Source organism: Macaca mulatta, chromosome 19 (assembly GCF_049350105.2).
Source record: "Macaca mulatta isolate MMU2019108-1 chromosome 19, T2T-MMU8v2.0, whole genome shotgun sequence".
Taxonomy (NCBI): domain Eukaryota; kingdom Metazoa; phylum Chordata; class Mammalia; order Primates; family Cercopithecidae; genus Macaca; species Macaca mulatta.
In genome coordinates, this window is record NC_133424.1 from 54,942,064 (window position 1) to 55,086,242 (window position 144,179).

General features: G+C 41.1%; 2 protein-coding genes, 1 long non-coding RNA gene and 3 pseudogenes across 4 annotated transcripts; 2 read left to right on the forward strand and 4 right to left on the reverse strand.

Annotated features, from left to right (window-relative positions):
- Positions 1-641: 641 nt before the first annotated feature.
- Positions 642-5,493, reverse strand: LOC144337094 (pregnancy-specific beta-1-glycoprotein 8-like; annotated as a pseudogene).
- A 1,087-nt stretch (positions 5,494-6,580) lies between these two features.
- Positions 6,581-21,704, reverse strand: LOC144337095 (pregnancy-specific beta-1-glycoprotein 7-like; annotated as a pseudogene).
- A 3,517-nt stretch (positions 21,705-25,221) lies between these two features.
- LOC114675615 (uncharacterized) lies at positions 25,222-65,840 on the forward strand. Its single transcript, XR_013410763.1, has 4 exons — positions 25,222-25,421; positions 27,933-28,119; positions 41,712-41,911; positions 64,149-65,840. It is a non-coding gene; the product is annotated as an uncharacterized LOC114675615 (long non-coding RNA).
- Positions 65,841-81,266: 15,426 nt separating this feature from the next.
- On the reverse strand, positions 81,267-82,662 carry LOC144337096 (pregnancy-specific beta-1-glycoprotein 8-like). Its single transcript, XM_077979918.1, has 3 exons — positions 82,614-82,662; positions 81,939-82,271; positions 81,267-81,559 (listed from the first exon to the last, which is right to left on the reverse strand). The coding sequence occupies exons 1-3, from the start codon at positions 82,660-82,662 to the stop codon at positions 81,267-81,269; spliced, it is 675 nt and encodes a 224-aa protein (XP_077836044.1).
- A 304-nt stretch (positions 82,663-82,966) lies between these two features.
- Positions 82,967-91,419, reverse strand: LOC114675668 (pregnancy-specific beta-1-glycoprotein 2-like). Its single transcript, XM_077983105.1, has 4 exons — positions 91,259-91,419; positions 89,600-89,959; positions 83,711-83,989; positions 82,967-83,326 (listed from the first exon to the last, which is right to left on the reverse strand). Exons 1-4 carry the CDS (start codon positions 91,320-91,322, stop codon positions 83,079-83,081), a joined length of 951 nt encoding a protein of 316 aa, XP_077839231.1. The 5' UTR covers positions 91,323-91,419; the 3' UTR covers positions 82,967-83,078.
- A 16,209-nt stretch (positions 91,420-107,628) lies between these two features.
- LOC106996051 (deoxyuridine 5'-triphosphate nucleotidohydrolase, mitochondrial pseudogene) lies at positions 107,629-108,490 on the forward strand (annotated as a pseudogene). The gene has a single exon (XR_001442468.3). The product of XR_001442468.3 is annotated as a deoxyuridine 5'-triphosphate nucleotidohydrolase, mitochondrial pseudogene (transcript).
- The last annotated feature ends 35,689 nt before the right edge of the window (positions 108,491-144,179 follow it).

Genomic DNA, 144,179 nt, shown 5'->3' on the forward strand with positions numbered 1-144,179 from the left:
AGGTCAGTGCACTTCAAATTCACCACCTCCTTTGCACAGAAAGCTTCCTTCCCACAGGCTCCCAGCAAGGGCATGAAAGCAAGCCTAGTTCTCTCAGGCTCTCTTTAACTTCAATGGGTGACTGGTTGGAGGACTCCACATCAGCCTTGCAAAAACTCTTTTAGAACTGCATTGATACCTAAAACCTCTTTCTCTTTCTTTTTCACAAGAGTCAGCTTTGCAAAGGGGTCTGTGGGTTCTCCCATACTACCTTCATGCCTGCCCCACATTCCCTCACATGTGTCTTCCCTGATTAATTATATGTCTAATCCCATCCTGGATGCGTCTCAGTTGGTAAAAACTAACATACCAGGATTGATTGTTTGCACTTAGTATTTTTTTCTTTCTCTCCCACAAGTAGTCAGTAACCATGTCCTAGTGTTTTATGTGTTACCTCTTTTTCTAAATATATATATATATGGAAATAGGTACTATTGAGGGGCACGTCCTATGTGCCAGGCCCTGTGCTAAATACTTTACCTGTACCTTATTTAATTCACAAAATAATCCTGTCAGGTAGACATTATTTCCATTTTGCCGATGAAAAGACAGAAGCTTAGAGTAGTGTAACAACTTTCCTGGTGTCATATGACTAGTAAAACCTAAAACCCTATTGCCGATGATGCAGGGATCCACTTACGAGAAACTTTGATCTTCTGGAATGTGGAACGTTCGCTGTCAGTGACTGAGTTACGAGCAGAGCAACCATAGATCCCGCTATACTTTGTAGTAATTTTGGGGATACAGAGCTCTTGTCCTGATTGCAGAAACTTCCCATTAATCGTCCAAGTATACTCTGCCGGTGGGTTAGAGTCCGCGAAGCAGGACAAGAAGAGGTTTTCTCCTGAACGGTAATTGGTGAATGGAGAGAAAATGCTGGGGTCGTGTGGACCATCTGGTGTAAAGAGAATAGAGCCACAGGTGATGTTGTCTGAGGAAAGGGGATGCTCCTGATCTCTTAAAGGGACTCCAGTGTCCCTCTGAGCCAAGACACACCCTCAAGGCCCAGCCAAACCCCTTCTGTGTTCACTGAGCCGAGGCATGAGGTATTCACGTGTTTCTCCCATCACAGGCTGTAGACCCCAAGTCTCCCATGACAAGAGCAGCCCCTCCCTTTATATTCTTGCTTAAGGCTGTGCCTAGCCAAGTTTTCCCAGGGCAGGGAGTCATGGGCAGCCCTGGTGTCCAGAAATAAAAGTATCTGTACTTGGACGTGAGAGAGATTGAGATGCCTGGCCTCTGGTCATTTGGATTTTTGCTGGTGGCCTGGTCCACAGAGGAACCAAAGATACAAAGGACATCCAGGGTGACTGGGTCACTGCAGATGCTACCAACTCGGTCCCATATTTCACATTCATAGGGACCTGTGTCATTTCTCGTGACATTGGCTAGAATGAGGATCCTGTTTTTACCGGGTGGCTCTAGCCTGGGACTGACCGGGAGTCTCTGACTATTTAACTACCACATGTAGATGTAGCCCTGAGTCTTAGGTTCACAGGTTAAGGCTACAACATTCTTATTCTCCATGGGGCTGAAGTTGTTGCTGGTGATGTAGGCTTGGGAAGCTCCCCTGGGCAGATAACAGAGAGAAGATTGTCCTGTGTGGCACCTTTGATTCCTCCACAGGCATCCTTCAATCAGAGTTAGCATCTCCCACCTCTCAGCCCACCCGAGTCCTTGAAAGTCAATAGCTGGTGTGTGTGTCACAAGACAGATGCATGATGATCTAAGTGCTCAAAGACTGTGCGGCCGCCTGCTCTGTCTTAGGGAGCATAGACTTTCTATAGTGTGAATTGAGCAGCAGTGTAGGGTCATGGACAGACACATCAGTGGGAGCCACAGCCCCTGTTACACCTCCCAGTCTCTCCCTAATCAGTTGACTGACTGGATCACCTTGGGTTCCTTACCTGGAATGTGCAACTGCTGGGCCCCTTCCAAATTCCATCCTACTTTGCCCTCCTAGATGTGATTTCTCTGCAGCTTCCATTTCCAAGGACATTCTAGAGATGAGTAATAATGGCACTTCCGATTGCCCTGAAACCCTGAAGATACTGAGCAGCCTGGCCTGGGACTGGATGTTTCAGCAGAAATAAGACAGGGGAGACCAGAGTCAAGCCTGGAGGTCAGTTCAGTCATCAGGCAGTGGAGGCACAAAGTGGGGCAGTTTTCTACAGGTGTTTCATAATGACTTTCCTGAGCCAGTGACCTCCAAAGATAGAGCAGAGTGCAAGGAATGATCTAGAAAGAGTGAAGGGGACAGGCAAGAGCTGGTGGCTTTGGAGCAGAACCACATTCCATGTTCTGGGTCCTTTATGTTTCCTCTCCTTCTGCAGAGGACAGGTGAGGACTATGTGGATCCTTCCAGAAATACATGTGGACATTTGTAAATGCATAACTGACTGGGGGAAAGGGTGGGAGTTAACTCCTGGATATCTGGTCCTCATGGACCGTGTGTGTTTGATGGATATGAGACAAATTTTGGGAGAAGTTTTGCAAATATTTTCTTTCATTGTACACTCTACGCTCCGATTCCATGGGTTTGACTAATCTAGGGACCACATGGAAGTGGATTCCAGAGTGAATCTGAGAAGAGACTGGTGGTTGCCAGGAGCTGGGAGTGGGGAGAATCAGAAGTTGTTCATGTGTGTGCAGTTTCAGTTATGCAAGACGGGGAGGTTCTAGAGATCCGCTGTACAGCTTGATGCCTACAGTTCACACAGATTGAGTATTTCTTATGCATAAGACTTAGGGCAATAAGTATCTTGAATTTCTGACATTTTTTGAATCTGAAATATTTGTCACATACTTACTGATTTAGCATCCCAAATCTGACAGATTCAAAATCTAAACTGCTCCAGTGAGCATTTCTTTTCAGCATCAGATTAGTATGCAAAAGTGGGAGGTGATAGGCCAAATACATTCTTGCTCTTTTTTTTTTTTTTTTTTTTCTCTCACTATATTTCTTGTTTGGTGATTAGTTTTTGGTCAGTTGCATACTGGCCATGCTGCACTTGTATATTTTTGAAGGCTTTGGGATGTGAGAAATAATGATTGCTATTTTCTATGTCATCAAAATTTTCCACCTTTTCATGGTTGCATCTTTTCCTCAGTGTCTCTGTTGTGGCAGTCATCAATAAGAGCCAGTCAGGTCAAATTTTGGACAGATTTTTGTAATTCTGCAAAAAATGTTACTGGGATTCTGGTAGGGTTTGCGTTCAATCTGCAGCTCACTTTGAGTAATATTGTCTTCCTAACAATATTGATTCTTCCAATCAGTGAGAATGAATTGTCTTTGCATATATTGATGTTGTCTTTAATTTCTTACGGTAATGTTTTGTAGTTTTCAAGGTATAACCCGTAGACCTTTTAGGTTAAACTTATTCCAAAATATTTTATTCCTTTTGATGTTAATGTGAATGGAAATTCTTTTCTTAATTTTCTTTCAGATTGTTCATTGTTACTGTATAGTCTAAAGAATGATGTAGAAGGAGTGAAGGGTACAGGCAAAAGCTGGTGGTTTTGGAGCAGAAACATATTCCCTGTCCTGGGTTTTAGATTTTCCCTCTCCCTTTGCAGAGGGCAGTTGGCTCTTCCCTAATAGCCAGAGAGACTTCACTGGAAAACATATTGGCAATGCTCCAGGGATCCACTTACCAGGGACTATGATCCTCTTGATTATGACATTCGTTCCACTAGTGGCTGAGTTATGCATGAAACAGACATAGACCCCTCCATATGTTTTAGTGATTTGGGGGATAAAGAACACTTTGTTCTTTATCTGGATTACTGGAATTTCCCATCAATCAGCCAAGAAAGCTCTGGCAGTGGGTGAGAGTCTGTGAGGCAGGATAGCTTGGGGACTTCCCCTGGATGGTAATAGGTGTATGAAGAAGAAATGGTGGGGGTATCTAGGCCATCTGGAGCAAAGAGAATAAAGTCACAGCTGATGTTGTCAGAGGGAAGGGAAAATCCTGGTCTGTGGAAAGGCCACAGTGACCCTGTGATCCTAGTCACAACACTGAAATCCCAGCCAAATCCTTGCTGTGTTCACTGTTCTGGAGCGTGAGACATTCCCCTGTTTCTCCCATCATAAGCTGTGGACCCTGAGTCTCCTGTGACAGGAGCAGCCTCTTCTCTCCCATTGTTGATCAAGCTGAAGCCTACTCTTTGTAGTCATGGCCAGCTTTGATGTGCAGGGGTAAAGGTCTTTGTACTTGCCCCTGAGAGGGACTGGGAGGCCTGGCCTCTGGCCATATGTATTTGAGATGGCAGCCTGGCTCACAGAGGAACAGAAGATACTCACAGACGGGATTCAGGGTGACTGGGTCACTGCGGCTGGAACTCACTGGGCTCTTCATTTCACATTCATAGGGTCCTGCAGTATACTGTGTGACACCAAGTAGAATGAGGGTCCTGTTGTTTTAAGACAGCTGCAACCTGGGACTGATAGGGAGGCTCTGACCATTTATCCACCACAGGTATCTTGCGTTCGGAGTGTCAGGATCACAGGATAAGACCACAGTCTCCGTGGCCTCCTTGGGGTTTAAATTACTGCTGGAGATGGAGGGCTTGGAAGTCTCCACTGTGGAGATAACAGAGAGAAGATTGTACTGTGCGGCACGTTTGATTCCTCCTAAGACATTTTTCAATCAGAGTTGGCATTTCCTATCTCTCAGCACACCCATGTCCCTAAAAGTCCATGGCAGGTGTATGTGTTACAAGGCAGATGCATGGCAATCTGAGGGCTCAGAGATTGTGAGGCTGCCTTCTGTATGTGGGAGAAGCACAGACTTTCCCAAATGTGAATTGAGCAGCGGCATTGGGTCATGGAAAAATATGGGACCAGCAGTCACAGCACCTGGTGCCTCTCTGAGTCTCTCCCTCTCCAACTGCCTGCCTGGCCCACCCTGTGGTCCTCACCTGGAGCATGTAGTGCTGGAATCTTTTTAGTTTTAGTCTTACTTTGCCCCCTAGGGTATGTTTTCTCTTCAGCTTCCCCTTCCAAGGATATCCTAGAGATGGATGATGGAACTTCCCAATGTCCTTAAACCCTTTGGTTACTGGGAAGCCTGGCCTGGGACTGAGTACTTCAGCAGAAATAACACAGGGGAGACCAGAGTCAAGCCTGGAGGTCAGTTCAGTCATCAGGGAGTGGAGCTACAAGTTGTGGCACTTGCCCAGCTGTCTCATAGTGAACTGACTTGAGCCAGGGACCTCTAAAGATAGAGCAGAGTCCAAGGAATGATGTACAAGGAGTGAAGGGGACATGCAAGCTCTGATAGCTTTGGAACAAGACCATGTTCCCTGTTCTCTGTCCATGATGTTCCCTTCTCCCTGTAGAGGGCAGGTGAGGACTATGTGGATCTTTCTAGAAATACATGGGGAAGTTTGAAAATGGAGAACTGACAGGTGGAAAGGGCGAACATGAACTGATGACAGAAGTCTGGCCCTCATGGTCCGTATATGTTTGGTGGATATAGACCAATATTTGGGAAGAAGTGTTGCAGATACTTTCTCTCGTTAGACATTCTACTCTCAGATTCTATGAGTTTGACTACTCTATGTACCTCATCTCAGTGGATTCCAGAGTGAATCAGAGAGTAGAACAGTAGTTTCCAGGAGCTGGGGTCTGGGAAATAGGGCATTGTTCTGTGAGTGTGCAGTTTCAGTTATGCAGGATGAGGAGGACCTAGAGATCTCCTGTGCAGCTTCATGCCTATAGTTCATAGAGATAAAGCGTTCCTTATGCAGAAAGCTTAAAACCAAGTGTTTTGGATTTCTAACTTCTTTTCAATTGTGGAATATTTGCAGTAGATGTACTGGTTTAGCATCCCAAATCTGAAAAATTTAAAATCCAAAATGCTCCAGTGAGCACTTCTTTTTAGCATCACATCAGTTTTCAGAAGTGTTGGATTTTGGAGCATTTCAGATTTTGGATTTCTGGATTTGGGATGCTCAATTTGTAATACTGTAATTTTCCCATAAAAAGTTGTCAGGAATTTAGACCTCATGCTACATTCTGACTCCAGTAACAACAACAATAGCAAAATTTGGAGGAAACATTAAATGTTGTCATAAGTGGAAATTTTTACTGATGGTCCAAATATCTAAGATCAATTGCTGGTAGTAGTATTTCTCCTGATTACAAATTAAGTTTCAGGTGTGCCGTGAATTCCTGCAGGATCACATTATGCTCAAAGAAAGATATCAAAGGTGATTTGAAATTAGCAACTCCTTAAGTAGAGAGAGTCCCATTAAAAGGGCAGAACTGGTCAGTGTGTCAATTACATAAAAGGAGGAATGATGCTGAATTAAAAGAAGTGATGTGTGTTATGTTAGTAAATATAGAAAGAATTCCCTGCTTCTAATTTCTGTGCAGAGTTAGGAAAAATTTGGAGGAGCCCAAAACAGGTATTTGAAATGCTTTCTTCATTTTCTGTTAACCTCAGAAAATACAACTAGTGTTTAAGATTCTGTGAATTAGGAAGAGTCTAAGTGAAAAGCCAGTGGCTCATGTGTCCCCCACACGAAGAACCCCAACTTATGAAAATGGCATTATAATGATGAAATAATGGTTTGTAGCACAGGCAGTAAAACCATCAGGTAGCAGCCACCTGGCTACCTCCAAGAGGTCCCCGAAACCACCAGTATTCCCATTGCGTGCCTTGGTAGTTACAGCCTTGGTAGTTGTCCCACAACTACCAAATTGAAAAATTGCGATTGTCAACACAAAATATTAAATATGAAGTTTAATATGTTGTTCCACTTTTTTTTCCCCACTCTTTTTGAACTTTCCTGTTTCAGTTTTGGAAGTTTCTATTGACACATCCTCAAGCTAGGGATTCCTTCCTGAGTTGTGTGCAGTCTACCAGTAAGCATCAAAAGCATTCTTCATTTCTCTAACAGCCCATTTTTTTTTTTTTTTTTTTTTTTTTTCTGAGACGGAGTCTCGCTCTGTTGCTGAGGCTGGAGTGCACTGGCACGATCTTAGCTCACTGTAAGCTCCGCCTCCCGGGTTCACCCCATTCTCCTGCCTCATCCTCCCCAGTAGCTGAGACTACAGTCGTCCGCCACCACGCCCGACTAATTTTTTGTATTTTTAGTAGAGACGGGGTTTCACAGTATTAGACAGGATGGTCTTGATATCCTGATCTCATGATCCGCCCGCCTCGGCCTCCCAAAGTGCTGGGATTACTGTCATGAGCCACTGTGCCCGGCCATCTCTTAGGGATTTTAACGAGTTGTTGACTTTCGAGTTTGGTAGCTTTTTACTTACTATTAGAACCGAGTGACAAATTTCAGGCATGTTATAGGCCTGAAAGGAAACCAGAAATCTCTAGGAAATGACTGGAGAATGTGAACTCCATAGTAGGTTGAGGATGGAGTCACGAGTGAAATGGGTGAAATGAGCACATGGGCTTTGGGCACCGCAGGCCTGTCCAGCCTATGACACCCTGGTGAGTCAGTGCAAAGTTGACAACAGTGACAGCAAACTAGCATGGCTGAATACATGTGTCATCCAGTCTCAGGCTGGCTGTCCTCACTCATTCCTGGACATAGGCCAGGCTAACCATGGGAGGAATTTAGTTTATGGTTTAACTTTGAAGCAAGAATGATAATAGTTCCTCCATAACACTAATACCCTTCTTTTGCCCAGGGATTGCCTTTGTAAAACTGGTGAAAGACCATGAGAGTAAGATTATAGGAGGGAAGTGAATACTGCTAAAATGTAGGCACAGTTTTTATAATCCCTTACTGCTCAAATGTCATTTGGCCAGAGTTTTCAAAATTTGTAACTAATTACTCCTATAAATAACATCACTATTGTAGAACCTGAGATTGGTCTTTTGAGATGTTTCTCATTCTTTGCATTCTGGCAACCGGCTGACCTCATCCATACCCATGACTAATGGTTGAGCCAGTCACGTGGTCCCCACCTAGAGGCAGATTCAAGCAGAAACAGATCATTTCTTGTAAATTTATTTGAGTTCTTTGTAGGTTCTGGATATTAGCCCTTTGTCAGATGAGTAGATTGCAAAAATTTTCTCCCATTCTGTAGGTTGCCTGTTCACGCTGATGGTAGTTTCTTTTGCTGTGCAGAAGCTCTTTAGTTTAATTAGATCCCATTGGTCAATTTTGGATTTTGTTGCTGTTGCTTTTAGTGAAGTCCTTGCCCATGCCGATGTCCTGAATGGTATTACCTAGGTTTTCTTCGAGGGTTTTTATGGTATTAGGTCTAACATTTAAGTCTCTAATCCATCTTGAATTAATTTTCGTATAAGGAGTAAGGAAAGGATCCAGTTTCAGCTTTCTACTTATGGCTAGCCAATTTTCCCAGCACCATTTATTAAATAGGGAATCCTTTCCCCATTTCTTGTTTTTGTCAGGTTTGTCAAAATCAGATGGCTGTGGATGAAAAACACAAACACCCCATCAAAAAGTGGGCAAAGGATATGAACAGACATTTCTCAAAAGAAGACATTCATACAGCCAACAGATACATGAAAAAATGCTCATCACCACTGGCCATCAGAGAAATGCAAATCAAAACCACAATGAGATACCATCTTACACCAGTTAGAATGGCAATCATTAAAAAGTCAGGAAGCAACAGATGCTGGAGAGGATGTGGAGAAATAGGAACACTTTTACGCTGTTGGTGGGATTGTAAGCTAGTTCAACCATTATGGAAAACAGTATGGCAATTCCTCAAGGATCTAGAACTAGAAGTACAATATGACCCAGCCATCCCATTACTGGGTATGTACCCAAAGGATTATAAATCATGCTGCTCTAAAGACACATGCACATGTATATTTATTGAGGCACTATTCACAATAGCAAAGACTTGGAATCAACCCAAATGTTCATCAGTAACAGACTGGATTAAGAAAATGTGGCACATATACACCACAGAATACTATGCAGCCATAAAAAAGGATGAGTTTGTGTCCTTTGTAGGGACATGGATGCAGCTGGAAACCATCATTCTCAGCAAACTATGGCAAGAACAGAAAACCAAACACCGCATGTTCTCACTCACAGGTGGAAATTGAACAATGAGATCACTTGGACTCGGGAAGGGGAACATCACACACCGGGGCCTATCATGGGGAGGGGCAGGAGGGAGGGATGGCATTGGGAGTTATACCTGATGTAAATGACAAGTTGATGGGTGCAGCACACCAACATGGCACAAGTATACATATGTAACAAACCTGCACGTTATGCACATGTACCCTAGAACTTAAAGTATAGTAATAATAAAAAAAAAGAAATGTTATTCAAGCTTAACAAGGAATAAAATTCCAATACATCGTGCAAAATGGATGAACCTTGAAGACATTATGCTAACTGAAATAAGCCAGATACAAAAGGGTAATTATTACATACTTCCATTTATAAAAGATATAATAGCCAGTTACATAGAGACAGAAAGTAGAATGGTGAATGCTACGGGTTAGGGGGAGAAGGAGTAAGAGTTACTGTTTATTGGGTACAGAAGTTTAATGGTAGGAGGAAAAAGTTCTGGAAATGGATAGTGTGATGGTTACACAACACTAAATTGCACACTTAGAAATAGTTAATGATAAGCCTTATATTAGATATATAAATAGTGTCCTGGTAGTCTTATACTCTATAAATACACACTTTTTGGTATTGCCCGTGTCCTGCCATGCAGAGTCCCAGAGGTGAATCTCCCTATTTCTCCAAGTGTGCATCACTCACTCTCCTCTGTGCTGTGTCCTAGTGCTGTGTCCACAGCCTCACACAGCCGATGACTTCAGAGCCCGGAAACAGCTCAAGAGTCGGCCCCGAGGTTCCCTCTCTGCTTATTTCCCTGCAACCTAGGCTTCACTTCAACTGGCAGCTCCATTTAGCCGAATTCAGGACAGGCCACCAGGGCTCTTTCTCCACACAAGCTGGTCCCACCCCAGGTGGAGTCAGGCAGGGCCAGACACCAGAGAAGCACGGAGCAGAGCAGGGAGCGGTCTGAGCTGCTCCTCTCTCATCCAGGGGACTTCCTCCTCCCATTTGGAGGAAAAATGTGAGCTTGTTTCAAACCTTAGATGTTCCTTTTAGTTCATGGAGTAGTAAAAGAAAACAAAGACGTGGTGGAAAGGGAAGTGTTGGTGACAGTGAGAAAAATCTTGACCTTGAGGACTCTCCTTCTTGTCCCTCTGTGAAGCCTCTTCCACCACATCGGGCTCAGGACTGACAAAGCCCCCTCCCAACCTTTCTCAGCCTGGACTGAAGTTCAGCCATGAGAAAACAGAAACACAAGGAGAAGAGAGTCTGTAGAGACAAATTGGGAGGGTTCAAGAGGAGAATTTAGGATTTGCTTCTGCCCATGGGACACAAGCTGGGAATAAAAAATGTTTTCCTGACTCTTCTCAGAAAGCCATAGAGACTCTACCTAAAACCCTATTGCCAATGATGCAGGATCCACTTACCAGAGACTTTTATCATCTTGGATGTGGAACGTTCGCTGCCAGTGACTGAGTTACGAGCAGAGCAACCATAGATCGCACTATGCTCTGTAGTAATATTGCGGATATAGAGCTCTTGTCCTGATTGCAGAAACTTCCCATTAATCGTCCAAGAATACTCTGCCGGTGGGTTAGAGTCCGCGAAGCAGTACAAGTGGATGTTTTCTCCTGTATAGTAGTAATACTTGACTGGAGACAAAACGCTGGGTTTGTCTGGACCATCTGGAGTAAAGAGAATAAAGCCACAGGTGATGTCGTCTGAGGGAAGGAGATGCTCCTGGTCTCTTAAAGGCACCAGTGTCCCTCTGAGCCAAGACACACCCTTAAGGCCCAGCCAAACCGCTCCTGTGTTCACTGAGTCGAGGCCTGAGGTATTCACCTGTTTCTCCCATCACAGGATGCAGACCCCAAGTCTCCCATGATGAGAGTATCTCCTCACCTTATATTCTTGGTTAAGGCTGTGCCTACCCAGGTTTTCCCAGGGCAGGGAGTCATGGCCAGCTCGGGTGTTCAGAAATAAAAGTGTCTGTACTTGGACGTGAGAGAGACTGAGATGCTTGTCCTCTGGTCGTTTGGATTTTAGCTGGTGGCCTGGTCCACAGAGGAACCAAAGATACAAAGGACCTCCAGGGTGACTGGGTCACTGGGGATTCTACCAACTCGATCCCGTATTTTACATTCATAGGGTCTTGTGTCATTTCTTGTGACATTTGCTAGAATGAGGATACTGTTTTTACCGGGTTGCTTTAACCTGGGAACTGACCAGGACGCTCTGACCATTTACCCATCACACATAGGTGTAGCCCTGAGTCTTAGGTTCACAGTTAATGCTACAACATTCTTATTCTCCATGGGGTTGAAGTTGTTGCTGGTGATGTAGGACTTGGGCAGCTCCGCTGTGTGGATAACAGAGAGAAGATTGTCCTGTGTGGCACCTTTGATGCCTCCATAGTCATCCTTCAATCAGAGTTGGCATCTCCCACCTCTCAGCCCACTCAAGTCCTTGAAAGTCAGTAGCTGGTGCGTGTGTCACCAGACAGATGCATGATGATCTAAGGGCTGAAAGACTCTGAGGCCTCCTGCTCTGTCTTAGGGAAGCACAGACTTTCTCAAGTGTGAATTGAGCAGCAGTGTTGGGTCATGGACAGACAGGTCAGTGGGAGCCACAGCCCCTGGTACCCCTCCCAGTCCCTCTCTAATCAACTGTCTTGCTGGCTCACCTTGGGTTCATTACCTGGAATGTGCAACTGCTGGGCCCCTTCCAAATTCCATCTTACTTTGCCCCCCCAGATATGATTTCTCTGCAGTTTCCACTTCCAAGGACATTCTAGAGATGAGTAATAATGGGACTTCCCATTGTCCTGAAATCCTGAAGATACTGAGCAGCCTGGCCTGGGACTGGATGTTTCAGCAGAAATAAGACAGGGGAGACCAGAGTCAAGCCTGGAGGTCAGTTCAGTCATCAGGCAGTGGAGGTACAAGGTGGGGCAGTTTTCTGCAGGTGTTTCATGATTACTTACTTGAGCCAGTGACCTCCAAAGACAGAGCAGAGTGCAAGGAATGATCTAGAAAGAGTGAAGGGGACAGGCAATAGCTGGTGGCTTAGGAGCGGAACTATGTTCCCTATTCTGGATTCTTTAAGTTTCCTCTCCTTCTGCAGAGGACAGGTGAGGACTATGTGGATCTTTCCAGAAACACATGTGGACATTTGCAAATGCAGAACTGACTGGTGGAAAGGGTGGGAATGAACTTCTGGAAATCTGGTCCTCATGTACTATGTGTGTTTGATGTATATGAGACAAATTTGGGGAGAAGTTTTGCTAATATTTTCTTCCATTGGACACTCTCCTCTCTGATTCCATGGGTTTCACTACTCTAGGGACCTCATGTAAGTGAATTCCAGAGTGAATTTGAGAAGAGAGATGCTGGGAGTGGGGAGAATCAGAAGTTTTTTGTGGGCGTGCAGTTTCTGTTATGCAAGACGAGGAAGTTCTAGAGATCTGCTGTACAGCTCGATGCCTATAGTTCACACAGATTGAGTGTTTCTTATGCATAAGACTTAGGACAAAAAGTGTTTTGGATTTCTGACATTTTTTGATTCTGAAACGTTTGTCACATACTTGCTGGTGTAGCATCCCAAATCGGAAAGATTCAAAACCTAAAATGCTCATATTTCTTTTCAGCGTCAGTTAAGTATGCAAAAGTGGGAAGTGATAGGCCAAATACTTTCCTGCCTTTTTTTTTCTTTTTCTTTTTTTCTCTCACCACGTTTCTAGCTTGGTGATTAGTTTTTGGTCGATTCCGTAGTGGTCATGCGGCACTTGTATATTCTTGAAGGCTTTGGGATGTGAGAAATAATGATTGCTATTTTCTACGTCATCAAATCTTTCCACGTTTCCATGATTGCATCTTTTCCTCAGTTTCTGTGTTGTGGCAGTCATTAATAAGAGCCTGTCAGGTCAGATTTAGGACAGGTTTATGTAATTCTGGAAAAAATGTTACTGGGATTCTGGTAGGGGTTGCTTTGAAACTGCAGCTCACTTTGGGTAGTATTGTCTTCCTAACAATATTGATTCTTCCAATCTGTGAAAATGAAATGTCTTTCCATGTACTGATGTTGTCTTTAATGTCTTTCAGCAACGCTCTGTAGTTTTCAAGGTATAACCCTTAGACAGTTTTGGTTAAACTTATTCCAAAATATTTTAATCCTTTTGATGTTAATGTGAATGGAAATTCTTTTCTTAATTTCCTTTCACATTGTTCATTGTTAGTGTATAGTCTAAAGAATGATATAGAAAGAGTGAAGGGGACAGGCAAAAGCTGGTGGTTTTCAAGCAGAAACATATTCCCTGTCCTGGGTTTTAGATTTTCCCTCTCCCTTTGCAGAGGGCAGGTGACTCTTCCCTGATAGCCAGATAGGCTTCACTGGAAAACATATTGCCAGTGCCCCAGGGACCCACTTACCAGGGACTATGATCCTCCAGATTATGAGATTTGTTCCAAAAGTGGCTGAGTTATGTATGAAACAGACATAGACTCCTCTGCATGTTTTAGTGATTTGGGGATAAAGAACACTTGTGCTGATTGCTGGAACTTCCCATCAATCAGCCAAGAAAGCTCTGCCAGTGGGTGAGAGTCTGTGAGGCAGGAGAGCTTGAGGACTTCCCCTGTGTGCTAACAGGTGTACGAAAAAGAAATGGTGGGATCATCCAAGCCATCTGGAGCAAAGAGAATAAAGTCACAGATGATGTTGTCAGAGGGAAGGGAAAATCCTGGTCTGTGGAAGGGCCACAGTGACCCTGTGAGCTAAGTTACAACACTGAAGTCCCAGCCAAATCCCTGCTGTGTTCACTGATCTGGAGCGTGAGACATTCCCCTGTTTCTCCCATCATAACCTGTGGACCCTGAATCTCCCATGATAGGAACAGCCTCTTCTCTCCCATTGTTGGTCAAGCCTAAGGCTACTCTTTGTGGTCATGGCCAACTTTGATGTCCAGGGGTAAAGGTCTCTGTACTTGCACCAGAGAGGGACTGGCAGGCCTGGCCTCTGGCCATGTGTATTTGGGATGGCAGCCTGGCTCACAGAGGAACAGAAGATACTCACAGACAGGATTCAGGGTGACTGGGTCACTGCGGCTGGAACTCACTGGGCTCTTCATTTCACATTCATAGGGTCCTGCAGTACGCTTTGTGACACCAAATAGAATGAGGGTCCTGTTGTTTTCGGACAGCTGCAGCCTGGGACTGATAGGGAGGCTCTGACCATTTATCCACCACAGGTATCTTGCGTTCGGAGTGTCAGGATAACAGGATAAGGTCACAGTCTCCGTGCCCTCCCTGGGGTTTAAGTTGCTGCTGGAGATGTAGGGCTTGGGAGTCTCCACTGTGCAGATAACAGAGAGAAGATTGCCCTGTGTGGCACCTTTGATTCCTCCAAAGACATTTTTCAATCAGAGATGGCATTTCCCACCTTTCAGCCCACCCAAGTCCTTAAAAGCCCATATCAGGTGTGTGTGTTACAAGACAGACGCATGGCAATCTGAGGGCTCAGAGATTGTGAGGCTGCCTGCTTTATATGAGAGAAGCACAGACTTTCTCATGTGTGAATTGAGCAGCAGTATTGGGTCATGGAAAGGCATGGGACCAGCAGTCACAGCCCCTAGTGCCCCTCTGAGTCCCTCCCTCTCCAACTGCCTGCCTGGCCACCCTGTCGTCCTCACCTGGAGCATGCAGTGCTGGAATCTTCTTAGTTTCAGTATTACTTTACCCCCCAGGATATGTTTTATCTGCAGCTTCCCTTTCAAGAACATCCTAGAGATGGATGATAGAACTTCCCATTGTCCTTAAACCCTTTGGGTACTGGGAAGCCTGGCCTGGGACTGGGTACTTCAGCAGAAAAAACACAGGGGAGACCAGAGTCAAGCCTGGGGGTCAGTGCAGTCATCAGGCAGTGGCGCCACAAGGTGGGGCAGTTTTCCCAGTTGTCTCATAGTGACTGACTTGAGCCAGTGACCTCTAAAGATAGAGTAGAGTCCAGGGAATGACCTACAAAGAGTGATGGGGACAGGCAAGAGCTGATAGCTTTGGACCAGGACCATGTTCCCTGTTTTGTGTCCATGATGTTCCCTTCCCCCTGTAGAGGGAAGGTGAGGACCATTTGGTTGTTTCTAGAAATACATGTGGATATCTGAAAATGGAGAACTGACTGGTGGAAAGGGCGAACATGAACTGATGATGGAAGTCTGGCCTTCACGGACGATATGTGTTTGGTGGCTATTAGAACAATGTTTGGGAAGAAGTCTTGCAGAAACTTTCTGTCATTAGACATTCTACTCTCTGATTCTATGAGTTTGACTACTCGATGTACCTCATCTCAGTGGATTCCAGAGGGAATCAGAGAGTAGAACAGTAGTTTCCAGGAGCTGGGGTCGGGGGAATAGGGCATTGTTCCATAGCTGTGTGGTTTCAGTTAGGCAGGTTGAGGAGGTTCTAGAAATCTCCCGTACAGCTTCATGCCTATAGTTCATACAGATAAAGTGTTCCTTATGCAGAAAGTTTAAAACCAAGTGTTTTGGATTTCTAGCTTCTTTTTTTATTTTGAAGAACATCTTTTCAGCATCACATCAGTGGTCAGAAGCATTGGATTCTGGAGCATTTCAGATTTTGGATTTCTAGATGTGGGATGCTCAATTTGTAATACTGTAATTTTCCCATTAAAAAGTTGTCAGGAGTTTAGACCTCATGTTATATTCTGACTCTAGTAACAAGACCCAAAAAAAATTTTGGAGGAAACTTTAAAATGTTGTCATAAGTGGAAATTTTAACTGATGTTTCAAACATCTAAGATCAATTGCTGGTAGTAGTATTTCTCTTGATACCCAATTAAGGTTTAGGTGTGGGGTGAATTCCAGCAGAATCAAATTATGCTCAAAGAAAGATGCCAAAGGTGATTTGAAATTAGCAAGTCCTTAAGTAGAAAGAGTCCCGTTAAAGGGACAGAACTGGCCAGTGTGTCAATTACATAAAGGGAGGAATGATGCCGAATTAAAAGAAGTGATGTGTATTATGTTAGTAAATATAGAAAGAACTCCCTGTTTCTAATTTCTGTGCAGAGTTAGGAAAAATGGGGAGGAGCCCAAAACAGGTATGTGAAACGCTTTCTTCATTTTCTCTTAACCTCAGGAAGTACAACTAGAGTTTAAGTTTGTGTGAATTAGGAAGACTCTAAGTGAGTCGCCAATGGTTCATGTGTCCCCCACACGAACAACACCAACTTATGAAAATGGCATCATCAGAAGGAAACAATCATATGTGGCACAGGCAGTAAAACCATCAGATAGCAACCTCTGGCCACCTCCAACAGGTCCCCGACACCACCAGTATTCCCATTACGTGTATGTTACAGCCTTGGTAGTTGTCCCACAACTACAAAATTTAAAAATTGCTATTGTCAATACAAAATGTTAAATATGAAGTAGAATATGTTGTCCCACTTTTTTTCACCAACTCTTTTTGAACTTTCCTGTTTCAGTTTTGGAAGTTTCTATTGACACCCTCGTTCTGTTGCCCAGGCTAGAGTGCAGTGGTACGGTCTTGGCTTACTGCAAGCTCCACTTTCGGGGTTCACACCATTTTCCTACCTCAGCCTCCCGTGTAGCTGGGACTACACGCGCCTGCCACCACGTCTGGCTATTTGTTTGTATTTTTAGTAGAGTTGGGGTTTCACCGTGTTTGCCAGTATGGTCTCGGTCTCCTGACCTCGTGATCCACCTGCCTCACCTTCCCAAAGTGCTGGGATTGCAGGCTTGAGCCACTGTGCCAGGCCATCTCTGAGGGATTTCAATGGGTTGTTGACTTTTGAGTTTGTTCAGCTGTTTACTTACTGTTAGAACAGAGTGACAAATTTCAAGCTTGTCGTATGCCTGATGGGAAACCAGAAGTCTCCAGGAAGTGACTGGAGAATGTGAGCTCCATAGTAGGCTGAGGATGGAGTCACAAGTGAAATGGGTGAAATAAGCCCATTGGCTTTGGAGACTGCAGGCCTGTCCAGCCTCTGACTCCCTGGTGAGTCAGTGCAACGATTCCAACAGTGACACAAAATTAGCACGGTTGACTCCATCTGGCATCTAGTCTCAGGTTGGCTGCCCTCACTCATTCCTGGACATAGGCCAGGCTCACCATGGGAGGAATGTAGTTTATGGTTTAACTTTGAAGAAACAATGATAATAGTTCCTCGATAAAACTAATACCCTTATTTTGCCCAGGGATTGCCTTTGTAAAACTGGTGAAAAACCATGAGAGTAAGATTATAGGAGGGAATTGAATTCTGCTAAAGTGCAGGCACAGTTTCCACAATCTCTTACTGCTCAAATGTCATTTGGTCAGAGTGTACAAAATTTGTAAGTAATTGTTCCAATAGATAACATCACTATTGTAGAACCTGAGGTTGGTCTTTTGAGATGTTTCTTATTCTTTGCATTCTGGCAACCTGCTGACCTCATCCATACCCATGACTAATGGCTCAGTCAGTCACGTGGTCCCCACCTAGAGGCGGATTCAAGCACAAACGGATCATTTCCCTCCGCCCGCATGATTCCATCATCAAACAATCAGCACTACCCATTTTTCCGTCCTGTGTCCCTGAAACTATCCTTGAAAATCTCTAACCCGTGATCCACTAGGGAGGCTGATTTAAGTAATAATAAACCTCTGTCCTCCTGTTTGGCAGACTTGGACTCGTTAAAATCTTTCTTTACTGCAAATCACCATCGGGATAAATTGTGTTTTTTTTTGTGCAGGAGGCCAGAAGAACTTGTTTGTGAATTATAAGAGTGGATGGAGGAGCTGCCTATCCCTGTCCCACGGTCTTGTCCACAGATCAGCCTCACAAAGGGAAAGATCCCTGGATGGGGATACAGTGGAAGATCATCCTCTTAGTGACCTGGGGACATTGGCTCGAGATGAAGCTTTTCAGGAGTGGCAACTCCAGTTGATTTCTGTGCCTTTCCTATTTCCTGGGAGGTGGGCCAGGTCACAGTGTTAGCAGGAAGGGAATAGAACAGTCAGCCTAGTTAGAGGGAGTGTCTGGGGAAGGCCTAGGGATGGAGGAAGAAGCTGTGCAGGACAGGGCTTGCCAGATAGAATGAAGTGGGAGGAAGATGAGGGACACAGAGAAGCCGAGAGAGGCAGAGACAGCATGACAGTGAACAGTGGGGCATACAGTGACTTCAGTGACCCCAGGGACCAGGTGCTCCCGTTTCCACAGTCCAGGACCAGGGAGCCCTGAAAACCCTCCAGTGGCCAAAGAGCTTCAGAGTAACACATGAAGTGGGATGGCTTTAGGGGCAAGAGGAAGTGGGGGGATGAAACGTGGGTGTCAGCCTCTGAAGGACAAGGGACAGGTGTGGCGAGAATTTCCTAGGATTCTGCATCCAAGATCCAGTCTCTAAAGAGGTTATGGATCATTCATTCCTTCATTCAATTCCTTCATTTGTTATGTGAGAGCACCTGAGGGTGTGTCTCTCACTGGACTTGAGCTGGTGCAGGGTGTGAGTGTGGAATGAAAACAAGGTCCTCTCTTTTATCCTGTCATGCCAGTGACATGGACACTATGGGAAACATAGGATTTCAGGTTCAGTGATAGGGGTTAAGATCTGAGGGGGACGCCTGGACATTTTTTGTACTGACTCTGATGGTTGAGACTGGTGATTTAGTTCTGGAGTGCAGACTATTCAGCTGACCATTTGCTCTCACTCCTCTGAGGTTTGGATGCCTAAGAAGAGAGGATTTGAGCCAATAAATTACTACAGGGTCATTGGAATCCAATAAGCCCTCACTTCTGGTGGAGGAGAGGATGGGCCTGTGGCTGCAGACAGACCTCATGTGACCCTGATCTGCCTTTTGTGTTTGTGTGACTCTGGTTCAGTGACTGTGCCTTCCTGTGCCTCAGTTATCTCTCAGTCAAATAAGCTAAATGGCAAATGGACTGTGGCTTTTCATGCTATCTGTGAATAAATTGTAAATTCTTCACAGTCACCTGACCTAATGCTTGGCACAGTGGAGGTGTTCACACAAACAGCATTTATTGTTATTCACTTCCATGAGAGAGCACCTTTAGGTCAGATCTCTGTGGACAAGCTGCTGCCAGGTACATTTTCTGTCTTCTGTTTCTGCTTCTGGGGACATTAGACTACCTATGGAGTGTCCTAAGCCCCACAAGGCAGTTGGCTGATGGCCTACAAAGCTTGTCTTTCTGTCCTCTCCACTCTGAGTGTCAGGTGAAGAATGCTCTGTCCTTGACCAGATGAGGTTCTGAGTGCTGAGCCCTGGCTGGTGAGCAGCTCCAGGAGACACAGTCGTCAGACAGCTGGTGAATCCTTTGCCCCAGTAAGCCCTGCCAAAACCCAGAAGTGACACAAGCTCCTCAGCTTTATCTGGAGTAATGATTTAGGGATGTGGTCTGGGGTTGAGGCTTCTTGGGCTGAGCTGCTCTGAGAGTATCTCAGGGGTCCTCTTTGGCAAAGCCCTACTCACTTCTCCAGGGTCTTTCTCAGGGTCAAGTTTATGAAGAGGGCATGAGGTGCTTGGCTGAGGCTGATCTCCTCCTGCTGAGCACCCCCCCCCCATCAGACTGTCCTTCCTGTGCAGCAAGTGTCTGCAGGGTCTGGAGGCAGGAAAGGAATTCTGATCTGTTGAGGTTTGTCTCCACTGTGTGTGTCCTGCACTAAATGCCAAAACCCAAACATGGGACATAATGCAGAGAGGGACACAGGCACAGTCCAGGCCTGACCATCCTGTGTGTGCAAAGTAGAAGTGACCCCGCCCCCCAACACCCAGGGATCATGTGGAATCACTCACCATATAAGGTGAAATGTCCAGTTACTCCTTCAGTCTTGTAACCTCGCTTTATGATTTTTACGGTGTAGGATCCTGCGTCCTTCTGGTTCACACTCTGGATCAGCAGGGATGCATTGGAATATACTCTTTCTCGTCCACTGTATGCAGGCCCAAATATAATTCTTTCAGTGTCTATTATATATGCTGTAATGTAATGGTGGAGGTCCCTTATTTGCCCTTTGTACCAGATGTAGGCAGCAGGATTCTTGGTTAAATTGTGCACAAGTAGAAGAACATCATTCCCCTCAGAAATATTGGTTGGCTCAGCTTCAATTGTGACTTGGGCAGTGGTCGGCGAGTTCCAGAAGATTAAAAGTGATGCTAGTAGGTGGAGAGAGCATCAGTCAATATTGAGACCTATGTATTGGGGTGAAAAGATGGGGCCATGCGTCCTGAGAAGATCTCTTCAGTTATCAGCCTTGAAGACACACACGCACACACACACACAAAATCCACACATACCTCTTTTTGTGTGTGTGTGTGATTGTGTGTTTGTGTCCTACTGTCCTACTGTCCTACTGGGTGAAGGTCAGTGGCATGACCCCATTCCTTCAACACTTCTGACCTCGGTATTTTTCTGTTTGGAATTCTCTTCCCCAGAGGTCTGCACGGCTCCCTCCACACTGCCCTCAGGTCCTGCTCACATCAGGGCATCCTTAGACTTCTTTCCTGACACCTCCTTCAGAGACTCTGGGTTTTCCCTTTCTGACATTTCCCTGCTCTGCTACCTCCGGAGCTCTTGTCAACACCTGACCTCACATTCTAGATCTCTTTGCATGTCTGTCTTCCTCCCCATGAGAGCATGAGCTCCCTGAGGACAGGGACTTTTATGATCTTGGTTGCACCCCAGTGCCTGGGACAGGCTGCAGACTCTTGCAGATGTGAGGGTTCCAAGGGCCCTCCATGCCAGGGCTATTTTTTTTTCTTTCCTCAATTGTTGAGGTTTTTGCTGAGGACAATGTTTCATGCCCTGCTTATATTTTCATTTGAAGTGCAATCTGATAATAGTTATTATTATCATTTTTCAAAATGTGGTGTCCAGTGATGATTAACCAGGAAACAAGAACACTTGAGATTTTCCTTCCTCTTACCAATTCCGGTTCAATGTGATTTTCCTGTTTTGACCCCTGTCCCTCTTGCGTATATTTTTCCCTCTCCAGGCTCCAACAGAGCCTTCTTTCCTGTATTTTTTTTTTTTTTTTTTTTTTGAGACAGAGTCTCTTACTGTCAGCCAGGTTGGCGTGCAGTGGCACAATCTCCGCTCACTGCAACCTCTGCCTCTTGGGTTGATGCAATTCTCCTGCCTCAGCCTCTCAAGTAGCTAGGATTACAGGAGCACACCACCACACCTGGTTAATTTTTTTGTATTTTTAGTAGAGACGGGGCTTCAGTGTGTTGAACAGACTGGTCTTGAACTCCTGACCTCATGATCCACCCAACTCAGCCTCCCAAAGTGCTGACTTTCATTTTTAAGAACCCCCTACTCTCCAGGAGACCCCATCCAATCATTCTGCTTGCTCCTCCTGTCCTCTCCCAGGAAGTTCTCTCCTCACCTGTGAGCAGGAGCTCCTTCCAGCTGATGTGCAGTGTGCAGGGAGGGGCTGAGGGGGCCCCCATGGTCTGTGCTGCCTGTGTGTTCTCCGTGGAGATGAGCCTGGGATCCAGAATCTTTCTGAGCACGACTGTCAGCTGTGCTGTCCTTCCTCCCTCTGTGCTGAGCCTCTTCCCGCGGCAGGAGCACTTCTCTGGTTCATGGGTGGGGTCTGTTCCCAGGGCACCTCTCTGTCCCCGCCCCTCTCAGTCCTGCCTCCTTGTCCCTCCTTCTCTTTTACCTTTTGTCTGTGTGTCAGGTCCTTGGGAATTGTGGAGGCCTCTGCCTTTTTCAGCAGTGATTCTGTCAACAAACCTCGATACACACTATGTGCAGAAACACAAACACACACACAAAAGAGACACACACAGACACACACGGTCACACACATACCCTGTAGGTTGGGCAAGCACAGTCCTGGGTCTCAGCCTCCTGCTGTCCCCATGGGTCTGGGTCGGGGTGCACATTTGTGCCCTTTGCCCTCTTTCATCCCCATCTAGCTCTCCCCTTCAGTGCAGGAGGCTGGAGCTGCACCAGGTCCCTGTCACAGGGATACCCCATTGTGCTGTGGGTGAGCTGTGTGTTGCCTAGTGACAGGGACCATTCCTTTCTCTAATTGTGTCTAGCTTGACTGCAGCTTCCAAGGATGGACATTCAGGACCTGGGTGTCCCACAGGAAACTGTCCTTCCTGGAGGTGTGCAGGTTGAATCTCTCATGCCTGTTGGGAGGAGAGGCCTGTGCTGGTTGCTCAGTGGGGGCTGTGAGTCCCATGGTCAAAGGACAGTTCTCAGTCACTCCATTGCTCCCTGGGGACTGGTGGCTGAGCTAGGACTCAGGGTTTCTCATTTCTTCCTGACCATCTTTTGTGTCCTCTCTTCTGTGCCCAGCTGACTGTACTGTGGTCAGCACAGTACACTTCCCCATGGTGCTGCAGGAGGAAGTGGGGAGTTACCCAGGAACCCCGTGGAACATGGCTCGTTGAGACACAGGAAGGGGAGACTGGGACAGAGCAGGGGTTTAGAGCTGGAGAGATTCATCCCGACTTACTCTGTGGTCATGATGGGCTCAGCCCTGCATGTGCTGACATAACCAGGGGTCTATCCTGAGGGTTTTGAATTGGCCAAGCTGCTCTCTGTAGAGGAGGAACAGGCAGTCGCCAGAGATTCTGTTTGGAAGGACGTTGGTCACTCCTGAGAGGGCAGGTGAGGGTGAGTTGTGTTCTGGGAGCAAAGAGCAATAATATCCCCTTCTCCTGGCAGGGACACAGGAGAGGTCTGTCTTCCCAAGGGACAGATGGGGGTAGGCGGCCACATCCTGGACGGTGCCTGTGTGTGACCATCACACACGCTTTGAGCCCCACGGGGTGCAGCGGGTAGACAGGTCACGGGGTGCCTGTCTGATTCCCGGGGAGGCTGTGGGCCCTCAGGCAGCCGCTGTTCTGTGTCAGCGCTAGGCTTGGCCTGGGATGCCCCACAGAACAGGACAGATGGAGCACGGGCGGGCATTTAGGGAGCAGTGACAGAAAGAGTTGATGAGGATGGAGGGAGGTCACGAGGGGAAAGCGTGCAATGTGGCTTCGTGTGCACCATCGCTGCCCTGGGAGATGTCTTTTTAGCTGAGCCCAGGGAAGGAGCAAGCCTGTGGGGCAGGAGCTGCCAGCAGAGGGAGTGGTATTAGATTGGCGGCCGCCAGGTCTGGGAGGAGCTGACAGAGTCCATGTGGGGAGCATGGAGGACGTTGAGGTCTTGGGCCAAGGTGACCCTGGTGAGGGTGGACCCTGCTTGGCTATGGGTTCTGCTGAGGGACGTCGGCCTCCCCTGGGAAGGCTCCAGGCTGGAGGGACTCTGCCGCCCTCTGGTGGACTGGAAGGGAAGTGTGGGTGGCCGAAGTCCCTGCCAGGCTGTGTGTTTTATTCCACAAGGATCTGCACATTTCACTCGAGGTCACACATATGTTATATTACAGCTCCATCACCTTCCAGCCCAGTGAGTCCCATTCTCTGTGGCTCCACGTTCACTGTTCTCCCTCTTTCACAATCGGATGTCCCGAATGCAGATTTTTGTCACCTTCTGTGAGTTTGTGTGTGTGTGCAGTAGGCGGCACTGTGTATACCCTGGGGACAGTGATGTCTGGGGCTGAGCACTGCACATGGGCTTGGGAGCTTCCAGCTAACTTGATTGAAAAAGTGATACGTTTCATGGAAAACACTGGGTCAGATGATGTATTCACGGGCTTTAGCTGCTATAACAAACAACTTAGCCTTGGTGAATTAAATAATAGAAATCGATTTTTCACAGTTCTGTGAATTACGTGCTATTTTAACCACTTTAAAATGTGCAATCAAGTGGAATTAACCACATACACAGTGTTAAGTTCCCATCAACACTGTTTTTCATAGAAAATTTTTGTCATTTTAAAGTGAAACTTTGTATCATTGAAACAATAATAACTCCGTGTATTTTCCACCCTAGACCTTGATCATCTCTACTCTATCTCTATGAATTTGCCTATTCTAGATGGTTCATGTAAATGGAATTTTATATATATATATATATGTTATTTCATTTCTGACATATTTCACTTAGCATAGTGTTTCCAAAGTCCATGTATATTCCAGCGGATGTCAGAGCTTCCTTCCTTTTTATGGCGGATTTACATCCTGTTGTATGTGTCACCACATTTGTTTATTGATGTGTTGATGAACACTTGGATTGTTTTCATATTTTATCTTTTATGAGTAATGCTGCAATCAACAGTCCCATGCGAGTATCTATTTGAGTTCCTCCATTCAATTCTTTGGGTACATACCTAGGAATGGATGCTCTTTTATATGAGAATTCTATGATTATCTTCTTGAGGAATAGCACATCTGTTTCTCCTAGTGGCTGTACCTTTTTATAATCTCACCAGCAATGTATGAGGATTCCAAATTCTGCATAAGGCTTTCACTTGTTATTTAACATGTGAAAAGAATGGTAGCCATATTTGTAGGTGTAGTGTGGTATCTCCTTGTGGCTTTCACTTTGTATTTTCCTAATGACTATGATGTTGAGTTTCTTTTCATATCCCTCTTGATGATTTACATATCTTCTTTGAGGAAATGTCTATTTGCGTCCTTTGCCCATTTGTATAAATTGGTGGTTTGTCTTTTTGTTATCCAGTTGTAGCAGTTCTTTATCTATTCTGGGCATGAAATCATTGTCTATGTGATTTGCAACTGTTATGTCTCATTCTGTGTTTGGTCTTTTTATTTTCTTGATAATATCTTTGATGCACAAAAGGCTTGCGTCTTTAGCCCAATTTATCTATTTTTCCTTTTTCTTTCTCATGTATTTGGATCATACCTGAGAATCCATGGCACATTTGAGGTCATTAAGTTTTACCCCTATGTCTTTTTCTAAGATGTTTTTATGGTTATAGATCTTATAATTAACTCACTGATCCATTTTTAGATAATTGTTTGATATGGTTGGAAATACAGTTCTCTAAGTTTATTGTCTTGCATGTGGTTACCTAGTTGTTTCTGCACCTTTATTTGAGGGACAGTGAGCTCCTTAATGAAGAGCACAGAAGACATTGCTTTGGGACACAATGTTGTCAGGGGAGTTGTGTTCATCTCTACTTCTTTATTTTTTGTACAGTTTGGTTCTCTGCTGGACATACTAGATATAGAAGTCTTTGTTCATTCTCTTGGTTCTGGTTTGGCTGACCTGTCAGCTGGAGCTGGAGGACATGCCTTGCAGGGGAGTGACCCCCATGTGAAAGAGCAGGGCTCAGCAGAGTGAAAGCAGCTGAGACCCAGAGAAGCCAGTGAGGTGTGACTCTTAGAAGCCAAAGACCAATAGGTGGGTGTCCTCAGGGGCAAATGGACTGCACTGGTACCCATTCCAGTGGACTGGGGAAAGCTAAGAGGCTTTGGATATTCCATTTTCTCTCTCAGCTCTTCAGTAGGAGATTTGGGCCCTGGGCTGGTACTGTCCTGCAGCAGGGACAGGGTGGACAGGGATGGCTGCATATCAGGCCTAAGTCCATGTCATGCTCTCAGGCATTGCCCCTGAAGATGGAGAATTTTGTTCAGAGGCCCAGCCTGGGCATGTGGGAGGAACCACCTTATTAAAATTAATTTAAGAAAACAGTATGCATGCTTTATTCTTCTAGAATAAGTATTAATGTCATGTTTTACAATGTATCTCTTAAAGGAATGGTGAGAATCATCTACATAATGTATGTTTTAGGTGGTCTTTTCTATAATTGCAGCTTTCACATGTTCTTATAGAAACCATTTCCTTTGGGATCACACAGGCAGTATCTCTGTGTTCATTTCTACTGGGAAATGTTTATGCAGCGTGGAGAGAGTCACGTTTCCTAATGAGAGATGGAAAGCATTTGACTACCAGAAAAAGTGTTGAAATTCTGCTGGTATGATCATGGTGCTGCAGGTGGAGGTCAGTTGAAGGGCGGTGTCCGGCAAAGCAGTTTTGAAAGTCTTTTTTATTTTTATTTTTGTTTTTTTTGTTTTTTACAAAACCATGGGCAGAAGCCCCCACCTGGACCCACCACATGTTGAAATGGATGAGGGACAGAAATGGAGCTCAGTAAATTGAGAATGAAATCCACGAGTGGGGAAGAGGTTTGAGAGGTCAACGGGTGTGAGAGGTGAATGAGTGAATGATGAATGTTCAAAACATCTTCTTTCTCCATAATTAGAGAGCATTTAGTCCCCTGAGCCAGACAGTGTCCAGGCCAGGGGGAGCAGGATGTTGTCAGCTCTCCTGGTCAAAAGTGAGACTCCAGCAGTGTCCAGTTACTTGATCCAGTTTGGGATTTATTCATAGTTTAAAAATGATCCAACAGTATACAGTTTTGAAAATATACAAAAATCCCTATGCTACCATTCAAAGACAGACAAGATGGCCCTAAGATGGTGAGAGAATCAGAATGGGGTTTGGGTTTACATTGTGTATTTTTTTCTCCCAATATCTACAGAATTCCCTACATCAATTTTTTAACATAACCCAGTGTGTGTCATTCCCTTTCACAGTTACAGACATTTCCAGTTCATGGTTACAGACCCTTGGATAACCCACACCCTTTCTGCTGTGAGGTACAGGCAGCCATGCGACATCACCTCTAAACATGCCTTCTGGGACATCAAATTGCTGATTAAGTAAAAGTCATTTCAATAGATATTGAAGACCTCCATTTTACCTCTCTCACACTTGTAATTCTTCTACCAGGAGGTGATGGATTTTAGTGGTGATTTGCTTTTATAGATTAGTGTAGATTAATGCATCTGCCAGGGGCAATTTTTGCGTTCGGAAAAGTAATTGGCAAAGTCTGGAGACATTGCTGGTTGTCAGAGCTGCGGGAGGGAGTCCTGCTGGCCTTGAGGGGGTAGAGTCCCCAGATAGTGCTGAACATTCTAGAGTTCACAGAGCCCCAACAGCACGACCACTACAAAGTTCAATGCTGAAGTTGAGTGGAGAGCCCTGATGTGCTTCCCCTAGCTTCCCTGGAGCTTTTTACCTTCCCCTTCCATCAGTCTCTACCACTTTCTCACCTCCTTGAACCTTTGTGCCCTCCGTTTGAACTTTCCCTTAGTTTAAGAACTGCTGTAAACTCTGGACTTCCTTAACCCCTTTCTGATCCTCAGCAGGGTGTCCTCTAGAGGGGATTCTCACCTTTCCTGGAGCTTCCCAGGATCCAGATGCCCCTGCCCTGTGTGGGCACCAGGGATATGGCTGTATGCCTGTGTCCCTACAAGTCCTGTCACTCAGGACATTTGTGTGAGAGCAACTGAGGTGATATTACCCTCCCTTACTTTTCTTGGAACATAAAAATATGTACAAACCTTATAGAGTAAAATTTCTCGATGCATGTCAAAATTTTAAAATTATATATTTTTGCCTTCCAACCTTTACTGGGAAAAATTTATCACACTACCAGTCATGAAAAATGATGCCTAATCAGGGTTATTCACTGTATTGTTTGTCTAACAGCAAAATATTGGGAACAACCTATACTTTTTCCAGCACGATGCTTACTAAACAGATTACCTTGTATCTACACAATAGAATATGATGCAGTTGCATTAAAAGTAGAGAATCTTTCAGCTATTCATATGGAAACACCTCCATGTTGTATTTTAAGTATGGCATCTAAACATCACAGAACAAGGTGCAGTTTTTGTACTAGATGTGACCTTAGAACATTATTTTTACTGTTTTTTTTTTTTTTTTTAAAAGAGAGAGTGTGTCACTCTCATACCCAGGTTGAAGTGCAGTGGCGAGATCATAATTGACTGTAGCCTCAACCTTGTGAACTCAAGCAATACTCTTGTCTCAGCCTCCTGAGCAGCTGGAATCACAGGCACGTGCCACCATGCCTAGCTAATTTTTTGTGTTTGTTTCTCTAGAGATGGGGTTTCACCCAGGCTGGTGATATCCCAGGCTGGTCTCCAACTTCTGGGCTCAAGTGATCTACCCACTTTCCCTCCCAAAATCCTGGAATTACAAGCAAGTGTCATCACACCTGATTGTGCCTTTTTTTTTTTTCTCTTCAAATTGGACTGCAGTCTACTCACTCATCTCTTTCCCCATCAGGTGATTTCTATTTTTCCTCTATTTCTCTACCATATGTCCATGCCAAAATCCACATGTATTTGCTTTTGTTTAGAATTAGATTTTTTTTAAAGAGAAGCCTTAGGAATGGTCTCCTAGCTGATTTTCAGGATTCTAATCTTCACTGTCTAAGCCATAGGTTTACAATTCTGGATACTGATTACAGTCACTTATAGGGCGTTTAAAGCCTACCAATGCCTGTACCATCCCTCAAGTGTATCTGATTTGGCTGATGTGCGGTGTCGTCCAAGGATTGGTTGTTTAAAAATGCTTTCAAGGAAAAGTGTCATTTTGCAGTGGAGGAACTTTAGCCCAGTGATCAAAGTTAACATCCCCAGTAATCAGAAATAACGATAAGGTAGGAGACCACCCCTCATATTGTCTTATGCCCAATTTCTGCCTCCAAAGAAAGAAGTAAAAACTAAAAGGCGGAAATGAAATCCACAGGCAGACAGCCCGGCTCCGCACCCTGGGCCTGGTAGTTAAATATGGACCCCTGACCTAATTGGTTCTGTTATCTTATAGATTGCAGACATTGTATAGAAATGTACTGTGAAAATCCCTATCTTGTTTCATTCTGATCTAATTACCGGTGAAAACAACTCCCAGTCATGTACCCTCTGTTTGCTCAATCAATCACGACCCTCTCACATGCACCCCCTTAGAGTTATGAGCCCGTAAAAGGGACAGGAATTGCCCTTTTTATGTTCCTTGGGGAGCTAGGGTCTTGAGACTGAAGTCTTGCCAATGCCCCCAGCCGAATAAACCCCTTCCTTCTGTAAATCCGTGTCTGAGGAGTTTTGTCTGCCGCTCCTCCTGTTACATTTCTTTGTTCCCTGACCGGGAAGTGAGGTGAATGGTGGATGGTGTAGGCAGCTCCTTAGGTGGCTTAAGCCTGCCCTGTGGAACATCCCTGTGGAGGACTCCGACCAGCCCAATCCACGCGGATCCTGAGAGGGCTCCCGGGTAGGCATTTGCCCCTGTGGGACGCCTCGCCAGAGCAGTGTGTGGCAGGCCCCCAAGCAGGATCAACGCAGTCGCTGAACACCGGGAAGGAATGGGGACTTGGAGTCTGAGCATCTGAAACTTGGTAAGACTAGTCTTTGAAACTTGCCCACTCCGTTTGAGTGGAAGTGTGGCCTGATCACCCATGGTGTGCCTTTATTGGCACTTTGGTTTTGGTTTTGACTTGGTTTGAATTGCTTGACAGGACTGGTCTTGGGAACTTGCCTACTCCATTTGAGTGGGAGCGTGGCCTGATCACCCACGGTGTGCCTGTATCGGCACTTTGGTTTTTGTTTTTGACTTGACTTGGATTGCTTGACACTTTGGTTTTGGTTTTGACCTGGCTTGGGTTTCTGGATACCCAGATTTTGGTTTGGTGTAAACTACAAAAGTGTGTGTGTGCTGTTTTTACCCGTTTTTTGTTTTGTGGTGTGCATGTGTTGTGAGCGTGGTGTTTTGTCTAGAGCAAACATGGGTGAGGCACAAAGTAAGCCCACCGCACTAGGAACCATGTTGAAAAATTTCAAAAAAAGGATTTATGGGAGACTATGGAGTACTATGACACCAGAAAAACTTAAAACTTTGTATAAGATAGACTGGCCAGCATTAGAGGTAGGTCGGCCATTAGAAGGAAGCATGGACAGGCCCCTTGTTTCAAAGGTATGGCAGAAGGTAACCTGTAAGCCAGGGAACCCAGACCAGCTTGTTTTAGATCCCCCGCCCCCAACACACAGTGGTTGAGAGAACAGCAGCATAAGTGGCTGACAGAGGCAAGGAAAGACCAGCAGAGAGAGAGAAAGGAAAGAGACAGAGAGGAAAAGAGGCAAAGCGAGAGAGAGAGGAAGAGATGGAGAGGAAGAGACAGACAAAAAAGGAGTCAAGGAGAGAGAGAAAGAGAAAGACAGAGGCAGAGAGAGGAAGAGACAGAGGCAAAAGGGAAGTCAATGAGAGAAAGAAAGAAAGAAAGAGAGAGATATATAAGTAGTTAAAAAAAAAGCGTACCCTGTTCCTTTAAAAGCCATTATAGCAATTCTAATTTGGACAAAACAAGGTGTTATTAATAGCAACGGATAATTAAAATCCCAGGTACCAGGTTTTCAACAAAAGTTTAAGTACCAGGTTTTCAACAAAAGTAAAGTTTGCTAAAAGTTAACAGTGTGACATGTATTATAGTAACTTCTAATCTGTGGCCTTAGACAGTCGAGTCCACAGACATTAAAAAAAAGGTTCACTTTGGGAAAGAAAGGTTATCATCTTCGGATAAAAAAAGAAAAAAGGGGGGGCGGAATTTATATAAAAAGAGTGTTATATGGTAAATTCTTGTCCTCAAATAAACTGGTTGTTTAAAGAAAGAAATGTTTGTAATAAGTCTGAAAATGAAGGCATGTCAAAAAAGAAATTGCTGGTAAAAGTCGTGGGGGAGGGGGTTGGAAAGAAAGGTTATAAAAAAAATGTATGAAAAAAGAATTTATGCAAAAATATTGTACAATTTAAAAGTAACTAGACCTCCTGAATGTAAAACTATTGAAAAAAAAAAAAAAAGTAGTTTATGTGCAAGGTATATAAGAAAAGCAAAATATATCTTTGGTAAAAGGATTATAAGGAGGCATAAGAATGTACATTTTTACCTACATTAAAAAGTTAAAAATTATTATTTTGAAAGTTTAAGCAAGTTTTAAAATGTTAATTGTAAAGAACATTGTGTAAACATATTAGCTAAAGTTAAAGAAGTATCATCCAGTTTTTCTGTGAACTGGACATTAAAGTAAAAGCATAGCAGCTTTTCTTAAAGCATCAGCCTGCTCTTTAGCAAAAATTATAAAAGATTAAAAAGAGTCTGTAAAATCTTACCTTATGGTCAAACATAAAAAGTAAATAAATATGTCTATAAGGTTTTATTAAAATTAGGTTTAACATTAATAACACACTAATATAAAGATAAAATTTAGCTTATCTGGTGTAAAAATTATACAAGAAGCATTGTTAAATGTAAAATGGTATTTGGTTTTCTTTGGTTTAAAAACTAATAAAAATAGGTTCCAAAGGAAATTTCTCAGTAAAAAGGCACTAAGGACTATAAAGTTCGTTGCCAAGGTCCCCACATTTAAAACGAAAGGTCAATTTCTTAAAAATTATATACTTGGTTTATCTTCCACTTTCCTTTCTCACAAAAAACAAAAAAAACAACCTAAAAGTCTTTTAGCACATCTACCACCACTAGAATTTCCAGTAAACCAACACCAACCTGAAGATCACATTCTCATCGAAAGGTGGAAAGAAAAAAAACTTGAGCCAGCCTGGGAAGGACCCTACCTTGTACTGCTAACCACCAAGACTGCTGTTCATACAGCAAAAAAAAAAAAAAAAAAAAAAAAAAAAAAAAAAGATGGATTCACCACAGCCGAGTCAAGAAAGCGCCAACCCCTCCAGAGTCGTGGGCCATAGTCCCAGGGGAAAACTGTCATGCGCGTCCGTCCATGTGAAGAGGCCACCAAATAGGCTTTGTGTGAGCAATAAAGCTGTTTATTTCACCTGGGTGCAGACGGGCTGAGTCTGAAAAGAGAGTCAGCGAAGGGAGATAAGGGTGGGGCTGTTTTATGTGAAATGGGTAGGTAAAGGAAAATTACAACCAAAGGGGGTTGTTCTCTGGTGGGCAGGAGTGGGAGTCACAAGGTGCCCATTTGGGGAGCTTTTTGAGACAGGATGAGCCAAGAAAAGGAATTTCACAAGATAATGTCATCACTAAAGACAAGGACCGGACATTTTCACTTCTTTTGTGGTAGAATGTCACCAGTTAAGGCAGGGCAGGACATTTTCACTTCTTTTGTGATTGATTCTTCAGTTACTTCAGGCCATCTGGGCTTATAAGTGCAAGTCACAGGGGATGCGATGGCTTGGCTTGGGCTCAGAGGCCTGATGAAAACCCTACAAAACTAAAGCTAAGAAAAATTTAACTCTTTTAATCTATTCCATTACTCTTTCTTCTTTCCTTGTTCTATTACTGACCATCTAGTTATTAATATAACCAAGTCAATTTCACCTCAAACTATTGCATTTAATGCTTGCTTTGTTACACCCTGTGAGGACTTGCCAAGTCAAAGACAGCTTTCTACTTCAGAAAAGTACTTCTGTCCCTCCTGACTCCCCTCAGACTAGACATTAGTAAACTAGGACCATTTAATCCAGGGAGATTTCGATAAAGACCCCAGTGCCAACGAGGAGTGTTGCACCCCGATGTACAGCTTTCATGCCATAGTTGATCCAATGTTCTGTGGACCACTAAAGAGCAAGGATGGACTGCCCCAACTGGTTTTTGTAATTTCCCTAAAACCACACATTCATTTTACTGGAGGATCATAGAAGTTAAAGACTTAAAACAAACTTTAGCAATTAAGACAGGATATCAAGATGCAAATGCCTGGTTAAAATTGATCAAATATTCCATTTGCACATTAAACAAAAGCAATTGTTATGCTTGTGCACATGGCAGGCCAGAGGCCCAGATTGTCCCCTGCCACTAAGGTGGTCCTCCAGTTGACTAGGCGTAGGCTGCCTGATAGCTCTTTTCCAGGATTCTACAGCCTGGAGTAATAAGTCATGCCCAGCTCTCTCTGCTATATCCCAAAGACCCTGTGGGTCAGCCCCCGAGGGCCATCCAGCTTCTGTCTCCCAGCACTAAGTTCACTTCGTGTCTCTCACGACAAGGAGGAAACTTAGCATTCCTTGGAGACTTGAAAGGATGCAGTGAGCTTAAGAATTTTCAAGAGCTTATCAATCAGTCAGCCCTTTTTCATCCCTGAGTGGATGTGTGGTGGTATTGTGGTGGAGCTTTACTAGGCACTCTGCTGAATAACTGGAGTGGCACTTGTACTTTAGTCCAATTGGCTATCCCTTTCACCCTGGCATTTCATCAACCAGAAGGAAAAATAATACTAATAAGACATCATAAAGTGAGAGAAGCCCCTTATGGGTCTTTCAACTCTCATGTCTATTTAGACACAATTGGAGTCCTACAAGGAATACCAGATCAATTTAAAGTTTGAAATCAAATAGCTGCAGAATTTGAGTCAATATTTTAGTAAGTGACAGTTAATAAAAATGTAGATTAGATAAACTACATCTATTACAACCAATAGCAACGAGCTTTTCAAGAGTTAAAAGAAAAACTCATGTTGGCCCCAGCCCTGATACTACCTGACCTGACAAAACTCTTTACACTCTAGGTGTCAGAAAGAGAAAAAATGGCAGTTGGAGTTTTAACCCAGACTGTGGGGCCTGGCCAAGGCCAGTGGCCTATCTCTCAAAACAACTAGACAGAGTTAACAAAGGCTGGCCCCCAGGTCTAAGGGCCCTAGCAGCAAAGGTCCTGTTAGCACAAGAAGCAGATAAACTAACCCTTAGGCAAAACCGGAATATAAAGCCCCCCATGCTGTGGTAACTTTAACAAATACCAAAGGACATCATTGGTTAAAAAATGCTAGATTAACCAAGTACCAAAGCTTGCTATGTGAAAATCTCCACATATCTGTTGAAGTTTGCAACACCCTAAACCCCACCACCTTGTTCCCTGTATCAGAGAGCCCAGTTGAACATAACTGTGTAGAGGTATTGGACTCAGTTTATTCTAGCAGGCCCAAACTCTGAGACCATCCTTAAGCATCAGAAGACTGCAAGTGGTATGTGGACGGGAGCAGCTTCGCCAACCCCTGCAAAGTGACTCTGAAGAAGACGACAAGCCCTGCTCCAGTCACACCCAGAAGCTGACTGGTCCACGCACAGCTGAAGCATGAGACAACTCATCGCGGTACTCATTTTCCTTCAAATTTGGACTTGTACAGTAAAGACTTCCACTGACTTTCCTCAGACTGAGGGCTGTTCCCAGTGTATACATCAAAGCACTGAGGTAGGACAAAAGGTTGCTAAGGTCCTATTATTTTACACTTATTGTAAGTGTACTGGAACTCTAAAAAGAACTTGTTTGTATAATGTTATTCTATACAAAGTATGTAGCCCAGGAAATGACCAACCTGATGTGTGTTATGACCCATCTGAACCTCCCATGACCACAGTTTTTAAAATTAGATTAAGGACTGAGGACTGGTGGGGGCTCTTAAACGATATGAGTAAAGTGTTAGCCAAAACAGAAGAAAAAAAAGGGTGCCCAAACAAGTCACCTTAAAATTTGATACCTGTGCTATCATTAATAGTAATAAGTTCGGAATAAGGTGTGGTTGTCTTAATTAGAAAAGAGGCTATATGGCAGAAAATAAGTACATCTGTCATAAATTAGGACTGTGTGGAAATAAAGGTAAATTCTGGTCTTGTGTCGTTTAGGCCACTTGGATAAAAGAAAAAAATAATGATGAAAAGGATCCAATCCACCTTCAGAAAGGAAAAAATGGCCCTTCCTGTACTAAGGGACAATGTAACCCGTTAGAGCTAGTAATAACCAATACTATTGATCCTTGCTGGAAAAAAGAGGAGTGTGTGACCTTAGGAATTGACGGGGCCAGACTGGATCCCCGAGTAAATATCTTGGTTCGAGAAGAAGTTTACAAACACTTTCCTGAGCCACTGTTTCAAATTTTCTATGATGAACCAAATGTACCAGTACCAGAAATTCCAGAAAAAAACAAGAAATTTGTTTTTGCAATTAGCCAAGGCATGTAGCCCAGTCTCTGAATGTCACTTCATGTTATGTATGTGGAGGAACTGTAATGGGAAATCAATGACCATGGGAAGCCCAAGAATTGGTGCCTACAGACCCATTTCCTGATGAATTTCCAGCTCAAAAGAATCACCCTGATAATTTCTGAGTCCTAAAATCCTCAATTATTGGATAGCTAGAGAAGGAAAAGAATTCACTCACCCTGTAGGACGACTTAGTTGTCTGGGACAGAAACTGTATCATGGTACCACAAAAACAGTCACTTGGTGGAGTTCAAATCAAACAGAGAGGAATCCGTTTAGCAAATTCCCAAAGTTGCAAACCATGTGGACCCACCTGGAGTCCCACCGGGACTGGACAGCCCCCACTAGATTGTATTGGATATGTGGGCATCGAGCTTATGCCAAATTACCTGACCAGTGGGCAGATAGTTGTGTTATTGGCACAATTAAACCATCTTTCTTCCTACTGCCCATAAAAACAGGCAAACTCCTGGGCCTCCCTGTCTATGCTTCCCGTGGAAAGAGAAGCATAGCTATAGGAAATTGGAAAGATGATGAATGATCCCCTGAGAGAATCACACAATATTATGGGCCTGCTACTTGGGCACGAGACAGCTCATGGGGATACCGGACCCCCATTTACATAATCAACAAAATCATATGGTTACAAGCTGTCTTAGAAATAATCACTAATATAAGCGGCAGAGCCTTGACTATTCTGTTCTGGCAAGAAACTCTGATGAGAAATGCTATCTATCAAAATAGATTAGTTCTGGACTACTTGCTAGCGACTGAAGGAGAGATCTGCAGGAAATTTAACCTTACTAATTGCTGCCTACACATAGATAATCAAGGGCAAGTAGTTGAAGACATAGTTAGAGATATGACAAAACTGGCACATATGCCCATGCAAGTGTGGCATGGATTTGACCCTGGGGCCATGTTTGGAAAATGGTTCCCAGTGCTAGGAGGATTTAAAACTCTTATAATAGGAGTTATAATAATAATAGGTACCTGTCTACTGCTCCCCTGTTTGATACCTGTACTTCTTTGAATGATAAAAAGCTTCATTGCTACCTTAGTTCACCAAAATGCCTCAGCACAAATATACTATATAAATCATTATCGATCTGTCTTGCAAGAAGACATAGGTAGTGAAAATGAAAGTGAGAACTCCCACTAATAAAATGAGTGAGAGTCTCAAAAGGGAGGAATAAGGGAGCAGACCACCCCTCATATTGTCTTATGCCCAACTTCTGCCTCCAAAGAAAGAAGAAGTAAAAACTAAAAGGCAGAAATGAAATCCACAAGCAGACAGCCTGGTATCGCACCCTGGGCCTGGTAGTTAAAGATCGACCCCTGACCTAATTGGTTCTGTTATCTTATAGATTACAGACATTGTATAGAAATGCACTGTGAAAATCCCTATCTTGTTTTGTTCTGATCTAATTACTGGTGTAAACAGCCCCAGTCACATACCCCCTGCTTGCTCAATCAATCACCACCCTCTCACATGTACCCCCTTAGAGTTGTGTGCCCTTAAAAGGGACAGGAATTGGTTACTCAGGGAGCTCAGCTCTTGAGACTGAAGTCTTGCTGATGTCCCCAGCTGAATAAAACTCTTCCTTCTGTAACTCGGTGTCTGAGGAGTTTTGTCTGCCCCTTGTACTGCTACAACGACATCTTAGGGCATTCTAATATAGTGGATGGAGAAGGTGCAGCATCATACCTGTGGTGTTCTTGTACAAAGTGTATAACATGTGTTTAATCATGAGAAAATATTAGAGAAGTCCAAACTGAAGGTCATTCTACAAAATAAGTAACCAATACTCTTCAAAAATGTGAAGCACTTAAAGATAAATCTTAACTTTCCCAGATTAAAGGAGACTGAGAGAACAGTACAATGAAGAGCAATATGTGATACTAGATTGGATCCTGGTCCAGAGGAAGAACATTAGTCAGAACATACAGGGGATTTGGATAAGGTCGCTACAGGCATTCATTTTACAATGTTAATGATCATTTATTGATTTTGATTATTAGGTGCATATCTTAAAGTTAATATTTGGGGAAGTTGAATGAAAAGCATATGAGGACTTCGCCTAATTTTGGAACATTTTTGAAAGTCTGAAATGGTTTCAAAATTAAACATGAAAAGAAAAGAAAAGAAATATAGATCTTTTAGATATTTCTATTAAGTTTCCAAAGTTGAAGATCATTTCCCAACTTATCTTGCCTAATACTGGTCAGAGTAATCTTCCTGGAAATGCAGTTTGTCATGTTTGTGACCTTCTCAAAGCTTTCCAGTGACTTCTCTTATCTGTAGGATGAAGTTCCCATTACGTAGGCTGCCATTCAGTGTCCTCATAGCATGGCCCTAATCTCCCTTTTTTTTTGATCTGTACTGAAAAACCTGACCAACATTTTATTTTCTTATGGCCAAACTTGTTCTAACTTTTTCTTGCTTAATGATGCCTTTCCCTGTCTTCTCAACTGTGGGACTTCAGTCAAGGTGGTGGGAAATGTTTTAGAAGAAAAATTATAAATATAGCTATAGGAAATAGTCACAAACCTTCTTGGAAGTCTGGTAGTTTACATAGCTTCAGTAAAAGGTTTTGCTGAAGGCAGCTGAATTATCTTAAATGCTTAGGGCATAGATACACAGGAATGTAGAGGAGTTTATCTAAATATCTTGTTTACTCAGGCCATCCTAAAACCAACATTTAATCTTATGCGCAGGGAAACTATTTTCTGGGAGGTCTGCAATGTCAGTTACCTTCTAGTGGTGTTTACTCAAGACATTTGTCATTTAATCTGTACTAAATAAATGCAAACTTCACTGGCTGATCAGGGCCTCTGCTGTTAACTCTTTACCGGACCTTTCTAGGTATCCGTGAGTGACTTGGCCACCTAGCCTGCTCTTTCACTGGATAATTGTGTCTGAATGTATTTGTTCATCCATTGCTGGGTCAGAGTCTGCCGGTTGGACCCAGACAGTTGGTGTCCCGTGTGAGGACCTGGCATGTTGCTTCCCAGGTCTGAGGTATAGCTGCAAATAATCACGACAGAACCCTTGACAAAGAAGGTGAAGACTGTGCAGTTGGTAAGCCAGTAAGTCGATAAGTCAGTAAGTCAGTAGGTCATCAGTGCCTGCTTGGGATCTCCAATTTCGAGGGAATTGTTCAGGGTAGGGTTTTTATCAGGGGACAACAGTTATCAGCATAGCAGAAGCAGTATTCAAAAAGTATTCAAACAGCTGCTTAAAGTCACTGGAGCCTCAGTTTTGCAGGATCAATTAAGGGACCTAATGCAAATTGTATCATTTAACCCATGGTTCCTGAAAGAAGGTAAGCTAGACATAGAGCTTTGGGAACAAGAGGGAAGAAAAATTTCTGTTGTTGTTGTTGTTTTTTGTTTTGCTGTTGTTTGTTTTTTTCTGTTTTTTAAAATTATTCTTTTTTAGAGACAGAGTCTTACTCTGTCATCCAGGCTAGAGTGCAGTGGCACGATCTCAGCTCACTGCAATCTCCCTCTCCTGGGTTCACACCATTCTCCTGCCTCAGCCCCCTGAGTAGCTGAGACTACAGGCGCCTGCCACCACGCCTGGCTAATTTTTTTGTATTTTTAGTAGAGACAGGGTTTCACCATGTTAGCCAGGATGGTCTAAATCTCCTGGCCTCATGCACAAGAGCAATGGGTCCCAGTATAATCTTTAATGCTATGGGCTTTAGTGAGGGCGACTCTGCTCCCATTATACACAGAAGAGCCTAAAAAGGGGAAGGAGAAAGAACCGTCACCTACTTTACCACCCCTGAGTTCCTTAGCCCCAATATCACCTGGCAAAAATAACAAAGAGGAAAGGGAGGTTTTGCCTGAGCACCCTCCTCCAATAAATAAGAAAAAAGACAAGGCATACACTACAGCTATGGGACCCTTTCTTAAGCAAGCGACATTTGAAGGGGAGCTTTTAGCCTGCCCAGTGATGCAAAATCAATAAGGCAGTCAGGTGTATGTTTATAAAGAGATAAGAAAAGGCATTAGAAACCGAAGCTGTGCAGCCAAGCAGGCGCTGTGCGTTAGGAAAGGCTCAGCGGGAAAAAAGCCAGCAGTGCCCAATCTGACAGGGTCCTCCAGGCCAGCAGCCTCTGCCCAGCGGTAGGAGGAGGGAGGCATGCAGACAAAAAGAGGTGCCTATGCAAGCGCAGTGGGACCGCTGACCAGGACCTGCGTCGCTGCTCTCCGGCTCCACGGGCGGCCCATGGTAAAATTTCATGTGTTCCTTGTATACCAGGAATATCGCAAATTATAATTCTCTGTTAAAATTTAAGTTACATTTAAATTATAATTATGGCCACTGTTTTACCTCCACTGCCCCTGATGTGGCTCTCTCAAAATCTTAGTTGGGTAGAACAGTGACCTCTGAAGGGAGAGAAATTACAAAGAGCCCATGAATTATTTGAGGAACAATTAAAATCCGGCCATATAGAACCATCTAACAGTCCTTGGAATTCGGCCATTTCCTCATTCCCAAAAGTTTGGCAAATGGAAACTTTTGCATGACTTCCCTGCTATTAACGCTAATCTACAGCCTACGGGACCCCTTTCCCCGTGGCGATTGCTCAAGATTGTCCTGTAATTGTGATTGACTTAAAGGACTGTTTTTATTCTATTCCTCTCACAGAACAGAACAGAGAAAAATTTGCGTTTACATTACCAGCTATTAATAATGAAAGGCCAACTTCCTGATTTCGTTGGGAAGTGCTTCCTCAGGGAATGCTGAATAGTACTATCATGTATCAGTAACATGTAGATCAGGCTTTAGTTCCCAGTAGAAAAGAATTTTCTAATAGCAAGATTATTCATTTTATGGGTGATATATTACTGGCAGCCCCAAGAGAACCAGCACCTTTAAATTTATATGCCTCTGTTATAAAGAATACACAGTTGGCTGGGTGCAGTGGCTTACGCCTGTAATCCCAGCACTTTGGGAGGCCAAGGCGGGTGGATAACGAGGCCAGGAGCCCGAGACCATCCTGGCCAACATGGTGAAACCCTGTCTCTACTAAAATACAAACATAACCACTTTAAAATGTGCAATCAAGTGGAAATAACCACATACACGGTGTTCAGTTACCATCACCACTATTTTTCCTAGAAAATTTTTATCATTTTAAACTGAAGCTTTGCATCTTTTAAACAATAATAACTCCCTATATTTTCCACCCTAGACCTTGATCATCTCTACTATCTCTCTATGAATTTGCCTATTCTTGGTGTTTCATATAAATGGAATTATACATATTTGTTATTTTGTTTCTGACATATTTCACTTAATATAATTTTCCAAAAACCATGCATGTTCCAGCGGATGTCAGAGCTTCATTCCTCTTTAAGACAGATTAACATTCTGTTGTATGTGTGACCACATTTGTTTATTCATATGTTGATGAACACTTGGATTGTTTTCATATTTTATCTTTTGTGAGTAATGCTGCAATCAACATTCCCATGCGAGTACCTGTTTGAGTCCCTGGATTCAATTCTTTGGATATATACCTAGGAATGGATGCTGTTTCATATGAGAATTCTATGATTAGCTTCTTGAGGAACAGCACAACTGTTTCTCCTAGTGGCTGTACCTTTTTATAACCTCACCAGCAATGTATGAGGATTCCAAATTCTACATAAGGCTTTCACTTGTTATTTAACATGTGAAAAGAATAGTAGCCATATTTGTAGGTGTAGTGTGATATCTCCTTGTAGTTTTGACTTTGTATTTTCCTAATGACTAATGACGTTGAGTTTCTTTTCAGGTGTCTCTTGATGATTTGCATATCTTCTTTGAAGAAATGTCTATTTGAGTTCTTTGCCCATTTATGTAAATTGGGTAGTTTGTCTTTTTGTTGTCGATTTGGAGCAGTTCTTTATATATTCTGGGCATGAAACCATTGTCTACGTGATTTGCAACTATTATGTGTCATTCTGTGTTTGGTCTTTTTATTTTCTTGATAATATCCTTTGATGCACAAAAGGCTTGCATCTTTAGCTCAATTTATCTATTTTTCCTTTTTGTTTCTCATGCATTTGGGTCATACCTGAGAATCCATGGCACATTTGAGGTCATTAAATTTTACCCCATGTCTTTTTCTAAGATGTTTTTATGGTTATAGATCTTATAATTAACTCACTGATCCATTTTCAGATAATTGTTTGATACGGTTGGAAGTATAGTTCTCTAAGTTTATTGTTTTGCATGTTTTTACCTAGTTGTTTCTGCACCATTATTTGAGAGGATGACTGTTCCTCCATTAAATTATCTTGACACCCTTATGCAAGAGCAATGAACTATAAGGGTGAGTGTTTATTTCTGGACTCTCAATTCTATCCTTTTGACCCCTATTTGTATTCTTATGCCAGCAGCCTCTGTTTTTAATAGTTGTAATGTTTTGTGAGATATGAAATAAGAAAGTTCAATTTCTGCATTTTTTTTGGCAAAATTGTTTTGGCTCTTTCAAGGGTACTTTTTTAAAAGCAGGGAGGCCAATGTTGTGCAGTTGGAAAGCCGTTTCTGTCTTCTTTCAAAGGGGAATTTTGCAGTCTAGGGATCTTTTCAGGAACTTTATCAAAGTAGGTAAATTATCACCACTTCCATTGCTGAGGTACTGTGTTAAAATGTGTGTTGCCTCCCTTTGAGGAATTGAGAGACCCTGGAAGCACTTACCCATGTGGTGAGGGACAGTGAGCTCCTTCATGAGGGGCACAGAAGACATGGCTTTGGGACACAATGTTGTCAGGGAAGGAGTGTGCATCTTTACCTCTTTATTTTTTTGTACAGATTGCATCTCAGCTAGATGTACTAGATATTGAAATCTTTGTTCATTCTCTTGGTTCTGGTTTAGCTGACCTGTCAGCTGGAGCTGGAAGGCATGCCTGGCAGGGGAGTGACCCCCATGTGAAAGAGCAAGACTCAGCAGAGTGAAAGCAGCTGAGACCCAGAGAAGCCAGGGAGGTCTGACTCTTAGAAGCCAAAGACCAGCAGGTGGGTGTCCTCAGGGGCAAATGGACTACACTGGTACCCATTGCCGTGGGTTGGAAAAAGGTAAGAGGCTTTGGAGATTCCATTTTCTCTCTCAGCTCTTCAGCAGATTTGGGCCCTGGGCTGGTACTGTCCTGCATCAGGGGCAGGATAGACAGTAATGGCTGCATATCAGGCCTAAGTCCATGTCATCCTCTCAGGCATTGGCACTGCAGATGGAGAATTTTGTTCAGAGGCCTAGCCTTGGCACATGGGAGGAACCACCTTATTAAAATTAATTTAAGAAAAGAGTATACATGCTTTTTTCTTCTCGAATAATTATTAATGTCATGTTTTACAATGTATCTCTTAAAGGAATGGTGAGAATCATCTACATAATGTATGTTTTAGGTTGTCCGTTCTATAATTGCAGTTTTCACATATTCTTATAGAGACCATTTTCTTTGGGAACACACGGGCAGTGTCTCTGTGTTCATTTCTACTGGGAAATCTTTATGCAGGGTGGAGAGAGTCACATTTCCTAATGAGAGATGGAAAGCATCTGGCTACCAGAAAACATGTCCAAATGCTGCTGGTATGATCATGGGGCTGCAGGTGAAGGTCAGTTTAAGGAGGTGTCAGGCAAAGTAATTTTGAAAGTCTTTTTTTTTTTTTTTTTTTTTTTTTTTTTTTACAAAATCATGGGTAGAAGCCACCATCTGGACCCACCACATGTTGGAATTGATGAGGGACAGAAATGGAGCTCAGAATATTGAGAATGAAATCCAGGAGTGGCAAGAGGTTTGAGAGGTCGACAGGTGTGAGAGGTGAATGAGTGAAGGATGAGAATGATCAAAACGTCTTCTTTCTCCACAATAAGAGAACATTTGAGGTCCCTGAGCCAGACAGTGTACAGGCCAGGAACCTAAATGCTACCATTCATAGATAGCCAAGATGGCCCTAAGATGGTGAGAGAATCAGAATGGGGTTGGGGTTACATTGTGTATTTTTTTCTCCCAATATCTACAGAATTCCCTACATCCCACTTTTTAAAGTAACCCAGTGGGTGTCATTACCTTTCTCAGTTCCAGACCTTTCCGGTTCATGGTTACAGACCCTTGGAAAACCCATATCCTTTCTGCTGTGAGGTACAGGCCGCCAAGTGGCATTATCCCTAAACATGCCTTCTGGGACATCAAATTGCTGATTAAGTAAAGGTCATTTCAGTAGCTATTGAAGACCTCCATTTTACCTGTCTCACACTTGTAATTCTTCTACCAAGAGGTGATGGATTTTAGTGGTGATTTGCTTTTATAGATTAGTGAAGATTAATGCTTCTGCCAGGGGCAGTTTTTTCACTGGGAAAAGCATTTGGCAAAGTCTGGAGACATTGCTGGTTGTCAGAGCTGGGGGAGGGAGTCCTGCTGGCCTTGAGTGGGTAGAGTCCCCAGATAGTGCTGAACATTCTAGAGCTCACAGAGCCCCACCAGCATGACCACTACAAAGTTCAATGCTGAGGAGGAGTGGAGAGCCCTGATGTGCCTCCCCTAGCTTCCCTGGAGCTTTTTACCTTCTCCTTCCATCAGTCTCTACCCCTTTCTCACCTCAGCTTACTCCTTGAACGTTAATGTCCTCGGCTTGAACTTTCCCTTAGTTTAAGAGCTGCTGTAATTTCTCAACTTCCTTGGCCCCTTTCTGATCCTTAGCAGGGTGTCCTCTAGAGGGCACCCTCACATTTCCTGGAGCTTCCCAGGATCCAGAGTCCCCTGCCCTGTTTGGGCACCAGGGATATGGCCTTGTGCCTCTGTCCCTAAAGGTCCTGTCACTCAGGAGCTTTCTGTGAGAGCAACTGAGGTGATATTACCCTCCCCTACTTTTCTTGGAACATAAAAATATGTACAAACCTTGTAGAGTAAACTTTCTTAGTGCATGTCAAAATTTAAAAATACATATATTTTTGCCTCCCAAACTTTACTGGGAAAAATTTATCACAGTCTCGGTCATGAAAAATGACACATAATCAGGGTTATTCACTGTATTGTTTGTTTAACAGCAAAATATTGGGAACAACCTAGACTTTCACCGGCACAATGCTAATTAAACAGGCTACCTTATATCTACACAACAGAAGATGATGCAGCTGCATAAAAAGTATAGACTCTTTCAGCTATTCTTACGGAAACACCTCCATGTTCTGTTTTAATTATAGCATCTAAACATCACAGAATAAGATGCAGTTTTTGTACTAGATCTGACCTTAGAACATTATTTTTACCTTTTTTTTTTTTTTTTAAAGAGAGTGTCTCACTCTCTTACCCAGGCTGAAGTGCAGTGGTGAGATCATAATTGATGGCAGCCTCAAACTTGTGAGCTCAAGTGATCCTCCTGCCTCAGCCTCCTGAGTAGCTGGAATCACAGGCATGTGCCACCATGCCTAGCTAATTTTTTGTGTTTGTTTCTGTAGAGATGGTGTTTCACCCAGGCTGGTGAAACCCCAGGCTGGTTTCAAACTTCTGGGCTCAAGTGATCTGCCTACTTTCCCTCCCAAAATGTTGGAATTACAAGCAAGTGTCATGACACCTGATTCTGCCTTTTTTTTTTTTTTTTTTAATTTGGACCGCAGTCTACTCACCTCTTTCCCCATTAGGTGATTTCTGTTTTTCCTCTATTTCTCTACCATATGTCCATGCCAAAATCCAGATGTATTGTCTTTTGTTTAGAATTATATATATATATATATATTTTAAGAGAAGCTTTAGGAATGGTCTCCTAGCTGATTTTCAGGATTCTAATCTTCACTGTCTAAACCATGTTTTTGCGTTTCTGGATACTGATTAGAGTCAATTGTAGGGCATTTAAAGCCTACCAATACCTGTACCATCCCTCAGTGTATCTAATTTGGCTGATGTGTAGTGTGGCCCAGGGATTGGTTGTTTAAAAATAGTTTCAAGGAAAAGGGTCATTTTGCAGTGAAGGAACTTTAGCCCAGTGATCAAAGTTAACATCCCCAGTAGTCAGTGTTAATGACATCTTAGGGCCTTGTAATATAATGGATGGAGAAGGTGCAGCATCATCCCTGTAGTGTTCTTGTACAAAGTGTATAACCTGAGTTTAATCATGATAAAGTAACAGCAAAGTCCAAACTGAGGTTCATTCTACAAAATAAGTAACCAATGCTTTTCAAAAATGTGAAGCTCTTAAAGGTAAATCCTAACTTTCCCAGATTAAAGGAGACTGAGAGAACAGTACAACAAAGAGCAATATGTGATAGTAGATTGGATTCTGGTCCAGAAAAAGGACATTAGTCAGAAGATAGAGGGGATTTGGATAAGGTCTGTACAGGCTTTCATTTTACAGTGTTAATAATCATTTATTGATTTTGATTATTAGGTGCATATCTTTAATGTTAATATTTGGGGAAGTTGAATGAAAAGCATATGAGGACTTTGCCTATTTTTGGAACATTTTAGAAAGTCTGAAATGATTTCAAAATTTAACATGAAAAGAAAAGAAATATAGATCTTTTAGATATTTCTATTAAGTTTCCAAAGTTGAAGATCATTTCCCAACTTATCTTGCCTAATACTGGTCAGAGTAATCTTCCTGGAAATGCAGTTTGTCATGTTTGTGACCTTCTCAAAGTTTTCCAGTGACTTCTCTTATCTGTAGGATGAAGTTCTCATTACGTAGGCTGCCATTCAGTGTCCTCATAGCATGGCCCTAATCTCCCTTTTTTTAAATCTGTGTTGAAAGACCTGATCAACATTTTAATTTCTTATGGCCTAACTTGTTCTAATTTTTTCCTGCTTGTCTGATGCCCTTCCCTGTCTTCTCAACTGTGGGACTTCAGTCAAGGTGGTGGGAAATGTTTTAGAAGAAAATTTATAAAGTTATTTATAGGAAATAGTCACAAACCTTCTTGGAAGTCTGGGGGTTTGCATAGCTTCTGTAAAAGGTTTGGCTGAAGGCAGCTGAATTATCTTAAAAGCTTAGGGCATAGATATACAGGAATGTAGAGGAGTTTATCTAAATATCTTGTTTACTCAGGCCATCCTAAAACCAACATTTAATCTTATGCTGAGGGAACTACTCTGGGGGAGGTCAGCAATGTCAATTACCTTCTAGTGGTGTTTACTCAAGACATTTGTCATTTAATCTGTATTAAATAAATGCAAACTTCACTGGCTGATCAGGACCCCTGCTGCTAACTCTTTACCAAATGCTTCTAGTTGTCTGGGAGGGGCTTGGCCACCTAGCCTGCTCTTTCACTGGATATTAGTGTCTGAGTGTATTTGTTCATCCATTGCTGGGTCAGTGTCTGCCAGTTGGACCCACACAGTTGGTCCTCAGGCCTGAGGTATAGCTGCAAATAATCACGGCAGAACCTTCGAAAACTAAGGTGAAGGCTCTGCAGTTGGTAAACCAGTAAGTCAATAAGTCAGTAAGTCAGTTGGTCATCGGTGCCTACTTAGCATCTCCAATTTTGAGGGGTTGTTCAGGGTAGAGTTTTATCACGGGACAACAGTTATCAGCACAATAGGAGCAGTATCTAAAAGTATTCAAACAACTGCTTAAAGCCACTGGAGCCTCGGTTTTGCAGGCTCGATTAAGGGACCTAATGCAAATTGTATCACTTAACCCATGGTTCCGGAAAGAAGGTAAGCTAGACATAGAGCTTTGGGAACAAGTAGGAAGAAATCTTTCTTTCTTTCTTTCTTTCTTTCTTTCTTTCTTTCTTTCTTTCTTTCTTTCTTTCTTCCTTTCTTTCTTTTTTTTTAAGACAGATACGAGAAACAGAAAAGGTAGAGATGTGGGAGTTTAGTCAGGGTGGCGGAAAAGATTTTAGAGGAAAAATTATAAAGATAGTTATAGGAAATAGTCACAAACCTTTTTGGAAGGCCGGGGGGTTTGCATAGCTTCAGTAAATGAGTTGGCTGAAGGCAGCTGAATTCTCTTAAAAGGTGTAGATACATAGGATTGTAGAGGAGTTTACTCAGGTGGTCTTAAGAACACCCTTTGATTATCTGCAGGTTCCTGATTGCTCTTTACTTGGGAGGTTGGTAATGTCAATTACCCTGTAGTGATGTTTACTCAAGATGCTTGTAATTTAATCTGTACTAAATAAATGCAAACTTAGCTGGCTGATTGGGACCACTGCTGCTAACTCTTTTCTGGAACTTTCTTGGCATGTGTGAGTGGCTAGGCAGCCCAGCCCCATCTTTCGTGGGATATTTGTGTCTGAGTATATTTGTTCATCCGTCGCTGTTTCAGGGTCTGCCGGTCCGACTCAGGCACTCAACCTCCTTAATTGTTTTTTGTCCTAAGGCCCATTTCAGACCCCATCTCTTCAATGACGTCTGTATGGTTATTTCTGTTAGATGCAACCAACTTTCCTTTCTTTGAATTCTGGTAGGTACAATTGTGCAGAGTGAAATGCGAGTTATATTTTATTATTATTTTAGAAAAAAGAAGCTAATTTATTCTGCTCATTAAAAGTTTCCTTTTTAAAACAAATTTTAAAATTTTGAATGGAGAAGGATTAGAGATTAAATTGTTGATGTTTGAAATTCATTGTGGTTGTTAAAAAAAATGCTTGTTGTAGTTTCAAGGGTACACCTGTAGGTCTTTTATGTAGGTAAACCCATGTCACGGGGATTTGATGTCCAGATTATATCATCAATTAGGTACTAAGGCTAATACTCAATAATTATTTTTTCTTCTGTTGTTTTGCCTCCCACCCTCCACCCTCAAGTAGGTCCTGGTGTGTGTCGTTCCCATCGCGTCCATGTATTCTCTTTATTTAGTGCCCACTTACACATGCAATATTTCATTTTCTGGTTCCTGCATTAGTTTGCTAAGGATATTATTCTCTAGCATCATTTATGTTCCTGCAATAGACAAGATCACAATTTTTTTTTAATGGATAGGTTGATTCCATGTCTTTTCTGTAGCAAATAGTGCTGCAATGAAAATTTGTGTGCTTGTGTCTTTATGGTAGAATGATTTGTATTCCTCTGGGTATATAACCTGTAATGAGATTGCAGGGTCAAGTGGTAGTTCTGCTTTTAGCTCTTTGAGGAATTATCACACTGCTTTCCACAATGATTGAACTAATTGACACTGCCACCAACAGTGTATAAGCATTCCCTTTTTTTCTGCAACTTTGCCAGCAGGTTATCTTTTTATTTTTTGAAACTAGCCATTCTGATTGGTGTGAAATGGTGTCTGGTTGTGGTTTGATTTATATTTCTGTAATGATCAGTGATATTGAGCTGTTTCATGTGCTGTAGGCCACATGTAAAACTTCTTTTAAAAAGTGTCTCTCCATGTCCTTTGCCCACTTTTTAATGGTTTTTTCTTGTGTAAATTTATTTAAGTTTCGTATAGATTCTGGGTATCAGACCTTTGTCAAATGCATAGTTTCTAAATATTTTATCTGATTTCTTATCTTGTCTGTTCCCTCGGTTGATAGTTTCTTTTGCTGGAAGCATGAGTTTTAGATTTAGATATGTGAGTCTGAGTCCTGCTTCTGCCTTTAATGGGCTCTGAGATAAGGAAGAAGTTCATTGATGTTTTGGGATAGATGGATAATAGTAACTAATTAAAGCGTCATTGGGAGCATTATATGAGGTGCAAACATAAAGGTCTCCAGTGCATAGCAGATTTTTTCCTCTTCGTTTTCATCTTAACGTGTATATTCTCTCATAAAGCAAGGTCACATCAATTGTAACTTTAAGTGTGCAATCTAAGTCTAGCTCCTAAAACTAGAGTCTGTTAGACTTTACACTGATAATACTTTTTTTTTCTATGTACAGAGAATAAAGACAAGATGAGACCCAATATTCTTCCCCCTACTTGTCTCTTCCTACCTGCCTTCCCCTTTAAGATGATGTATAAATGCCAGACCTCCTGAAAACCTCCTCAAAGACATAACAAGCCACAGAGGGTTTCTACAACTTGTGTTTTTCTAGGGCATGCCCTCAGGCTCTGGTCAAATAAACCTCAATTGATTCAGAAACTTGAATCAGGCACTCAATTTGGTTAACATTTTGCCAACCATGAAGGGGTTCTGTTAATGGAGTTTAGAACCTTTGACCTGCAGGGCTTCTTTTTTTGTTCATGCTCAGTACCAATTATAGAGCTTTAGTTTTGACCAATCATGTGACTTTCTGAGAATTGACTCCTACTTTCTCTTGAGGTCCCTGCTTTCTCAGATTTTTTTTTTTGTTTGAGATCTGAGTTTTGTTTTTTCATGGAACTCCTCTCCTCATGGAGCTTTGCTCACTTCCAAGAAGGAACAGGAGTTTCCTGCTCCTGTGACAATGGAGAGCACACTGTAGCTTGGTCCCTGCTCAACTAAGGAGCTGGTTTGTGGTTTTGTTTTAGAATGTGGTAGCTGCAAGGTAAGACTTATTACTACTTCATTGTAACTTCTCCTTATGCTTAGAGTTTTCAATAGTATGTAAATAGTGCAATCACTATTTGTGTGTGTGTGTGTTTTTAAATAATTCTTCCTTTGGATTTGGCCAACTCTTCACCCTGTCTAATGTCCAAAACCCTTTCACTTGGTCAAGTCCAAATCTAACAGGAGCTCTAAATTATGGTGAAGCAAGCCTTGACATTGGCTAAAGTTCTGTAACTGCAGAACATCCAATTCCACCTCTAGAAACACCTGTTAGTTGAAGAAAATAAAAATATTTTTAACCCACGGCATAGTTCTTTGACAAATTTTGACGTGTCTGTCAGAGGGCCAGCAAATAGAAGTGTCCCTGCACAGTTGCCTTTTGGGGAGAAAAAGTATATCATAGAGAATCATTATTAATGCAGGCATGTCGTCCCTTATCTGGATCTGGGAGAAGTGGACTGAATCTGATACCTTGAAGATAAAACATTTAGCCTTGATTTTTCTCTGAGGGCTGCTACCAGCAACGTTTCACTGACACAAGACCAGCTTTGCTAAGTGAACTTCTTTTCTTTCTTCCATGACCTGTATTACCACTGAAACCTGATTTACTGCCATAACCTTGTTTTGGATGTGCAGAAATGCAGAAAAATAGTAAGTCAGCTAAAGTATAAAAATGTATTAATCTCAAGTTTCCTGGCTTCTCTCTGTGCATTCTTTCCAATTGGATGGTAAAAATCACTGTTTCCTCCACCAAATTTTTATTAATGGGAGAAGATTTGTGTTGTACTAGTCCTAGTGTAGTAATTCTTGTGTACTTTTTAGTGATGTTGGGGTGTGAATATTTTGATTGTTTAATCCATTTCCTACCAGAAATAGTCTTTTCTTTTATCTCTTTCCTTTAGTGTTGTTCATAAACGGAGGTACTGGATAAAGTTTTCTCATGTTGTCATATGTCATTGAGGTTGTGATTTGTGACCATGTCAGAGCACTCACTCTTGATCTCCGCTATCAGGGGGAGGAAACATTTTTGAGTCATTATTAGGTGACCAGCCTTAACATGGCTGAGAACCTGAGGTTTTTTACTTTTTCTTTTGTTTTCCAAATGTGTTAAGCTCCCGGGAGGGCTTGTCATAAGAAATCCCATCCATCTTGGACTTTTGTCATCCCAAGTCTTTTTGCTTAGATAGGGCAGTGGCAACACGAGTCTTTTGCTTTCCTAAGCCTATTCCTTAGAGTACATATTTTATTCTGTTGGGTTGGGGAAAAGATCATTGGGATTGGTTTTTCACTGAAGAAGCTGTTGGATCGAGTCACTTAAAATCAATACACCACTGGAAATTCTAATAGTCCATGGCCAGAAGATGGATTCTTTAAATTGGGACTTCTAATTTAAAAAATATATTTTAGAGCACTCTTATGCCAAACGGTTGATCAGAGGATTGAATTTCAAAGAAAGACAACTAATAGTGTTACGGCTAGCCTTAAAATTTCTTTTGACTAAATTACAGAGCAATAATCTGACTTAAAACAAAGCTAATTTTTTTTTTTTTGTAAACTCAAACTGGTTGCCTTAGATCCTCTGAGAAAATAAGAATAAAAGCCACTTTGCCTTGTCACTGAAGACTTAAAAATTTTATGCTTCTACTGCTGCATCCTGGATTTAATTTTGGATGAGGGAACCAGCATTGTTTTGATATTTGTGTGAGTTTTGAGTTTTTGAGTTGCTCCTTCATCTCTTTGAAGATGCCTCATGCATGCTTGGCTAAGCCAAAATCTTGGTTAAGGCTTATTAATTTCATTTGGGAGGACACTTTTGGTTAAAAAAAAACAAATCAAATGCCAGAAATATCAGGTGTTTGTCCTACCTAAAATCTGATAATAAGAAATCTGTGGCCAGGTGCAGTTGCTCATGCCTGTAATCCCAGCACTTTGGGAGGCCGAGGTGGGCAGATCATGAGGTCAGGAGATCAAAACCATCCTGGGTAACACAGTGAAACCCCATCTCTACTAAAAATACAAAAAATTAGCCGGGCATGGTGGCGGGTGCCTGTAATCCCATCTGCTTGGGAGGCTGAGGCAGGAGAATGGTGTGAACCTGGGAGATGGAGTTTGCAGTGAGTTGAGATCACGCCACTGCACTCCAGGGTAGGTGACAGAGCAAGACTGTCTCAAAAAAAAAAAAAGAAAAAGAAAAAAAGAAAAAGAAAAGAAAAAGAAAAAAAATCTGAAAGTGTTAACAGTAGATAGCTGGTCAGATGTGAGCAGGGCAGGAGAGATCTTTCCACCTCCACATACTAGAAATGTCAAGTGAACATCACCAGGTGATGGTCAAGTCAGGTGGTTGTTAACCGTCTCTCTAAAGTAGTAATTGGTTGCAGGTAGTGCCAGGGAGATACAGTCTCACAATAGATAGAATACACCTGCAACAGGTGATCAGCAGCTTCCGGAAAAGTTGTCAGATACTGAGCAACTGGGCTGATATATATGCATTAAGAGGTAACATAACAGAGTTTCCGGTATATGACCTTCGGGGACTTTTTTTTTTTTTTTTTCATTTGAGAAGCATTTTGTAGGAACTATGTTTTTAAATTTTTTATTATTTTATTTTATTTTAAAATCTTTCCTTTCCGAAGGTTTTTGGGGATTTGGTATTTAATTACATAAGTTCTCTAGTGGTGATTTGTGAGATTTTGGTGCACCCATCACCCGAGCAGTATACAATGAACTCAATTTGTAGTCTTTTATCCCTCACCCCCTTCCCACCCCTTTCCCCAAGTCTATTTTATCATTCTTATGCCTTTGCATCCTCATAGCTTAACTCTCACTTATAACTGCTGGTGTAAAAGGGGTTCAGTTCTTGATTTGATTCTCTGCTTGGTCACTGTTGGTGTATAGCAGAGCTACTGATTTGTGCACATTAATTTTGTATACTGAAACTTTGCTGAATTTATTTATCTGTTCTAGCAGCTTTTTGGAGTCTTTAGGGTCTTCTAGGTATACGATTATATCAATTGCAAACAGCGACAGTTTTACTTCCTCTTTACCGCTTTGGATGCCCTTTATTTATTTCCCTTGTTTGATTGATTTGGCTAGGACTTTCAGCCAAATCTGTTGAATAAAAGTGGTGAGAACCAGTGGCCTTCCTTGTCTTGTTCCCCTGCTGAGAGTGAATGCTTTCAACTTTTTCTCATTCAGTATTATGTTGGCTGTGGGTTTGTGTGCCAATTTTGCTGAGCGTTTTAATCATAAAACGATGCTGGATGTTGTCAAGTACCTTTTCAGTGTCTATTGAGAGGATCATGTGATTTTTAAATTTTGTTCATGTGGCGTACCACATTTATTGACTTGTGTATGTGGAACCATTCCTGCATCCCTAATGTGAAACCTACTTGATCATGGTGGATTATGTTTTTGATGCGTTGTTGGATTCGGTTAGCTAGTATTTTGTTAAGAATTTCTGCATCTGTGTGCATCAGGGATTTTGGTCTATAGTTACCTTTGTTATGTCCTTTTCTGGTTTTGGTATTAGGGTGATGCTGGCTTCATAGAATGATTTAGGGAGAATTCCATCTTTCTCTAGCATGTGGAATTGTCCTTGAATTTGTTTTGTTTTGTTGTTAATTTTTAAATTATCTTTTCAATCTTGCCGCTTTGTATTGGCCTGTTCGGGGTTTCTAATTCTTTCTGATTTAATCTAGGAGGGTTTCATATTTCCAGGAATGTATTCATCCCCTCTAAGTTTTCTAGTTTATGCACATTAATGTGTTCATAGTACCTTTGAATGATCTTTTGTATTTCTGTGGCGTTGGTGGTAATAGCTCCCATTTCATTTCTAATTGAGCTCATTTGGCTCTTCTCTGTTCTTTTCTTATTTAATCTTGCCAATGGTGTATCAATTTTATTTGGTATTCCAAAAATCCAGCTTTACGTTTTATTTATAGTTTCTACTATTTATTTCAACTGCATTTAGTTGTGCTTTGATCTTGGTTATTTTCTTTCTTCTGCTGGGTTTGGTTTTGGTGTGTTCTTCTTTCTTGAATTTCTAGAAGTGCAACCTTAGATTGTCTACTTGTGCTCTTTCAGTCTTTTTGATGTAAGCATTTAAGGCTATGAACTTTTAGCACTCTCTGCAGAATTCCAGATGTTTTGATAGGATGCATCACTATTGTTCAGTTCAAAGAAGTTTTAATTTTCTTGATTTCATATTTGACCCAACGATCATTCAGGAACAAGTTATTAATTTCCATGTGTTTGCATGGTTTTGAAGGTTCCTTTTGGAGTTGATTTCCAGTTTTATTCTACTGTTGTCTGAGAGAGTACTTCATATAATTTCAATTTTCTGAAATTTTTTGAGACTTGTTTTGTGGCATATCATATGACCTATCTTGAAGGAAGTTCCATTTGCTGATGAATAGAATGTATATTCTGGGTTGTTGGGTAGGATATTCTGTAAATATGTCTTAAGTCTATTTGCCCTAGGGAATAGTTTTAATCCATTGTTTGTTTTTTTTTTTTAAATTATTATTATACTGTAAGTTCTAGGGTACATGTGCATAATGTGCAGGTTTTTTTACATACGTATACTTGTGCCATGTTGGTGTGCTGCACCCATCAACTCGTCATTTACATCAGGTATAACTCCCAATGCAATCCCTCCCCCTCCCCCCACCATGATAGGCCCCAGTGTGTGATGTTCTCCTTCCCGAGTCCAATGAATCTCATTGTTCAGTTCCCACCTATGAGTGAGAACATGCGGTGTTTGGTTTTCTGTTCTTGCGATACTTTGCTGAGAATGATGGTTTCCAGCTGCATCCATGTCCCTACAAAGGACACAAACTCATCCTTTTTTATGGCTGCATAGTATTCCATGGTGTGTATGTGCCACATTTTCTTAATCCAGTCTGTCACTGATGGACATTTGGGTTGATTCCAAGTCTTTGCTATTGTGAATAGTGCCACAATAAACATATGTGTGCATGTGTCTTTATAGCAGTATGATTTATAATCCTTTGGGTATATACCCAGTAATGGGATGGCTGGGTCATATGGTACTTCTGTTCTAGATCCTTGAGGAATCGCCATACTGTTTTCCATAATGGTTGAATTAGTTTACAATCCCACCAACAGTGTAAAAGTGTTCCTATTTCTCCACATCCTCCCCAGCACCTGTTTCCTGACATTTTAATGATTGCCATTCTAACCAGTGCGAGATGGTATCTCATTGTTGTTTTGATTTGCATTTCTCTGATGGCCAGTGATGACGAGCATTTTTTCATGTGTCTGTTGGCTGTATGAATGTCTTCTCTTCTTTTAAGAACTGTCTGTTCATATCCTTTGCCCACTTTTTGATGGGGTTGTTTGTTTTTTTCTTGTAAATTTGTTTGAGTTCTTTGTAGGTTCTGGCTATTAGCCCTTTGTCAGATGAGTAGATTGCAAAAATTTTCTCCCATTCTGTAGGTTGCCTGTTCACTCTGATGGTAGTTTGTTTTGCTGTGCAGAAGCTCTTTAGTTTAATTAGATCCCATTTGTTAATTTTGGCTTTTGTTGCCATTGCTTTTGGTGTTTTAGACATGAAGTGCTTGCCCATGTCTATGTCCTGAATGGTATTACCTAGGTTTTCTTCTAGGGTTTTTATGGTTTTAGGTCTAACATTTAAGTCTCTAATCCATCTTGAATTAATTTTCGTATAAGGAGTAAGAAAAGGTTCCAGTTTCAGCTTTCTACTTATGGCTAGCCAGTTTTCCCAGCACCATTTATTAAATAGGAAATCCTTTCCCCATTTCTTGTTTTTCTCAGGTTTAGATGGCTGTAGATGTGCGGTATTATTTCTGAAGACTCTGTTCTATTCCATTGGTCTATATCTCTGTTTTGGTACCAGTACCATGCTGTCTTGGTTACTGTAGCCTTGTAGTATAGTTTGAAGTCAGGTAACGTGATGCCTCCAGCTTTGTTCTTTTGACTTAGGATTGTCTTGGCAATGCGGGCTCTTTTTTGGTTCCATAAGAACTTTAAAGCAGTTTTTCCAATTCTGTGAAGAAACTCATTGGTAGGTTGATGGGGATGGCACTGAATCTATAAATTACCTTAGGTAGTATGGCTATTTTCACGATATTGATTCTTCCTGTCCATGAACATGGTATGTTCTTCCATTTGTTTGTGTCCCCTTTTATTTCACTGAGCAGTGATTTGTAGTTCTCCTTGAAGAGGTTCTTTACATCCCTTGTAAGTTGGATTCCTAGGTATTTCATTTTCTTTGAAGCAATTGTGAATGGAAGTTCATTCATGATTTGGCTCTCTGTTTGTCTGTTACTGGTGTATAAGAATGCTTGTGATTTTTGCACATTTATTTTGTATCCTGAGACTTTGCTGAAGTTTCCTATCAGCTTAAGGAGATTTTGGGCTGAGACAATGGGGTTTTCTAAATATACAATCATGTCATCTGCAAACAGGGACAATTTGACTTCTTGTCCTTACTGAATACCTTTGATTTCTTTCTCTTGCCTGATTGCCCTAGCCAGAACTTCCAACACTATGCTGAATAGGAGTGGGGAGAGAGGGCATCCCTGTCTTGTGCCCATTTTTTCCAGTTTTTGCCCATTCAGTATGATATTGGCTGTGGGTTTTTCATAAATAGCTCTTATTATTTTGAGATACGTTCCATCAATACCAATTTTTTTGAGCGTTTTTTGCATGAAGGGCTTTTGAATTTTGTCAAAGGCCTTTTCTGAAACTATTGAGATAATCATGTGGTTTTTGTCTTTAGTGCTATTTATGTGCTGGATTACGTTTATTGATTTGCGTATGTTGAACCAGCCTTTCATCCCAGGGATGAAGCCCACTTGATCATGGTGGATAAGCTTTTTGAGGTGCTGCTGGATCCAGTTTGCCAGTATTTTATTGAGGATTTTTGCATCAATATTCATCAGGGATATTTGTCTAAAATTCTCTTTTTTTGTTGTGTCCCCGCCAGGCTTTGATATCGCGATGATGTTGGCCTGATCAAATGAGGTAGGGAGGATTTCCTCTTTTTCTATTGATTGGAATAGTTTCAGAAGGAATGGTACCAGCTCCTCCTTGTACCTCTGGTAGAATTCTGCTGTGAGTCCATCTGGTCCTGGACTTTTTTTCGTTGGTAGGCTATTAATTATTGCCTCAATTTCAGAGCCTGCTATTGGTCTATTCAGGAATTCAGCTTCTTCCTGGTTTAGTCTTGGGAGAGTGGAAGTGTCCAGGAAATTATCCATTTCTTCTAGATTTTCTAGTTTATTTGCATAGAGGTGTTTATAGTATTCTCTGATGGTAGTTTGTATTTCTGTGGGGTCGGTGGTGATATCCCCTTTATCATTTTTTATTGCATGTATTTGATTCTTCTCTCTTTTCTTTTTTGTTAGTCTTGCTAGCAGTCTATCAATTTTGTTGATCTTTTCAGAAAACCAACTTCTGGATTCACTGATTTTTTTGGAGGGTTTTTTGTGTCTCTATCTCCTTCGGTTCTGCTCTGATCTTAGTTATTTCTTGCCTTCTGCTAGCTTTTGAATGTGTTTGCTCTTGCTTCTCTAGTTCTTTTAATTGTGATGTTAGAGTGTCAATTTTAGATCTTTCCAGCTTTCTCTTGTGGGCATTTAGTGCTATAAATTTCCCTGTACATACTGCTTTAAATGTGTCCCAGAGATTCTGCTATGTTGTATCTTTGTTCTCATTGGTTTTAAAGAACATCTATACTTCTGCCTTCATTTTGTTATATACCCAGTAGTCATTCAGAAGCAGGTTATTCAGTTTCCATGTAGTTGAGCGGTTTTGATTGAGTTTCTCAGTCCTGAGTTCTAGTTTGATTGCACTGTGGTCTGAGAGACAGTTTGTTATAATTTCTGTTCTTGTACATTTGCTGAGGAGTGCTTTACTTCCAATTATGTGGTCAATTTTGGAATAAGTGTGATGTGGTGCTGAGAAGAATGTATATTCTGTTGATTTGGGGTGGAGAGTTCTGTAGATGTCTATTAGGTCTATTTGTTGCAGAGCTGAGTTCAATTCCTCGATATCCTTGTTAACTTTCTGTCTCATTGATCTGTCTAATGTTGACAGTGGGGTGTTGAAGTCTCCCATTATTATTGTATGGGAGTCTAAGTCTCTTTGTACGTCTCTATGGACTTGCTTTATGAATCTGAGTGCTCTGTATTGGGTGCATATATCTTTAGGATAGTTTGCTCTTCCTGTTGAATTGATCCCTTTACCATTATGTAATGGCCTTCTTTGTCTCTTTTGATCTTTGATGGTTGAAAGTCTGTTTTATCAGAGACTAGTATTGCAAGCCCTGCTTTTTTTTGTTCTCCATTTGCTTGGTAGATCTTCCTCTATCCCTTTATTTTGAGCCTACGTATGTCTCTGCATGTGAGATGGGCCTCCTGAATACAGCAAACTGATGGGTCTTGACTCTTTATTCAGTTTGCCAGTCTGCATCTTTTAATTGGAATATTTAGTCCATTTATGTTGAAGGTTAATATTGTTATGTGTGAATTTGGTCCTGCCATTGTGATATTAACTCGTTATTTTGTTCGTTACTTGATGCAGTTTCTTCCTAGCCTCGATGGTCTTTACATTTTGGCATGTTTTTGCAATGGCTGGTACCGGTTGTTCCTTTCCATGTTTAGTGCTTCCTTCAGGGTCTCTTGTAAGGCAGGCCTGGTGGTGACAAATTCTCTAAGCATTTGCTTATCTGTAAAGGATTTTATTTCTCCTTCACTTATGAAACTTAGTTTGGCTGTATATGAAATTCTCGGTTTAAAATTCTTTTCTTTAAGAATGTTGAATGTTGGCCCCCATTCTCTTCTGGCTTGTAGAGTTACTGCTGAGAGATCTGCTGTTGATGGGCTTCCCTTTGTGGGTAACCCGACCTTTCTCTCTGGCTGCCCTTAAGATTTTTCCCTTCATTTCAACTTTGGTGAATCTGGCAATTATGTGTCTTGGAGTTGCTCTTCTCGGGGAGTATCTTTGTGGCGTTCTCTGTATTTCCTGAATTTGAATGTTGGCCTGCCCTACTAGGTTGGGGAAGTTCTGGATAATATGCTGCAGAGTGTTTTCCAACTTGGTTCCATTTTCCCCGTCACTCTGGCACCCCAATCAGACGTAGATTGGGTCGTTTTACATAATCCCATAGTTCTTGCAGGCTTTGTTCATTTCTCTTTCTTCTTTTTTCTTCAGATTTCTCTTCTCACTTCATTTCATTCATTTGATCCTTGATTGCTGATACTCTTTCTTCCAGTTGATTGAGTCGGTTACTGAAGCTTGTGCATTTGTCACGTATTTCTCGTGTCATGGTTTTCATCTCTGTCAGTTCGTTTATGGCCTTCTCTGCATTAATTATTCTAGTTATCAATTCTTCCACTCTTTTTTCAAGATTTTTAGTTTCTTTGCGCTGGGTACATAATTCCTCCTTTAGCTTTGAGAAGTTTGATGGACTGGAGCCTTCTTCCCTCATCTCGTCAAAGTCATTCTCCGTCCAGCTTTGATCACTTGCTGGCAATGAGCTGCGTTCCTTTGCAGGGGGAGATGCACTCTCATTTTTTGAATTTCCAGCTTTTCTGCCCTGCTTTTTCCCCATCTTTGTGGTTTTATCTGCCTCTGGTCTTTGATGATGGTGATGTACTGATGGGGTTTTGATGTGGGTGTCCTTCCTGTTTGATAGTTTTCCTTCTAACCGTCAGGACCCTCAGCTGTAGGTCTGTTGGAGATTGCTTGAGGTCCAGTCCAGACCCTGTTTGCCTGGGTATCAGCAACAGAGGCTGCAGAAGATAGAATATTGCTGAACAGCGAGTGTACCTGTCTGATTCTTGCTTTGGAAGCTTCCTCTCAGGGGTGTACTCCACAGTGTGAGGTGTGGGGTGTCGGTCTGCCCTTATTGGGGATATCTCCCAGTTAGGCTAGTCAGGGGTCAGGGACCCACTTGAGCAGGCAATCTGTCCATTCTCAGATCTCAACCTCCATGTTGGGAGATCCACTGCTCTCTTCAAAGTTGTCGGACAGAGTCGTTTGCATCTGCAGAGGTTTCTGCTGCTTTGTTGTTGTTGTTGTTGTTTAGCTGTGCCCTGTCCCCATAGGTGGAGTCTACAGAGACAGGTAGGCCTCCTTGAGCTGCTGTGAGTTCCACCTAGTTCTAGCTTGCCAGTGGCTTTGTTTACCTACTTAAGCCTCAGCAATGGCGGGCAACCCTCCCCCAGCCTCGCTGCTGCCTTTCCGCGAGATCACAGACTGCTGTGCTAGCAATGAGGGAGGCTCCGTGGGCGTGGGACCCTCCCGGCCAGGTGTGGGATATAATCTCCTGGTGTGCCCGTTTTCTAAGATCCTTGGTAAAGCGCAGTATTGGGGTGGGAGTTACCCGATTTTCCAGGTGTTGTGTGTCTCAGTTCCCCTGGCAAGGAAAAAGCATTCCCTTCCCCCTTGTGCTTCCCAGGTGAGGCGGTGCCTCGCCCTGCTTCAGCTCTCGCTGGTCGGGCTGCAGCAGCTGACCAGCACCGATTGTCCTGCACTCCCTAGTGAGATGAACCCAGTACCTCAGTTGAAAATGCAGAAATCACCTGTCTTGTGTGTGGCTCGCACTGGGAGTTGGAGACTGGAGTGTTCCTATTTGGCCGTCTTGCTCCGCACCCCTCCCATTGTTTGTTTCTTGACTTTCTGTCTTGATGACCTATCTAGTGCTGTCAATGGAGTATTGAAGTCCCTCACTATTATTGTGTTACTGTCTACCTCATTTCTTAGGTCTAGTAGTAATAGTTATATAAATTTGGGAGTTCCAGTGTTAGGTGCATATATATGTAGGATTGTGATATTTTTCTGTTGGACAAGTCCTTTTATTATTATATAATGTCCGTCTTTGTCTTTTTTTTAACTGCTGTTGCTTTAAAGTTAGTTTTTTCTGATATAAGAATAGTTAGTCCTGCTCACTTTTGTGGCCATTTGCATGGGGTGTCTTCTTCTACCCTTTTGCCTTAAGTTTATATGACCCTTTATGGTTAGGGGAATCTCTTGAGGGTAGTAGCTACTTGCTTGGTGAATTATTATCAATTCTGCAATTCTGTATCTTTTAAGTGGAGCATTTAGGCCACTTACATTCAATGTTAGTATTGAAATGTGAGGTACTGTTCCATTCATCCTGCTATTTGTTGCCTGGATACCTTGGTTTTATTCAGTTATTTATTGTATTTTTGTTTTATAGGTTCTGTGAGATTCATGCTTAAAGAGGTTCTGTGTTGATGTGTTTCCAGGATTTGTTTCAATATTCAGAACTCCTTTGCACAGTTCTTGTAGTGTTGGCTTGGTAGTGGCAAATTGTCTTAGCATTTGTTTGTCTGAAAAAGACTGTTATCTTTCCTTGATTTATGGACTTTAGTTTTGCTGGATATAAAATTCTTGGCTGATAATTTTTTTTAAGGAGGCTGCAGATAGGTATGCATGCTCATTTGAGGTGTTCTTCTGTTATCGAAGATTACTAAAATCACATGGGTTGAAAAGCATTTGGGATTATTTACTTAATTGAGTACTCATTTATTTTTATATTAATTTGATACCATGTATAAACACTATATAAACATAGATATGGACATATACATATATGTGATACAACATACAACATATACATGTGCACATAAAGATAGAGGGAGACAGAAATACTTTAGATTTTTGACTTTAAAACTTTATGCGTGGAACCCATAAAACTCACTATTTAAAGAAAAAGTTGTATTTAAATTGTGCTTTTGTAAATAGAAAAAGTTAACGTTTGTCTGAGGAAGCCCTTGCTGAGTTTTAGAGAAATTGGGTAGTAAATTTACATCTCAATGCAGAGAGAGAGCGAGATAGAAAGAAAGAGAGAGAGAATTTGGGTGTGTTCAAGGAAGATTAAAAATAGATGCCAGGGTAACACAACAATGATAGAAATTTATAACAGGATTTTATTAGGAGACCAATTTTATTGACATACATAGCTTTTATTTTGGTCTGTTTTCCAACTGTACTCCAGGAAACACACTACACAGGCTCCCTTCTTAAGTGCTGGTGGGCCACTGCACATGCAGACAGACCACTTTAAGGGAAGAATCAGGGGAAAAGAGATGCAGATTGCAGAATTATGCCAACATACCAAAGCCTAAGTCAAAGGTCAAACCACAGACGTGAAATCTCATCGCCTGTTTGGCCCTATTTTCAGTGTACTTTACTTTCTATAATTTCTGCTCTAAAGCTTTTAAATGAACTTTCACTCTTGCTGTAAAACTGGCCTCAGTCTCTTCTTCTGCCTTATGACCCTTAGTTGAATTCTTTCTTCTGAAGAAACAAGAATTGAGACTGCTGCAGACATGTACAGATTTGCTGCCATTAATATACCTTAGTGCCATTCTACATGATAAAAAATATATATATTCATATATATGTATAAACATGTATGTATTCATAGAGACCTTGAATCTACATTCTTGTTGCACTTTATGTAAACAATTCAGGTATCACACTAAAACTTATTTTGGAAATAAATTGGTCCCAAATGATTTCTATTTCATAAAATGGGAAACAGGAGGGGGAAAATTATTTTTCAGAGGAAAACAACAGAACAACAATTATTACATTTTATATTTGTTCATTCTTTTTTTGAATTTTGTTATTTACCTACAATTTTGACTGAATCCTAAATCTTTTCCTGTCCAGAAGTTTCATAACTAATGGTTTCAGATATTTCTTCAATTTTTCCTCCAAATTGGTGTATTATAAATTTAAACTGTGCTTTTCAATATTTTATCATTTTTTAAAATTACACGTTTAAGTTCAGGGATACATGTGCAGAACCTGCAGGTTTGTTACATAGGTATACACGTGCCATAGTGTTTTTCTGCAGCAATTAACCCATCATCTACATTAGGTATTTCTCCTAATGCTATTCCTCCGCTAGCCTCCCACCCCCCAACAGGCCCTAGTGTATGATGTTCCTCTCCCTGTGTCCATGTGTTCTCATATCCAACTCCCACTTATGACTGAGAACATGCAGTGTTTTGTTTCCTGTTCCTGTGTTAGTTTGCTGAGAATGGTGGTTTCCAGCTTCATCCATGTCCCTGCAAAGGACATGAACTCATCATTTATTATGGCTGCATGGAATTCCATGATGTATATGTACCACATTTTCTTTATGTAGTCTATCATTGATAGGCATTTGCGTTGGTTCCAAGTCTTTGCTATTGTGAATAGTGCCACAATAAACATGCGTGTGCATGTGTCTTTATAGTAGAATGATCTATAATCATTTGGGTATATACCCAGTAATGGGATTCCTGGGTCAAATGGTATTTCTTGTTCTAGATCCATGAGGAATCGCCACACTGTCTTCCCCAATGGTTGAACTAATTTACACTCCCACCAACAGTGTAAAAGCATTCCTATTTCTCCATATCCTCTCCAGCATCTGTTGTTTCCTGACCTTTTAATGATCACCATTCTAACTGGCATGAGATGGTATTTCATTGTGGTTTTGATTTGCATGTCCCTAATTACCAGTGATAATGAGGTTTTTTTTCATGTTTTTTGGTCACATAAATGTCTTCTTTTGAGAAGTGTCTGTTGATGTGCTTTGCCCACTGTTTGATGGTTTTTTGTTTTTTTGTTTTTTTTTTGTAAATTTGCTTAAGTTTCCTGTAGATTCTGGGTATTAGCCTTTTGTCAGATGGGTAGATTAAAACTTGCGAGCTGAAAGTAGAAGACTTATATAAACTTCTGGAGAAATCATAGTAACTTATATATAAATAACCTTTATGCCTGCTGATGAGTAGACTACACAAAATGTACACATGAACACTGGATTCAGACTGTAATTCAGAGAATTGTGTCAGATTGCCATTGCAATTGAAAGATGCTTCAGAAACTCTAGAAAAGCTAGTCTATAGACTGCTGCAGACATTACAGGTGAACCAACATACAACTGAAAGGGTTAGAACGATGTTTGCCAAACACATTGCTCTAATTGAAGCAGCATTTGTGTGACTTTAATAAGGTTCCAGGATTATACTGTCCCTTTGTTGCTGTGACTTCCCTTTGCCCTTTTCTGATTTGTCTTCATGCCCTTTTCCATGGGACGTGACTTGTTAAGAATGAGCCTTCCTAGTCATGTAGGATCAGATGAAACATACAGCCACAGGGGTCTTCTACAATGCTTTCTCTGAGAGCTTTTGAAGAATTGTGGGGCCAGGTGTGCTGGCACAGGCCTGTAATCCCAGCCCTTTGGGAGTCCAAGGCAGGAGGATCACTTGAAACCAGGAGTTTAAGACCAGCCTAAGCAACAAAGGCAGACCACATCCTTACTATACAAAATAAATCAAATTAGCCAGGTGCAGCGATGCATGCCTGTAGTCTCAGACACTTGGGAGGCTAAGGTGGGAGGAGCGCTTCAGCCCAGGAGTTCAAGGCTTCAGTGAGTACACTCTAGTCTGGGTGATAGGGCAAGATTGTGTCTCTTAAAAACAATACATAAAATTAAAAAAGAAAGAAAGAAGAGAAAAAGAGCGGGGTAAACAGGAAATCCAAAGATCTCAGGCATCTCTGGATGATTGTCTGAACAAATTATTTTTTCCTTGCTTCAAAACCTTTCAAGATGTTTATTTCTTTGTAAAAGAAAGACATGCCATTTGTAACTTTAGGTGAGTAATCAAAATCTAGCTCCTAAAACTCTCATTCTCTATTTTAACACTGTTTTAAGTCTCATTCTGATAATACTTATTTTCTAAGGCACACAATAAAGACAAGATTAGATCTATTGTTTTTCTACCCACTCCATCTCTTCCTACCTGCCTTCTCTCCTTTAATCAAGTGTATACATACTAAGCCTCCAGAAACCTCTTCAGAGAGAACACAAGCCACAGCAGTTTTTTGAAACTCTTGTTTTTCCAGGTTGCTCCGTCAAGCTCTGGCTCAATAAAACTCAGTTGGTCAAGATTCTTGCCTCAGTCTTTCATTCTGGATAACCAGCATGAGTCCTGCAAAGCCCTTTAGTAATCTATTGCCTGCCTAGTTGATGTGTGCCTCGGTAAGTCATGTCTTCGTGAGTCAAACACTCTTCTTCCTTTTCTGCCTTTCCCAACCATACCACCCAGTGCTGAGTGCTCTGATCCGACCCCAGCTCCCAGGTTGTTTGTACTGGTCTAAGAAAGCAAGACCAGGAAGGGCAGGTTGAGAAGGAAGTAAGAGGCCAACAGCCGTGGGATGTGGCAAGTGTGGCTGTCGTCGCTCAAAGCTACACTCCCTGGGTGCATTTTATGAATTTTTCTGGATTTGGAATCTTTTCCCTGTGTGTCTATCTAGAAACTCACCTTCCTCCTACTTTCTTCTCATTACACTTTGTGTTTCTAGTGCACTTGTTTCTATCCAGAGAATGGCTATGCAAATTGTTGACAATAGAATAAAAAATGACTTTTTGTGAGACATGGAACCTGGTCTTTCTTTTTTCCAAAAAAGATTGAGGTTTCTAAAACCTTTTATGCAGGGCTGTGCAGTTGTGAGTATAGTGTTAGGGAACAGGTGCATAAGTGAAGGATGAGACAGAAAACAAAATGCTGGCTGTCAAATCCTGAAAGGAAATGGGACAAAAATCATTTTTGAAGGTGGATGTCATTCAGGAGACCTTGTAAATCTCAGAATGTCCTTTTACCAGATGAAGTGGAGGATGAGGTTAAATTATGGAGTTAGGTGACAGTGGGCGCATACTTCTCTGCCACAGTTTTTTTTTTTTAAATCTGTAAAAATTAGGATGGTGGTAATTAGGAATTTTTTGTCATGACTGTAGCTACATGAAAAGCACTTAGGATGTGCCTGTTGCATAGTGAGTGCTGCGTTAGTGTGTGAGCTATTATAATTATGGGAATAGGCAAAAGTGCCACCCTGGCCATCCAGAGTGTGGACGTACTTTCTAGTCAGGGTCCAGGCAGGCCAGCTGGAGATGAAGCTGGTTAGTGGGGAAAGTTAACTTCCAGGAGTAGAAGAATTTAGGTGGAGTAAGTCATGCACAATATTCTGTAAACATTCCATTACCCAACAGTAGGAATACTTAGAGTGGTGTGGCTTCCATGACAATCATTATCTCCTGGGAATCTAAGAATGTGTCCTAGAGTTGAAAGGCTTTGATGTAAGCCAAACCCAGAAATAGGCTTCATGGCTGCCTTGCCGACAGCATTCATCTTGAAAAAGGAAAGCATTCCTCTTGCTAAAGGAATACCCTCTTCTGGCCCAGGCCATTATTTTTGTTTTTGTACTATCCTAAGTTTTAAAGTGTAAGGAGAAAGACTGAAGAATAAAATAATGAAGTGCATGTATGAAATAACAGGGTAGAATTGAGACTGGTATGTGTAAGTTAAGAGAAATCACGTATAAATTTTGTGTGAACAAAAGAAGGATTTCTTGTTGCAAACAGACCTCTCCATATAAATAATACCCATTGCCTGGAGTGGATAGCAGACTCCATCACAAGAACACACCATCAGAGTCATGAGAGAATGGATAGTGTGGCTTCTTTAATTGGCAGGTTAGACTGAGAAAGCTATTGAAGAGAAAGGAGTTGAAGGAGGAGATGGGTGAAGGCAAGAAAAATGGGATGGTGAAAGGAAAGGACTGAAAGGAATGTTTACCCAGGGCTCCTCAGGCACCAGGCTGTGTGACTAATGTCTTACACATGTTAATTAACTCTTCCACTGTCATTTTCTGACGCAGTAAGAGTCAGCCTTACACTGCAGATGAGGAAAGAGGCTGAGGGAGGTCAAAGGAGTGTCCTAGGGTCATCCAGCCACTTCATAGCAGAGCTAGTATGTTTCACTGTGGTTTGTGCAGACAGAAAAGTGAGACATGGAAAGAAGGCAAAACATATTTTTGTTGTGGGTGATATTTATGAAAGTGACCTGTATGGGGCAGATTAGTGGCCTCTTAAAAGTGTCCACAGCCGGGCTGTGTGCGGTGGCTCACGCGTATAATCCCAGCACTTTGGGAGGCCGAGACGGGCAAATCAAGATGTCAGGAGTTCGAGAGCAGCCTGATCAATATGGTGAAACCCTGTTTCTACTGAAAATGCAAAAATTAGCTGGGCATGGCGGTGGATGCCTGTAATCCCAGCTACTTGGGAGGCTGAGGAAGGAGAATAATTTTAACCTGGGAAGTGGAAGTTGCAGTGAGCCGAAGTAACCCCACTGCACTCCAGCCGGGACAGCATCAGTGAAACTCTGTCGCAAAAAATAAAATAAATAAATAAAATCCACATCCTAACTCTTGGACCACGTGCCTTTACTTTTCTTAGCAAAAACTATGTTCAATGGTGATGAAGTTGAGTATCTTGAGATGGAAAACTTATTTTGGATTATCTGGGTGGCTCCCAGTGTCATCATAAAGGTCCTTGTAAGTGAAAGAGAAAGGCAGGAGGGTCAGGGTGAGAATGATGCAGCCTCAGAGACTCCACTGGACATTGCTTGCTGTGAACATGTGTGACAAGACAAAATTACAACTAATTTAATTTTAGATGTAATTGGCTTTTACTTGTGTTTTATGAGTTGGGGCAGCTCTCCCTCTGTAGATACAGTGATAACTCCTCCTCGGCAATACAATTACAAAACAGTGGGTTTTGTCAAATGCGAATCAATAAACAAGGCCCTAGAAATAAATTGATTGGTTAATATCAGGGTACTTCAGGTCACTTTTTTTTTTTGGTAAAAGTTAAAGCAGAGGTGACTTCATTATTATGCTCACTCAGGTAGACTGGAATCATCTTTTTACAGAAAAATATGATCTGTTTTGAGAGCTATCTGCTTCCTTAAAATTTCCGTGGGAGTATATAACATTTATCATGTGTGGCTCTATTTTGGAGTGTCTGTATTCTCACTTAGGTGAGGATATAACCAAAACTTAAAGCATTAACATTGATCTCAATAACCGTAATTTTAGGCTTCCATCAATTCTTTTCTTTTCTCTTTTTTCAATTTCCTTTGTCTTAAACATTTTTTTTTATATTTTATGTTCTAGGGTACATGTGCACAACGTGCAGGTTTGTTACATGTGTATACATGTGCCATGTTAGTGTGCTGCACCCGTTAACTCATCATTTACATTAGGTAATCTACTAATGCTATCCCTCCCCCCTCCCCACCACCCCACAACAGACCCCGGTGTGTTATATTCCCCTTCCTGTGTCCAAGTGTTCTCATTGTACAATTACCACCTGTGAGTGAGAACATAAGGTGTTTGATTTTCTGTTCTTGTGACAGTTTGCTGAGAATGATGGTTTCCAACTGCATCCATGTCCTCATGAAGGACATGAACTCATCCTTTATTATGGCTGCATAGTATTCCATGGTGTATATGTGCCACATTTTCTTAATCCAGTCTGTCATTGATGGACATTCGGGTTGGTTCCAAGTCTTTGTTATTGTGAATAGTGCCGCAATAAACGTCCGTGTGCATGTGTCTTTATAGCAGCATGATTTATAATCCTTTGGATATATACCCAGTAATGGGATGGCTGGGTCAAATGGTATTTCTAGTTCTAGATAGTCGAGGAATCGCCACACTGTCTTCCACAATGGTTGAACTAGTTTACAATCCCACCAACAGTGTAAAAGTGTTCCTATTTCTCCACATCCTCTCCAGCACCTGTTGTTTCCTGACTTTCTCATGATCGCCATTCTAACTGGTGTGAGATGGTATCTCATTGTGGTTTTGATTTGCATTTCTCTGCTGGCCAGTGATGATGAGCATTTTTTCATGTGTCTGTTGGCAGCATAAATGCCTTCTTTTGAGAAGTGTCTGTTCATATCTTTTGCCCACTTTTTGATGGGGTTGTTTGTCTTTTTCTTGTAAATTTGTTTGAGTTCCTTGTAGGTTCTGGATATTAGCCCTTTGTCAGATGAGTAGATTGCAAAAATGTTCTCCCATTCTGTAGGTTGTCTGTTCACTCTGATGGTAGTTTGTTTTGCTGTGCAGAAGCTCTTTAGTTTAATTAGATCCCATTTGTCAATTTTGGCTTTTGTTGCTCTTGCTTTTGGTGTTTTAGACATGTAGTCCTTGCCCATGCCTATGTACTGAATGGTATTGCCTAGGTTTTCTTCTTGGGTTTTTATGGTTTTAGGTCTAACATTTATGTGTTTAATCCATCTTGAATTAATATTTGTGTAAGGTGTAAGGAAGTGATCCAGTTTCAGCTTTCTACTTATGGCTAGCCGGTTTTCCCAGCACCATTTATTAAATAGGAAATCCTTTCCCCATTTCTTGTTTTTATCAGGTTTGTCAAAGATCAGGTGGTTGTAGATTTGTGGTATTATTTCTGAGGACTCTGTTCTGTTCCATTGGTCTATATCTCTGTTTTGGTACCAGTATCATGCTGTTTTGGTTACTGTAGCATTGTAATACAGTTTGAAGTCAGGTAGCCTGATGCCTCCACCTCTGTTCTTTTGACTTAGGATAGTCTTGGCAATGCGGGCTTTTTTGTGGTTCCATATGAACTTTAAAGTAGTTTTCTCCAATTGTGTGAAGAAAGTAATTGGTAGCTAAATGGGGAACGCATTGAATCTCTAAATTACCTTGGGAAGTATGGGCATTTTCACAGTATTGATTCTTCCTATCCGTGAGCATGGAATGTTCTTCCATTTGTTTGTGTCCGCTTTTATTTCATTGAGCAGTCGTTTTTAGTTCTCCTTGAAGAGGTCCTTCACATCCCTTGTAAGTTGGATTTCCAGGTATTTTATTCTCTTTGAAGCAATTGTAAATGCCAGTTCATTCATGATTTCACCCTCTGTTTGTCTGTTACTGGTGTATAAGAATCCTTGTGATTTTTGCACATTGATTTTGTATCCTGAGACTCTGCTGAAGATGCTTATCAGCTTCAGTAGATTGTGGGCTGAGACGATGGGGTGTTCTAAATATACAATCATGTCATCTGGAAACAGGGACAATTTGACTTCCTCTTCTCCTAATTGAAAACCCTTTTTTTCTTTCTCTTGCCTGATTGCCCTGACCAGAACTTCCAACAGTATGTTGAATAGGATTGGCGAGAGAGCGCATCCCTGTCTTGTTCCAGTTTTCAAGGGGAATGCTTCCAGTTTCTGCCCATTCAGTATGATATTGGCTGTGGGTTTGTCATAAATAGCTCTTATTATTTTGCGATACATTCCATCAATACCGAATTTATTGAGAGTTTTTAGCAAGAAGGGCTGTTGAATTTTGTCAAAGGCCTTTTCTGCATCTATTGAGATAATCATGTGGTTTTTGTCTTTGGGTCTGTTTATATGCTGGATTATATTTATTGATTTTCATCTGTTGAGCCAGCCTTGCATCCCAGGGATGAAGCCCACTTGACCATGGTGGATAAGCTTTATGATGTGCTGTTCGATTCGGTTTGCCAGTATTTTATTGAAGATTTTTTCATCAGTGTTCGTAAGGGATATTGGTCTAAAATTCTCTTTTTTTCATTGTGTCTCTGCCAGGCTTTGGTATCAGGATGATGTTGGCCTCATAAAATGAGTTACGGGGGATTCCCTCTTTTTCTATTGATTGGAATAGTTTCAGACGGAATTTTACCAGCTCCTCCTCGTACCTCTGGTAGAATTCGGCTGTGAATCCGTCTGGTCCTGGACTTGTTTTGGTTGGTAGGCTATTAATTATTGCTTCAATTTCAGAGCCTGTTATTGGTCTATTGAGGGATTCAACTTCTTCCTGGTTTAGTCTTGGGAGAGTGTATGTGTCCAGGAATTTATCCATTTATTCCAGGTTTTCTGGTTTATTTTCGTAAAGGTGTTTATAGTATTCTGTGATGGTGGTTTGTATTTCTGTGGAGTCAATGGTGATATCCCATTTATAATTTTTTATTGTGTCTATTTGATTCTTCTCTCTTTTCTTCCTTATTAGTCTTGTTAGCGGTCTATCAATTTTGTTGATCTTTTCAAGAAACCAGGTCCTGGATTCTTTGATTTTTTGAAGGTTTTTTTTTGTGTCTGTATCTCCTTCAGTTCTGCTCTGATCTTAGTTATTTCTGGCCTTCTGCTAGCTTTTGAATGTGTTTGCTCTTGTTTCTCTAGTTCTTGTAATTGTGATGTGACATTAGGGTGTCAGTTTTGGAGCTTTTCTACTTTCTCTTGTGGGCATTTAGTGCTCTAAATTTTCCTCTACAAACTGCTTTCCATGTGTCTCAGAGATTCTGGTATGTTGTGTCTTTGTTCTCATTGGTTTCAAAGAACATCTTTATTTCTGTCTTCATTTCGTTATGTACCCAGTAGTCATTCAGGAGCAGGTCATTCAGTTTCCATGTAGTTTTGTGGTTTTGAGTGAGTGTCTTCATCCTGAGTTCTAGTTTGATTGCACTGTGGTCTGTGAGACAGTTTGTTATAATTTCTGTTCTTGTACATTTGCTGAGGAGTGCTTTACTTCCAACTCTGTGGTCAATTTTGGAATAAGTGTGATGTGGTGCTGAGAAGAATGTATACGTTGTTGATTTGGAGTAGAGAGTTCTGTCGATATCTACTAGGTCCGCTTGGTGCAGAGTTTGAGTTCAATTCCTGGATATCCTTGTTAACTTTCTGTCTAGTTGATCTGTCTAGTGCTGAAAGTGGGGCGTTAAAATCTCCCATTATTATTGTGTGGGAGTGTAAGTCTCTTTGTTCATCTCTAAGGACTTGCTTTATGCATCTGCGTGCTCCTGTATTGGGTGCATATATATTTAGGATAGTTAGCTCTTCCTGTTGAATTGATCCCTTTACCATTATGTAATGGCTTTCTTTGTCTATTTTGATCTTTGATGGTTTAAAGTCTGTTTTATCAGAGACTAGGATTGCAACTCTTGCTTTCTTTGTTCTCCATTTGCTTGGTAGATCTTCCTCCATCCCTTTATTTTGAGCCTATGTGTGTCTCTGTATGTGAGCTGGGTCTCCTGAATACAGCATGCTGATGGGTGTTGACTCTTTATCCAATTTGTCAGTCTTTGTCTTGTAATTGGAGCATTTAGTCCATTTACATTTAAGGTTAATATTGTTATGTGGGAACTTGATCCTTTCGTTACGATGTTAGCTGGTTGTTTTCCTCATTAATTGATGCAGTTTCTTCCTAGCATTGATGGTCTTTACAATTTGCCATGTTTTTGCAGTGACTGGTACCAGTTGTTCCTTTCTATGTTTAGTGCTTCCTTCAGGATCTCTTGTAAGGCAGGCCTGTTGGTGACAAAATCTCTCAGCATTTGCTTGTCTGTAAAGGATTTTATGTCTCCTTCACTTATGAAGCTTAGTTTACCTGGATATGAAATTCTGGGATGAAAATTCTTTCCTTTAAGAATGTTGAATATTGGCCCCCACTCTCTTCTGGCTTGTAGAGTTTCTGCCGAGAGATCTGCTCTTAGTCTGATGGCTTCCCTTTGTGGGTAACCTGACCTTTCTCTCTGGCTACCCTTAAGATTTTTTCCTTCATTTCAACTTTGGTGAATCTGGCAATTATGTGTCTTGGAGTTGCTCTTCTCGAGGAGTATCTTTGTGGCATTCTCTGTATTTCCTGAATTTGAATGTTGGCCTGCCGTGCTACATTGGGGAAGTTCTCCTGGATAATATGCTGCAGAGTGTTTCCAAGTTGTTCCATTCTCCTAGTCACTTTCAGGTACACTAATCAGATGTAGATTTGGACTTGTCACATAGTCCCAAATTTCCAGGAGGCTTTTTTCATTTCCTTTTACTCTTTTTTCTCTGAACTTCTCTTCTCGCTTCATTTCATTCATTTGATCTTCACTCACTGATATCTTTTCTTCCAGTTGATCGAGTTGGTTACTGAAGCTTGTGAATTTGTCACGTAGTTCTCCTCTCATGGTTTTCATTTCTATCAGGTCATTTAAGGACTTTTCTGTATTGGTTATTCTAGTTAGCCATTTGTCAAATCTCTTTTCAAGGTTTTTAATTTCTTTGCGCTGGGTTCGTACTTCCTCCTTTAGCTCTGAGAAATTTGATTGTCTGAAGCCTTCTTCTCTCAACTTGTGAAAGTTATTCTTTGTCCAGCTTTGTTCCATTGCTCTCAAGGAGTTGCGTTCCTTTGGAGGGAGAGGGCACTCTGGTTTTTAGAATTTTCAGCTTTTCTGCACTGCTTTTTCCCAATCTTTGTGTTTTTATCTACCTTTGATCTTTGATGGTGACATACAGATGGGGTTTTGGTGTGCATGTCCTTTCTGTTTGTTAGTTTTCCTTCTAACGTTCAGGACCCTCAGCTGCAGGTCTGTTAGAGTTTGCTTGAGGTCCACTCCAGACCCTGTTTGCCTGGGTATCAGCAACAGAAGCTGAAGAAGAGTGAATATTGCTGAACAGTCAATGTTGCTGTCTGATCGTTCCTCTGGAAGCTTCATCTCAGAGGTGTACCCGGCCCTGTGAGGTGTGGGGTATCAGTCTGCCCCTAGTGGGGATGTCTCCCAGTTAGGCTACTCAGGGTCCAGGGACCCACTTGAGCAGGCAGTCTGTCTGTTCTCAGATCCAAAAGTCTGTGCTGGGAGAACTACTCTCTTCAAAGCTGTCAGACAGGGACATTTGCATCGACAGAGGTTTCTGCTGCCTTTTGTTTGGCTATGCCCTGTCCCCAGAGGTGCAGTCTATGGAGGCAGGCAGGCCTCCTTGAGCTGCGGTGGGCTCTACCCAGTTCAAGTTTCCTGGTCACTTTGTTTACCTACTTAAACCTCAGCAATGGCAGGTGCCCCTCCCCCAGCCTCGCTGCTGCCTTGCAGTTAGAACTCAGACTGCTGTGCTAGCAATGAGGGATGCTCTGTGGGTCAGCGATCCTCTGAGCATGGCCCAGGGTATGATCTCCTGTTGTTCCATTTGCTAAGACCCTTGGTAAAGCGTCGTACTAGGCTGGGAGTCAACTGATTTTCCAGGTGTTTTTCATGGTTTCCCTTGGCTAGGAAAGAGAATTCCCTTCCCCCTTACACTTCCTGGGTGAGGAGATGCCGCACCCTGCTTCCGCTCTCACTTGTTGGGCTGCACCCACTGTCCTGCGTCCACTGTCCAAGCTTATAGAGCTTCAGCAACAGAGCTGTTCTTGTTCTTAATGATTTCAGTGGAGAAAATTGCATTGGAAAAAGTAAAAGAATTCAGGGTCCAGTCCAGTCTACCAGTGGATTAGAAATACTCAAAGATAATGAACAGTGGTTCAATTTGGTAACAGGTGTACTACAGTTTTTCTTTTTAACATAATTTTTATCTACATAGGAGTCTCTATTTTTATGAAAGATAATTCCAGTAGGATGAATTAGTTTGCAAAATAGGTTGAGTCTCACCGAACTTGCCTAGATTTTTTACCTAAGTGCAGCAAGTGTAGCAATGGACCATAGACACCCTTTTTAAACTTTGCATTGCTAGAAGTTTTATAAAACTCTCAGATTAAACTTTCAAAAACCTTTTGAGACTAGGAAGCCAAATCAAGGCCATCTTCAGACTTTCCCTGCATTCCCTATGGGTTTATTCTATGTATATTGTCAAATAGAACATCCCAGTCAAAGCCTTGGTAACATAACCAATGTTTTTGAATGTGTCCTGTTATAAAGAGAGAAGATTCTTATTGAACTTGTGCAGATAACTTTATTACTATAAGCATATGAATCCTCATGAATAGTTTCCCAATTCTGGGGCACTCATATTGGGAGCAAAAGCAAATGTTTCAATTTTTGTTCACAAAAGTATACTTTAGTAAATTGCTGTGAAGTATAAAGAGCTTAAAAGAGAAAGTTCATAAATCTGGAGAAGAAAAGATTCAAAGAATCAGCACATTTTCAAATAAAAAATTATGAAAACGTTATTGTTTTGATTATTTAGTACAATAAAACTGAGGTTTTTTTCTTCTTTGTCTTGAATTTCTTGAAGGTATCAGCCTGTTCATTAAAATTTTGAAAGTTCTCAGAGAGTCCAGTGGTATGATCTTGAAGTTATCAGAAACTTGTATTCAAGAGTTGTTGTCAGAGTCCTTTCCATACATCTCGTTGAAGAAAAAGCAATTTTGGACTGTAGCTGAATATGAATACTTTGAGGAAGAATCAAAGCAACTGTCTGGGAATGACAAAGACTTAAAATGACTCTGGTGAAAAATCTAATGAGATTTATATTCGGTTTATTATGGTAAAGACACAGCTCACATAGAAATCTAGTTACTTCTGTGGCATACGACACTATGACTGATAACATATTCAATTTCCAGAAATTTCATATAGTTTTTAGAATATTCATTTTTTTGAACTTTTTTATTTTTATTTTTTGAGATGGAGTCTTGCTCTGTCGCCCACGCTGGAGTGCTGTGGCATGATCTATGCTCACTGCAAGCTCCGCCTCCCAGGTTGATGCCATTCTCCTGCCTCAGCCTCCGGAGTAGCTGGACTACAGGCGCCTGCCACCACACCTGGCTAATTTTGTTTTTGCATTTTTAGTAGATTCGAGGTTTCGCCGTGTTAGACAGGATGGTCTCGATCTCCTGACCTCATGATCTGCCCACCTCTGTCTCCCAAAGTGCCGGGATTACAGGCGTGAGCCACTGCGCCCAGCCTAGAATACTCATATTATTAAAATTCCCATAAATATTATTTAGAGAAGGTTTAGCATCACTTATCACTCATTTGAAAACACTTTGTATATATATTTTAACATATAAAATAAGGTGGCTTTTCCATTCAGCTTCTGTTTCCTAACTGGATTACTGAGTTCTTGATGTAACCCCTTAATAATTAGGGCCAAAAAAGTATAGTCTTATGTATGTTGAAAAAGGTCCTTAGGTCATTCCGGTACTTCTAGCTGAAAATCATTGATTTAGTTTTAAGTTCTACCTATTACAACAAGAGTTCTCCATCCTTGTTACATGTTAGTAGTGTCAGGGAAGACTTAAAAATTACCAGTGCCTGGGTCCCTCTCCAGACCTTGAAACTGGAACTCATGAGTGGGGCTTGAGCATCCACTTTTAAAAATGTTTTCCAGTGATTCCAATGTCTAGCTATATTTTCCATCAGATTTCTCTGATTTCTTGTGGCCTTCACTTTTTTTCTATTTTGGTATCATGATTATTTTCAGGTCTCATTTCCTGTCTTAGGCTTTATATCCCCTGGGGTAGCGACCTTGCCATCTTCATCTCTGTATCTTTTTTGAACACATGAATTGGCCATCAGGAAAAGGTCTCAAGCACACATAGGTTTTGTTCTGAGTCTCAGGTTCACAGGCTAATCCTAAAGTCTTTGTTCTCCACGAAGTCAGAGATTGCTTGTGATGAAGGGTGTGGTTAAGTCTGTAGTGCAGATGGTGGAGGGGAGTTCACCTTGTTTTCAGGCTTAGCATTGGGACTAAGAATTTTATGTCTATATGGGTGAAGGGGCAGGGATGTGTAGGAAGACAGTTCTGATTAAGATGGAGGAATTATACTAGGAAGTAGAGGTAAAGGAAGTGAGAAGGATTAGCAAATAGAAGAAATGTGAACTTACAAAGAGGCTAGAGTAGACCCTTGGAGATTCTTGTTTAAGTGAATTAACTAGATTTTAGAAAGGTTATGAGGCAGTCATATGCAAGGAAGGTTTCAAAGTCTGGAGACAAGAAGTCAAGCAACACTTTGAGAAGTGGTTGGTCTTTATGGGAATGGAGAGAATTACACTATTGAGAGATGTGAAAAATAATGAAGAGGGTTTCACAATGTGAAATTGTGTTTCTCGTTTGAATCTGAGAAACAAATGAGCAGAGGCTGGAGATAATTATGTCTAAAAGATAGTGGGGTACAGGGAGCATAAAGGTCAGGGAGAAAGGGAACTGCAGGAATTAGTGCTGAGAAACAGGAGTTTGGTGGAGGAAGGAGGAGATCCAGTCCCAGATACAGGCAAATAAGTATTTTCCCTTTCCCAAGCATGGCAGTCAGCCCTGCAGGAAACAGGACAAGAGAAAAGGACATCATACCTGCCAGTCTTCCTGGAATACAGAAATGACATCATGGTTGTTGTTTCGGAATAACCCAAGATAGATATCCTCTTCCTAAAGGAGCTGTCATGGAAAGAAAGAAAACAAGGAATGGAGGTGATGTTATTTTACTGGGGGAAGCCTCAGGAACAAGCATGTAACACGAGGTACTCTATAATTGTTTCTTCAAATAATATATTATTTCTGTTGTAAAGTTGATGGGAGATGGTTATATTCTTGCAGATTTTTTCCCCTCTCACCATGTTTCTAAGTTGGTGATCAGTCCTCTGTCAATTCTCAACAGCACACGATATTTCAGAAGGGTTTCAGATGGGAGAAAGGCTGATTGCTATTTTCTATATCGTTAGAACTTTCCACTTTCCCACCTTTTCATGGTTGCATCTTTTTCTCAGTGTCTCTGTGGTGGTAGCCATGAATGAGACCCTGCCGGGTCTTCATGGCAGGGACATGATTGACAGAAGGCCCAGGTCAGTGCATTTCAAATTCACCAAGTCCTTTGCACAGAAAGCTTCCTTCCCACAGGCTCCCAGCAAGGGTGTGAAAGCAAGCCTAGTTCTCTGAGGCTCTGTTTAACTTTAATGGGAAACTGGTTGGAGGACTCCCCATCAGCCATGCAAAAACTCTCTTAGAACTGTATTAATACCTAAAACTTCTTTCTCTTTCTTTTTCACAGGAGTCTGCTTTGCATAGGGGTCTGTGAGTTCTCCCATACTACCTTCATGCCTGCCCCACATTCCCTCAGAGGTGTCTTCCGTGATAAATTATCTTATATGTCTAATCCCATCCTGGATGCATCTCAGTTGGTAAAAACTAACATACCAGGTTTGATTCTTTGCACTTAGTTTGTTTGCTTTCTCTCTCACAAGTAGTCAGGAACCATGTCCTAGTGTTTTATGTGTTACCTCTTTTTCTACATATATATGGAAACAGGTACTGTTGAGGGGCACATCCTATGTGCCAGGCCCTTTGCTAAATGCTTTATCTGTACTTCATTTAATTCACACAGTAACCCTGTCAAGTGGATAGTATTTCCATTTTGCCGATGAAAAGACAGAAACTTAGAGTAGTGTAAAATCTTTCCTGGTGTCGTATGGCTAGTAATAGGTGGATCTGAGATTTGATGCTGGGACTATTTGACCTCAAGGCTAATGATGATGGTAGTAATATAGCAGCTGACATTGGTTCGCCTGTGTGTGGCATCTTGTTTCATTGACTGCATGAAACCTTTAAAAGAATGGTATGAAGCAAGCTCCCTCATACTTCAGGATTTGAAAGAAGAACAAACTAAACCCAAGCACAGTGAATGAAGGAAACAATAAGGATTAGAGTGGATAAAAATAAAATGGAGAATGGTAAAAGAATAGAGTAAATTAATGAAACCAAAAGTTGATTCTTCAAGTTAAAATCAACAAAATTGACGACCATTAAGTAGACTGACTAAGAAAAAAGAGAGATTAAAATTACTAAAATGAGAAATGAAAATGGAGTCTGAATATGACAGGTCATAGTTTAATCCTAGCACTTTGGAAGGTCACAATGGGAGGATTTCTTGAGGCCAGGTGTTTGAACCAGCATAGGTAACCTGGGGAGACCCAGTCTCTACAAAAAAAGAAATAAAAATCAATTAGCTGGGCATATTGGCATGCATCTGTATTCCTAGTATCTTGGGAGGCTGAAGAAGTAGAATTGCTTGAGCCCAGAAGGTTGAGGCTATGGTAAGCCATAATCATACCACTGTATTTCAGCCTGGGCTAGCGTACAGAGTGAGAGCCTGTCTCTCTCTCTGAAAGAAAGAAAGAAAGAAAGAAAGAAAGAAAGAAAGAAAGAAAGAAAGAAAGAAAGAAAGAAAGAAAGAAAGAAAGAAAGAAAGAAAGAAAGAAAGAAGAAAAAAGAAAATGAAGTGATTACTACCAATTCTAATAAAATGATTATGAAATTGCTGGAAATAATTGTATGCCAATAAATTGGATAACCTAGATGAAATAGACAAATTCCTAGAAAAACACAAAAATATGAATAGAGCTATAATCAGTAATAAGATTGAATCAATGAAAGCATTTGATGAAATTCAATGTTTTTTCACAGTAACAACATTCTAACTAAGAATGGAAGGAAACCACCTCAACATAAAGGCAATATGTGAGAAACCCAATACTAACATCATACTCAATGGAGAAAGACTGAAAGTTTTCCCTGTATGAGCAGGCACAAGACAAGGATGCTGCTTTTGACACTTCTATTCAATGTAGTATTGAAAAATCGAGTCAGAAAAATTAGGCGAGAATTTTAAAAAAGACATTCAAATTGGAAGAAAGAAGTAAAATTATTTCTGTTCGCAGATAACTTGAACTTACATGTAGAAAATCCTAAAGATGGAACAAACTTATTAGAATTAATAAATGAATTCAGTAATGTTGCACAATACAAAATCATCATTCAAACATCAGTCGTATTTCAATACACTAACCATGAACAATCTGAAGGGAAATTAAGAAAATATTTTTAATTTGTATTAATATCACAAAGAATAAAATATTTTAGGAATAAGTTTAACCAAAGAGGTGAAATGATTATACCTGAAATCCATAAAATATTGCTTAATGATGACATCAATAAATTGAAAAACATTTTGTGTTCATAAATTAGAAGACTCAATATTGTGAGGAGGACAATGCTACCCAAAGTGAGCTCCAGATTCAATACACTTCCTATCAGAATCTCAGTGACAGTTTTGCAGAAAAAGAAAAATCTGTCCTAAAATTTATATTGAATCTCATGACTCTAAATAGACAAACAACTCTGAAGAGTAAAAATGAAGCTGGAGGACTCACTCTTCCTGATTTCAGCATTTACTACAAAGCCCCAGTAACCAATACATTGTGGTACTGGCATAAAGGAGGACATAGAAATTAATGAAATTGAAGAGAGAGCCCAGAAAGAAATACTTGCATATATGACCAAATGATTTTCATGGAGTGTGCCAAGATCGTTCAATGGGGAAAGGACAGTATTCTCACCAAATGACATTGGGAAAGCTGGATATCCAAGGGCAAGAATGAGTGGAACCTTTACCTAACACCATATACAAAAATTAACCCACAATAGATCAATGATCTAAATGTAAGAGCAAAAACTATACCACTCCTAGAAGAAAAGGTAGAAGAAAATCTTTATGATATTGGATTTCACAATGATTCCTTGGTTGTAACAACAAAAGAATAGGCAACAAATAAAATGGATAAATTGGACTTCATAAAAACCAAAACCTTTTATATATCTAAGAACATTATCAAGAAAGTAAAAAAGGAACCCATGAAATGAGAAAAATATTTGCAAATTATATGTGTGATACCTAATTAATTTCTAGAATACATGAAAAACTACAAGTCAACAACAGCAAACATCCAAAAACCCAATTAAAAAATGAACAAAGGATTAAAGCAGAGTTTTCACCAGGGAAGATATACAAATATCCCATAAGTCCACGCAAATTTCCTCAGCGTCACGAATACTTAGAGATATGCAAATCAAAACCACAATGTGACACCATCTCACACACTTTAGGATGGCTTTGATAAACAACATAAAACAACAAGTGTTTGTTTTTTGATAAGCAACATAAAACAACAAGTGTTTTCAAACAGTTGGAAAAATTGGAGCTCTAGTGCATTGCTGATGGGAATGGGAAATGTTACAGCCACTGTAAAAAGTGGTGTGGCTGTTTCTCAAAAAATGTAAACAATAAATTACCATTTGATCCAGCAATTCCACTTCTAGACATACTCCCTATAGAATTAAAAGAAATTTGAACAAATGTTTGCACATTGATGTTCAGAGAAGCATTACTCACAATAGGAAAAAAAAGGAAACAACGGAAAGTCCATTGAAAGGTAAGTGGGTAGGCAAATGAGGTATATCTATACATCAAAATGTTATTCAACCTTAACAAGGAATAAAATTCCAATACATCGTGCAAAATGGATGAACCTTGAAGACATTATGCTAACTGAAATAAGCCAGACACAAAAGGATAATTATTTTATAATTCCATTTATAAAAGATAGAATAGCCAGTTACATAGAGACAGAAAGTAGAATGGTGGGTGCTAAGACTTAGGGGGAGAAGGAGTGAGGGTTACTGTTTATTGGGTACAGAGGTTTAATATGGTAAAAGGAAAAAGTTCTGGAAATGGATAGTGTGATGGTTACACAACACTAAATTGCACACTTAGAAATACTTAATGATAAGTCTTATAATAGATATATATAAGTGTTCTGGTAGTCTTATACTCTATAAATATACACTTTCTGGCATGGCCCCTTTCCTGCCATGCAGAGCCCCAGAGGTGAATCTCCCTATTTCTCCAAGTGTGCATCACTCATTGTCCTCTGTGCTGTGTCCCACGTGCTGTGCCCACAGCCTTATATGGCTGGTGACTTCAGAGCCAGGATACAACTCCAGAGTCTGCCCCGAGGCTCCCTCTCTTCTTATTTCCCTGCAGCCTAGGCTTCATTTCAACCGGCAGCTCAATTTAGCCGAATTCAGGACAGGCCATCAGGGGTCTTTCTCCATACATGCTGTTCCCACCCCAGTGGGACCCACCCCAGTGGAGTCAGGAAGGGCCAGTCACTGGAGAAGCCTGGAGCAGAGGATGCAGCAATCTGAGCTGCTCCTCTCTCATCCAAGGGGCTTCCTCCTCTCATTTGGGGGAAAAATGTGAGCTTGTTTCAAAGCCTCAGATGTTCTTTGTAGCACATGGAGTAAGTAAAAGAAAACAAAGATGTGGCAGAAAGGGATGTGTTGGAGACAGCGAGAAGCAACTTGATCTTGAGGACTCTCCTTCTTGTCCCTCTATGAAGCCTCTTCCACCACATAGGGCTCAGGACTGACAAAGCCCCCTCCCTACCCTTCTCAGACTGGACACAAGGTCAGCCATGAGAAAACAGAGAAACAAGAAGAAAGTCTGTAGAGAGAAATTGAGAGGGTTCAGAAGGAGAATTTAGGATTTGCTTCTACCCATGGGACACAGGCTGGGAATAAAAATGTTTTCCTGACTCTTCTCTGAAAGCCAGATAGACTCCACCTAAAACCCTATTGCCAATGATGCCGGGATCCACTTACCAGAGACTATGACCATCTTGAATGTGGAACATTCCCTGCCAGTGGCTGAGTTACGAGCAGAGCAACCATAGATCCCGTTATGCTTTGTACTAATTTGGGGGATAAAGAGCTCTTGTCCTGATTGCACAAACTTCCCATTAATCGTCCAAGAATACTCTGCCGGTGGGTTAGAGTTCGCGAGGCAGGACAAGTAGAGGTTATCTCCTGAACGGTAATCCGTGAATGAAGGGAAAATCCTGGGGAAGTCTGGACCATCTGGAGTAAAGAGAATAAAACCACAGGTGATGTCGTCCAAGGGAAGGGGATGCGCCTGGTCTCTCAAAGGGACACAGTGTCCCTCTGAGCCAAGACACACCCTCAAGGCCCAGCCAAACCCCTTCTGTCTTCACTGAACAGAGGCATGAGGTATTCACGTGTTTCTCCCATCACAGGATGTAGACCCCAAGTCTCCCATGACAAGAGCAGCCCCTCCCTTTATATTCTTGCTTAAGGCTGTGCCTAGCCAAGTTTTCCCAGGGCAGGGAGTCATGACCAGCCCTGGTGTCCAGAAATAAAAGTATCTGTATTTGAACCTGAGAGAGACTGAGATGCCTGGCCTCTGGTGGCTTGGATTTTTGCTGGTGGCCTGGTCCACAGAGGAACCAGATAAAAAGGACATCCAGGATGACTGGGTCACTGCAGATGCTACCAACTCGGTCCCGTATTTCACATTCATAGGGTCCTGTGTCATTTCTTGTGACATTGGCTAGAATGAGGATCCTGTTTTTACCGGGTTGCTTTAGCCTGGGACTGATCGGGAGGCTCTGACCATTTACCCACCACACGTAGGTGTAGCCCTGAGTCTTAGGTACACAAGTTAAGGATACATCATTCTTGTTCTCCATGGGGTTGAAATAATTGCTGGTGATGTAGGGCTTGGGCAACTCCGCTGGGTGGATAACAGAGAGAAGATTGTCCTGTGTGGCACCTTTGATTCCTCCACAGACATCCTTCAATCAGAGTTGGCATCTCCCACCTCTCAGCCCACCCGAGTCCTTGAAAGTCAATAGCTGGTGCGTGTGTCACAAGACAGATGTATGATGATCTAAGGGCTCAAAGACTATGAGGCTGCCTGCTCTGTCTTAGGGAAGCACAGACTTTCTGAAGTGTGAATTTAGCAGCAGTGTTGGGTCATGGACAAACATGTCAGTGGGAGTCACAGGCCCTGGTACACGTCCCAGTCCCTCTCTAATCCACTGACTGGCTGGCTCACCTTGGATTCCTTACCTGGAATGTGCAACTGCTGGGTCCCTTCCAAATTCCATCCTACTTTGCCCCCCTAGATGTGATTTCTCTGCAGCTTCCATTTCCAAGGACATTCTAGAGATGAGTAATAACGGGACTTCCCATTGTCCTGAAACCCTAAGATACTGAACAGCCTGGCCTGGGACTGAATGTTTCAGCAGAAATAAGACATGGGAGACCAGAGTCAAACCTGGAGGTCAGTTCAGTCCTGAGGCAGTGGAGGTACAAGGTGGGGTAGTTTTTTGCAGGTGTTTCATGATGACTTACTTGAGCCAGTGACCTCCAAAGATAGAACAGAATGTAAGGAATGATCTAGAAAGAGTGAAGGGGACAGGCAAAAGCTGGTCGTTTTGGAGCAGAAACATATTCCCTGTCGTGGGTTTTTTATTTCCTTCTCCGTCTGCAGAGGGCAGGTGGTTCTTCCTTGATAGCCAGATAGACTTCACGGGAAAACATATGGCCAATGCTCCCTGGATCCACTTACCAGGAACTATGATATTCTTAATGATGAGATTGTTCCACCAGTAGCTGAGTTATGGATGAAACAGACATAGGCCATTCTATATGTTTTAGTGATGTGGGGGATAAAGAACACTTTTGCTGATTGCTGGAACTTCCCGTCAATCAGCCAAGATTGCTCTGCCAGTGGGTGAGAGTCTGTGAGGCAGGAGAGCTTGGGGACTTCCACTGGATGGTAATAGGTGTATGAAGAAGAAATGGTGGGGGTATCTAGGCCATCTTGAGCAGAAAATAAAGTCACAGCTGATGTTGTCAGAGGGAAGGGAAAATCCTGGCCTGTGGAGGAGCCACGGTGACCCTGTGAACTAAGTCACTACACTGAAGTCCCAGCCAAATCCCTGCTGTGTTCACTGATCTGGAGCTTGAGACATTCACCTGTTTCTCCCATCATAACCTGTGGACCCTGAATCTCCCATGACAGGAGCAGCCTCTTCTCTCCCATTGTCGATCAAGCCTAAGCCTACTCTTAGTCATCATGGCCAGCTTTGATGTCTAGGTTTAAAGGTCTCTGTTCTTGGACCTGAGAGGGAGTGAGAGGCCTGGCCTCTGGCCATGTGTATTTGGGATGGCAGCCTGGCTCACAGAGGAACAGAAGATACTCACAGAGGAGATTCAGGGTGACTGGGTCACTGCGGCTGGAACTCACTGGGTTCTTCATTTCACATTCATAGGGTCCTGCAGTATCCTTTGTGACACCAAATAGAACGAGGGTCCTGTTGTTTCCAGACAGCTGCCACTTGCGACTGATAGGGAGGCTCTGACCGTTTATCCACCACAGGTAGCTTACATCCTGAGTGTCAGGATCACAGGATAAGATCACAGTCTCCACGGCCTCTCTGGGGTTTAAGTTGCTGCTGGAGATGTAGGGCTTGGGAGTCTCCACTGTGCAGATAACAGAGAGAAGATTGCCCTGTGTGGCACCTTTGATTCCTCCTAAGACATTTTTCAATCAGAGATGGTCTTTCCCACTTCTCAGCCCACTCAAGTCCTAAAAAGCCCATGGCAGATGTGTGTGTTACAAGACAGATGCATGGCAATCTGAGGGTTCAGTGATTGTGAGGCTGCCTTCTGTATGTGGAAGAAGCACAGACTTTCTCAAGTGTGAATTGAGTAGCAGCATTGAGTCATGGAAAAACATGGGACCAGCAGTCACAGCCTCAGGTGCCTCTCTGAGTCCCTCCCTCTCCAACTGCCTGCCTGGCCCACCTTGCGGTCCTCACCTGGAGCATGCATTGCTGGAATCTTCTTAGTTTCAGTCTTACTTTGCCCCCAAGGTATGTTTTCTCTGCAACTTCCCTTTCCAAGGGGATCTTAGGGATGGATGATGAAAGTTCCCATTGTCCTTAAACCCTTTGAGTACTGGGAAGCCTGGCCTGGGACTGGGTACTTGAGCAGAAATAACACAGGGGAGACCAGAGTCAAGCCTGGAGGTCAGTTCAGTCACCAGGCAATGGAGCCACAAGGTGGGGCGGTTTTCCCAGCTGTCTCATAGTAAGTGACTTGAGCCAGTGACCACTAAAGATAGAGCAGAGTCCAAGGAATAACCTACAAAGAGTGAAGGGGACAGGCAAGAGCTGAGAGCTTTGGACCAAGACCATGTTCGCTGTTCTGCATCCATGATATTCCCTTCCCCCTGTAGAGGGCAGGTGAGGACCATGTATATCTTTCTAGAAATACACGTAGATGTTTGCAAACGCAGAACTGAATGGTAGAAAGGGCGGACATGAACTGATGACAGAAGTCTGGCCCTCATGGACCATATGTGTTTGCTGGCTATTAGAGCAATATGTGGGAAGAAGTCTTGCAGATACTTTCTCTCATTAGACATTCTACTCTCTAATTCTAGGAGTTAGACTACTCTATGTAGCTTATCTCAGTGGATTCCAGAGTGAATCATAGAGTAGAATAGTAGTTTCCAGGAGCTGTGGTCGGGGGAATAGGGCATTGTTCCATGGCTGTGCTGTTCAGTTATACAGGATGAGGAGGTTCTAGAGATCTCCTGTACAGTTTTATGCCTATAGTTCATACAGATAAAGTGTTCCTTATGCAGAAAGCTTAAAACCAAGGTTTTTGGATTCTAACTTTTTTATTTATTTTGGAATATTTATGGTAGATGTACTGGGTTAGCATCCCAAATGTGAAAAATTTTAAATCCAAAATGCTCCTGTGAGCACTTCTTTTTAGCATCACATCAGTGGTCAGAAGTGTTGGATTCTGGAGCATTTCAGATTTTAGATTTCTGGATTTGGCATGTTCAATTTGTAGTACTGTAATTTTCCCATAAAAAGTTGTCATGAGTTTAGACCTCATGTTATGTTGTGACTCTAGTAACGAAACAAAAAAAGATTTGGAGGAAACATTAAAATGTTGTCGTAAGTGGAAATTTTTACTGATGGTCCAAACATCTGAGATGGATTGCTATTAGTAATATTTATCTTGATACCAAATTAAGGTTTAGGTGTGGGGTGAATTCCAACAGGATCACATTATGCTCAAAGAAAGCTGCCAAAAGTGATTTGAAATTAGCAACTCCTTAAGTAGAGAGAGTCCCGTTAAAGAGACAGAACTGGTCAGTGTGTCAATTACATAAAGGGAGGAATGATGCCGAATTAAAAGAAGTGATATGTGTTATGTTAGTAAATATAGTAAGAAATCCCTGTTTCTAATTTCTGTGCAGAGTTAGGAAAAATGGGGAAGAGCCCAAAACAGGTATGTGAAATGCTTTCTTCATTTTCTCTTAACCTCAGGAAATACAACTAGAGTTTAAGTTTGTGTGAATCAGGAAGAGTCTAAGTGAGATGCCAGTGGCTCATGTGTCCCCCACACAAAGAACCCCAACTTATGAAAATGGCATCATCAGGAGGAAACAATCGTATGTGGCACAGGCTGTAAAACCATCAGATAGCACGCCCTGGCCACCTCCAACAGGTCCCCGAAACCACCAGTATTCCCATTATGTGTAAGTTACAGCCTTGGAGGTTGTACCACAACTACAACATTTAAAAATTGCTATTGTCAATACAAAATGTTAAATATGAAGTGGGATATATTGTTCCATTTTTTTCCCCCACTCCTTTTGAATTTTCCTTTTCCAGTTTTGGAAGTTTCTATTGACACATCCTCAAGTTAGGGATTGTTTTCTCAGCTGTGTGCATTCTACCACTAGGCATCAAAAACATTCTTCATTTCTCTAACAGCAAGTTTTTCGTTTTCCTTTTTTTTCTGAGATGGAGTCTCACTCTGTTGTCCAGGCTGCAATGCAGTGGCAAGATCTTGGCTCACTGCAAGCTCCACCTCCCGGGTTCATGCCATTCTCCTGCCTCAGCCTCCTCAGTAGCTAGGACTACAGGCGCTCGCCAGCACACCTGGCTAATTTGTTTGTATTTTTAGTAGAGATGGCGTTTCACTGTGTTTGCCAGGATGGTCTCGATCTCCTGACCTCGTGATCCGCTCGCCTTGGCTTCCCAAAGTGCTGGGATTACAGTTGTTAGCCACTGTGCCGGCCATCTCTGAGGGATTTTAACGAGTTGTTGACTTTTGAGTTTTCCGTTGTTTACTTACTGTTAGAACCGAGTGACAAATTTCAAGCCTGTTATATGGCTGACAGGAAACCAGAAGTCTCTAGGAAGTGACTGGAGAATGTGAGCTCCATAGTAGGTTGTGGATGGAGTCGTGAGTGAAATGGGTGAAATCAGCCCATGGGCTTTGGAGACTGCAGGCCTGCCCAGCCTCTGACACCCTGGTCAGTCAGTGCAAAGATTACAACAGTGACAGCAAACTAGCATGGCTGACTCCATCTGGCATCGAGTCTCAGGCTGGCTGTCCTCACTCATTCCTGGACATAGGCCAGGCTAACCATGGGAGGAATTTAATTTATGGTTTAACTTTGAAGCAAGAATGATAATAGTTCCTCCATAACACTAATACCCTTCTTTTGCCCAGGGATTGCCTTTGTAAAACTGGTGAAAGACCATGAGAATAAGATTGTAGGAGGGAACTGAATTCTGCTAAAATGGAGGCACAGTTTCTATAATCCCTTACTGCTCAAATGTCATTTGCCCAGAGTTTACAAAATTTGTATCTATTTGCTCCTATAGATAACATCACTATTGTAGAACCTGAGATTGGTCTTTTGAGATGTTTCTCATTCTTTGCATTCTGGAAACCCGCTGACCTCATCCATACCCATGACTAATGGCTCAGCCAGTCACATGGTCCCCACCTAGAGGTGGATTCAAGCACAAACAGATCATTTCCCTCCGCCCTCATGATTCCATCCCCAAACAGTCAGCAGTACCCATTTTTTAGTCCTGTGCCCCTGAAACTATCCTTGAAAATCTCTAACCCCTGATCCACTAGGGAGTCTGATTTAAGTAATAATAAACCTCCATCCTCCTGTTTGGCACACTTGGAGTCATTAAAATATTTCTTTACTGCAAATCACTATCTGGATAAATTGGTTTTGTTTGTGCAGGAGGCCAGAAGAACTTGTCTGGAAATTATAAGAGTGGATGGAGGAGCTGACTATCCCTGTCCCATGGTCTTGTCCACAGATCAGCCTCACAAAAGGACAGAGCCCTGAATGGGGATACAGTGGAAGCTTATTCTCTTAGTGACCTGGGGACATTGGCTCAAGATGAAACTTGGCAGGAGTGGCAACTCCAGGTGATTTCTGTGCCTTTCCTGTTTCCTGGGAGGTGGGCCAGGCCACAGTGTTAGCAGGAAGGGAACAGAACAATTAACCTAGTTAGAGGGAGTGTCTGGGGAAGGCCTAGGGGTGGAGGAAGAAGCTGTGCAGGGCAGGGCTTGCCAGTTAGAATGAAGTGGGAGGAAGATGAGGGACACAGAGAAGCAGAGAGAGGCAGAGACAGCATGGCAGTGAACAGTGGGGCCTACAGTGACTTCAGAGACCCCAGGGACCAGGTGTCCCCAGTTCCACAGGCCAGGATCAGGCCTGAAAACCCTCCAGTGACCAAAGGGCTTCAGAGTTACATGAGATGGGTTGGCTTTAGGGGCAAGAGTTAGTGGGGGATGAAACATGGGTGTCAGCCTCTGAATGACAAGGGACAGGTGAGGCTAGACCTCCTAGGATCCTGCATCCAAGATCCAGTCTAAAGAAGTTATGGATCATTCATTTCTTCATTCAATTCCTTCATTTGTTATGTGAGAGCTCCTGAGTGTGTGTCTCTCACTGGGCCTGTGCTGGTGCAGTGTGTGAGTGGGGAATGAAAACAAGGTCCTCTCTTTTATCCTGTCATGTCAGTGACATGGACACTTTAGGAAACAGGATTTCAGGTTCAGTAATAGGGGTTAAGATCTGAGTGGGAGACCTGGACATGTTTTGCACTGACTCTGACAGTTGAGGCAGGTGATTTAGTTCTGGAGTACAGACTAATCAGCTGACCATTTGCTCTCACTCCTCTGATGTTTGGATGCCTAAGAAGAGAGGATTTGAGCCAATGAATGACTATGGGGTCCTTTGAACCCAAAAAGCCCTCACTTCTGGTGGAGGAGAGGATGGGCCTGTGGCTACAGACAGACCTCATGTGACCCTGATCTGCCTTTTGTGTTTGTGTGACTCTGGTTCAGTGACTGTGCCTTCCTGTGTCTCAGTTTTCTCTCAGTCAAATAAGGTAAACTGCAAATGGACTGTGGCTTTTCATGCTTTCTGTGAATAAATTGTAAATTCTTCACAGTCACCTGACCTAATGCTTGGTGCAGTGGAGGTGTTCACACAAACAGCATTTATTATTACTCACTTCCATGAGAGAGCACCTTTGTCCACAGATCACTGTGGATAAGCTGCTGCCAGGTACATTTTCTGTCTTCTGTTTCTGCTTCTGGGGACATTAGACTCGCAAAGCAGTTGGCTGATGGCCTATAAAGCTTGTCTTTCTGTCCTCTCCACTCTGAGTGTCAGGTGAAGAAAGCTCTGTCCTGCCCAGATGAGGATCTGAGGACTGAGCCCTGGCAGTGAGCAGCTCCAGGAGACACAGTCCTCAGACGCCTGGTGAATCCTTGGTCCCAGTAAGCCCTGCCACAACCCAGCCTTGGCACAGGCTCCTCAGCTTTATCTGGAGTAAGGATTTAGGGACGGGTCTGGGGTTGAGGCCTCCAGGGCTGAGCTTTTCTGAGAGTATCTCTGGGGGCCTCTTAGGCAAAGCCCTACTCAGTTCTCCAGGGTCTTTCTCAGGATCTAGTTTATGAAGAGGGCATGAGGTGCTTGGCTGAGATTCATCTCTTGCTGAGCACCCTCCCTTCAGACTGTCCTTCCTGTGCAGCAAGTGTCTACAGGGTCTGGAGGCAGGAAAGGAATTCTGATCTGTTATAGTTTGTCTCCTCTGTGTGTGTCCTCCACTAAATGCCAAAACACCAACATGCGACATAATGTAGAGAGGGACACAGGCACCGTCTAGGCCTGACAATCCTGTTGGTGTAAAGTAGAACGGAATCCCAACCCCCAATACCCAGGGATCATGTGGAATCACTCACGGTATAAGGTGAAATGTCCAATTACTCCTTTAGTCTTATCACCTTGCTTTATCATTTGAATGGTGTAGGATCCTGTGTCATTCTTGGTGACATTCTGGATCAGCAGGGATGCATTGGAATATACTGTTTCTCGTCCACTGTATGCAGGCCCAACTATAATTGTTTCAGCATCTATTACATATGATGTAATGTAATGGTGGAAGTCCGTTTTTTGCCCTTTGTACCAGATGTAGGCAATAAGATTCTGGGGCAAATTCTGGACAAGTAGAAGAACATCCTTCCCCTCAGAAACTTTGGCTGGCTGGGCTTCAATTGTGACTTGAGCAGTGGTGGGTGGGTTCCAGAAGATTAAAAGTGATGCTAGGACGTGGAGAGAGCATCAGTCAATATTGCGACGTATGTATGGGGGTGAAAAATGGGACTCTGGGTCCTGAGAAGATCTCTTCAATCTTCAGTCTTGAAGACACACACACACACATACAAACACACACAGCACCCCAGTATGACAGTAGGACACACACATACACCCCTTTTGTGTGTGTGTGTGTGTGTGTGTGTGTGAACTACTGTCCTACTGGGTCAAAGTCAGCAGCATGACCCCCATTTCTTCAACCCTTCTTACCTTGTCATATTTCTGTTTGGAATCCTCTTCCCCAGGGATCTTCATGCCTCCCTCCACACCACCCTCAGGTCCTGCTCACATCAGGGCATCCTTAGACTTCTTTCCTGACACCTCCTTCAGAGACCCTGGATCTTCTATTTCTGACCTTTCCCTGCTCTGCTCCCTCCGGAGCTCTTGTCAACACCTGACCTCACATTCTAGATCTCTTTGCATGTCTGTCTTCCTTCCCATGACAGCGTGAGCTCCCTGAAGACAGGGACTTTTAGGATCTTGGTTGCACCCCAGTGCCTGGAACAGGCTTCAGACTCCTGTAGATGCGAAAGTTCCCAGGTCCCTCCATGCCTGGGATGTTTTTTTTCTTTCACCAGTTGTTGAGGTTTTTTGCTGAGGACAGTGTTTCATGCAATGCTTATGTTTTCATTTGAAGTGTCATCTGATAATCGTTATTATTATCATTTTTCAAAATGTGGTGTCCAGTGTCGATTAACCAGGAGAAAAGAACACTTGAGATTTTCCTACCTCTTACCAATTCCAGTTCAATGTGATTTTCCTGTTTTGACCCCTGTCTCTCTCTGGTGTATTTTCCCCTATCCAGGCTCCAACAGAGCCTTCTTTTCTGTTTTTGTTTCTTCTTTTCCTTTCCTTTCTTTTCTTTCTTTTTTTTTTTTTTTTTTTTTTTTTTTTTTTTTTTTGAGACAGTCTCATACTGTCACCTAGTCTGTTGTGAATTGTCATGATTTTGGCTCACTGCAACCTCTGCCTCCCAGGTTCATGTAAATCTCCTGCCTCAGCCTCCCAAGTAGCTAGGATTACAGGAGCCCATCACCACACCTGGTTAATTTTTTGTATTTTTAGTAGAGACGGGGCTTCACTGTGTTGACCAGACTTGTCTTGAACTCCTGACTTCATGATCCACCCACCTCAGCCTCCCAAAGTACTTTCTTCTGTTATTTCTTAGAACCCCATCCTCTCCAGGAAAATCCATCCAATCATTCTGCTTCCTCCTCCTGTCCTCTCCGAGGAAGTTCTCTCCTCACCTGTGAGCAGGAGCTCCTTCCAGGTGATATGCAGTGTGCAGCGAGGGGCTGAGAGGGGCCCCATGGGCTTTGCTGCCTGTGTGTTCTCCTGTGTGGAGATGAGCCTGGGATCCAGAATCTTTCCTAGCACAGCTGTCAGCTGTGCTGTCCTTCCTCCTTCTGTGCTGGGCCTCTTTCCGGGGCAGGAGCACTTCTCAGGCTCATGGGTGGAGTCTGAGCCCAGGACACCTCTCTGTCCCCTCCCCTCTCAGTCCTGCCTCCTTGTCCCTCCTTCTCTTTTACCTTTTGTGTGTGTGTCAGGTCCCTGGGAATTGTGGAGGCCTCTGCCTTTTTCAGCAGTGATTCTGTCACCAAACCTCAACACACACTATGTGCAGAAACACAAACACACACACAAAAGAGACACACACGGTCACACACATACCCTGTAGGTTGGACAAGCACAGTCCTGGGTCTCAGCCTCCTGCTGTCCCAATGGCTCTGGTTTGGGGTGCACATTCATGCCCTTTGCCCTCTTTCATCCCCATCTGGCTCTCCCCTTCAGTGCAGGAGGCTGGAGCTGCACCAGGTTCCTGTCACAGGGACACCCCATTGTGCTGTGGGTGAGCTGTGTGTCGCCTGGTGAGAGGTACCCTTCCTTTCTCTAATTGTGTCTAGCTTGGCTGCAGCTTCCAAGGATGGACATTCAGGACCTGGGTGTCCCAGAGGAAAGTGTCCTTCCTGGAGGTGTGCAGGGTGAATCTCTCATGCCTCTTGGGAGGAGAGGCCTGTGCTGGTTGCTCAGTAGGGGCTGTGAGTCCCATGATCAAAGAGACAGTTCTCAGTCATTCTATTGCTCCCTGGTGTCTGGTGGCTGAGCTGGGGCTCAGGGTTTCTCATTTCTTCTTGACCATCTTTGGTGTCCACCAGGGCAGGAGGATCAAAGCCAGGGGATTAGGGACAAGTCATTTTCATTTTCTCATTCCCAGGGACCAGAACCCAGGATTCTGACTCCAGGGCATGGTATCACACCCTGCTGGTGTCCATGAATGTCATGAGTGCTCATAGTGTCATGTTACCTTGGCATTCATTTTTTAAGGTGTATGTTTATTTGCCTCACATCAGAGGCAGGCCTGGGTCACCATGGCACTTTTCCATACTGTATCTGGTTCAAGTGGGTCCAGTTGTTGACCAGAGATAAAATCTTAGAGTCATCTCTTCTGCTTGGTGTGCTGGGCTCCCCTCTCTCCAGCTGCTTTCTTTAAACTGATAAATCCGATATTTGCCCTTACATTTAAAGTGACCGCTTCTCAGTCACAGCATGATCTCCTGGTCCCAGTGTTTGCTGCTTGCTTTAAACACATCCATTAAAACTCCCTGCTGGAAACCTGTCAGATAACACCTGAACTTACTAAAATCATTGGCTTACCGGTCTCTTCTCTTCTCCCTGCCTGGGCTCACTGACCTCTGTATCTGTGGTTTCCAGGTGTGCCGAGTGCTCCCCAGTGTCTGTAAGTAGTAAAAACACTTACACTTTCACGTTGTGGTTGTATCACTATAGCCTCACGTCCCATCCAGGGCCTGACATCAAGGCTGCCCTATGGGACCTGTGCTGGTTGAACCCCTGCTGGAGCTCTTGTTTTGGGACCTCTGCCTCTTCTGGGCACAGGAGCTTCCAGCTAACTTGATTGAAAGAGTGATATATGTCATTGAAAACACTGGTTCAGATGATGTATTCATGGGCTTCAGCTGCCGTAACAAACACCTTAGCCTGGGTGAATTAAATAATGGCAATCAATTTTTCACAGTTCTGTGAATAATGTGCTATACTAACCATTTCAAAATGTGCAATCAGGTGGAATTAGCCACATACACAGTGTTCAGTTACCATCACCACTATTTTTCTGAGAAAATTTTTATCATTTTAAACTGAAACTTTGTATCTTTGAAACAATAATAACTCCCTGTATTTTCCACCCTAGACCTTGATCATCTCTACTCTGTCTCTATGAATTTGCCTATTCTTGATGTTTCATATAAATGGAATTATAGATATATGTTATTTTGTTTCTGACATATGTCACTTAGCATAATGTTTCCAAAGTCCCTGCATGTTCCAGTGGATGTCAGAGCTTCATTCCTCTTTATGGCAGATTAACATTCCATTGTATGTGTCACCACATTTGTTTATTTATGTGTTGATGAACACTTGGATTGTTTTCATATTTTATCTTTTGTGAATAATGCTGCAATCAACATCCTAGGTAAGTACCTGTTTGAGTCCCTGGATTCAATTCTTTGGGTATATACCTAGGAATGGATGCTATTCCGTATGAGAATTCTATGATTATCTTCTTGAGGAGCAGCACAACTGTTTCTCCTAGTGGTTGTAGCTTTTTATAATCTCACCAGCAGTGCAAGAGGATTCCAAATTCTACATAAGGCTTTCACTTGTTATTTAACATTTTAAAAGAACGGTAGCCATATTTGTAGGTGTAGTGTGGTATCTCATTGTGGCTTTGACTTTGTATGTTCCTAATGACTAATGATGTTGAGTTTCTTTTCATGTTCCTCTTGATGATTTGCATATCTTCTTTGAAGAAAAGTCTATTTGAGTCCTTTGGCCCATTTATATAAATTGGGGGGTTTGTCTTTTTGTTATTGAGTTGTAGCCGTTCTTTATATATTCTGGGCATGAAACCATTGTCTGAGTGATTTGCAACTGTTATGTGTCATTCTGTGTTTGGTCTTTTTATTTTCTTGATAATATCCTTTGATGCATAAAAGGCTTGCGTCTTTAGCCCAGTTTATCTGTTTTTCCTTTTTGTGTCTCATGCATTTGGGTCATACTTGAGAATGCATTGCACATTTGAGGTCATTAAGTTTTACCCCTATGTCTTTTTCTAAGATGTTTTTATGGTTATAAATCTTATAATTAACTCACTGATCCATTTTTAGATAATTGTTTGATATGGTTGAAAGTATAGTTCTCTAAGTTTATTGTTTTGCATGTGGTTATCTAGTTGTTTCTGCACCGTTATTTGAGAGGATGATTGTTCCTCCATTAAATTATCTTGACACCCTTATGCAAGAGCAATGAACTATGAGGGTGAGGGTTTATTTCTGGACTCTCAATTGTATCCCTTTGGTCCCTATTTGTATTCTTATGCCAGCAGCCTCTTTTTTTAATAGTTGTAATGTTTTGTGAGATTTCAAATAAGAAAGTTTAAGTTCTGCAATTTATTTTTGCAAAATTATTTTGGCTCTTTCAAGGATACTTTTTTGAAAAGCAAGGGGGCCAATGTTTTGCAATTAGAAAGCATTTTCTGTCTTCTTTTGACTGAAATTTTGCAGTCTAGGGATCTTTTCAGGAATTTTATCAAAGTAGGTAAATTATCATCACTTCCTTTGCTGAGGAACTGTGTTAAAATGTGTGTTGAGGAATTGAGAGACCCTGGAAGCACTTACCCATGTGGTGAGGGACAGTGAGCTCCATAATGAGGGACACAGAAAACATTGCTTTGGGGCACAATGTTGTCAGGTTAGCTGTGTACATCACTCAGTAGACTGAAAACAGCTGAGACTCAGAGAAGCCAGAGAGGTCTGACTCTTAGAAGCCAAAGACCAGCAGGTGGATGTCCTCAGGGGCAAATGGACTGCACTGGTACCCATTGCAGTGGAGTGGAAAAAGGTAAGAAGCTTTAGATATTCAATTTTCTCACTCAGCTCTTCAGCAGGAGATTTGGGCCCTGGGCTGATACTGTTCTGCAGCAGGGTCATGGTAGACAGGAATGGCTGCATATCAGGCCTAAGACCATGTCATCCTGTCAGGCATTGCCTCTGAAAATGGAGAATTTTTTTCAGAGGCCCATCCTGGGCACATGGAAGGAACCATTTTATTAAAATTTATTTAAGAAAACAGTATGCACACTTTATTCTTCTAGAATAATTATTAAGGTGATGTTTTACAATGTATCTCTTAAAGAAATTGTGAGAGTCATCTACATAATATATGTTTTGTGTGGTCTTTTCTATAATTGCAGCTTTCATATGTTCTTCTAGAAACCATTTCCTTTGCGAACACACAGGCAGTATCTCTGTGTTCATTTCTACTGGGAAATCTTTATGCAGGGTGGAGAGGGTCACATTTCCTAATGAGAGATGGAAAGCATCTAACTACCAAAAAAAGTGTCTAGATGCTGCTGGTAATGATCATGGGGCTGCAGGTGGAGATCAGTTTAAGGAGGTGTCAGGGAAAGTAATTTTGACTGTCTCTTTTTTTTTTAAAACAAAATCATGGGTAGAAGCCACCACGTGGACCCACCACATGTTGGAATGGATGAGGGACAGAAATAGAGCTCAGTCAATTAAGAAAGAAATCCAGGAGTGGGCAAGAGGTTTGAGAGGTCGACGGGTGTGAGAGGTGGATAGGTGAATGGTGAGAATGTTCACAACATCGTCTTTGTCCATAATAACAGAGCATTTATGTCCCTGAGCCAGACAGTGTCCAGGCCAGGAGGAGCAGGATGTTGTCAGCTCTCCTGGCCAAAAGTGAGACTCCAGCAGTGTCCAGTTTCTTGTTCCAATTTGGGATTTATTCCTATTTTTAAAATGGTCCAACAGTATACAATTTTGAAAATACACAAAAATCCCTATGCTACCATTCATAGATAACCAAGATGGCCCTAAGATGGTGAGAGAATCAGAATGGTGTTTGGGTTTACTTTGTGTATTTTTTTCTCCCAATATCTACAGAATTCCCTACATCCCACTTTTTAATGTAACCCAGTGGGTGTCATTCCCTTTCGCAGTTACAGACCTTTCCAGTTCACGGTTACAGACCCTTGGAAAACCCATACCCTTTCTGCTGTGAGGTACAGGCAGCCATGTGGCATCACCTCTAAACATGCCTTCTGGGACATCAAATTACTGATTAAGTAAATGTCCTTTCAATAGATATTGAAGACCTCCATTTAACCCATCTCACACTTGTAATTCTTTTACCAAGAGGTGATGGGTTTTAGTGGTGATTTGCTTTTATAGATTAGTGTAGATTATTGCTTCTGCCAGGGGCAAATTTTTCATTCAGAAAAGCATTTTGCAAAGCCTGGATACATTGCTCTTTGTCAGAGCTGGGAGAGGGAGTCCTGCTGGCCTTGAGCAGGAAGAGTCCCCAGATAGTGCTGAACATTCTAGAGCTCACAGAGCCCCACCAGCATGACCACTATAAAGTTCAATGTTGAGGAGGAGTGGAGAGCCCTGATGTGCCTCCCCTAGCTTCCCTGGAGCTTTTTACCTTCTCCTTCCATCAGTCTCTACCACTTTCTCACCTCAGCTTGCTCCTTGAGCCTTAACGCCCTCCACTTGAACTTGCCCTTAGTTTAAGACCTGCTGTAATCTCTGGACTTCCTTGGCCCCTTTCTGATCCTTAGCAGCGTGTCCTCTAGAGGGAACCCTCACCTTTCCTGGAGCTTCCCAGGATCCAGATACCCCTGCCCTGTTTGGGCACCAGGGATATCGCCGTGTGCCTATGGCCCTAAAGGTCCTGTCACTCAGGACATTTGTGTGAGAGCAACTGAGGTGATATTACTCTCCCCTATTTTTCTTGGAACATAAAAATTTGTACAAATCTTGTAGAGCAAAATTTCTTAATGCATGTCAAAATTTTAAAAATATATATTTTTGCCTCCCAAACTTTACTAGGAAAAATTTATCACAGTCCCAGTCATAAAAAATGACACCTAATCAGGGTTATTCACTGTATTGTTTGTTTAACAGCAAAATATTGGGAACAACCTAGACTTTCACAAGCACAATGCTAATTAAACAGGTTACCTTATATCTACACAATAGAATATGATGCAGCTGCATAAAGAGTACAAAATCTTTCAGCTATTCGTATGGAAACACCTCGTTGTTCTATTTTAATTATAGCGTTTAAACATCACAGAATAAGATGCAATTTTTGTAGTAGATCTGACCTTAGTACATTATTTTTACTGGTTTTTTTTTTTTTTAAATTTAAAGAGAGAGTGTCTCACTCTCATCCCGAGCTCGAAGTGCAGTGGCGAGATCATAATTGACTGCAGCCTCAACCTTGTGAGCTGAAGCGATCCTCCTGCCTCAGCCTGCTGAGTAGCTGCAATCACAGGCACGTGCTACCATGCCTAGCTAATTTTTTGTGTTTGTTTCTGTAGAGATGGGGTTTCACCCAGGCTGGAGAAATCCCACGCTGGTCTCATACTTCTGCGCTCAAGTTATCTGCCCACTTTCACTCCCAAAATGCTTGAATTAAAAGCAAGTGTCACCACAGCTGATTCTGCCTTTTTTTTTTTTTTTTTGAAATTGGACTGCAGTCTACTCACTCATTTCTTTCCCCATCAGGTGATTTCTATTTTTCTTCTATTTCTCTACCATATGTCAATGCCAAAATCCAGATGTATTTGCTTTTGTTTAGAATTAGATTTTTTTTTTTTTTAAAGAGAAACCTTAGGAATGGTCTCATAGCTGATTTTCACTATTCTAATCTTCACTGTCTAAGCCATAGGTTTTCAAGTCCGAATACTGATTAGAGTCACTTGTAGGTCATTAAAACCTACAAATGCCCGTACTATCCCTCAAGCATATCTGATTTGTCTGATGTGTGGTGTAGCCCAGGGATTGGTTGCTTGAAAATGCTTTCAAGGAAAAGGGTCATTTTACAGTGGAGGAACTTTTACCCAGTGATCAAAGTTAACATCCCCAGTAATAAGAGATAACGACATCTTAGGGCATTCTAATATAATTGATGGAGAAGGTGTAGAATCATCCCTGTGGCATTCTTGTACAAAGTGTATAACCTGAGTTTAATCATGAGAAAATATTAGAAATGTCCAAACTGAGGGTCATGCTACAAAATAAGTAACCAATACGCTTCAAAAAGGTGAAGCTCTTAAAGGTAAATCCTAACTTTCCCAGATTAAAGGAGACTGAGAGAAGAGTACAATGAAGAGCAATGTGTGATACTAGATGGGATCCTGGTCCAGAAAAAGGACATTAGTCAGAACATCGAGGGGATTTGGATAAGGTCTGTACAGGCATGCATTTGACAGTGTTAATAATCATTTATTGATGTTTATTGTTAGGTGCATATCTATAATGTTAATATTTGGGGAAGTTGAATGAAAAGCATATGAGGACTTTGCCTATTTTTGGAACATTTTAGAAAGTCTGAAATTATTTCAAAATTAAACATGAGAAGAAAAGAAAAGAAATATAGATCTTTTAGACATTTCTATTAAGTTGCTAAAGTTGAAGATCATTTCCCAACTTATCTTGCCTAATACTGGTCAGGGTAATCTTCCTGGAAATGCTGTTTGTCACGTTTGTGACCTTCTCAAAGCTTTCCAGTGACTTCTCTTATCTGTAGGATGAAGTTCTCATTATGTAGGCTGCCATGCAGTGTCCTCATAACATGGCCCCAATCTCCCTTTTTTTTTTTTTTTTTTTTTTTTTTTGATCTGTGTTGAAAGACCTGACCAACATTTTACTTTCTTATGGCCAAACTTGTTCTAGTTCTTTCTTGCTTGTATAACGCCCTTCCCTGTCTTTTCAACTGTGGGACTTCATGGTGGGAAATGTTTTAGAGGAAAAATTGTAAAGATATTTATAGGAAATAGTCACAAACCTTCTTGGAAGTCTGGGGGTTTTCATAGCTTCAGTAAAATGTTTGGCTGAAGGCAGCTGAATTATCTTAAAAGCTTAGGGCTTGGGTACATAGGAATGTAGAGGAGTTTATCTAAATAGCTTGTTTACTCAGGTGGTCCTAAGTCCAACATTTAATCTTATGCTCAGGGGAACTACTCTGGGGGAGGTTGGCAATGTCAATTACCTTATAGTGGTGTTTACTCAAGACCTTTGTCATTTAATCTGTACTAAATAAATGCAAACTTCCCTGGCTGATCAGCACCAAGGCTGTTAACTCTTTACCAGACCCTTCTTGGTATTGGTGAGTGATTTGGCCACCTAGCCTGCTCTTTCACTGGATATTAGTGTCTGAGTGTATTTGTTCCTCCATTGCTGGGTCAGGGTCTGCTGGTCGGACCCAGACAGTTGGTGCCTGGTGTGAGGACCTTGCATGTTGGTTCCCAGGTCTGAGGTATAGCTGCAAATAATTGCAACAGAAGCCTCGAAAACTAAGGTGAAGACTATGCGGTTGGTAAGTCAGTAAGTCGATAAGTCAGTAAGTCAGTAGGTCATCGGTGCCCGCTTGGGATCTCCAAGTTCGAGGGAATTGTTCAGGGTAGGGTTTAATAATGGGACAACAGTTATCAGCACAACAGAAGCAGTATCTAAAAGTATTCAAACAGCTGCTTAAAGCCACTGGAGCCTTGGTTTTGCAGGCTCAATTAAGGGACCTAATGCAAATTGTATCACTTAACCTGTGGTTCCTGGAAGAAGGTAAGCGAGACATAGAGCTTTGGGAACAAGTGGGAAGAAATCTTTTTGTTGTTGCGGTTGTTTTTTCTTTTCTTTTCTTTTTTCTTTCTTTCTTTCTTTTTCTTTTCTTTTTTTTTTTTTTGTGAGACAGAGTCTTGCTCTGTCACCCAGGCTGGAGTGCAGTGGCACAATCTCGGCTCACTGCAAGCTCCGTCTGCTTGATTCACGCCATTCTCCTGCCTCAGCCTCCTGCATAGCTGGGACTACAGGCACCCATCATCACATCTGGCCAATATGGTATTTTTAGTAGAGATTGGGTTTCACCATGTTAGCCAGGATTGTCTCGATCTCCTGACCTCATGTGCAAGAGCAGCGGGTCCCAGTATAATCTTTAATGCTATGAGCCAAATGAGGGCAATTCTGGTCCCATTATACACAGAAGAGCCTAAAAAAGGGAAGGAGAAGGAACCATCACCTACTTTACCACCTCTGAGTCCCTCAACCCCACTATCACGGGGCCAAAATAACAAAGAGGAAAGGGAGGTTTTGCCTGAGTCCCATGCTCCAATAAATAAGAGAAAAGAAGGCATACACTACAGCTATGGGACCCTGTCTTAAGTAAGCAGCATTAGAAGGGAAGCTTTTAGCTTCCTCGGTGATGCAAAATCAATAAGGCAATCAGGTGTATGTTTATAAAGAGGTAAGAAAAGGCATTAGAAGCGGAAGCAGTCCAGCCCAGGGGGCGGCAGGTATAAGGAAAGGCTCAGGGAGAAAAACGCTTGTAGTGTCCAAGCTGACAAGGTCCGCCCAGGATGGCAACCTCCGCCCAGCGGTGGCAGGAGGGAGCGGGGCAGACAAAAAGCAGCACAGACAAAAAGTGGCGCCTATGCAAGCACAGTGCGACCACTGCCCAGGACCTGTTTCGCTGCCCTCCAGCTCCACGGGCAGCTCATGGTAAAATTTCATGTGTTCCTTGTATACAAGGAACATCTCAAATTATAATTCTCTGTTAAAATTTAAGTTAAATTTAAATTATAATTATGGCCACTGTTTTTCCTCTACTACCCCTGATGTGTGTCTCTCAAAATTTTAATTGGGTAGAACAGGGACCTCTGAAGGTAGAGAAATTACAAAGAGCCCATGAATTAGTTGAGGAACAATTAAAAGCCGACCATATAGAACCATCTAACAGTCCTTGGAATTCACCCATTTCCTCATTCCCAAAAGTCTGGCAAATGGAAACTTTTGCATGACTTATGTGCTATTAATGCTAACCTACAGCCTATGGGACCCCTTCCCGCATGGCAATTCGTCAAGACTGGCCTATAATTGTGATTGACTTAAAAGATTGTTTTTATACTATTCCTTTCACAGAACAGAACAGAGAAAATTTTGCGTTTACATTATCAGCTATTAATAATGAAAGGTCAGCTTGCCGATTTTATTGGAAAGTGCTTCCTCAGGGAATGCTGAATAGTCCTGTCATGTATCAGTAACATGTAGATCAGCCTTGCTCCCCAGTGGAAAAGAATTTTGTAATAGCAAGATTATTCATTTTATGGATGATATATTACTGGCAGCTCCAAGAGAGCCAGCACGTTTAAGTTTATATGCCTGTGTCATAAAGAATACACAGTTGACCGGATGCTGTGGTTCACGCCTGTAATCCCAGCACTTTGGGAGGCCGAGGAGGGTGGATCACGAGGTCAGGAGATTGAGACCATCCTAGCTAACACGGTGAAACCCCGACTCTACTAAAAATACAAAAAATTAGCCGGGCATGGTGGCGTGCGCCTGTAATCCCAGTTACTCGGGAGGCTGAGGCAGGAGAATGGTGTGAACCCGAGGGGCAGAGGTTGCAGTGAGCTGAAACCGTGCCACTGCACTCCAGCCTAGGTGATAGAGTGAGACTCTGTCTTCAACAACAACAACAAAAAATCTGAAAGTGTTACAGTAGATAGCTGGTCAGACATGAGCAGGCAGGAGAGATCCTTCCACCACCCCCATATTAGAAATGGCAAGTGATCATCACCAGGTGATGGTCAAGTCAGTTGTTTGTTAACTGTCTCTCTAAAGTAATAATTGGCTGCAGGTAGTGCCAGGGAGATACAGTCTCACAATAGATAGAAAAGAGCGGAAACAGGTGATCAGCAGCTTCCCGATAAGTTCTCAGATGTTGAGCCAGTGGGCTCAAACATATGCACTAAGAGGCAGCATAATAGAGTTTTCTGGTATGTGACCTTCAGGGCCTTTTTTTTTTTTTTTTCCTTTTTCTTTTTTTTAAAATTTTAGAATTTTTTAGGAACGCTGTTTTTAAATTTTTTGCCATTTTATTTTATTTTTAAATCTATTTTTCCATAGATTTTTGGGGATTTGGTATTTAATTACATAAGTTCTCTAGTGGTGATTTGTGAGATTTTGGTGCACCCATCACCAGAGCAGTATACACTCAACTCAATTTGTAGTCTTTTATCGTTCACCCCCTTCCGACCCTTTTCCCTGAGTCTATGGTATCATTCTTATACCTTTGCATCCTCATAGCTTAGCACCCACTTATGAGTGAGAACATACAGTGTTTGGTTTTCCATTCCTGAGTTACTTCACTTAGAATAAGAGTCTCCAGTTTCTTCCAGGTTGCTGGGAATGCCATTAATTCATTCCTTTTATGGCTGAGTAGTATTCCATCATGTATATATGACAATTTCTTTACCCACTCATTTATAGTTTACGTTCCCACCAGCAGTGTAGACGTGTTCCCTTTTCACCGCTTCCACATCGACATCTATTACTTTCATTTATTTATTTTTGAGATGGATGGAGTCTTGCTCTTTCACCCAGGTTAGAGTGCAGTGACAAGACCTTGTCTCACTGTAACTTCTGCCTCCCAGGTTCAAGCCATTCTTCTGCCTCAGCCTCTGGAGTAGCTGGGATTACAGGCATGCACCACCTCACCTGGGTAATTTTCTTGTATTTTTAGTAGAGACAGGGTTTCACCATGCTGTGCACACCGGTGTCAAACCCCTGACCTTAAGTGATCCACTTTTTCATAGGATTGTTTGTTTACTAATCTGTTTGAGTTTTTAGTAGAGACAGGGTTTCACCATGCTGTGCACGCTGGTGTCAAACCCCTGACCTTAAGTGATCCACCGATCTTGGACTCCCAAAGTGTTGGGATTACAGGTGTCAGCCACTGTGCCTGCCCAGCAACTGTTATTTTTTCATTTTTTGATTATGAACATTCTTGCAGGAGTAAGGTGGTATCACATTGTGGTTTTGATTTGCATTTCCCTGATCATTAGTGATATTGAGCATTTTTTCATATGTTTGATAACCATTTGTATATCTTCTTTTGAGAATTCTTTATTCACATACTTAGCCCACTTTTCATGGGATTGTTTCTTTACTAATTTGTTTGAGTTTCTTGTAGATTCTGGATATTGGTTATCTTTCAGATGTATAGATTGTGAAGATTTTCTTTCACTCTGTGGGTTATATGTTTAGTCTGCTGACTGTTGCTTTGCTGTGCAGAAGCTCTTTAGTTTAATTCTCACCTATTTATTTTTGCTTTCGTTGCGTTTGCTTTTGGGTTCTTGGTCATTAACTTTTCGCCTAAGCCAATGTTCAGAAGGATTTTTCCAGTGTCATCTTCTAGAATTTTTATAGTTTCAGGTCTTAGTTTTAAGTCCTTGTTTCATCTTGAGTTGATTTTTGTATAAGGTGAGAGATGAGGATCCAGTTTTATTTTCCTGGTTTGGCTTGCCAATTATTTCAGCACCATTTGTTGAATAAGGTGTCCTTTACTATTTTATGTTTTGGTGTTCTTTGTCAAAGATAAGTTGGCTGTAAGTATTTAGGTTTATTTCTGGGATTTGTATTCTGTTCCATTGGTCTATGTGCCTATTTTTATACCAGCTCCAAGCTGTTTTGGTGACTTTGGTCTTAGAGTATTGTTGGAAGTCAGGTGATGCGACACGAGCAGATTTGTTCTTTTTGCTTAGTCTCGCTTTGGGTGTGTTGGCTCTTGTTTGGTTCCATATGAATTTTAGAATTGTTTTTCTAGTTCTGTGAAAAATGATGGTGGCATTTTAATGGGAATTGAATTGAATTTGTAGATTGCTTCTGTCGGTGTGGTCATTTTCACAACAATGATTCTATTCATCCATGAGGATGGGGTCCATTTTCATTTTTTGCATCATCTATGATTTCTTTCAGCAGTGTTTTGTAGTTTTTCTTGAGGTCTTTCACCTCCTTGTTTAGATATATGCTGAGTTATTATTTCTTTAAAACTGCTGTCGTAAAAGGGGTTCAGTTCTTGATTTGATTCTCTGCTTGGTCACTGTTGGTGTGTAGCAGAGCTACTGATTTGTGCACATTAATTTTGTATACTGAAACTTTGCTGAATTCAGTTATCAATTTTAGCAGCTTTCTGGAGGAGTCTTTAGGGTCTTCTAGGTATACAATTATATCATCAGCAAACAGCATCAGTTTTACTTCCTCTTTATCAATTTGGATGCCCTTTATTATCGCCTTGTTTGATTGATTTGGCTAGGACTTTCAGTACTCTGTTGAATAAAAATGGTGAGAGTGAGCGGCCATCCTTGTGTTGTTCCCCTGCGGAGACTGATGCTTTCAACTTTTTCTCATTCAGTATTATGTTGGCTGTGGGTTTGTGTACCAATTTTGATGAGCGTTTTAATCATAAAACGATGCTGGATGTTGTCAAGTACCTTTTCAGTGTCTATTGAGAGGATCATGTGATTTTTAAATTCTGTTTATGTGCTGTTCCACATTTATTGTCTTGTGTATGTAGAACCATTCCTGCATCCCTATTATGAAACCTACTTGATCATGGTGGATTACGTTTTTGATTCGCTATTGGATTCAGTTAGCTAGTATTTTGTTAAGAATTTCTGCATCTGTGTGCATCAGGGATACTGGTCTGTAGTTTTCTTTGTTATGTTTTTTTCTGGTTTTGATATTAGGGTGATACTGGCTTCATGGAATGATTTAGGAAGAATTTCATCTTTTTCTAGCATGTGGAATAGTGTCAAATGAATTGCTACCAACTCTTCTTTGAATATCTAGTAGAATTCAGCTGTGAAACAATCTGGTCCTGGAATTTGTTTTGTTGTTAATTTTTAAATTATCTTTTCAATCTTGCCGCTTTTTGTTGGTCTGTTCAGGGTTTTGAATTCTTTCTGATTTAATCTAGGAGGGTTTTATATTTCCAGGAATTTATTCATCCCCTCTAGGTTTTCTAGTTTATGCACATAAATGTGTTCATACTACCTTTGAATGATCTTTTGTATTTCTGTGGCGTTGGTGGTAATAGCTCCCATTTCATTTCTAAATGAGCTTATTTGACTCTTCTCTCTTCTTTTCTTGGTTAGTCTTGCCAATGGTCTATCAATTTTATTTATTTTTCCAAAAAGCCAACTTTATATTTTATTTATATTTTGTATTATTTTGTTTCAACTTCATTTAGTTCTGCTCTGATCTTGGTTATTTTCTTTCTTCTGCTGGTTTTGGGTTTGGTGTGTTCTTGTTTCTTGAATTTCTAGAAATGTAACCTTAGATTATCTATTTGGGCTCTTTCAGTCTTTTTGATGTAGGCATTTAAAGCTATGAACTTTTAGCACACTCTGCAGATTTCCAGATGTTTTGATAGGATGAGTCATTATTGTTCAGTTCAAAGAATTTTCAAATTTCCATATTGGTTTCATATTTGGCCCAATGATCATTCAGGATCAAGTTATTTAATATGCATGTGTTTGCATGGTTTTGAAGGTTCCTTTTGGAGTTGATTTTCAGTTTTATTCTACTGTTGTCTGAGAGAGTACTTCATAGAATTTCAGTTTTCTTAAATTTATTGAGACTTGTTTTGTGGCCTTCATATGGCCTATCTTGAAGAAAGTTCCATGTACTGGTGAATAGAATGTATATTCTGGGTTGTTGGGTCGAATATATTGTAAATATATCTTAAGTCTCTTTGCTCTAGGGCGTAGTTTAAATCCACTGTTTGTTTCTTGACTTTCTGTCTTGATGACCTGTCTTGTTCTGTCAGTGGAGTACTGAAGTGCCTCACTATTATTGTGTTACTGTCTATCTCATTTCTTAGGTCTAGTAGTAATAGTTACATAAATTTGGGAATTCCAGTGTTAGGTGCATATATATTTAGGATTGTGATATTTTCCTGTGGGACAAGTCCAGTTATTATTCTATAATGTCGCTCTTTGTCTTTTTTAACTGTCATTAGTTTTTTCTGATATAAGAATAGTTACTCCTGCTCACTTTTGTCGCCATTTCCATGGGGTATCTTCTTCTATCCTTTTACCTTAAGTTTATATGACCCTTTATGGTTAGGGGAATCTCTTGAGGGCAGTAGACACTTGCTTAGTGAATTATTATCAATTCTGAAATTGTATATCTTTTAAGTGGAGCATTTAGACCACTTACATTCAATGTTAGTATTGAGATGTGAGGTACTGTTCCATTCATCCTGCTATTTGTTGCCTGGATACCTTGGTTTTATTCATTTATTTATTGTATTTTTGTTTTATAGGTTATGTGTTGATGTGTTTCCAGGATTTGTTTCAAGATTTGGAGCTCCTTTGAGCAGTTATTGTAGTGCTGGCTTGGTAGTGGCAAATTGTCTCAGCATTTGTTTGTCTGAAAAAGTCTGTTATCTTTCCTTTATGAACTTTAGTTTTGCTGGATATAAAATTCATGGATGATAATTTTTATAAGGAGGCTGCAGATAGGTATGCATGCTCATTTGAGGTGTTCTTCCATTATTGAAGATTACTAAAATCACATGGGTTGAAAAGCATTTGGGTTATTTACTTAATTGATTAGTATGCATTTATTTTTATATTTATTTGATACCATGTCTAAACAGTATATAAACACAGGTATGGACATATACATATATGTGATACAACATAGAACATATACATGTGCACATAAAGATAGAGGGATGACAGAAATACTTTAGATTTTTGAGTTTAAAACTTTATGCATGAAACCCATAAAACTCACTTTAAAAAAAGCTGTTGGATTTGAATTGTGGTTTTGTAAATAGAAAAAGTTACAATTTATCTGAGGAAGCCCTTGCCGAGTTTTAGAGAAAGTAGGTAGTAAATTTACATCTCAAAGAAGAGAGAGAAAGAGAGAGAAGGATTTTGGGTGTGTTCAAGGAGATTAAAAATAGATGCCAAGGTAACATAAAAATGATAGAAATTTATAAGAGGATTTTATTAGGAGACCAATTTTATTGACATACATAGCTTTTATTTTGGTCTCTGTTTTCCAACTGTACTCCAGGAAACACACTACACAGGCTCCCTTCCTAAGTGCTCGTGGGCCACTGCACATGCAGAGAGCCCACTTTAAGGGAAGAATCAGGGGAGAAGAGATGCAGACCCCAGAATTATTCCATCATACAAACACCTAAGTCACAGGTCAAACCACACACCTGAAATCTCATCACCTGTTTGGCCCTGTTTTCAGTGTACTTTACTTTCTTTAATTTCTGCTCTAAAGCTTTTAAATAAACTTTCACTCTTGTTGTGAAACTGGCCCCAGTCTCTTCTTCTGCCTTATGAACCTTAGTTGAGTTCTTCTGAAGAAGCAAGAATTGAGGCTGCTGCAGACTTGTACAGATTTGCTGCCATTAATATACTTTAGTGCCATTCTACATGATAGAATATGTGTATATTCTTATATTTATACATATATATATATATACACAACATATATGTATTCATAGAGGCCTTGAATCTACACTCTTGCTGCACTTTGTGTAAAGAATTCAGGTATAAGACTAAAGCTTATTTTGCAATTACTTTGGTCCCATATGATTTCCATTTCATAAAAATGGGAAACAGGAGGGGAAAATTGTTTTGCAGAAGAAAACAACAGCACAACAGTTATTAAATTTTAGGTGTGTTCGAACTCTTCGTGCGCTCTCTTGTTCCTCGGGCGCTCTCCTCGCTGGCCTTCTGGCTTTCCCATGCCCTGCTCTGAAGAGACACCCGCCATTTCACCCAGTAAGCGGCCCCGGCCTGCAGAGGAGGGCGGCATGCAGCTCCGCTTTGCCCGGCTTTCCAAGCACACCACGGCCCCCACCCGGGGCTCCGCGCGGGCCGCGGGCTACAACCTGTACAGTGCCTATGATTATACAATACCGCCTATGGAGAAAGCTCTTGTGAAAACGGACATTCAGATAGCGCTCCCTTCTGGGTGTTATGGAAGAGTAGCTCCACGGTCAGGCTTGGCTGCAAAACACTTTATTGATGTAGGAGCTGGTGTCATAGATGAAGATTATAGAGGAAATGTTGGTGTTGTACTGTTTAATTTTGGCAAAGAAAAGTTTGAAGTCAAAAAGGGTGATCGAATTGCACAACTCATTTGCGAACGGATTTTTTATCCAGAAATAGAAGAAGTTCAAGCTTTGGATGACACCGAAAGGGGTTCAGGCGGTTTTGGTTCCAATGGAAAGAATTAAAATTTATGCCAAGAACAGAAAACGAGAAGTCATACCTTTTTCTTACAAAAAAAAAAAAAAGTTTTCTTAAAGTGTTTTGGTGTTTTGCACTTCTGTAAACTTACTAGCTTCACCTTCAAAAAGTACTGCATTTTTTACTTTTTTTTTTTTATGGTCAAGGAAGAGATCATAAAAAAATAAAACACAAAGCTTTTTGTGTTTGGATCAAAAAGAAACTTTGTTTTTCTGCAATTGATGGTTGTATGTAAATCTGCTTTGTGGTGACCTGATGTAAAGTGTCTTCTTAAAATCAAATGTACATCAATTACAGATTAAAAAAAAAAAAACAACCTGTATTTAACTAAAAAAAAAAAAATTTTAGATGTGTTCATTTTTTTTTTTGAATTTTGTTATTTACCTACAATTTGGACTGAATCCTAAATTTTTTCCTGGGTACAAGTTTCAAAACTAATCGTTTCAGAATTTTCTTCCATTTCTCTTCCATTTTGGTATATTGTAAATTAAAACTGTGCTTTTAAATTTTTTATCATTTTTTAAAATTACACTTTTAAGTTCTGGGACACATGTGCAGAACCTGCAGGTTTGTTACATAGGTATACACGTGCCATGGTGTTTTGCTGCACCCACTAACCCATTGTCTACATTAGGTATTTCTCCTAATGCTATCCTTCCCCTAGCCCCCCACCCCCCAACAGGCCCTGGTGTATGATGTTCCACTCCCTCTGTCCATGTGTTCTCATTGTTCAACTCCCACTTATGAGTGAGAACATGCAGTGTTTGGTTTTCTGTTCCTGTGTTAGTTTGCTGAGAATGGTGGTTTCCAGCTTCATCCATTTCCGTGCAAACGACGTGAACTCATCCTTTATTATGGCTGCATCGAATTCCATGATGTATATGTATCACATTTTCTTTATCTAGTCTGTCATTGATAGGCATTTGGATTGGTTCCAAGTCTTTACTATTGTGAATAGTGCCACAATAAACATATGTGTGCATGTGTCTTTATAGTAGAATGTTCTATAATCCTTTGGGTATATACCCAGTAATGGAATTACTGGGTCAAATGGTATTTTTTGTTCTAGATCCTTGAGGAATTGCCACACTGTCTTCCACAATGGTTGAACTAATTTACACTCCCACAACAGGGTAAAATCGTTCATATTTCTCCACATTCTCTCCAGCATCTGTGTTTTCCTGACCTTTTAATGATCACCATTCTAACTGGCGTGAGATGGTATCTCATTGTGGTTTTGATTGGCATGTCTCTAATGACCAGTGATGATGAGCATTTTTTCATATGTTTCTGGTCACACAAATGTCTTATTTTGAGAAGTGTCTGTTCATGTGCTTCGCCCACTTTTTGATGGGGTTTTTGGTTTTTTTTCTTGTGAATTCGTTTAAGTTTCTTGTAGATTCTGGATATTAGCCTTTTGTCAGATGGATAGATTAAACCTTACAAGCTGAAACTAGATGGCTTATGTAAACTTCTGGAGAAATCATAGCAACTTATATATAAACAACCTTTATGCCTGCTGATGTGTAGACTACATAAAAGGTACACATAAACACTGGGTTCAGACTGCAATTCAGAGAATTGTGTCAGATTGCAATTGCAGTTGGGAGACGCTTCAGAAACTCTAGAAAAACTAGTCTATAGACTGCTCCAGACATTACAGGTGAGCCAACATACAACTGAAAGGTTTGGAGCGATGTTTGCCAAACAAATTGCTCTAATTGAAGCAGCAGTTGTGTGACTTTAATAAGGTTCCAGGATTATACTGTCCCCTTTTTGCTGTGATTTCCCTTTGCCCTTTTCTGATTTGACTTCATCCCCTTTTCCATGGGATGTGACTTCTCCAGAATGAGTCTTCCTAGTCATGTAGGATCAGACGAAACATATAGCCACAAAGGTCTTCTACAATGCTTTCTCTGAGAGCTTTTGAAGAATTGGGGTGCCACGTGTGCTGTCACAGGCCTGTAATCCCAGCATTTTGAGAGTGCAAGGCAAGAGGATCACTTGAAACCAGGAGTTTAAGACCAGCCTAAGCAACAAAGGGAGATCACATCTTTACTAAACAAAATAAATCAAATTAGCTAGGTACAGTGGTGCATGTTTATAGTCTCAGATACTTGGGGGGCTAAGGTAGAAGGACCGCTTTAGCCCAGGAGTTCAAGGCTGCAGTGAGTACACTCTAGTCTAGGTGACAGAACAAGAGTGTGTCTCTTAAAAAGAAAAAAAAGAAAAAAAAAAAAAGAAAAGAAAACGAACGGTGTAAACAGGAAAGCCAAAGATCTCAGTCATCTCCAGATGATTGCCTGAAGAGATTGTTTTTTCTTGGCTTCAGAACATTTCAAGATGTATATTTCTTTGCAAAAGAAAGACACGCCAATTGTAACTTTATTATTTTCTGAGGCACAGAAGAAAGAGAAGATTAGATCAATTGCTTTTCTGCCCACTACATCTCTTCCTACCTGCCTTCTCCCCTTTAATCAAATGTATAAATGCTAAGCCTCCTGAAACATCTTCAGAGAGAACACAAGCCACCGAGGTTTTTTGCAACTCATGTTTTTCCAGGGTGCACCTTCAAGCTATGGCTCAATAAAATTCAATTTTTTCAAGACCCTTGCCTCAGTCAGTCATTCTGGATAACCTCCATAAGTCCTGCAAAGCCCTTCAGTAATCTATTGTCTGTCTATGTGATGTGTACCTAGGTGAGTGAGGTGTTCATGAGTCAAACACTCTTCTTTCTTTTCTGCCTTTCCCAACCCTACAACTCAGTGCTGTGTGCTCTCATCTGACACCAGCTCCCATGTTGTTTGTATTGGTCTAAGAAAGCAAGACCAGGAAGGGCAGGTTGAGAAGGAAGTAAGAGGCCAACACCCATGGAACGTGGCAGGTGAGGCTGCCATTGCTCAAAGCCACACTCCCTGGGTGCATTTTATGAATTTTTCTGGATTTGGAATCTTTTCCTTGTGTGTCTATCTAGAAACTCACCCTCCTTCTACTTTCTTCTCATTACACTTTCTGTTTCTAGTGCACTTGTTTATGGCCAGAGAATGGTCATGCAAATAGTTGACAATCGAATAAAAATTGACTTTTTTGAGACTTGGAACCTGGCCTTTCTTTTTTCGAAAAAAGATTGAAGTTTCTAAAAGCTAGCTTTTATGCAGGGCTGTGCAGTTGTGAGTGTAGTGTTAGGGAACAGGTGCATAAGTGAAGGAGGAGACAGAAAACAAAATGCTGGCTGTCAAATCCTGAAAGCAAATGGGACAAAAATCATTTTTGAAGGTGGATGTCATTCAGGAGACTTTGTAAATCTTAGAGTGCCCTCTCACCAGATGAAGTGGAGGATGAGGTTAACTTATAGAGTTAGGTGACAGTGGGCACATACTTCTCTGCCATAGTTTTTTTTTAATCTGTAAAAATGGGGATGGTGGCACTTAGGACTTTTTTGTCAGGACTGTAGCTACATGAAAAGCTCTTAGGATAGTGCCTGGTGCATAGTGAGTGCTACATCAGTTTGTGAGCTCTTATAATTTTGGGAATAGGCAAAAGTGCCACCCTGGCCATCCAGAGTGTGGAGGTACTTTCCAGTCAGGGTCCAGGCAGGCCAGCTGGAGATAAAACTGGTTAGTTGGGAAGCTTGACTTCCAGGAGTAGAAGAAATTAGGAGAAGAAACTCATACACAACATTCTGTAAACATTCCTTTACCCAACAGTAGGAATACTCACGTGGGTTGGCATCTGTGACAATCATTATCTCCTGGGAATCTAAGAGTGTGTCCTAGAGTGGAATGGCTTTGATGTGAGCCAAACCCAGAAACGGGCTTCAGGGCTGCCTTGCAGATAGCATTCATCTTGAAAAAGGAAAGCATTCATCTTGCTAAAGGAATACCCTCTTCTGGCCCAGGCCATTATTTTTGTTTTTGTGCTATCCTAATTTTTAAGGTGTAAGGAGAAAGACTGAAGAATAAAATAATGAAGTGCATGTATGAAATAACAGGGTAGAATTGAGACTGGTATGTGTAAGTTAAGAGAAATCGTGTATAAATTTTGTGTGAACATAAACAGGATTTCTTGTTGCAAACAGACCTCTCCATATACATGATACCACTGCCTTGAGTGGATAGCAGACTCTATCACAAGAACATACCATCAGAGTCATGAGAGAATGGGTACTGTGGCTTTCTTAATTGACAGATTAGACTGATAAAGTTCCTGAAGAGAAAGGAGTTGAAGGAGAAGATGGTTGAGGGCAAGAAAAATGGGATGGTGAAAGGAAAGGACTGAAAGGAATGTTTACCCAGGGCTCATCAGGTACCAGGCTCTGTGACTAATGTCTTACACATGTCCATTTACTCTTCCACTGTCATTTTCTGATGTAGTAAGAGTCAGCCTTACACTGCAGATGAGGAAAGAGGCTGAGGGAGGTCAAATGAGGGGCCTAAGGTCATGCAGCCACTTCGTAGCAGAGCTACTATGTTTCACGGCGGTTTGTGCAGACAGAAAAGTGAGACATGGTAGGAAGGCGAAACATATTTTTGTTGTGGGTAATGTTTATGAAAGTGACCTGTATGAGGCAGAATAATGGCCTCTTAAAAATGTCCACATCTGGGCTGGGTACAGTGGCTCATGTCTGTAATCCCAGCACTTTGGGAGGCCGAGACGGGCAAATCACGAGGTCAGGAGTTCGAGACCAGCCTTGCCAACATGGTGAAACACTGTTTCTACTGAAAATCCAAACATTAACTGGGTGTGGTGACAGGCACCTGTAATCCCAGCTGCTTGGATTCTGAGGCAGGAAAATCATTTGCACCTGGGAGGTGGAGGTCACAGTGAGCTGAGATCACCCCACTGCATTCCAGATGGGGACACATGAGTGAAACTCTGTCTCAAAAAAAAAAAAAAAAAAAAAAAAGAAATCCCATCCTAACCCTTGGAACACATGCATTTGCTTTTCTTGGAAAAAACACTGTTCAACAGTGAAGCAGTTGAGTGTCTTGACATGGAAAGCTTATTCTGGATTATCTGGGTTTCTCTCAGTGTCATCATAAAAGTCCTTTAAGTGAAAGAGAAAGGCAGGAGTGTCAGAGTGAGAACGATGCAGCCTGAGAGACTCCACTGGCCATTGCTTTCTGTGAACATGTGTGACAAGACAAAATTTCAACAAATTTAATTATTGATGTAATTGGCTTATATCTGTGATTTATGATTTGGGGCAACTCTCCCTCTACAGATATAGTGATAACTCCACCTCGGTAATACAATAACAAAACAGTGGGTTTTGTCAAATGCGAATCAGTAAACAAACCCCTAGAAATAAATTGATTGGTTAACATCAGAGTACTTCAGGTCAGTTATTTTGGTAAAAGTTAAAGCAGAGGGGACTTCCTTATTATGATCTCTCAGGTAGACTGGAATCTTCTTTTTACAGAAAAATATGATCTGTTTTGAGAGCTATCTGCTTCCTTAAAATTTCAGTGGGAGTATATAACATCCAGCGTGTGTGGCTCTATTTTGAAGTGTCTGTACTCTTACTTAGGTGAGAATATGATTAAAACTTAAAGAATTAGCATTAGTCTCAATAACTGTAGTTTTGGGCTTCCATCATTTCTCTTCTTTTCTTTTTTTAATTTCCTTTGTCTTTAAAAATTTTTTTTTATACTTTATATTCTAGGGTACATGTGCACAACCTGGAGGTTTGTTACATATGTATACATGTGCCATGTTGGTGTGCTGTACCCGTTAACTCGTTATTTACATTAGGTATATCTACTAATGCTATCTCTCCCCACTTCACCCACCCTACAACAGACCCCAGTGTGTGATGTTCCCCGTCCTGTGTCCAAGTGTTCTCATTGTTCAGTTCCAACCTATGAGTGATAACATGCGGTGTTTGGTTTTCTGTTTTTGCGATAGTTTGCTGAGAATGATGGTTTTCAGCTGCATCCATGTCCCTACAAAGGACATGAACTCATCCTTTGTTTATGGCTGCATAGTATTCCATGGTGTATTTGTGCCACATTTTCTGAATCCAGTCTGTCATTATTGGAGATTTGGGTTGGTTCCAAGTCTTTGCTCTTGTGAATAGTGCTGCAATAAACATACATGTGCACGTGTGTTTAAAGCAGCATGATTTATAATCCTTTGGGTATATCCCAAGTAATGGGTTGGCTGGGTCCAATGGTATTTCTAGTTCTAGATCCTTGAGGAATCGTCGCACTGTCTTCCACAATGGTTGAACTAGTTTACAGTCCTACCAACAGTGTAAAAGTGTTCCTATTTCTCCACATCCTCTCCAGCACCTGTTGTTTCCTGACCTTTTATTGATCACCACTTTAACTGGTGTGAGATGGTATCTCATTGTGGTTTTGATTTGCATTTCTCTGATGGCCAGTGGTGATGAGCATTTTTTCATGTGTCTGTTGGCTGCATAAATGTCTTCTTTTGAGAAGTGTCTGTTCATATCCTTTGCCCACTTTTTGATAGGGTTGTTTGCTTTTCCTTGTAAATTTGTTTGAGTTCTTTGTAGATTCTGGATATTTGCCCTTTGTCAGATGAGTAGATTGCAAAAATGTTCTCCCATTCTGTAGGTTGCCTGTTGCCTCTGATGGTAGTTTCTTTTGCTATGCAGAAGCTCTTTAGTTTAGTTAGGTCCCATTTGTCATTCTGGCTTTTGTCGCCCTTGCTTTTGGTGTTTCAGACATGGAGTCCTTGCCCACGCCTATGTCCTGAATGGTATTGCCTAGGTTTTTTTCTAGGGTTTTTTTATGGTTTTACATCTAACATTTAAGTCTTTAATCCATCTTGAATTAATTTTTGTATAAGGTGTAAGGAAGGGATCCAGTTTCAGCTATCTACTTATGGCTAGCCAGTTTTCCCAGCACGATTTATTAAATAGGGAATCCTTTCCTCATTTCTTGTTTTTGTCAGATTTGTCAAAGGTCAGATGGTTGTAGATGTGTGGTATTATTTCTGAGGGCTCTGTTCTGCTCCATTGGTCTATCTCTCTGTTTAGATACCAGTACCATGCTGTTTTGGTTACTGTAGCCTTGTAGTATAGTTTGAAGTCAGGTAGCGTGATGTCTCCAGCTTTGTTTTTTTGGCTTAGGATAGTCTTGGCAATGCAGACTTCTTTTTGGTTCCATATGAACTTTAAAGTAGTTTTTTCCAATTCTGGGGAGAAAGTCATTGATAGCTTAATGGGGATGGCAATGATTCTATCAATTACCTTGGACAGAATGGCCATTTTCATGATATTGATTCTTCCTATCCATGAGCATGGAATGTTCTTCCATTTGTTTGTGTCCTCTTTTATTTCACTGAGCAGTGGTTTGTAGTTCTCCTTGAAGAGGTCCTTCACATCCCTTGAAAGTTGGATTCCTAGGTATTTTATTGTCTTTGAAGCAATTGTGAATGACAGTTCATTCATGATTTAGCTCTCTGTTTGTCTATTATTGCTGTATAAGAATGCTTGTGATTTTGGCACATTAATTTTGTGTCCTGAGACTCTGCTGAAGTTGCTTATCAGCTTAAGTAGTTTTTGGGCCGAGACGATGAGGTTTTCTAAATATACAATCATGTCATCTGCAAACAGGGACAATTTGAATTCTTCTTATCCTGATTGAATACCCTTTATTTCTTTCTCTTGCCTGATTGTCCTGGCCAGAACTCCCAACACTATGTTGAATGGGAATGGTGAGACAGGGCATCCCTGTGTTGTTCCAGTTTTCAAGGGGAATGCTTCCAGTTTTTGCCCATTCAGTATGATATTGGCTGTGGGTTGTGATAAAGAGCTCTTACTATTTTGAGATACATTCCATCATTAACAAATTTACTGAGAATTTTTTAGCATGAAGGGCTGTTGAATTTTGTCAAAGGCCTTTTCTGCATCTATTGAGATAATCATGTGGTTTTTTTCTTTGGTTCTGTTTATATGCTGGATTACATTTATTGATTTGCGTATGTTGAACCAGCTTTACATCCTAGGGATGAAACCCACTTGATCATGGTGGATAAGCTTTTTGATGTGCTGCTGGATTCTGTTTGCTAGTATTTTATTGCGGATTTTTGCATTGATGTTCGTCAGGGATATTGGTCTAAAATTCTCTTTTTTTTTTGTTGTATCTCTGCCAGGCTTTGGTATCAGGATGATTTTGGCCTCCCAAATGAGTTAGGGAGGATTCCCTCTTTTTCTACTGCTTGGGATAGTTTCAGAAGGAATGGTACCAGCTCCTCCTTGTAACTCTGGTAGAATTTGGCTGTGAATCCGTCTGGTCCTGGACTTGTTTTAGTTGGTAGGCTATGAAGTATTACCTCAATTTCAGAACCTGTTATTGGTCTATTCAGAGATCCAGCTTCTTCCTGGTTTAGTCTTGGGAGAGTGTATGTATCCAGGAATTTATCTATTTCTTCTAGTTTTTCTAGTTTATTTGCATAGAGTTGTTTGTAGTATTCTCTGATGGTAGTTTGTATTTCTGTGGGGTCGGTGGTGATATCCCCTTTATCATTTTTATTGTGTCTATTTGATAATTATCTCTTTTCTTCTTTATTAGTCTTGCTAGTGGTGTATCAATTTTGTTGATCTTTTCAAAAAACCAGGTCCTGGATTCGTTGATTTTTTTGAAGGAGTTTTTGTGTCTCTATCTCCTTCAGTTCTGCTCTGATCTTAGTTATTTCTTGCCTTCTGCTAGCTTTTGAAAGTGTTTGCTCGATATTGATTCTTCCTATCCATGAGCATGGTATGTTCTTCCATTTGTTTGTGTCCTCTTTTATTTCACTGAGCAGTGGTTTGTAGTTCTCCTTGAAGAGGTCCTTCACATCCCTTGTAAGTTGGATTCCTAGGTATTTTATTCTCTTTGAAGCAATTGTGAATGGAAGTTCATTCCTGATTTGGCTCTCTGTTTGTCTGTTACTGGTGTATAAGAATGCTTGTGATTTTTGCACATTAATTTTGTATCCTGAGACTTTGCTGAAGTTGCTTATCAGCTTAAGGAGATTTTGGGCTGAGACAATGGGGTTTTCTAAATATACAATCATGTCATCTGCAAACAGGGACAATTTGACTTCTTCTTTTCCTAACTCAATACCCTTGATTTCTTTCTCTTGCCTAATTGCCCTAGCCAGAACTTCCAACACTATGTTGAATAGGAATGGTGAGAGAGGGCATCCCTGTCTTGTGCCAGTTTTCAAAGGGAATTTTTCCAGTTTTTGCCCATTCAGTATGATATTGGTTGTGGGTTTGTCATAAATAGCTCTTATTATTTTGAGGTACGATCCATCAATACCGAATTTATTGAGCGTTTTTAGCATGAAGGGCTGTTGAATTTTGTCAAAAGCCTTTTCTGCATCTATTGAGATAATCATGTGGTTCTTGTCTTTGGTTCTGTTTATATGCTGGATTATGTTTATTGATTTGCGAATGTTGAACCAGCCTTGCATCCCAGGGATGTAGCCCACTTGATCATGGTGGATAAGCTTTTTGATGTGTTGCTGAATCCGGTTTGCCAGTATTTTATTGAGGATTTTTGCATCGATGTTCATCAGTGATATTGGTCTAAAATTCTCTTTTTTTGTTTTGTCTCTGCCAGGCTTTGGTATCAGGATGATGTTGGCCTCATAAAATGAGTTAGGGAGGATTCCCTCTTTTTCTATTGATTGGAATAGTTTCAGAAGGAATGGTACCAACTCCTCCTTGTACCTCTGGTAGAATTCAGCTGTGAATCCATCTGGTCCTGGACTTTTTTTGGTTGGTAGGCTATTAATTATTGCCTCAATTTCAGAGCCTGCTATTGGTCTATTCAGGGATTCAACTTCTTCCTGGTTTAGTCTTGGAAGAGTGTAAGTGTCCAGGAAATTATCCATTTCTTCTAGATTTTCCAGTTTATTTGCATAGAGGTGTTTATAGTATTCTCTGATGGTAGTTTGTATTTCTGTGGGGTCGGTGGTGATATCCCCTTTATCATTTTTAATTGCGTCGATTTGATTCTTCTCTCTTTTCTTCTTTATTAGTCTTGCTAGTGGTCTGTCAATTTTGTTGATCTTTTCAAAAAACCAACTCCTGGATTCATTGATTTTTTTGAGGGTTTTTTGTGTCTCTATCTCCTTCAGTTCTGCTCTGATCTTAGTTATTTCTTGCCTTCTGCTAGCTTTCGAATGTGTTTGCTCTTGCTTCTCTAGTTCTTTTAATTGTGATGTTAGAGTGTCAATTTTAGATCTTTCCTGCTTTCTCTTGTGGGCATTTAGTGCTATAAATTTCCCTCTACACACTGCTTTAAATGTGTCCCAGAGATTCTGGTGTGTTGTATCTTTGTTCTCATTGGTTTCAAAGAACATCTTTATTTCTGCCTTCATTTCGTTATGTACCCAGTAGTCATTCAGGAGCAGGTTGTTTAGTTTCCATGTAGTTGAGCGGTTTTGATTGAGTTTCTTAGTCCTGAGTTCTAGTTTGATTGCACTGTGGTCTGAGAGACAGTTTGTTATAATTTCTGTTCTTGTACATTTGCTGAGGAGTGCTTTACTTCCAATTACGTGGTCGATTTTGGAGTAAGTACGATGTGGTGCTGAGAAGAATGTATATTCTGTGGATTTGGGTTGGAGAGTTCTATAGATGTCTATTAGGTCTGCTTGCTGCAGAGATGAGTTCAATTCCTGGATATCCTTGTTAACTTTCTGTCTCGTTGATCTGTCTAATGTTGACAGTGGAGTGTTGAAGTCTCCCATTATTATTGTATGGGAGTCTAAGTCTCTTTGTAAGTCTCTAAGGACTTGCTTTATGAATCTGGGTGCTCCTGTATTGGGTGCATATATATTTAGGATAGTTAGCTCTTCCTGTTGAATTGATCCCTTTACCATTATGTAATGGCCTTCTTTGTCTCTTTTGATCTTTGATGGTTGAAAGTCTGTTTTATCAGAGACTAGTATTGCAACCCCCGCTTTTTTTTGTTCTCCATTTGCTTGGTAAATCTTCCTCCATCCCTTTATTTTGAGCCTATGTATGTCTCTGCGTGTGAGATGGGTCTCCTGAATACAGCAGACTGATGGGTCTTGACTCTTTATCCAGTTTGCCAGTCTGTGTCTTTTAATTGGAGCACTTAGTCCATTTACATTTAAGGTTAAGATTGTTATGTGTGAACTTGATCCTGCCATTATGATATTAACTGGTTATTTTGCTCGTTAGTTGATGCAGTTTCTTCCTAGCCTCGATGGTCTTTACATTTTGGCATGTTTTTGCAATGGCTGGTACCGGTTGTTCCTTTCCATGTTTAGTGCTTCCTTCAGGGTCTCTTGTAAGGCAGGCCTAGTGGTGACAAAATCTCTAAGCATTTGCTTATCTGTAAAGGATTTTATTTCTCCTTCACTTATGAAACTTAGTTTGGCTGGATATGAAATTCTGGGTTGAAAATTCTTTTCTTTAAGAATGTTGAATATTGGCCCCCACTCTCTTCTGGCTTGGAGAGTTTCTGCCGAGAGATCTGCTGTTAGTCTGATGGGCTTCCCTTTGTGGGTAACCCGACCTTTCTCTCTGGCTGCGCTTAAGATTTTTTCCTTCATTTCAACTTTGGTGAATCTGGCAGTTATGTGTCTTGGAGTTGCTCTTCTCGAGGAGTATCTTTGTGGTGTTCTCTGTATTTCCTGGATTTGAATGTTGGCCTGCCCTACTAGGTTGGGGAAGTTCTCCTGGATGATATCCTGAAAAGTGTTTTCCAAGTTGGTTCCATTTTCCCCCTCACTTTCAGGCACCCCAATCAGACGTAGATTTGGTCTTTTTACATAATCCCATACTTCTTGCAGGCTTTGTTCATTTCTTTTTCTTCTTTTTTCTTTTGGTTTCTCTTCTCGCTTCATTTCATTCATTTGATCCTCAATCGCTGATACTCTTTCTTCCAGTTGATCAAGTCGGTTACTGAAGCTTGTGCATTTGTCACGTATTTCTCGTGTCATGGTTTTCATCTCTTTCATTTTGTTTATGACCTTCTCTGTATTAATTACTCTAGCCATCAATTCTTCCACTTTTTTTTCAAGATTTTTAGTTTCTTTGCACTGGGTACGTAATTCCTCCTTTAGCTCCGAGAAATTTGATGGACTGAAGCCTTCTTCTCTCATCTCGTCAAAGTCATTCTCCGTTCAGCTTTGATCCGTTGCTGGTGATGAGCTGCGCTCCTTTGCCGGGGGAGATGCGCTCTTATTTTTTGAATTTCCAGCTTTTCTGCCCTGCTTTTTCCCCATCTTTGTGGTTTTATCTGCCTCTGGTCTTTGATGATGGTGATGTACTGATGGGGTTTTGGTGTAGGTGTCCTTCCTGTTTGATAGTTTTCCTTCTAGCAGTCAGGACCCTCAGCTGTAGGTCTGTTGGAGATTGCTTGAGGTCCACTCCAGACCCTGTTTGCCTGGGTATCAGCAGCAGAGGCTGCAGAAGATAGAATATTTCTGAACAGCGAGTGTACCTGTCTGATTCTTGCTTTGGAAGCTTCCTCTCAGGGGTGTACTCCACCCTGTGAGGTGTGGGGTGTCAGACTGCCCCTAGTGGGGGATGTCTCCCAGTTAGGCTACTCAGGGGTCAGGGACCCACTTGAGCAGGGAGTCTGTCCCTTCTCAGATCTCAACCTCCATGTTGGGAGATCCACTGCTCTCTTCAAAGCTGTCAGACAGAGTCGTTTGCGTCTGCAGAGGTTTCGGCTGCGTTTGTTATTGCCCTGTCCCCAGAGGTGGAGTCTACAGAGACAGGCAGGTTTCCTTGAGCTGCTGTGAGCTCCACCCAGTTCGAGCTTCCCAGCAGCTTTGTTTACCTACCTAAGCCTCAGCAATGGCGGGCGCCCCTCCCCCAGCCTGGCTGCTGCCTTGCCGGTAGATCACAGACTGCTGTGCTAGCAATGAGGGAGGCTCCGTGGGTGTGGGACCCTCCCGGCCAGGTGTGGGATATGATCTTCTGGTGTGCCTGTTTGCTTAAAGCGCAGTATTGGGGTGGGAGTTACCCGATTTTCCAGGTGTTGTGTGTCTCAGTTCCCCTGGCTAGGAAAAGGGATTCCCTTCCCCCTTGCGTTTCCCAGGTGAGGCAATGCCTAGCCCTGCTTCACCTCTCGCTGGTCTGGCTGCAGCAGCTGACCAGCACCGATCGTCCGGCACTCCCCAGTGAGATGAACCCAGTACCTCAGTTGAAAATGCAGAAATCACCGGTCTTCTGTGTCGCTCGCGCTGGGAGTTGGAGACTGGAGCTGTTCCTATTCGGCCATCTTGCCCATTCTCTCGAGAGTCACATTTCCTAATGAGACATGGAAAGCATCTGACTACCAGAAAAAGTGTCCAAATTCTGCCGGTATGATCATGGTGCTGCAGGTGGAGGTCAGTTTAAGGAGGTGTCAGGCAAAAAATTTTGAAAGTCTTTTTTATTGTTTCTTTGTTTGTTTTTTGGGTTTTTTTGTTTGTTTGTTTGTTTTTCATAAAATCGTGGACAGAATCCACCACCTGGATCCACCACATGTTGGAATGGATGAGGGACAGAAATGGCGCTCAGTAAATTGAGAATGAAATCCAGGAGTGCGGAAGAGGTTTGAGAGGTCAACGGCTGTGAGAGGCGAATGGGTGAATGATGAGAATGTTCAAAATATCTTCTTTCTCCATAATAGGAGAGCATTTAGGCCCCTGAGCCAGACAGTGTCCAGGCCAGGGGGAGCAGGATGTTGTCAGCTCTCCTGGTCAAAAGTGAGACTCCAGCAGTGTCCAGTTACTTGGTCCAGTTTGGGATTTATTCCTATTTTAAAAAGGATCCAACAGTATACAATTTTGAAAATATACAAAAATTCCTATGCTACCATTCATAGATAGACAAGATGACCCTAAGATGGTGAGAGAATCAGAATGGTGTTTGGGTTTACATTGTGTATTTTTTTCTCCCAATATCTACAGAATTCCCTACATCAATTTTTTAACGTAACCCAGTGGGTGTCATTCCCTTTCACAGTTACAGACATTTCCAGTTTACGGTTACAGACCCTTGGATAACCCATACCCTTTCTAATCTGAGGTACAGGCAGCCATGTGGCATCACCTCTACACATGCCTTCTGGGACATCAAATTGCTGATTAAGTAAAAGTCATTTCAATAGATATTGAAGACCTCCATTTTACCCCTCTCACACTTGTAATTCTGCTACCAAGAGGTGATGAGTTTTAGTGTTTTGCTTTTATATATTAGTGTAGATTAATGCTTCCACCAGGGGCAAATTTTTCATTCGGAAAAGCATTTGGCAAAGCTGGAGACATTGCTGGTTGTCAGAGCTGGGGGAGGGAGTCTTGCTGGCCTTGAGCGGGTAGAGTCCCCAGATAGTGCTGAACATTCTAGAGTTCACAGAGCCCCATCAGCATGAGCACTACAAAGTTCAATGCTAAGGTTGAGTGGAGAGCCCTGGTGTGCCTCCCCTAGCTTCCTGGAGCTTTTTACCTTCTCCTTCCATCACTCTCTGCCACTTTCTCACCTCAGCTTGCTCCTTGAAACTTAGTGCCCTCCGCTTGAACTTTCCCTTAGTTTAAGACCTGTTGTAATCTCTGGACGTCCTTGACCCCTTTCTGATCCTTAGCAGGGTGTCCTCTAGAGAGCATCCTAACATTTCCTGGAGCTTCTCAGGATCCAGATGCCACTGCCCTGTGTCGGCACCAGGGATATGGCCGTGTGCCTGTGTCCCTAAAGTTCCTGTCACTGAGAACATTTGTGTGAGAGCAGCTGAGGTGATATTACCCTCCCCTACTTTTCTTGGAACATAAAAATATGTACAAACCTTGGAGAGTAAAATTTCTTAATGCATGTCAAAGTTTAAAAATTACATATTTTTCCTCCCAAACTTTACTGGGAAAAATTTATCACATTACCAGTCATGAAAAATGACACCTAATCAGGGTTATTCACTCTATTATTTGTTTAACAGCAAAATATTGGGAAAAACCTAGACTTTCACCAGCACGATGCTAATTCAACAGATTACCTTGTATCTACACAGTAGAATATGATGCAGCTGCATTAAAAGTATAGAATCATTCAGCTATTCATATGGAAACACCTCGTTGTTCTATTTTAATTATAGCATCTAAACATCACAGAATAAGATGCAGTTTTTGTACTAGATCTGACCTTAGAACATTATTTTTACTGTTTCTTTTTTTTAAATTCATAGAGAGAATGTCTTACTCTCATACACAGGCTGAAGTGCAGTGATGAGATCATAATTGAGTGCAATCCCAACCTTGTGAGTTCAAGAGATTCTCCTGCCTCAGCCTGTTGAGTAGCTGGAATCACAGGCACGTGCCACCATGCCTAGCTAATTTTTTTGTGATTGTTTCTGTAGAGATGGGGTTTCACCCAGGCTGGAAAAATACCAGGCTTTTCTCAAACTTCTGGGCTCAAGTGATCAGCCCACTTTCACTCTCAAAGTCCTGGAATTACAAGCAAGTGTCATGACACCTGGTTCTGCTTTTTTTTTTTTTTTCAAATTGGACTGCTGTCTACGCACTCATCTCTTTCCCCATCAGGTGATTTCTATTTTTCCTCAATTTCTCTACCATATGTCCATGCCAAAATCCAGATGTATTTGCTTTTGTTTAGAATTAGATTTTTTTTTTCTTTAATGAGAAGCCTTAGGAATGGTCTCCTAGCCAATTTTCAAGATTCTAATCTTCACTGTCTAAGCCACATATTTGCATTTCCAGATATTGATTAAGTCACTGGTAGGGCATTTAAAGCCTCCCAATGCCTGTGCCATCCCTCAAGCGTATCTGATTTGGCTGATGTGTGATGTAGCCCAGGAATTGGTTGTTTAAAAATGCTTTCAAGGAAAAGGGTCATTTTGCAGTGGAGGAACTTTAACGCAGTGATCAAAGTTAAGATCCCCAGTAATCAGAGATAACGACGCATTATGGCATTCTAATATAATTGATGGAGAAGGTGCAGCATCATCCCTGTGTTATTCTTCTACAAACTGTATAACCTGAGTTTAATTGTGAGAAAATATTAGAAAAGTCCAAACTGAGAGTCATGCTACAGAATAAGTAACCAATACTCTTCAAAAATGTGAAGCACTTTAACGTATGTCCTAACTTCCCCAGATCAAAGGAGACTGAGAAAACAGTACAGTGAAGAGCAATATGTGATACTAGATTGGATCCTGGTCCAGAAAAAGGACATTAGTCAGAACATAGAGGATACTTGGATAAGGTCTCTACAGGCATTCATTTTACAGTGTTAATAATCATTATTGATTTTGATTATTAGGTGCATATCTACAATGTTAATATTTGGGGAAGCTGAATGAAAAGCATATGAGGACTTTGCCTATTTTTGGAACATTTTAGAAAGTCTGAAATTATTTCAAAATTAAACATGAAAAGAAAGAAAAGAAATATAGATCTTTTAGATATTTCTATTAAGTTGCCAAAGTTGAAGATCATTTCCCAGCTTATCTTGCCTAACGTTTGTCAGAGTAATCTTCCTGGAAATGCTCTTTGTCATGTTTGTGACCTTATCAAAACTTTCCAGTGACTTCTCTTATCTGTAGGATGAAGTTCCCATTATGTAGGCTGCCATTCAGTGTCCTCATAGCATGGCCCTCATCTCCCTTTTTTTTTGATCTGTGTTGAAAGACCTGACCAACATTTTACTTTCTTATGGCCAAACGTGTTCTAATTTTTTCTTGCTTGTCTGATGCCCTTCTCTGTCTTCTCAACAGTGGGACTTCAGTCAAGGTGGTGGGCAATATTGTAGAAGAAAAATTGTAAAGAGAGTTATAGGAAATAGTCACAAACCTTCTTGGAAGTCTGGGGGTTTGCATAGCTTCAGTAAAAGGGGTAGCTGAAGGCAGCTGAATTATCTTAAAAGCTTAGGGCGTAGATACACAGGAATGTAGAGGAGTTTATGTAAAGAGCTTGTTTACTCAGGAGGTCCTAAAGCCAACATTTAATCTTATGCTGGGGGGACTACTCTGGGGGAGGTCGGCAATGTCAATTACCTTCTAGTGGTGGTTACTCAAGACCTTTGTCATTTAATCTGTACTAAATAAATGCGAACTTCACTGGCTGATAAGTGCCTTTGCTGTTAACTCTTTTTGGGACCCTTCTAGGTATCCGTGAGTGACTCCACCATCCAGCCTGCTCTTTCACTGGATATTTGTGTCTGAGTGTATTTGTTCATCCATTGCTGCATCAGGGTCTGCCAGTTGGACCCAGACAGTTGGTGCCCCGTGTGAGGACCTGGAATATTGGTGCCCAGGTCTGAAGTATAGCTGCAAATAATTGTGACAGAACGTATGAAAACTAAGGAGAAGACTGTGCGGTTGGTAAGCCAGTAACTCGATAAGTCAGTAAGTCAGTAAGTCAGTAGGTCATCAGCGCCCACTTGGGATCTCCAATTTTGAGAGAATTGTTCAGAGTAGGGTTTTATCACGGGACAACAGTTATCAGCACAACAGGAGCAGTATCTAAAAGTATTCAAACAACTGCTTAAAGCCACTGGAGCCTGGGTTTTGCAGGATCAACTAAGGGACCTAATGCAAATTGTATCACTTAACCCATGGTTCCTGAAAGAAGGTAAGCTAGACATAGAGCTTTGAGAACAAGTGCGAAAAAATATTTTTGTTATTGTTGTTTGAGACAGATACAAGAAACAGAAAAGGTGGAGATGTGGGAGTTCAGTCAGGGTGGTGGAGATGATTTTACAGGAAAATTTATAAAAATAGTTATAGGAAACAGTCACAAACCTTCTTGGAAGGCCGGGGAGGTTGCATAGCTTCAGTAAAAGATTTGGCTGAAGGCAGCTGAATTCTCTTTAAAGGTGTAGATACATAGGATTGTAGAGGAGTTTACTCAGGTGGTCTTAAGAACAACTTTTGATTATCTGCAGGAGGTCGGTAATGTCAATGACCCTCTAGTGGTGTTTACTCAAGACGTTTGTAATTTAATCTGTACTAAATAAATGCGAAATTAGCTGGCTGATTGGGGCCACTGCTGCTACCTCTTTTCCGGAACTTTCTTGGTATGGGTGAGTGACTCTGCAGCCCAGCTCATTCTTTCGTTGGATATTTGTGTCTGAGTATATTTGTTCATCTGTCCCTGTTTCAGGGTCTGCCAGTCCAACTCAGACACTCAACCTCCTTAATTGTTTTTTGTCCTAAGGACCATTTCAGACCCTGTCTCTTCATTGATATCTGTATGGTTATTTCTGTTAGAGGCAGCCAACTTTCCTTTCTTTGAATTCTGGTAGGTATAATAGTGTAGAGTGAAATAAGAATTTTATTTTATTATTATTTAGAAAAAAGAAGCTAATTTATTCTGCTCATTAAAAATTTTCTTTTTAAAACAAATCTTAAAATTTTGATTGGAGAAGGATTAGAGATAAAATTGTTGATGTTTGAATTTCATCGTGTTTTTTTTAAAAAATGCTTGTTTAATTTCAGGGGTACATGTGTCGGTCTGATGTGTAGGTAAACCCATGTCACAGGGGTTTGATGTACAGATTATATCATCAATTAGGTAGTAAGTCTAATACTCAATAATTATTTTTTCTTCTCTTCCTTTGCCTCCAACCCTCCACCCTCAAGTAGGTCCTGGTGTGTGCTGCTCCCGTTGTGTCCATGTATTCTCTCTATTTAGTGCCCACTTATACATGCAATATTTCATTTTCTGGTTCCTGCATTAGTTTGCTAAGTATATTATTCTCTAGTTCCATTTATGCTCCTGCAATAGACAAGATCTCATTCTTTTTTTTCATGGATGCATAGTATTCCATGGTGTATATGTACCACATTTTTAAACATCCAGGTTCCATTGAGTGGCATTTAGGTTGATTCCATGTCTTTTCTGTAGCAAATAATGCTGCAATGAAAATTTGTGTGCATGTGTCTTTATGGGAGAATGATTTGTATTCCTCTGGGTATATAACCTGTAATGAGATTGCTGGGTCAAATGGTAGTTCTGTTTTTAGCTCTTTGAGGAATTGTCACACTGCTTTCCACAATGGTTGAACTAATTGATACTGCCACCAACAGTGCATAAACGTTCCCTTTTCTCTGCAACTTTGCCAGCATGTTATCTTTTTATTTTTTGATAATAGCCATTCTGACTGGTGTGAGATGGTGTCTTGTTGTGGTTGCGATCTATATTTCTCTAATGATAAGTGATATTGGGCTTTTTCATGTGCTGTAGGCCACATATATAACGTCTTTTGAAACGTGTCTCTCCATGTCCTTTGCCCACTTTTTAATGGTTTATTTTCTTGTAAATTTATTTAAGTTTTGCATGGTGGATATCATGCCTTTGTCCAATGCATAGTTTCTAAATATTTTCTCTCATTTCTTAGGCTGTCTGTTCCCTCGGTTGAGAGTTTCTTTTGCTGGAAGCATGAGTTTTAGATTCAGAAATGTGAGTCTGAGTCCTGGTTCTACCTTTAATGGGCTCTGAGATAAGGGACAAGTTTATCAATGTTTTGGGATAGAGGGATAATAGTAACTGATTAAAGGGTCATTGTGAGCATTATATGAGGTGCAAACATAAAGGTCCCCAGTGTATAGAAAGGTTTTTCCTCTTCATTTTCATCTTCATCTTAAGCTATATTTTCTCTCATAAAACAAGGTCACATCAATTGTAACTTTAAGTGTGCAATCTAAGTCTAGCTCCTAAAACTAAAGTCTGTTAGAATTTACACTGATAATGTTTTCTTTTCTCTATATAGAATAAGATGAGACCCAATATTCTTCCCCCTACTTGTCTCTTCCTACCTGCCTTCCCTACCTTAAGATGGTGTATAAATGTCAGACCTCCTGAAAACCTCCTCAAAGACATAACAAGCAACAGAGGTTTCTAAAACTTGTATTTTTCCAGAGTTTGCCCTCAAGCTGTGGTCCAATAAACCTCAATTGATTCAGAAACTTGAATCAGGCACTCAATTTGGTTAACATTTTCCCAACCATGAAGGGGTCCTCTTAATGGAGTTTAGAATCTTTGACCTGCAATTCTTCTTTTTTTGTTCATGCTCAGTACCAATTATAGAGCTTCAGTTCTGACCAATCGTGTGACTTTCTGAGAATTGGATCCTACTTGCTCTTGAGGTCCCTGCTTTCTCAGATTTTTTCTTTGGTTTGAGATCTGAGTTTTGTTTTTTCATGGAACTCCTCTTCTCATGGAGTCTTGCTCACTTCCTAAAAGGAACATGAGTTTCCTGCTCCTGTGACAATGGAGAGCAGACTACAGCTTGGTCCCTGCTCAACTAAGGAGCTGGTCTGGGGTTTTGTTTTAGAATTTGGTAGCTGCAGGATAAAGCTTGTTACTACTTCATTCTAACCTCTGCTTATGCTTAGAGTGTTCAGCAGTATCTAAATAGTGCAATCTCTATTTGTGGTTTTGGTTTTTATCATTCTTCTTTTGGATTAGACCAACTCTTCACCCTGTCTAATATCCAAAACCCTTTCACTTGGTCAAATCCAAATCTAACAGGAGCTCTATATTATGGTGAAGCAGGCCTTGAAATTGGCTAAAGTTCTGTAACTGCAGAACATCCAATTCCACCTCTAGAAACACCCGTTAGTTGAAGAAAATAAAAATATTTTTAACCCACCATATATAACTGCTGTCGTAAAAGGGGTTCTGTTCTTGATTTGATTCTCTGCTTGGTCACTGTTGGTGTGTAGCAGAGCTACTGATTTGTGCACATTAATTTTGTATACTGAAAAACTTTGCTGAATTCATTTACCTGTTCTAGCAGCTTTCTGGAGGAGTCTTTAGGGTCTTCTAGGTATACGATTATATCATCAGCAAATAGCGACAGTTTTACTTCCTCTTTATCAATTTGGATGCCCTTTATTTATTTCCCTTGTTTGATTGATTTGGCTAGGACTTTCAGTACTCTGTTGAATACAAGTTGTGAGAGTGAGCAGCCATCCTTGCCTTGTTCCCCTGCTGAGAGTGAATCCTTTCAAGTTTTTCTCATTCAATATTATGTTGGCTGTGGGTTTGTGTGCCAATTTTGCTGAAAGTTTTAATCAAAAAACGACGCTGGATGTTGTCAAGTACCTTTTCAGTGTCTATTGAGAGGATCGTGTGATTTTTAAAATCTGTTCATGTGGTGTAACACATTTATTGACTTCTGTATGTAGAACCATTGCTGCATCCCTAATATGAAACCTACTTGATTATGGTGGATTATGTTTTTGATGTGCTGTTGGATTCAGTTAGCTAGTATTTTGTTAAGAATTTCTGCATCTGTGTGCATCAGGGATTTTGGTCTACAGTTATGTTTGTTATCTCCTTTTCTGGTTTTGGTATTAGGGTGATACTGGCTTCATAGAATGATTTAGGGAGAATTCCATCTTTCCCTAGCATGTGGAATAGTGTCAAATGAATTGCTACTAACTCTTCTTTGAATGTCTGGTAGAATTCAGCTGTGAATCTGTCTGGTTCTGGAATTTGCTTTGCTGTTAATTTTTAATTTATCTTTTCCATCTTGCTGCTTTTTGTTGTTCTGTTCATGGTTTTGAATTCTTTCTGATTTAATCTAGGAGGGTTTTATATTTCCAGGAATTTATTCATCCCCTCTAGGTTTTCTAGCTTATGCACATAAATGTGTTCGTAGTACCTTTGAATGATCTTTTGTATTTCTGTGGCGTTGATGGTAATAGCTCCCATTTCATTTCTAATTCAGCTTATTTGGCTTTTCTCTCTTCCTTTCTTGGTTAATCTTGCCAATGGTCACCAATTATATTTGTTTTTCCAAAAAGTCAACTTTACATTTTATTTATATTTTGTATTACTTTGTTTCAACTTCATTTAGTTCTGCTCTGATCTTGGTTATTTTCTTTCTTCTGTTGGGTTTGGGTTTGGTGTGTTCTTGTTTCTTGATATTCTAGAAATGTAACCTTAGATTGTCTATTTGTACTCTTTCATCTTTTTGATGTAGGCATTTAAGGCTATGAACTTTTCACATACTCTTGGCAGAATTCCAGATGTTTTGATAGGATGCGTCACTATTGTTCAGTTCAAAGAATTTTTAAATTTCCATCTTGATTTCATATTTGACTCAGTGATCATTCAGGAGGAAGTTATTTAATTGCCATGTGTTTGCATGGTTTTGAAGGTTCCTTTTGGAGTTGATTTCCAGTTTAATTCTACTGTTGTCTGAGAGAGTACTTCATATTATTTCAATTTTCTTAAATTTATTGAGACTTGTGTTGTGGCCTATCATATGGCCTATCTTGAAGAAAGATCCATGTGCTGATCAATAGAATGCACATTCTGGGTTGTTGGGTAGAATATTCTGTAAATATTTCTTAAGTCTCTTTGCTCTAGGGCATAGTTTAAATCCACTGTTTCTTTTTTGACTTTCTGTCTTGATGACCTGTCTAGTGTTGTCAGTGGAGTACTGAAGTCCCTCACTATTATTGTGTTACTGTCTATCTCATTTCTTAGGTCTGGTTGTAGTAGTTTTATAAATTTGGGAGCTCCAGTGTTAGGTGCATATGTATTTAGGACTGTGATATTTTTCTGTTGGACAAGTCCTTTTATTATTATATAATGTTCTTCTTTGTCTTTTTTAACTGTTGTTGCTTTAAAGTTAGTTTTTTCTGATATAAGAATAGTTACTCCTGCTCACTTTCATGACCATTTGCACGGTGTATCTTTTCCTACCCTTTTACCTTGAGTTTATATGACCCTTTATGGTTATGGGAGTCTCTTGAGGACAGCAGATACTTGCTTGGTGCATTATTATCAATTCTGCAATTCTGTATCTTTTAAGTGGAGCATTTAGACCACTTACATTCAATGTTAGTATTGAGATGTGAGGTACTGTTCCATTCATCCTGCTATTTGTTGCCTAAATACCTTGGTTTTATTCAGTTATTTATTGTATTCTTGTTTTATAGGTCCTGTGAGATTCATGCTTAAAGAGGTTCTGTGTTGATGTGTTTCCAGGATTTGTTTCCAGATTTGGAGCTCCTTTTAACAGTTATTGTAGTGCTTGCTTAGTACTGGCAAATTCTCTCAGCAATTATTTGTCTAAAAAAGACTGTTATCTTTCCTTTACTTATGAACTTTAGTTTTGCTGGATATAAAATTCTTGGCCGATAATTTCTTTTAAGGAGGCTGCAGATAGGTATGCATGCTCATTTGAGGTGTTCTTCCATTATTGAAGATTACTAATATCACATGTGTTGAAAAGCATTTGGGATTATTTACTTAATTGATGAGTACTCATTTATTTTTATATTAATTTGATATCATGTATAAACAAAATATATATCTATAGGTACAGACATATACATATGTGTGATACCACATAGAACAAAAACACGTGCACATAAAGATAGAGGGAGACAGAAACACTTTAGATTTTTTATTTTAAAACTTTATGCATGGAACCCATAAAACTCACTATTAAAAAACAAAAGTTGTATTTAAATTGTGCTTTTGTAAATAGAAAAAGTTAACATTTATCTTAGGAAGGTCTTGCTGAATTTTAGAGAAAATAGGTAGTAAATTTACGTCTCAAAGCAGAGAGAGAGTGAGAGAGAAGGAATTTGGGTGTGTTCAAAGAAGATTAAAAATAGATGCCAAGGTAACACAAAAATGATAGAAATTTATAACAGGATTTTATAAGGAGACCAATTTTATTGACATATATAGCTTTTATTTTGGTCTCTGTTTTCCAACTGTACTCCAAGAAACACACTAGACAGGCTCCCTTCTTAAGTGCTGGTGGGCCACTGCACATGCAGACAGCCCACTTTAAGGGAAAAATCAGGGGAGAAAAGATGCAGACTCCAGAATTATTCCAACATACAAAAGCCTAAGTCCAAGGTCAAATCACATGTGTGAAATCTCATCGCCTGTTTGACCCTGTTTTCAGTGTACTTTACTTTCTCTAATTTCTGCTCTAAAGCTTTTAAATAAACTTTCACTCTTGCTGTAAAACTTGCCTCAGTCTCTTCTTCTGCCTTAGACCCTTAGTTGAATCCTTTCTTCTGAAGAAACAAGAATTGAGGCTGCTGAAAACTTGTACAGATTTGCTAATATACTTTAATGCCATTCTACAGGATAGAATATATGTATAAATTCTTATATTTATATATATAAATATATATAACATATAAGTATTATTAGAGACCTTGAATCTACATTCTTGCTGCACTTTATGTAAACAATCCAGGTATAAGACTAAAACTTATTTTGGAAATACATTGGTCCCATATGATTTCTGTTTCATAAAAATGGGAAACAGGAGTTGAAAAACAATCCTATTTTTTAGAAGAAAACAACAGAACAACAATTATGGAATTTTACACGTGCTCATTTTTTTGTTTTTTTGAATTTTGTTATTTACCTACAATTTGAACTGAATCCTAAATTTTTTCCTGGCTACAAGTTTCAAAACTAATGGTTTCAGAATTTTCTTCCATTTTTCTTCCATTTTGGTATATTATACCTTAAAACTTTGCTTTTAAAATTTGTATCATTTTTTAAAATTGCACTTTTAAGTTCTGGGACACATGTGCAGAACCTGCAGGTTTGTTACATAGGTATACACATGCCATGGTGTTTTGCTGCACCCATTAGCCCATCATCTACATTAGGTATTTCTCCTAATGTTATCCCTCCCCTAGCCTCCCACCCCTCAACAGGCCCCAGTGTATGATGTTCCCCTCCCTGTATCCACGTGTTCTCATTGTTCAACTACCACTTATGAGTGAGAAAATGTGGTGTTTGGTTTTCTGTTCCTGTGTTAGTTTGCTGAGAATGATGGTTTCCAGCTTCATCCATGTCCCTGCAAAGGACATGAACTCATCCTTTATTATGGCTGCATCAAATTCCATGGTGTATATGTACCACATTTTCTTTATTTATCTATCATTGATAGGCATTTGGGTTGGTTCCAAGTCTTTGCTATTGTGAATAGTGCTGCAATATACATATGTGTGTATGTGTCTTTATAATAGAATGATCTATAACCCTTTGGGTATATACCCAGTAATGGGATTACTGGGTCACATGGTATTTCTTGTTCTAGATCCTTGAGGAATCACCACACTGTGATTCCACAATGGCTGAACTAATTTACACTCCCACCCACAGTGTAAAAGCGTTCGTATTTCTCCACATTCTCTCCAGCATCTGTTGTTTCCTCACCTTTTAATGATCACCATTCTAACTAGCATGAGATGGTATCTCATTGTGATTTTGATTTGCATGTTTCTAATCACCAGTGATGATGAGTTTTTTATCACATATTTGTTGATCACATAAATGTCTTATTTTGAAAAGTGTCTGTTCATGTGCTTCGCCCACTTTTTGATGGGGTTTTTCTTTTTTTTTTTTCTTGTAAATGTGTTTAAGTTTCTTGTAGATTCTGGATATTAGCCTTTTGTCAGATGGATCGATTAAACCTTGCAAGTTGAAACTAGACGACTTATATAAAATTCTGGAGAAATCATAGCAACTTATATATAAACAACCTTTATGCCTGCTGATGTGTAGACTACACAAAAGGTACACATGAACACTGGGTTCAGACTGCAATTCAGAGAATTGTGTCACATTGTAATTACAATTGGTAGATGATTCAGAAACTCTAGAAAACCTAGTCTATAGACTGCTCCAGACATTACAGTTGAGCCAACATACAACTGAAAGGGTTAGAGCCATGTGTGCCAAACAAATTGCTATAATTGAAGCAGCAGTTGTGTGACTTTAATAAGGTTCCAGGATTATACTGTCACTTTTTAGCTGTGACTTCCCTTTGCCCTTTCTGATTTGACTTCATCCCCTTTACCATGGGATGTGACTTCTTAAGAATGATCTTTCCTAGTCATGTAGGATCAGATTTAACATACAGCCACAAAGGTCTTCTACAATGCTTTCTCTGAGAGCTTTTGAAGAATTGGGATGTCAGGTGTGCTGTCACCGGCCTGTCATCTCAGCACGTTGAGAGTCCAAGGCAGGAGGATCACTTGAAACCAGGAGTTTAAGACCACCCTAAGCAACAAAGAGAGACCACGTCTTTACAAAACAAAATAAATCAAGTTACCCAGGTTCAGTGGTGCATGCTTATAGTCTCAGATACTTGGGAGGCTAACGTGGGAGGACCGCTTCAGCCCAGGAGTTCAAGGCTGCAGTGAGCACACTCTAGTCTAGGTGACAGAGCAAGATTCTGTCTCTTTAAAAAAAAAAAAAAAAAGAAAAGATAAAGAACGGAGTAAACAGGAAAGCCAAAGATCTGAGGCATCTCTGGATCATTGCCTGAACAAATTGTTTTTTCTTGACTTCAAAACCTTTCAAGATGTATATTTCTTTGTGAAAGAAAGACATGCTGATTATAACTTTATTATGTTTTGAGGCACAGAAGGAAAAGAAGATTAGATCAATTGTTTTTCTGCCCACTCCATCTCTTCCTATGTGTCTTCTCTCCTTTAATCAAATGTATAAATACTAAGCCTCCTGAAACCTCTTCAGAGAGAACACAAGCCACCGAGGTTTTTTGAAACTCATGTTTTCCCGGGGTGTACCTTCAAGCTATGGCTCAATGAAACTCAATTGTTCAAGACCCTTGCCTCAGTCAGTCATTCTGGATAACAACCATGAGTCCTGCAAAGCCCTTCAGTAATCTATTACCTGCCTAGGTGATATGAACCTAGGTGAGTGAGTTCTTCATGAGTCACTCTTCTTCCTTTTCTGCCTTTGCCAACCCTACCACTCAGTGCTGTGTACTCTGATCTGGCCCCAGCTCCCAGGTTGTTTGTATTGGTCTAAGAAAGCAAGACCAGGAAGGGCAGGTTGAGAAGGAAGTAAGAGGCCAACACCGTGGAACGTGACAGGTGAGGCTGTCATTGCTCAAAGCCACACTCCCTGGGTGAATTTTGTGATTTTTTCTGGATTTGGCATCTTTTCCCTGTGTGTCTATCTAGAAACTCACCTTCCTCCTACTTTCTTCTCATTGCACTTTCTGTTTCTAGTGCACTTGTTTATGGCCAGAGAATGGCCATGCAAATAGTTGACAATAGAATAAAAAATGACTTTTTGTGTGACTTGGAACCTGGCCTTTCTTTTTTCCAAAACAGATTGAGGTTTCTAAAAGCTAGCTTTTATGCAGGACTGTGCAGTTGTGAGTATAGTGTTAGGGAACAGGTGCATAAGTGAAGGATGAGACAGAAAACGAAATGCTGGCTGTCAAATCCTGAAAGCAAATGGGACAAAAATCATTTTTGAAGGTGGATGTCATTCAGCAGACCTTGTTAATTTTAGAGTGTCATCTTAGCAGATGAAGTGGAGGATAAGGTTAAATTATGGAGTTAGGTGACAATGGGCACATACTTCTTTGCCACAGTTGTTTTTTTTTTTTTTTTTTTAATCTCTAAAAATGGGTTGGTGGCACTTAGGATATTTTTGTTAGGACTGTAGCTACATGAAAAGCTCTTAGGATAGTGCCTGGTGCATAGTGAGTGCTGCATCAGTGTGTGAGCAATTATAATTATGGCAATAGGCAAAAGTGCCACCCTGGCCATCCAGAGTGTGGAGGTACTTTCCAGTCAGGGTCCATTCAGGCCAGCTGGAGATGAAGCTGATTAGTGGGGAAGCTTAACTTCCAGGAGTAGAAGAATTTAGGAGAGGTAACTCATGCACAACATTCTGTAAACATTCATTTACCTAACAGTAGGAATGCTCAGAGTGAGTGTGGCTTCTGTGACAATCATTATCTCCTGGGAATCTAGAATGTGTCCTAGAGTGGAATGGCTTTGATGTAAGCCAAACCCAGAAATGGGCATCAGGGCTGCCTTGCAGATATCATTCACCTTGAGAAGGAAAGCTTTCATCTTGCTAAAGGAATACCCTATTCTGGCCCAGACCATTACTTTTGTTTTTGTACTATCCTAATTTTTAAGGTGTAACGAGAAAGACTGAAGAATAAAATAATGAAGTGCATGTATGAAATAACAGGGTAGAACTGAGACTGGTATGTGTAAGTTAAAACAAATCATGTATAAATTTTGCGTGAACATAAAAAGGATTTCTTGTTGCAAACAGACCTCTTCATATACATAATACCATTGCCTTGAGTGGATAACGGACTCTGTCACAAGAACACAACATCAGAGTCATGAGAGAATGGGTACTGTGGCTTCTTTAATTGGCAGGATAGACTGAGAAAGTTATTGAAGAGAAAGGAGTTGAAGGAAAAGATGAGTGATGGCAAGAGAAATGGGATGGTGAAAGGAAAGGACTGAAAGGAATGTTCACCGAGGGCTTATCAGGTACCAGGCTCTGTGACTAATGTCTTACACATGTTAATTTACTCTTCCACTGCCATTTTCTGATGTAGTAAGAGTCAGCCTTAAACTGCAGATGAGGAAAGAGGCTGAGGGAGATCAAATGAGGGACCCAGGGTCATCCAGCCACTTCATAGCTGAGCTAGTATGTTTCACTGTGGTTTGTGTAGACAGAAAAGTGAGACATAGAAGGAAGGCAAAACATATTTTTGTTGTGGGTAATGTTTACGAAAGTGACCTGTATGAGGCAGAATAATAGCCTCTTAAAAATGTCCACATCTGGGCTGGGTGTGGTGGCTCATGCCTGTAATCCTAGCACTTTGGGAGGTCAAGATGGGCAAATCACGAGGTCAGGAGTTCGAGACCAGCCTGACCAATATGGTGAAACCCTGTTTCTACTAAAACCACAAAAATTAGCTGGACGTGGTGGTGGGCACCTGTAATCCCAGCTACTTGTTAGGCTCAGGCAGGAGAATCATTTGAACCTGGGAGGTGGAGGTTGCAGTGAGCTGAGATCACCCCACTGCATTCTAGCTCGGGACACATGAGTGAAACTCTGTTTCAAAAAAAAAAAAAAAAAATTCCCATCCTAACCCTTGGAACACATGCATTTACTTTTCTTGGAAAAACACTGTTCAACGGTGATGCAGTTGAGTATCTTGAGATGGGAAGTTTATTCTGGATTATCGGGGTGTCTCCGAGTGTCATCATAAAGGTCCTTGTAAGTGAAAGAGAAAGACAGGAGGGTCAGAGTGAGAATGATGCAGCCTGAGAGACTCCACTGGCCATTGCTTTCTGTGAACATGTGTAAGAAGACAAAATTTCAATTAATTTAGTTATAGATGTAATTGGGTTTAATTTTTGATTTATGATTTGGGGCAGCTCTCCCTATACAGATATAGTGATAACTCCCCTTGTGCAATACAATAACAAAACAGTGGGTTTTGTCAAATGTGAATCAGTAAACAATGCCATAGAAATAAATTGATTGGTTAACATCAGAGTACTTCAGGTCACTTATTTTGGTAAAAGTTAAAGCAGAGGGGACTTCCTTATTATGCTCACTCATGTAGACTGGAATCTTCTATTTACAGGAAAATATGATCTGCTTTGAGAGCTATCTGCTTCCTTAAAATTTCAGTGGGTGTATATAACATCCAGCGTGTGAGGCTCTATTTTGAAGTGTCTGTACTCTCACTTAGGTGAGAATATGATCAAAACTTAAAGAATTAGCATTAGTCTCAATAACCATAGCTTTAGGCTTCCATTATTTCTCTTCTTTTCTTTTTAATTTCCTTTGTCTTTATAAAAATTTTTTCATACTTTATGTTCTAGGGTACATGTGCACAACGTGCAGGTTTGTTACATATGTATACATGTGCCATGTTGGTGTGCTGCACCGGTTAACTCATCGTTTACTTTAGCTATATCTTCTAATGCTATCCCCTCCCTCCCCCCATCCCACAACAGACCCTGGTGTGTGATGTTCCCTGTCCTGTGTCCAAGTGTTCTCATTGTTAAATTCCCACCTATGAATAAGAACATGCGGTGTGTGGTTTCCTGTTCTTGTGATAGTTTGCTGAGAATGATGGTTTCCAGCTGCATCCATATCCCTACAAAGGACATGAACTCATCCCCCCCCCTTTTTTTTATTATACTACAAGTTCTAGTGTACATGTGCACAACATGCAGGTTTGTTACATATGTATACATGTGCCATGTTGGTGTGCTGCACCCATTAACTCTCATTTACATTAGGTATATCTCCTAATGCTATCCTGCCCCCCACCCTCTCCCCACAATAGGACCCTGTGTGTGATAATCCACTTCCTGTGTCCAAATCCCGTTGTTCAATTCCCACCTATAAGTGAGAACATGAGGTATTTGGTTTTCTTTTCTTGCGATAGTTTGCTGTGAATGATGGTTTCCAGCTGCATTCGTGTCCCTACAGAGGACACGATCTCATCCTTTTTTATGGTTGCATAGTATTCCATGGTGTATATGTGCCACACTTTCTTAATCCAGTCTGTCGCTGATGGACATTTGGGTTGATTCCAAGTCTTTGCTATTATGAATATTGCTGCAATAAATATATGTGTGCATGTGTCTTTATAACAGCATGACTTATAATATTTTGGGTATACCCCCAGTAATAGGATCTCTGGATCAAATGGTTATTCTAGTTCTAGATCCTTGAGGAATCGCCACACTGTTTTCCACAATGGTTGAACTAGTTTAGAGTCCCACCAACAGTGTAAAAATATTCCTATTTCTCCACATCCTCTCCAGCACCTGTTGTTTCCTGACTTTTTAATGATTGCCATTCTAACTGGTGTGAGATGGTATCTCATTGTGGTTTTGATTTGCATTTCTCTGATGGCCAGTGATGATGAGCATTTTTTCATGTGTCTGTTGGCTGTATGAATGTCTTCTTTTGAGAACTGTCTGTTCATATCTTTTGCCCACTTTTTGATGGGGTTGTTTCTTTTATTCTTGTAATTTTGATTGAGTTCTTTATAGGTTCTGGATATTAGCCCTTTGTCAGATGAGTAGATTGCAAAATTTTTTTCCCATTCTGTAGGTTACCTGTTCACTCTGATGGTAGTTTCTTTTGCTGTGCAGAAGCTCTTTAGTTTGATTAGATCACATTTGTCAATTTTGGCTTTTGTTGCCATTGCTTTTGGTGTTTTAGACATGAAGTCCTTGTCCATGTGTATGTCCTGATTAGTATTACCTAGGTTTTCTTCTAGGGTTTTTATGGTTTTAGGTTCAACATTTAAGTCTCTAATACATCTTGAATTAATTTTTGTATAAGGAGTAAGGAAAGGATCCAGTTTCAGCTTTCTACTTACCGCTAGCCAGTTTTCCCAGCACCATTCATTAAATAGGGAATCCTTTCCCCATTTCTTGTTTTTGTCAGGTTTGTCAAAGTTCTGATGGTTGTAGATATGTGGTATTATTTCTGAGGACTCTGTTCTGTTCCATTGCTCTATATCTCTGTTTTGGTACCAGTGCTATGCTGTTTTGGTTACTGTAGCCTTGTATTATAGTTTGAAGGCAGGTAGCGTGATGCCTCCAGCTTTGTTCTTTTGCTTTAGGATTGTCTTGGCAATGCGGGCTCTTTCTTGGTTCCATATGAACTTTAAAGCAGTTTTTTCCAATTCTGTGAAGAAAGTCGTTGGTAGCTTGATGGGGATGGCATTGAATCTATAAATGACTTTGGGCAGTATGGCCATTTTCACGATATTGATTCTTCTTTTTTCTATTGATTACAATAGTTTCAGAAGGAATGGTACCAGCTCCTCCTTGTATCTCTGGTAGAATTCGGCTGTGAATCCGTCTGGTCCTGGACTTTTTTTGGTTGGTAGGCTGTGAATTATTGCCTCCATTTCAGAGCCTGCTATTGGTCTATTCAGGGATTCAACTTCTTCCTGGTTTAGTCTTGGAAGAATGTAAGTGTCCAGGAAATTATCTATTTCTTCTAGGTTTTCTAGTTTCTTTGCGTAGAGGTGTTGATAGTATTCTCTGATGGCGGTTTTATTTCTGTGGGGTTGGTTGTGATATCCCCTTTATCATTTTTTATTGCGTCTATTTGATTCTTCTCTCTTTTCTTCTTTATTAGTCTTGCTAGCAGTCTATCAATTTTGTTGATATTTTCAAAACACCATCTCCTGGATTCTTTGATGTTTTGGAGGGTTTTTTGTGTCTCTATCTCCTTCAGTTCTGCTCTGATCTTAGTTATTTTTTGCCTTTTGCTAGCTTTTGAATGTGTTTGCTCTTGTTTCTCTAGTTCTTTTAATTGTGATGTTAGGGTGTCAAATTTAGATCTTTCCAGCTTTCTCTTGTGGGTATTTAGTGCTATAAATTTCCCACTACACACTGCTTTAAATGTGTCCCAGAGATTCTGTTATGTTGTATCTTTGTTCTCATTGGTTTCAAAGAACATCTTTGTTTCTGCCTTCGTTTTGTTATGTACCCAGTAGTCATTCAGGAGCAGTTTGTTCAGTTTCCATGTAGTTGAGCGGTTTTGATTGAGTTTCTTAGTCCTGAGTTGTACTGTGATTCCACTGTGGTCTGAGAGACAGTTTGTTATAATTTTTGTTCTTTTACATTTGCTGAGGAGTGCTTTACTTCCAACTATGTGTTCAATTTTGGATTAAGTGTAATGTGGTGTTGAGAAGAATGTATATTCTGTTGATTTGGGGTGGAGAGTTCTGTAGATGTGTATTAAGTCCACTTGGTGCAGGGTTTAGTTCAATTCCTGGATAGCCTTGTTAACTTTCTGTCTAGTTGATCTGCCTAATGTTGACAGTGGGGTGTTGAAGTCTCCCATTATTATTCTATGGGAGTCTAAGTCTCTTTTTAAGTCTCTAAGGACTTGCTTTATGAATCTGCGTGCTCCTGTATTGGGTGCATATATATTTAGGACAGTTAGCGCTCCCTGTTGAATTGATCCCTTTACCATTATGTAATGACCTTCTGTGTCTCTTCTGATCTTTCATGGTTTAAAGTCTGTTTTATCAGGGACTAGGATTGCAACCCTACTTTTTTTGTTCTCCATTCGCTTGGTAGATCTTCCTCCATCCCTTTATTTTGAGCCTATGTGAGTCAAAAACCTCTTGAGACTAGGAAGCCAAACCAAGGCCAACTTCAGAGTTTGCCTGCATTCCCTATGGGTTTATTCTACATATATTCTCAAATAGAACATCCAGTCAAAACCTTGGTAATATAACCAATGTTTTCAATGTGTTCTGTTATAAAAAGAGAAGATTCTTACTGAACTTGTGCAAATAACTTTATTACCGTTAGCATATAAATACTCATGAATAGTTTTCCAATTCTGAGTCACTCATATTGAGAGCAAAGGCAAATGTTTCTATTTTTGTTTACAAAAGTATACTTTACCAAATTGCTGTAAGTATAAATAGCTTAAAAGAAAAAGTTCATAAATCTGGAGAACAAAACATTCAAATAATCAGCACATTTTCAAATAAAAAATTATGAAAACATTATCCTTTTGATTGTTTAGTCCAATAAAACTGAGTTTCTTGTCTTCTTCTTTGTCTTGAATTTCATGAAGGTATCAGCCTGTTCATTAAAATTTTGAAAGTTCTCAGAGAGTCCAGTGGTATGATCTTGAAGTTATCAGAAACTTGTATTCAAGAGTCATTGTCAGAGTCTTTTCCATATATCTCCTCGAAGAAAAAGCAATTTTGGACTGTAGCTGATTATAAATACTTCAAGGAAGAATCAAAGCAACTGTCTGGGAATGACAAAGATTTAAAATGACTATGGTTAAAAATCTAATGAGATTTTTATTAGGTTTATTATGGCAAAGACACAGCTCACATAGAAATCTAGTTACTTCTGTGACATATGACACTATGACTGATAACATATTCGATTTCCAGAAATGTTATATAGTTTTTAGAATACTCATTTTTTAAAATTTATTTATTTATTTTTGACATGGAGTCTCACTCTGTCGCCCAGGCTGGAGTGCAGTGGCACAATCTCTGCTCACTGCAACCTCCACCTCCCAGGTTCACGCCGTCATCCTGCCTCAGCCTCTGGAGTAGCTGGGACTACAGGTGACTGCCACCACCCACAGCTAAGTTTGTTTTTCTATTTTTAGTAGAGACGGGGTTTCACCGTGTTAGCCAGGATGGTCTCGATCTCCTGACCTCATGATCTGCCCGCCTCGGCCTCCCAAAGTGATGGGATTACAGGTGTGAGCCACCGCTCCCAGCCTAGAATACTCATATTTTTAACATTCCCATAAATATTTAGAGAAGGTTTAGCATCACTTATCCCTCATTTGAAAGTGCTTTATATATATTTTAATATATCAAATAAAGTGACTTTTCTATTCAACTTCTGTTTCCCAATTGGATTACTGAGTTCTTGGTGTAGCCTATTAACAATTAGGGCCAAAAATGTATAGTCTTACATATGTTGAAAACGGTCCTTAGGTAATTCCAGTACTTGTACCTGAAAATCATTGATTTAGTTTTAAGTTCTACCTATTACAACAAGAGTTCTCCATTTTTGTTACTTGTTTGTAGTATCAGGGAAGACTTAGAAATTACCAGTGCCTGGGTCCCTCTCCAGACCTTTAAACTGGAACTCATGGGTGAAGCTCGAGCAGCCACTTTAAAAAATGTTTTCCAGTGATTCTACGGTGTAGCTGTATTTCCCATCAGATTTCTCTGATGTCTTGTGGTCTCTACTTTTTTTCCTATTTTGGTATCATGATTATTCTCAGGTCTCATTTCCTGTCTTATGCTTTATGTCCCCTGAGGTAGGGACCTTGCCATCTTCATTTCTGTATCTTTTCTGAACACGTGAATTGGTCATCAGGAAAGTGTCTCAACCACACACAGGTTATATTCTGAGTCTCAGATTCACAGGCTAATCCTAAAGTCTTTGTTCTCCACGAGGTCAGAGATTGCTTGTGATGAAGGGTGTGGTTAAGTCTGTAGTGCAGATGGTGGAGGGGAGTTCACCCTGTTTTTAGGCATAGCATTGGAACAAAGAATTTTTTGTCTATATGGGTGAAGGGGCAGGATGTGTAGGAAAACAGATCTAGTTAGGATGGAGGAATTATACTAGGAAGTAGAGGTAAAGGGAGTGAGAAGGATTAGTAAATAGAAGAAATGTGAAGTTACCAAATAGGCTAGAGTAGACCCCTGGAGATTCTCGATTAAGTGAATTAACTAGATTTTAGAAAGTTAATGTGGTAGTCATATGCAAGGAAGGTTTCAAAGTCTGGAGACAAGAAGTCAAGCAACACTTTGAGAAGTGGTTGAGCTTTATGGAATGGAGAGAATTACACTATTGAGAGATGTTAAATATAATGAAAACGGTTTCACAATGTGAAATTATGTTTCTCATTTGAATCTGAGAAACAAATGAGCAGAAGCTGGAGATAATTATGTCTAAAAGACAGTGGGGTACAGGGAGTATAAAGGCCAGGGAGAAAGGGAACTGCAGGAATTAGTGCTGAGAAGCAGGAGTTTGGTGGAGGAAGGAGGAGATCCAGTCCCAGATACAGGCCAATAAGTCTTTTCCCTCTCCCAAGCATGGCAGTCAGCCCTGGAGGAAACAGAACAAGAGAAAAGCCCATCATACCTGCCAGTCTTCCTGAAATACAGAAATGACATCACAGTTGCTATGTCAGATTATCCCAGGGTAGATGTCCTCTTCTTAAAGGAGCTGTCACGGAAAGAATGGAAAAGAAGGAATAGAGGTGATGTTATTTTACTGGGGGAAACCTCAGTTGCAAGCATGCAACATGAGGTGCTGTATAATTTTTTCTTCAAGGAATATATTGTTTCTGTTGGAAAGTTGATGGGAGATGATTATATACTTGCAGTTGATTTCCCCTCTCACCATGTTTCTCAGTTGGTGATCAGTCCTCTGTCAATTCTCTACTGTATTCAGACATTTCAAAAAGCTTTCAGATGTGAGAAAGGCTGATTGCCATTTTCTGTATCATTGGAACTTTCCACTTTTCCACCTTTTCATGGTTGCATCTTTTTCTCAGTGTCTCTGTGGTGGCAGCCATGAATGAGACCCTGCCAGGTTTTCATGGCAGGGACATGATTGACAGAAGGCCCAGGTCAGTGCATTTCAAATTCACCACTTCCTTTGCACAGAAAGCTTCCTTCCCACAGGCTCCCAGCAAGGACATGAAAGCAAGCCTAGTTCTCTGGGGCTGTCTTTTAC

Bases quoted from the DNA above. Each gene is read 5' to 3' on its own strand.
- LOC144337096 (XM_077979918.1), bottom strand. From the start codon at position 82,662: ATGTCCTTGGAAATGGAAGCTGCAGAGAAATCACATCTAGGGGGGCAA. The intron at 82,272-82,613 runs GTAGGATGGAAT...GAGGAATCAAAG, and splicing joins ATCACATCTAGGGGGGCAAA to GTGCCACACAGGACAATCTT. The intron at 81,560-81,938 runs GTGGACCAGGCC...TCTTTACTCCAG, and splicing joins CCTTTTTATCTGGTTCCTCT to ATGGTCCAGACTTCCCCAGG.
- LOC114675668 (XM_077983105.1), bottom strand. From the start codon at position 91,322: ATGGGGCCCCTCTCAGCCCCTCGCTGCACACTGCATATCACCTGGAAG. The intron at 89,960-91,258 runs GTGAGGAGAGAA...TCCACGTCCTAG, and splicing joins GAAGGAGCTCCTGCTCACAG to CATCACTTTTAATCTTCTGG. The intron at 83,990-89,599 runs GTGAGTGATTCC...TTATCTGCACAG, and splicing joins TGGACATTTCACCTTATACC to TGGAGACTCCCAAGCCCTAC.